Source organism: Juglans regia, chromosome 3 (genome assembly GCF_001411555.2).
Source record: "Juglans regia cultivar Chandler chromosome 3, Walnut 2.0, whole genome shotgun sequence".
Classification (NCBI taxonomy): domain Eukaryota; kingdom Viridiplantae; phylum Streptophyta; class Magnoliopsida; order Fagales; family Juglandaceae; genus Juglans; species Juglans regia.
Window position 1 is genome coordinate 18,575,696 of NC_049903.1, and position 144,179 is coordinate 18,719,874.

The window sequence follows — 144,179 nt, forward strand, 5'->3', positions numbered from 1 at the left end:
TGAAAGGACAAGGCTGGTCGTGCATGGTGCGAGGTGAAGGACGGCATGCATGGCTCACTACAGTGGGATGAAGAAGAGGAGAGGCTTGGGGGGTGGGGGGGGGGGCTTGTGCGGCTCTGGGAACAAGGAATGAAGAAGGGACTTAGGGTTCCTCCCTTCCCTTAGTCAAAACGCATAACATAGAGGAAAAGGGTTGGGCCCCTTGTTTGTAACTTATGGGTTCACTCACACGGGTTGGGCTAGAAATAGAATTCTCACACTTAAAACAATACCCACTTAAACATATAGGACCCAACTTCACCAAAGAAAACACATAAACCTCAAAACTAACCCACTACACAAAAGGCCCCACCCAAAAATATAAATAAGATAAAATACAATAAAATAGAATAAACCACAATAAAATAAAATAAAACAAACACTAATAATAATAATGACTAAATTAAAATACACTAATATTGGGGTCTCACATCTCTCGAGACGAAGAAGAATTTGTTTTGCCATTGCTTGGCATGAGAGTGACATGGCTCGAGATGGGTGAGTCTGAATTTTGATCGGGATTGGAAGCTGCAAATGTTCACTTGCATGGCACGAACTATATGGGTGAACAGGAACTCCTGCATGGTCAGATCTGGATATTCCAACCCTGTAGGCTCCAAGAATATCATGCATCACGCCACTCATCATGCCAGAAGAATCCGCCAGGCGTGGGGGTTCAGTTGCAAAGAGGCCAGGCCTAAGAAGTCCAAGAAGTCGCTTACTGGGTGACAAAAAGGGAGAGTGAGACCATGGGAGAATGTGCTAGTGTACAGAGCCACTTTCTTGGGTTTCACGCAGAGTCAACACTGATTTTGGGATCGAGTACGTCATCTGCAGGGCACCAAGGGTGAACCCATTGAAGGAGGGAGGCCTGTTGCAAGAGGCATTTCTCGAAGCCATGGGAGATACCAAGGAAGAAGGTAGTACGACGTGGGTAGCGATGCGAGAGGAGGGAGAAGCTGCTGAAGGGAGAGTATACAAAGGTCGAGTGAGTGTCGCGACAGGAACCAGAGAGAGGAGTAAATAGGGTAAGGGCGACGGTTGGAGACCCCAGTAGGAAGTGTGATGGGACATGACGAGGCGATAGTTGCGCATATTCCCAAGGCAGGAAGACGTACGAACGTGCGGGCATATTACGGACGTGGGAAAGGTTTAAATTCCCTCTACGCTAGCATATAGGGAATTCACGGAGTAACTTAAATGGTGAATGGGTCAAAAGAACTCTGAGAAAAAGGCCCAGGCAAACCCACAACCAAGCGGTTCTTGTCTCCTGTCTCAGTGCATTAATGGGACCAAGGCAGCTTAGGATCTTGTCCACTGAATAATCAGACGCATTAAATGCGTCCGAGAGTGGCCTCCCCTGAGGTTGGACCCTAGTACCTAGTGCAATTGGCCGCATTAAATGCCATGTCCTGTCGTCTCGGCAAGGAGAATGACGACCATGATGGGCGAGTTTTACGAGGAACGGGGCACGAATAAAAGCTAGCCCGGGACATGAAGGAAAGAGAGGTATTTGACGGGTAAGACTCATCCTCTCCGTTCTCAGAGACTAAGCTCTCACGACAACTGACTTGGGCATCAGAGGCTCATTGGTCCCAGCCACCCTTTCCTTCCTCCTCTTGTAGGTGTTGGATAGCGGTTACGGCAACGGCTACAAAACATGCCTTAACAGTGAGTTGCACTTTCTCCTACTTAATTTGGCCTTTTGAATGATGTAATTGTTCATGTAAATGAAAATATCTGAAAATTAAAATTCTAGCTGGGTTTGGTGGCCAAGACTACGTTCAGAATAGAATTGATAAAAGATAGAATTTCACCAGTTTACCCTTCTTCTCAATCATTGCCTTGTTCTATTGTCCTCTGTTTCCACTCGTCACTTTAACCTCTATATGCTTTAATAAAGTGTTTTATGCTTCTAAATGTCAGAGCAGTTTAACAAGGAACTCTCTCTTTCTGGTAAAATCCCCTCAGGCCACTTCAATACTGCACTTGAATTCAGATGCTACCAACACAACTAAAAGCCTTGCTTTTGATGGTGTCTTCATCACACTGTACAACACTGAACTAGAAAAATCACAGGTGGTATTGCGTGATCATGTTAAACAAGCTGTACCATGGTTTTCAAGCTAAGTTCTATGGTTTTCAGCTTTGTTCTCATCGGTCTGTGGGCAGTGTATCTGTAAAGTGTATGATATAATCCAACTGTATTAAGTGTAAAGAACGTATTATATAACATCTATCTAATGTCCTAATTGTAGTAGCCATGTGCTTGATAGATAGATAGATACACCTAATTACCATTTGCTAGAATAAAACCTTTTCAATTAGGAAAATCTTGAGTATCCGCATTAACTGGGTTTAATTAAGTTTCAACGCATAAAGATGGTAAACATTTAGCTTATGTACTAGTTTTTAAGTAAGGGTATATTCACACACACCCCCAAGTACTCATGCGCGCACACCCAACCTCACACACACCCCCACATGCTCGCACGCACAAACCCAACCTCAAACACCCCTGCATGACTTTAAGAGATAGTCATTTTTTCTTTCTTTTTTTTAGGGCTTACATTTTCTATTTTGGAAAAAAAAGAAAGACCCTACTAACACTAACTTCATATCAATACATTGCACCGAACATAATTCGACATTAACGTCCGTGAATCAAAGAAATTGTTACTTCATTGACAGAAATGGCTCCTTCGCTAGTTGATGTGTCTTTCCGATGGTTACTACCCTTCAAAACAAATGCAGGTTGTTGTGGAGAAGGAAGAGGTCTGTCATTACCCAACATTGCAACGACTGATGACATGTTTGGCCGATCTGTTGCATATTCTTGCACGCACAAAAGCCCAATTTGAATGCATCTTGCAACTTCATTATCAGGGGTTTTGTCAACCAGTGATGAATCAACTATTTCCATGGCTTTGCCTTCTTTCCATAACTCCCAAACCTACAATTAAACAACATGTTCGTGTGTTTAGGTTTAAATAAATAATATAAGACAAATTATTTGCATACACTTGTACTCACATGCCCAATCAAGTTTGAGGAGGGATCATCGTGAAAATAAGTACTGTTCCTTTTGCCATAAATAATCTCCAGTAGCAAAACCCCAAAGCTGTATACATCTGACTTTACTGAAAATAGTCCACGCATCGCATACTCCGGAGACATATAACCACTGCAACATCGACGTAATGAAATTATCACAGAACTAAAATGATATGATTAATGTTTTGCTTAAAAAAAAGAAATTGTTTTTTTACTATAAATGTATCCTTAATTTGTAGAACACTTACTATGTTCCAACTACACGATTTGTATTTGCTTCAATTTGGTCCCCTGATTCCCCTCCAACAATTCTAGCCATACCAAAATCCGCAATTTTTGGATGCATTGCATTGTCAAGTAGAACATTGCTGGCTTTTAGATCTCTGTGGATAATCCTTAATCTTGAGTCTTGATGAAGATATAAGATCCCTCGAGCAATCCCACAAATAATCTCAAAGCATTTGCCCCAATCTAACAATGACCTTTTTGTTTCATCTGAATGAGAAGATCACATATCTTTAGATGATTTGCTTGGTAAGTATGCTGAACACCAGAAGAAGAAGCTTACGTGAAAAGAAGACATACCAAAAATGAAAGTGTCCAAGCTTCTGTTTGGCAAGTACTCATAGATTAACATCTTTTCTTCTCCCTGAACGCAATAACCCAGAATCCTCACAAGGTTCCTGTGTTGAAGTTTAGCAATGATTGCAACTTCATTCTTGAACTCTTCTATGCCTTGTCCGGAGTACTTTGATAGTCTTTTCACTGCTATTTCCTTTCCATTGGATAAGCAACCCTGAAACACCAATTTCAACTTCGATCAACATTCAGAATTGAATTACTGATGCATTGCACACATATGAATTGAATTTCAAGGAGATTACCTTATACACCGATCCAAAACCACCTTCTCCTAGCTTGTTAGAAACTGAGAAGTTATCCGTGGCTGCAACTATCTTACTTAGTTCAAAGAATTGTAAATCTGGATTTCTCGTACTTCCATCGAGCTCCCTTCTAGTTGAAGATTGTTCAAAGCTTGCTCCAGCAGAGGTAACGCTAAAAATATACTTGTTTTGTCTTTTCTCTATCATCAAACGTAGTTAGAAATTCTCAAAGTGCAAAAGAAAAGAAGAAATCGCTTTAAAAATCATGTTTTACTTACCCTTTATCTTCCTCATTATGAACCAATACACAATGGAAGCCACAATAAACAGCATTAGTGCAACAGAAATCACAAGAATCGCCAGCTTTCCCTTATTCTGAAGAAGACCATTCTTTTTTGCATATTGAGCTAAAAAAAAAAAAAAAAAAGAAAAAAGAGTGGAAAACTCAATCTTTATACGGGATTCATGAACCAGAATCTTCTCCGATTTAGATGGGACATGGATCGTGTTTTAAGTAAAAAAAAGAAGCAATAAAACTGGAGTACCTAATGTAGCTGCATCCACGCGTAGATATAAATATTGTCCTCCATTTGAATAAACCCTCGCGTCCACCAAGTTGCCGTGCCATGTAAGGCACCCAATCCCTCCCTTTGTCTCGTTTGCATTGGTGTATGCCGTGCAAGTACAATTCTTCAAGCAGTCTTGCTCGCACTCTTTCAATGACAGACTCATGTCCGCGCGTGCTATCGAGGTATCCGGCACCTTCACACGTGCAAGCTTCACGAACCCTTCTCCGCTGTTGCACGTGAACACTCCTTGATTCCTCACGCACCCGCCCGACCCATCTCTCAAGAACCAATCACGGGCCGACTTGGGTTCAAACCCGGGCAAGCACGTGCACTCAAACTTTTCTACGTTGTTCGGGTCACAGTAACTGTTTGGACCGCATTCTTGGTAGTTATCGCACTTCTCTTTCGGGGCGGACCAAAACCCGACCCACCCGGTCTCGTGCCAAGCAGACCGCTTCACTACCCCAGGTTCCTCCACCATCACTCTAGTGAAAACATTAGGTACAGTGACACCGTATTCAATGGTGATCTCATCTTGATTATCCACGTAGCTGCCGTTGAAGATGTAATTCCGTGTCATTTCGGGTACGCCGCTCCATCTTTGTCCGGTCCAAGATCCGCCCCGCCACAAAGGAGCCCCACCCTCGTATAAGAACAGCTGCGGATAACCGGTTGGATCAATCGCATAGGTGCAGTTGCCGGTTCCTGGGTCATCTTTGGACTTCCAAGATGTCAGGAACCGGTTCAGTCCAGTACGGCGATCGAGCCCGAGTTTCATAAACGGAAGCAAAGTGTCGGTCGGAAAGTCAAAGCTCTGCCATATAAAGCTCAGGGTTTCTGGATGAACCAAAACGAGGTTCCCGGTGTCCAAGAGCCTAGCCATGGAATGGTTCGCGGAGACAACAGAAGCGTTGGTAGACCAGATAGGGATGCTTCGGTTCGTCTCGGTGATGACGAGGTTTCCATGACCGTCGATGGAGATTATACCGGCAGTGTCGTCGAGAGGGTCGTCTCTGTTAGCGACCCAAACAACCGTTTTTAGTGGCACTTTGTTATACCAAATGCCGACGTAGCGACGGCTAGAATTTGCTGGACTGAAAAACCCAAGTGCAAACGTTTCTCGGTGGGAGACGAGGATGTCACCGTCTTTAAGAGGCTCGTCCGGCGTTATGGTGTCTAGGGAAACGCATATTTGGAAAAGGAGAGAGAGGAGCAATAATGGAGTCAATAACTGGTTAGAAGGAGAGTACATGGTTCTTCGGTTCTTCCAACAAGACAGCGAGCTGGCTAGCTTTATTTTTTTTTTTTTGCACTTTTTGTTTGTCTGAGGTTGTTGATGAAATCAAAATCACAAATTTAAGACACGGGCAATCGCAATGACATGAACGAGAAAGGTCTGCGACTCTAGTCTCTACCTATTTTATTTTATTTTTTTGTTTTTTTTTTTTCTGAATAAAGACTCTAGTCTGTACCTGCCTCAACTTCAGGTGTAGTTTTATTTTATTTTATTTTTTTTGACAAAGACATTCTATACACGAAAATGCCACTTGATTGCTGGGACGTGTTCGAGTATATTTATATTTTTTTAAATATTCTTTAAATATTTTTAAATTCTTAAAAGATTAAAAAAAAAATGTTGATAATTCTTTTTTAACCATTAAAATTAAAATAGAATAAAATACATCGCTATTAAAAAGTGAAAATTGTTATTGGGTTAACACAAGTGACCAATTGCTACTGCCCGTGGCCTATTGGCCCAACACCCATATCTCTAAAGTGGATATCATGTTGGACATCCCTCTCCCAATATATCAAAAGAAAAACATAAGTTATCAATTCTGTTCGAGTCAAAATTTTTATTCTTTTTAACTTTTTATTAAATAAAGATGATTTTTATAATTTATTTTTCACTTTTAAAAATTAAAAGGAAAATTCGGTACACTTTCGATAAGAAAAATAAAAAAGATGTGAAGTAGCAATACCCTACTGGTTTTAATTTCCTTTTTCAAAATTTCAATGCACATGATGCCTCCTTGACACCCTTATTATGAAAAATTTTACTTTCATGTCTTCGTGTAAAATATAATTAGAAAAGTATTTACATGATATAATTTAATTTGGTAGATAAATTTTAAAATTTAAATATTATAAATTAAATCTTACTATTTAAATGATGTAGATAGTATGCTCTACACACCAACGAATAAAATAGCTCTAATATAAAATACCAGGATATATTATAGAAAGTCCATTGAAATATCCTAGCCTCCATGTCTATCGGGTAAAAATTTTTTTATCAAGAGAAATGTTTTAGTCATAAAAGGATTACACAAAAGTAAATGTTACAAAGTGACGTGACTTGATGTAGTATATTAAATTATAAACTATTTTTATTCTAAAAATTGATCTAACATATTGCAATTTTAGGATAATGCAATTTTGAATTAAGGAATACATGAAAAAAAATTATTAAATACTAATATTTCTCATTATTTTTTTGACAAAAATTGAGCAAGGGTCAATTTGATATCCTTTTTCTTTTCTTTTTCCCCCCTCAAACATGTCTCGTTGTAGCTTTATCTCTGATTCGAAATATCATGCGTTGAGTTGGTTTGGCATATTTTTGCAAAGATGAATTAGGTAATTAGGTAAACATATCTAAAAAGTAATCACTTTGGGCTGTGATTGAATTAGGTAATCATTAAAGTAGTCAACACGCACGCACCTTAGAAATTGAAACAATTGATAAGGACATAAATTTTAACTTATTTGGTTTCATTATTTGGCGGATACTTGAAAAATTATCTTACACTTTAGAGATATACATTTTTATTAAAAATATTAAGAAAATCTTATTCTAATTAAGGGTGGGTAAACTCTTAGTTGACTTGTTTTCCCTCGGAAATGCTATGCCGATGTGCTTGGGAGGTCGAACTAACAATCCATTTCACCTTATTTGTAGGCTATAAAGTGGAATCACAATGGTCTCCAAGGCCCGCTTGCTTTGGTTTTGGGCTGGGCTCCCTCATTGGGTCCATTCCTTGTAAGAGATTATTCAGGCCCCTCCAGTTTCCACTACATGAAAAATAAGTATTTGTGGCCATTTGTTTGAAACGAAAAGATTATTTGTGACCAAAACAGACTCATTTTAACTGTAAATAGTCATTTCGCTAGAACTAACTGACTACAAATAAGCAGTTTCTTATAGTGTTCCCTCTAATTCCCTATGTGTGGGCTCGAAAGGAATTATTAACAATGTTACCTCGCTAGTCTCATCATCTCCTTGAGTCATTGTTATATCTGACATGGCACCCAATGGGTGGGTTGCTTACTGGCTCCTCTTCTATGCAGGACTCCAATAGACATTCCGCTAGCTGATTCGCCTCCATGTGTCTCGAAGAACTCAAACGCCCGCCATCCCTTTGCTATGCTTGTCCACTGAGCCCCTCATTTCCATTACATCACTAGATCATGTAATGATGGGGTTATCAGGCCCCCTCGATTTCCTTTTCTCGACTGTGTAACCGTCACTCCCATACTCATCCACAATTACCTGTTTCACCACTCTCTCTCTCTCTCTCTCTCTTCTATGCATTCTTGCATTCTTACCTACCTATTTCTTTGTGAAACCCTAGCTTTCCTAAACCCCAACTTGCATCGACTCAAAATGGCTCACCGAAGTTCTACACAACCTTCCACTCAAAATACACCTTCATCTGCCCCATAATCATCCATCTAGAGAGATGTTCCTCATTTTGAAGGCTTCGAATGGTGCTTCGTTCTCACTCCCAAGGACCTTCCTAAGTTACATAGTTCATACAGGATACTTGAATCTGTGATTCTTGAACTTTCCAATTGGGGTGCAGTTGACGAGGAAGGCTTCGCTAAGAAAGTAGCCTTGTGGTTTTTGCCTTTTCCCATAGCTTGAGGCTCCCCTTCATACATCCCAACTTCATTCTCACACTTGAAGAGTTACCTGGGTAGCTGCATTATTTGGCAGATGGTTTTGGAGCCTGCTAAGAAGGAGTACCCATATTTGACCGCTTGAGAGTTCCTGGCCGTTTGTTCCATTAAAGGCTTGACGAGCAACATTTGCAATTTCCACACGCGTTCTGGATGCCTAGCACGTTTTGAGTCTCGCCATTCCAATGCCAAAAAAAAAAAAAAAAATTTGTTTTCCTTTCAAGCCAAGGTTGGCAATTCCTAATGGTGAAGCCTTAAGGGGCGAATTCTTTGTCAATGCCAACTAGTGTAGGGTACTAGATTAAAAAGCAGTGGTCGTCAACCTGTCAGAGCGAATGCGAGCTCATGTAGATATGGTCCTTCCTTGGGTTTAGGAAAATGAGGGTGCCATCTGGACATAAGTCCTTTTGACCCCTGCAAATATTGACCGCTTCTGGGTCATGCCTTTTCACTCAGGTGTGAAAGGCTGTTTATTTTGTACCAAAACTATGGTGCCCTGTGACGACCACAGATTCCACTTGGGATCGGACGGGCATCCGAAACTTTGAGATTGCAACACAAGGTTACCTGCCCCCATTCATGACATATAAGATGCAATGTTCCTAACACGCATCTAGTATTATACAATATTTGCAGCGGATAATTTTTTTTTGAGCAATACTATGCACCAAACTTATAATATCTCAAATAATTAAAACATAATCCATGCATACTTAATGAAATAAACATCCACAATTATAGCACGGATCTCAGAATACTATAATCTCAAAACAACGAAGATCTAGCTCCATAATTACATTGCCAAAATACACTATTGGGCTAGTACATTGAGTAACTCGTATAACTTGACTAAAGATGCTGGAATACAATCTAAAGACCTAACTATGGAGGCTGCAAGCTCCGTGTTGCGTCTACGGCGTCTAGTCAACCTCCTCCAATATGCCAGTGTCTGCTCCCTGCTCTGATCCTGACACATCGCTTACCAATAGGGGGGAATGGTAGTTGAGACTACTCCAGTGAGATGTGATTACAAATCTCAGCGAGTTAACAAGAAACTTACACACAGGTTAATGATGCATGCATGGTAGTTAAAGCATGAATGCATAATCAAATTCGTAAGTAAATATAACATAACTTGACATATAGCATGGCATAATTGACATAACTTGAATTGAAACTGAAACTTAGTTTAACGTGAAATGACATGTACGTGAACTTAAAACATAACATGGACTAGCAACATAGCATGAACGTGAACTTGAAATATAACATGGACTTGAAATATAGCATGAACGTGAACATATATAATTTGAATATGAACTAAAACATAACATGAACCTGAGCATAACATAATATAAATGTGAACTTGAAACATAACGTGAACGTGAACATGACATAACGTGAACGTGAACATGACATAACGTGAACGTGAGCATAACCTGACATGAACTTGAATATAACATAACCTGATATGAACTTGAAACAAAGCATGAACATGAACATACATAACATGAACTTGAACTTGAACATAACATAACGTGAAACATAACTTGAACGTGAAATACATGAACTTGGAATCTTATTCAATAGACTTAACTAATAAAAGTGACCATACGGGTGCTATACGGGTCCCTTTGAGCCGTGTGTCCCTATCGATTGCCGCATCACAACACATGTATCTATACCAGCTGTGAGTGCATTAATATGTACTCAAAATTTACTGTGGCCCCACGTATTCTACGTGTCACAATCGTTGTGTCTCACGTAGTGTATGTTCCACAGTTGTTGTGGCCCCATGAATTGTTTATGACACACTTGTTGTGGACACACGTAAAATAAAGTATGGCTCCATTGGCGTAAGTATCCGGCGCGCTCCTGTGATCAGCTAGTTAGGCCCCATTCGCAACATGTTGATTGTACTTCATCAATCCAGGGAATTTCACACCTCTTTAGACACTCCAGTGTGAACAAAAGAGTTCCACTAGGATATTACCTCATCCTAGCGCTTAGGGCTGTGATTGACATGAATAACTTAACAAGACTGCTTGCGAGATACACAAAATGTATTCGAGATGGAATGACATGATTATGGAAAGAAAGAGGTCCTAACGTAGCGTAACATGACATGAACGTAAGACAACAGACATAATATACTTTGAGACATAAATGTAATAGACAACATTTCATAACATGACATACATGTAACCGAGAATATTTCATAACATGTCATAACATGTGACAGCGAATATTACATGACATGACATACATGTAACAGATGTCATATATAATGTGACATACTTACAACAGATAGTAACATGTGACAGAATATATTATGTAATAGATAAGTATTTTATGAGAGAATAATTTGTGAAATAGATGAACATGTGATGACATGGCATGGCATGACATAGATAACAACATACGAACATAAACTGTAGTTCCCTTACCCATCACACACAAACAGTAAACTGATAATAAGTTAAGAACTAATTTACCTCGATTGTCGCGTTCTACGAGAATGAAACAATAGGAACTGAAAATAGTGATTCTAAAAATTAAAAATTTAATCACTAACAATTAGAAGCATGAAAACAAGTTAACTTAGAGTAAAATTACTATTTTTACCCACTATATGTGGAAAAATGACTATTTTACCACTAACTTAAGGATTTCACATCCTAACTCTAAAATTTCTAAAATTTATATGAGGAATGTAAATTTTGTTCTAGGCTCAAATATCAACTCAGAAAAATTTAAAACCATTCACAACTATGAAAAACTCACTATGACCGAAACATTCATAGGTCATTTCTCTTGATTTTGGTTGCAATTTATTCCATCTTCATAACCCATGATTAAACCAAAATTTTGTAACAAAGATCTTCCTTTCCTAAGTTTAACAACAGACTTAAAATATTCATTAAGAAAAAGCTAATCATCAATACAAACTTTTTATCAAAAAGTAAACCCTTAAATCACAAGTTTTGATCTTATTCAGAACATCTCCAAGAATTTCAAAAAATCAAATTGTACTTCTAAAACATGCATAAAATCATCTTAAGATCAACCATGCTTTAAATCATCAAACAAAAGTCACCAAAAATCACAAAACAACATTTGGAGTTTTTGGTTTTACACATAGTCCAAAAACAGAAACTTTTCTCTCAACTAACTTTGATCAATCTCTTGATACATGGCTTAAAGACATGTGATCTTCAAACAAAAACATCACATGGTTTAAAAATTTTTCCTGAAGAAGATCAAACCATCAATCTTAAAATCACATGATTAAAACTCAATAAAATATGGATCTAACCCAAAAACATCAAATCTTAGGCCTAACTGAAATCATCTCGCATAGAAAAATCATATATTTAAAACTAATACTAAATATCTTCAAAATAACATCCTAACATGTATATAGAGGCTTAGGATCTTCACATAAAAATATCTAAGCATTTGGAATAAGATTAAACCACAAAATATTCGAACTTTCATAAAACACAAACAATTTTTCCACTTCCTGTTTTCATGTTTCTAGATATAAGGAAATCTATCATCAAAAGTTATATTCATGCAGCAAAACCTCATTAAACATTCATAAATATATGCTAACAACACTACATAAAATTTTTGGGACAAGATATGTCCATTAGCTTGGTCAAAAATTTCAAAACATAACATACTCTCCAGTTTCACGCCCAAAATGACTTTTCCATGGTTAAAAATACTTTTGACCGATCAAATGAGCATAGAATGAGACCAATAAGATATCCCTAGAAAATAAACTCAAAGAAGAACAACTTTTATGAGGAGTCATCTGCAAAAATACATACAAAGGTTGAAAATCTCCACGCAAAAAGACCCAGTAATCTGCTCAAGAGAGCTCTTTCGTGTTTCTCTCTAAGAACGGGGTGAAGAAGTGATTGAAGGGAGTGAAATATGTCTTGCACAAGTTTAGAATTCTGGAGGGAGAAGTCATGGGCTTGAATGACCCTTAATTGGAGGTGGCTATATGACATAAAATGGAGAATAGTGAGGGGCAAGGACTAGCTACAGTAGTTATGAGATATGGAGGTTGATGGGGTGGATTTCTCCTTCACATCAAGGCACTATTAGGTGCAGCCAATGTCCATGGATGGTCTGCCATGTGGGGGAGGATACTTTTTCAAGAAACTTTGCCAAGGTGGCCAAATTCGTGGGCCTTGGTGGGCCTCAACCAAGTGGGCTTCAATTTGGGGTTTGAAGGGGGTTTGGTTAGGTTTTGTGATGCTATCAATCCCAAATCCAATTTTTCTTGACCCAATCAAATTTCCAAGATTTAAAAGGTTGGATAATGATGTCATAACAAGAATTTGATTAATTAATAGCATGTGGACGAGATTAATCAAGTGATTAAAGACAATGCTAGAAATTGGATTAAGGGTTTGGAAGTCAACTTTTGGGTTTGGAAAATAGTTTAGGGTTTCGGTTTCAACCAAACTTTTGGGATTTCAATTAAATCCCAACCATTTAGCGTTTCGCTAAGATTGAAACCCTCTTTGGCTTGACACATTTTGGTTGGTCAGGTGAAACAAAGTCTTGCTTAGCAGGCATGATCTCACACGTTGATTTCCTTCACAATTCCATCTATTGGTTCCTTTGCTTAACAGGAATCGATTGTAAATTTCGTATTTGTCTTCATTACAGGAATATGCTAAGAAATATTTTTATTTTTTCGTTCCAACGCTTGTGATGCACGTGCACTCAGACTTTTCGAGGTTGTTCGGGTCACAGTAACTATTTGGACCGCATTCTTGGTAGTTATCGCACTTCTCTTTCGAGGAGGACCAAAATTGGACCCACCCGGTCTCGTGCCAAGTAGACCGCTCCACGACCCCTGGTTCCTCCACCAACATTCTAGTGAAAACTTTAGGTACAGTGACACCGAATTCAATGGTGATCTCATCTTGATTATCCACGTAGCTGACGTTGAAGAGGTAATTCTGTGTCATTTCGGGTACGACGCTCCATCTTTGTCCGGTCCAAGATCCGTCCTGCCACAAAGGAGCTCCACCCTCATTTAAGAACAGCTGCGGATACCCAGTTGGATCAATCGCATAGGTGCAGTTGCCGATTCCCGGGTCATCTTTGGAGTTCCAAGATGTCAGGAACCGGTTCAACCCAGTCTGGCGATGGAGCCCAAGTTTCATATATGGAAAAGGAGAGAGAGAAGCAATAATGGAGTCAATAACTGTTTAGAAGGAGAGTACATGGTTCTTCCAATGAAGACAGCGAGCAAGCTGGCTTGATTTTTATTTTTTTGCTCTTCTATTTTTTGTCTGGAGTTGTTGTTGATGAAATCAAAATCATAAATTTAAAAACAGGGCAATCTCAATGATATCAATGAGAAAGGTCTACGACTCTACCTGCCTCAATTTTAGGTGAGGTTTTTAATTTGTTTGACAAAGACAGTCGATACAGGAAAATGCTATTTGACTGCTGCACGTGTTCGAGTATATTTATATTTTAAAAAATAAAAATAAAAATAAAATATTCATTTACTGGCTGGTCGTGCTTTGCAATAAAATTGAACCCATCTCATACAACACAAAGCTCAGCTCAATCCTCAAACAATTTAGTTTTTAATCCCTCACAACCTGACCTAGCCCCTTTGAAATGGCCTATAAATTCAGCTCAGCATAAATCCAGCTCAGTCCAAACAGTCAAAGATCTTTGGCCAGCCAAACAGCAACGTACTGAAAGAAAACGCCACCTGCACACATGAAATATTCTCTACCCAGCCGATATACCCTCGTGTTCTATCAAAATCCTGTCCACCTAGAAAAAAAATTCCATTCACAATCCTCTTCCTCCTCCGAAACAGAATCACATAAATTGAAAACTTTCAGCCAAAAAATCACTGAAAAACTTGAACTTTGTTCAAAGAAAAGTCAGACTCATGAAAGGAAGGGAGAGACAGCCTCATTGGGAGAGGATTCTCATAGTAAATGAACCAAGCAAAAGCAAGTACATCAATTACTCTCAAACTCTGAGAAAATGGAGAGGATCCCGATTGCAAAATTTTTCCAGTATGCAAAAGGAAAAAAACGCTACATCTCAGAAAAGAAAAGAAAAAAAAAGCCAAGATTTTCTCCATATCGAAGGAAAACACGACACTTGAGTAACATGTTTCAGACTCAAAACTTGAATTTATTTTCATTGGATTTTGAAGCAAATGTGGCAGGGCCAATACTACTACCACCAGATGAAAAATGAGGATCATGTGTTGGAATTGCAGGGGTCTTGCCTGTCCCCGTGCAATTAGAAGGTTAAGGGCAAATATCAGGTCTCTAAAACCTGATATCATCTTCCAATCGAAGACAATTTTGAATGCTGTGAATAGATTAGGTTTCAACTTGTATGTAAATATCCCTCCAGGCAGTAAATGTGGTGGACTTTTGTGTATGTGGAAAAATGGCATGGATGTAGAACTTGTTTATATGAATAGTAATGTAATGACTATGTTTGTGTACTCGAATCCTGTTCATTCCCCGTGGCTGTTAAATCTTGTTTATTGTCCTACGAATTATAGTAAAAAATGGATTTTTTGGAACAATCTTGAGAGAATTACTAATAGCTTTAATGGTCCTGTCCTTAGCATTGGTGATTTTAATGATGTCCTCAACCAGTTTGAAAAACAAGGAGGTCGGCCATTTGCTTGCTCTTCTAACTTAAATGGACTTTGAGCCTACATGGAAACAAATGGGATGGTTGATATTGGTTTTCATGGACCAAAATACACTTGGACCAACAACAGACAAAGATTTCGGAACATTAGAGAAAGACTCGATAGAGAGATTGCTAATTCTTCTTGGCTTAACTTTTTTCTAGATGCTACCCTTCAACACCTCCCCATTAGCTCTTCTGATCATTCTGCAATTATTTTGGACACCATAGGAAGCAATTATCATAGATATCCCTTCGAATTTGAAGAATTTTGGATAAGGGACCCAACCTGTCAGATGGTGATACAAAGAGCTTGGAATAACTCTCATGTTTGAACACCTTGTTTTATTTTCTCCAAAAAACTGAAAGAGGTAAAAAAAGCTTTAAAAACTTGGAATAAAAATCACTTTGGAAACATTCAGAATTCCATAAAAAATTTGAAACAAATTCTTTCAAACATTCAAAGCAATGATCTTACCTTTCAAGACATGGAATCTAAAGCTGAAATCAAGGCACTCCTTGATGAACAACTTAAAAGGGAGGAAATCCTTTGGAAACAAAAGTCAAGAGTTCAATGGTTGACAACGACTGATCTCAACACAAAATTCTTTCATTTGTCAACAACAATTAGGAGAAGAGCAAATTCCATTGAGAGTTTAAAGCTGAATCATAATCACTAGACGACTGATCAAAATGTCATTCAAAACACCTTTCTGGATCATTTCAAATGCATATACACTTCTTCCAATCCCAATCCAAACATGGACTTAGAAGGTTTGTTCCTTGACAAGATCTCAAACATGGAAAACAACTTTCTTTGTGAAATTCCTACTGATGATGAAATCATTAGTGCCATTAAACAAACACCTTCAACGAAAGCTCCTGGCCCTGATGGTTTCACTGGTTTGTTTTACAAGCAGTATTGGGACATCATAAAAACTGACTTCATAGCAGCCATAAAAAATTTCTTCATTCATGGTAAGCTTCTTAAGGAATTGAATCATACCCATATTGCTCTCATTCTAAAAACAAATTGCCCAAACACTATTCATCAATACAGGCCGATTAGCCTCTCGAATGTTTGCTACAAAATTGTAGCAAAGATCCTTGCAAATAGGCTGAAGAAGATTCTTCCAAGAATTATCTCTCCTCATCAAACAACATTTGTCCTGGGTAGAGTCATCTAAGAAAATACTATTCTTGCCCAAGAGATCTTTCATCATCTTAAAAATAAAAGAGGGAGGGAGGGTATTATGGCAGTCAAGATAGACATGGAAAATGCATTTGATATGATGGAATGGAATTTTATTTTAAACATGATGACTATCTTAGGCTTTAGCAGGATTTGGATTAACTGGATTAAAGAGTGCATTACCACTGTGTCTTACTCAATGATTATCAATGGGAACCCCTGTGGATATTTCCATCCTTCTCGAGGGCTTAGGCAAGGAGACCCTCTTTCCCCTTTTCTGTTCATTTTAGGTACATAAGTTTTATCGAGAGTCATTACTAGGGAAGAAAATTTGGGGCTTCTAAAAGGAGTAAAAATTTGCAGAGATAGCCCGCCAATCTCTCACTTGCTTTTTGATGATGATCTCATTATTTTTGGTAAATCCACTCAACAGAATGCTCAAATGTTCAAAAATTGTTTGGAAAAATACTCTTCTTAGTCGGGCCAAAAAATTCATTCCAACAAATCAACCATTCAATTCAGCAGGAATACCTGTCCTCAAAAGAAAATAGAGGTTAAGAATCTCTTCGGCTATTCAAATGACTCTTCAAAACTAAAATACCTTGGACTTCCTCTCTCTTTTAAAGCTTAAAAAAATCCATTTTGAAGATCTACAAGAAATAATTTTTTAAAAACTAGGAGGGTGGAAGACAAAAGTTCTCTCTCAAGCCAGTAGAACAAATTTAATTCAATCTATTGCTAGCTCAATCCCTTCTTATGTCATGTCCACTCTCTTGATCCCAAAATCAATCACAAAAAAAATTGACAAAGCCTTCTCAAAGTTTTGGTGGGGTTTCCCAATTGAAAAATCAAAAACTTTCACACCCAAATCTTGGAAGTCAATATGCAAACCCAAATCCATTGGAGGTCTTGGCTTAAGTCTGATTTTAGATTTCACTAAAGCACTCTTGTGTAAAATTGGTTGGAACATTTCAAATGAAAGCAATGCCACTTGGAAAACTGTATTGTCTAGAAAACACTTAGAAAACTCAAATTTCTTTGACACTCTTCCAAAAGCTTCAGATTCTTGGATTTGGAAATGCATTTTAAAGCAAAAAGATTTCTTGAAATAGAGTATGTGTTATTAAATCAACAATGGCACAAGCACAAAGGTGTGGTCTGATCCATGGATCCCAACTCAGCTGAATTTCAAGCCAATTCCAAAGAACAACTCCATCACCTTAGATAGGACCCTAGTTGTCTCTGAACTTACAATGGAAGAACCTAGAAGATGGAACATCCTACTATTACAAGCCCTTTTCCATCCTGATATTGTGACTAGAATTATGAAAATTCCTCTAGCTCAAACAGATTTTCACAGACAAAAGGATAAACTCAAATGGATGCACCATTCTTCTGGAAAATTCTCAGTGAAATCTGCCTATGTTGCCATCACTATGAATTCCAATCCACCGTAGGTTCAAACAAATATCTGGAAAAATCTTTGGAAGATTAAAATTCAAGACAGATTAAAATTGCTTTGATGGAAAATTCTGAATAACATAATTCTAAAAAAATCCTTGGTAAAAAGGTTTGCACCACTAATAGAGGAGGAAGCTCAGTGTCCCATATGCAACAATGAGGAAGAGACCCAAGCTCATTTGTTCTTTATTTGTCCTTTTACCAGAATTCTTTGGAGGCAATCACACTAGCCCTTGGATATTACATGTTTTGCTAATCATGAAATTTGTGATTGGATTGAATGCATCATTTCCCCCACAGAAAAGTTGAACATTTTGGATAGAGAGGAGCAAGACTTTCAAATATTTGGTTTTTATGAAATAAAACTGTTCATGAGTCTTTAATTTCAAATCTGAATAATTTTATTTCTAGCACTTTGAGAACTTATAAGGAACACTGTAATGCGTGGGACATTAAAAAAGTATATGATAGCCATGACTGGAGAGCTACACCAAACGGGCATTACACTATATTCTTTGATGTAGCAGTTAGACAAACAGGTAGTATAGCAGAATCGCTATGCATATCAGATGAGGGCTACCCAATCTTCGTCATAACAAAGCATATTGATAGTCATAACCCAAATCTAGGTGAAGCCACTGCGATGAACATTGGATTAGAGGAGGCTAGACGCAGCAATATAAAAGAACTAGTCATTGTAGGGGATTCACTAGTGGCTCTACAAGGGTCAAATGATCCTGAAAAATTAGCCGATTGGACCATTCAGCCTATAGTCAATGACATCAAATCTTTGCTGAACTCATTCGACAGCTGGCACACCAGAAAGATACATCGGGATCGGAATCGATGCACGCATTCCATTGCGCAGTGGGCAGCTTCCAAGAATTTATATGGCTGCATACCCATTTCTTTTATTCCACCTTGTATGTTGGATTTCCATAGCGGAAAAGACCCTCCTTTTACTTTACACTAGTTGATGATGTATAGTTTAATTTAGTTTTGTCTTAATCTTCTAAGAACGGTTTTAATTATGAATGAATCCATCTTGTTGAGAAAAAAAAAATTACTTTTTTAACCATTAAAATTAAAAAATTCAAAAGTAAAATAAAATACATGAGCAAAAATGAAGGAAGAAAACCATAAGATAAAGTATATATTATTATTACTCGTGCAGTAATATGTATTTGGCTAATGCTCTAAGTGATACCTTGCAAGGTCCCCTTTCTCTCTAGGAAAGGTGGGGTTTTGCTCTCTATGTCTCTTCTAGAGCATAGAGGTTTAGTCTCTTAAATCTTATCTAAAGAGCCATTAGTCTCTTCTTTCAGCTCTAGTTTACTATGGAAGAGGAACTTTCTAACTTCTATGAGGGCCCACGTCTGACTGAAGTTGAACAACAATCTATGAGTCTCTCGGAGGAAGATGTTCTGATTTCTAACAAGAAAAGCAAGAGGTGTCTGGTTGCTCAAATAGTCTCAGATAAGGATATCAATAAGGGCGCTTTCAAGGCCACCATGCCCAAAATCTAGAAAGCATAGGGACTGTAACGCCCCGATCCTAGAGGTCCGAAGAGTTAGCTTTTAATACTTAATATCAACTTCAATAACACAACTATAAAATTTAGAAAAATCCATAAAATATTAATTCATTTATTCAACCCAAAAATCTATGTTCCTTCATAGGGACAACAAAGAAATTTTCAATAACATAAATTAAAAACTCTCCAAAAACTCGAAAATATCCTTAATTCATCAGATCCAATAACTAAAAATAAATCAATTTATTAACTATGACTCTCAAATAAGCACTTGTACTCTCAGACACTTATTCCACTATCATCATCACACCTTACTAAAACTTCCTACTCTTGTTCTCTAGTTGAAACATCAAAATTATCTAAAAAAATATTTGAATATAAGGGGTGAGTTATCAACAACTCAGTAAGCAGAAAACATATACTAGTGTGTAAACATGAGCATTTATCAGAATTCAGAATGCTGAACAAAATATTTTCTTTCAGAATGAAGAATCAGAATACTTGTTTTCAGAATGCAAAATCATAACATTTTACCAAAAATATAAAAGCGAAACTTCTATAAAACATTCTTATGCAAAATTTCCTTTGGTAGAGCATAACTGAACATATTCATCTTATCTTATCATATCAGAATAGAGACCATGTTTAACCCCCGTGGTAGGGTTGTGCAAACCTCGGTAGCTAACCTAGCAGAAACAGAATGTGAATCTTCCCCTTATTCATTATCGGAGCCCCGAGTGTGCACATAGGAAAGAACACGTAGAAAACTACTTTGTTTCCAAAGTGGGTGCACCAGAAACAGAAAAGTTGGTACCAACCCGAACAGAAGCCACAGTTTTACACCCATAGTAAGGTCAGAACAGAACAGAAACAGAAACAGAATGTTATGTTAGAGGTTTTTAGAAAACACATCATATCATATCAAAGTACTGAATATCTTCATAACAGAACATAATCAGATCACAAAATATAATTTTATACAAAAAATTTCATATTCGCTCTCTTTTGCAAAGTTCAAAAGCAAAATGTAAAATAGCACATGTCTACACCAGTCATGCCAGAAAATACATTATTCTTAAATAGAATCTCATGAGTAATGCAGAACAAATAACTAAGGTAGTTCAAATCTCTTTTCATAACAAAACATGCATATTTTCAAAAATTAACCTCAACCTATTTTATTTTTATTTAAATCTAGCATAGGAACTCCGTTTACCTGAACTTTTTAGATTTTTCAGAAATTTTCTCAAAAATGCCGAACAATAATTAATTGTCACCTATAAAATAATCACGTAATTCTCGTAAACTTTCAATTAATCACGTATTTCGATATATAAGCCTAAACTTCTAAAATAACCTATTTAATTCCTCGAAACCTAAAATTTCATAACCTCAAATTATAAATCGTCACTTTTTAAAATCATCAATGTTGATTTAATAACTTTGACTAAAACATTTAAAAGTCTGACCTATTTATTATTGAAAACAAACTATAAAGTTTAATAGTAGATAATATAATTATCCCAAAGTATTTTAAAATAAACCATAACTATTTTCTAATAGACTAAATCATATCTAAAGTATAAAAATAACATTACACCATTGTTGTTTACTCTTAAAATAAATCTTTACGTAATAAATTGTTAACATACTTAAGTGATTTTCTGTAATCATAATTAAATAAGAGTTTATTAACACATATTAAAACTTTTAAAATACCTTAGCATAACTTGCAGTTCAAAGGGTAAAAAAGTAATTAATAATATTAGTGTAATTACACTTATGTAAAACCAAATTCTTTGAATAAAGCAGCAGCTACGTACGCGATGGAGGTTCACCGTGAAGATAGGAGCTGCGATGGAGTTGGGTGCGGTGGCAGTAGTGGTTACTACGGTGGTGCACTAGAAGAGAGAGAGTGGTGAGTTAGAAAGAGAGAACGGAGAGTGAGAGATGTGCGAGATAGGAACAGAGACGGAGAGAAAACACACGGAATACTCAATGAGAGGTCAGCGATGCAATGGTAACAAGGTGGTTGGGCAGCAGTAGGTCACAGAAAGGATGGGGTGTCGGCGTCGCCGGGCTTCCCTTCACCGTGGCTGGTGGCACTGAGACAAGATAAAGTGTCCTGTTTTGAGATGCAAAAACAGAGGTCCTTCGGTGTGTTTGAGGGTGGTGTTTTTCAACATGGGTTCACAGCTGACTATGGTGGTGAGGTATGGGCAGAGGTTTACGTGGGGTGGATGAACCGGGCGGCAACTATGTGGAGGTGTTGGGGTGGCACGAAAGTGCACGGTGGAGGCTTTGTGCATGCATGGGTTGTGTCGATTTTGTATGGGGGCAGCGTGAGTTCTGGACAGTGCAATGGCCTGAAGAACAGAAGGGCACGAGGAGGTTTGAAGCACTGGGCAATGTCTCACAGTGGTGCGAGGTGGCAAAGGGAGTCGACGGTAGGAATGGGATGGTTGAAGAGGGTAGCAGTGGCAGCGAATGTCACAAAGCAGTTTCTCTATGTGTGGGCTAATGTATGTGTATATATATGCGAGTGATGGAAACCCTAAGGGAAACGTTGAGATGAAGAAACTTGCATGCTAAGGACGTGAACTGGGAAGTTAACGTGCGAATAAATAGGTGATTGAAACAAAACAAAAACAAAACCCTAAAGCTGAGGAGAATAGAGGCGTATGTGCATGGGAGTGCAATCGTGCGGGGTGGCGAAAATATCATAAACTTAGTTGGTTTTAATGGTTTAAAAGACACGAGTGTGGGCTTGGGTCTTGGTCTTTTTCTTGAGTCATTGATCACGACTCAATTTCTAAAAATAATTCAACTAGTCCAAAAATCTTCTCGACTCATAAAAGGATTTTTAACCTAATTATAAACACCAAAGAAAAATCATAAACCTCCAAAACAAAGATTTTAAGCCCGTAGTCTATTAAAAAAAAAAAAGTCGAACACTCAATTGGATTTTTCATATGCATAAGCCCAAAAATATATAAAAATGGGGCTTGATTGGGTCTGGGTGTTATAGGGATCATTAACCTTCAAGGAGGTTAATCTTATCTGCTTACAAGATTGTGTTGGTAGTCTGAATCCTAAAGACATCAACTTCACGTTGGAACCTTTCTGGATACAGTTCCATAACCTGGCTTTTGCGGGCATGAATAAGAACATGGTGAAAAGTTGAGTGCAACCAAAGGTCGTGTCTTGTTAGTTGACACAGATAGGGAGGGGATGGGTTGGGGCTAGTTCTTGTGAGTCAAAGTTCTAGTTAATACTTCCAAGCCGCTGGCAAGAGGACGATTCCTCACTATGGGGGATAACCGAGTTTGGATCTACTATGAGAGACTGCCTAGTTTTTGTCTCCAATGTGGTTCTATGCAACATGCTAAGCTAAGATGTTCTAAGTATGCATGGGATGGAAGATCACGTGTAGAAAACCAATCCCAGTATAGGACCTGGCTCAGAGCTAGTCCTTAGATGAAATCTGGTCATGTTCAAACAAGCAAAAGGGAAGAGATGGAGGACTCAAATGACTTCAAACACAACAACCTCGACGACAAGAGGTCTAGTTCTAGCGGGAAGGGGCTTGGTACGCTACTAACAGAAAAGTTGGGAACAGAGGCTAGTGACCTTGGTATTCCAACACATATCCAGCTGTTGTTTGGTACTACTTTTGGTAATAATGTGGAGGTAGGGCATAAAGGAAAGAATGTCTTGCTTAATGGGGAAATGTCATCAAACTCCGAGATCCCATCCATTGTAGCTGAAACCTTTCTTGAGAATACAACCTTGTCCTCTCGACCTTTATTTAACCACATGCACCCTATTTTCGAGCCAGTTGGCCATGCTACTTTGCCTGCACTAGATGACTACCAGGTTAGTCCTCCTCGTACCATTTTTAACTAGACAAACCACAAAGAGATTCCTAGCAAACTAGAAAAGAAAGGCTAGAAGTGGGGAGACCACTTTAGCTGTGGGGTCCAGTAAGATGGATATGTTGGTAGATGATTCCTTTTGTCTCAAAAAAAGAACTGGTGGGGTGATGAGACCAAACTACCCCTCAAAAAATGCAAATTTTCTATAAAGGTAGAGGCTATGGAATAGCCCTGCCAATCACCATGAAAACCTTCTGTTGGAACTGCCGAGGGCTTGGGAACTCTTGGACGGTTCGTGAGCTCCACCTTTTGGTGAGAGAAAAGGACCCAGATATGGTTTTCCTTTGTGAAACCAAGTGTAAAAGAGATAGACTTGAAAACATTAAAAATAAAATTGGTTTTGATTTTAGCTTCATAGTTGATTACATTGGTCAAAGTGGGGGCCTAGCAATCTGTTGGAAAAAAGACTTGAAAGCATAGTTACATTCATACTCTCTCAACCACATCTCACTTCTTGTTTTCTCAAAATCTTTAATCAAAAACTGGCTGCTAACTGGTTTCTATGGACAACCAGTTGTAAGTAAAAGAAGAGAAAGCTGGAATTTATTAAGGTTATCGAAACTTGCTCTTGGTATACCTTGGCTTTGCATGGGGACTTTATCGAAATTGTGTTCCAAGATGAGAAGTGTGGTGCTTCTTTTAGGCCTTACAAACAGATGGAGGACTTCAGACAAGCCATTATGGACTGTGATCTAGGGGATCTCGGTTATGAGGGGTTCAAATTTACATGGTGTAATAATTGAGAAAGGTTGGATAGAACACTTGTGAATTGTGATTGGCATCATCTTTATGATATTAATCTGGTTTATGCCTTGCTTGTCGATGGCTCTGACCATAGCCCCCCTCTTTATCAATTGCTATAATCAAGAACTTGATCTCACTCCTACTAGAAGAATCTTCAGATATGAATCAGGCAGGACCAAGAAAGAGGGTTGCGAGGAAGTTGTTAAAAGAGCATGAAATGGTGCATCCAAGTCTTGTTCCAAAGCAGAACATACCAAAAGAGGCCTCGGGAGGAGTAAATGTCAGTTAAGTGAATGGCATAGAATAACACAAAGTCATCAGAAATTCTGCATTTCTTAGAAAAGGGATTTGCTATGCAAGATTCTAACTTAGGCCATCTAAATGAACAAATTAATATCCTCCAAAAAGAAGTTGATGAAGTCCTTGGGGGGGGAGAATATGAAATGGCGCCTGTAACAGCCCGTTAGAAATTCATTGGTAGAATTTCTATTGACTTTAGGAATCTCGTGAAAACCCCATAAGTTTTTACGAATCGACCAATCGCGCAGATTTTAGTCTGTCAACTAGTCAGTGTTATCACTCACTACGGTGCCAGAAATATGAGTTTAATTATTTGAGGTAGTTAAAAGTATCAGAATGTGTTTTGGTCTATGCCATTAGACTCAGTTGATTATTTATGATTTTATAGCGTAATAATCATTTTTCATAATTCCGGATGAAATGCTTGTTCGAAATTGTGAAATTATTTTTAGGGGCACTTTGGGGTTGAATTTTGATAAATGATTTTCATTATAGGTTAATATGAAAATTTAGAATTTTTCAGTACTAATTTTATTATTTTTTTTGGAGTGAATAGTAACATCGATAAGCGCACCCAGTATAGTGTTTTCAAAATCACAGTGTGAAATATCCAAATTAGGTTGGAGGGGTTTTATTTGGACACTTGGCAAGATCTTAGTCACACATAGTGAATAGTATTAGACACTTGGCACCATGAGGAACCATTAAATGGATTTGTGATGGAAGTCAAGTGCGAGATCATGCCACCTAAGCAAAGCTTTGTTTCATCTGATCAACTAAATTGTGCCAAACCAAAGAGGGTTTCAACCCTAGAAAAACCCTAAATGGTTGGAATCCAATTGAAATCCCAAAAGCTTGGTTGAATCCGAAATCCTAAACGGTTTCCCCAAACCCTAAAGTTGGCCTCCAAACCCTTTTTAACCCGATTTCTAGCATTGTGTTTAATCATTTGATTAAATCACTTCCACATGCTATTAATTAATAGAATCCTTGTTTTGACATCATTATCCAACCTTTTAAACCTTAGAATTTTGATTGGGCCAAGAAAAATTGGTTTTGGGTTTGATAGCATCTCAAACCCTAACCAAACCCCCTTTAAACCCCAAATTGAAGCCCACTTGGTTGGGGCCCACCATGGCCCACGAAATTGGCCACCTTGGCAAATCTTCTTGAAACGTTTCCTACCCCACATGGCAGACCATCCACTGCCATTGGCTGCAACCCATTAGTGCCTTGAGGTGAAGAGAAGTCCACTCCATCTACCTCCATCTCTCACAGCTGCTGCAGGCAGTCCATGCCTCTCACTATTCTCCACTTTATGTCACATAGACACCTCCAATCAAGGGTCATTCAAGCCCACAAATTCCCCCTCCAGGATTCTAAAGTCGTGCAAGACACATTTCATTCCATTTTATCACTTCTTTGCCCCGTTCTTAGAGAGAAACCCAAATGAGCTCTCTCGGGCAGATTTCTGGGTCTTTTTGCGTGGCCATTTTTTATCCCTTTTAAGTGTTATATCACGATAAATTCTTCATAGAAGTTGTTCATATTTGAGTCTCGTTTCTGTGGATATCTTATTAGTCTCATTCCATGCTAATTTGATCTGTCAAAAGTATTTTAAACCATGGAAAGGTCATTCTGGGCGTGAAACTGGAGAGTATGATATGTTTTGGAATTTTTGACCAAGCTAATGGACATATCTTGCTCCGAAAATTTTATGGAGTGTTGTTAGCATGTGTTTATGAATTTTCATTGAGGTTTTGTAGCATGGATAAATCTTTTGATGATAGATTTTCTTAGATTTAGAAACTTGAAAACTGGAAGTTGAAAAATAGTTTTTGTTTTGTGAAAGTTGGAATATTTTATGGTTTGATCTTATTCCAAAGGCTTTGATATTTTTATATGATGATCCTAAGCCTCTTATATACATGTTAGGATGTTATTTCGAAGATATTTAGTATTATTTTTAAAGATATGATTTTCTATGCAAGAGGATTTCAGTTTTGCCTAAGATTTGATGTTTCTGGGTTAGATCCATGTTTTATTGAGTTTTAGCCATGTGATTTTAAGTTTGATGGCTGGATCTTCTTTAGGACACATTTTTAAACCATGATATGTTTTAGTTTGAAGATCACATGTGTATAAGTCATGGATCCAGAGATTGATCAAAGTTAGTGGAGAGAAAAATTTTTGTTTTGGACTAAGTTTAAAACCAAAAAACTCCAAGTGTAGTTTTGTGAATTTTTGGTGGCTTTTGTTTGATGATTTAAAGCATGGTTGATCTTAGGATGATGTTATGAATATGTTAGAAGTAAGATTTGATTTTTTTGGAATTCTTGGAGATGTTTTTATTAAGGTCAAAACTTGTGATTTAAGGGTTTACTTTTGTTAAAAAGTTTGGGTCTTGTTACAAAAAGTTTGGTGTTGATTATAAGATTTTTCTTAATGGATATTTTAAGTGTGTTTTAAACTTAAGATATGAAGATCTTTGTTGCAAAATTTTGGTTTAATCATGGGTTTTGAAGATGGAAGAAACACCAAATTCTTTCACACGTGTGCTACTCACAAAAAAAAAAAAAAAAACCAAGGAATATCATTAATACACTACTCTGAGAATGGTAATCTATTGACTGGTCAAAAAGAGGTTGGAAGACTGTTCCGAGCATACTACTTGAACTTGTTCTCATCTTTAAATCCTAAGGGCATTGCAGAAACTCTGGATAATCTTGAGGCTATTGTTATAGCTGACCTGAACATGTCCCTAAGAAGGGACTACTCAAGGTAGGAAATAGAGAAAGCAATCTTTGAAATGAACCCACTAGGGTCCCCTGGACCTGATGGTTTCCCTATAGTATTCTTTCATAATCACTGGCCTGTTGTGGGCATTGATATAGTTGCTGTAGTGATGGAATTCCTAAACTCTCAGCAAGGTTTCCAAGCAATAAACCATAAATATATCATCCTTATTCCCAAGAAAAAGTCACCCACTCTTGTCACAGATTTCAGACCTATTAGCCTATGCTATGTTTTTTACAAAATCAATGCAAAGGTCCTTGCCAATCGACTAAAGCTTATCCTGCCAAACCTCATCTCTAACACCTAAAGTGCCTTTGTACCAGGAAGAATGATCTCTGATAACATTATTGTGGCCTATGAGCTAATGCATTCTATGCAAACAAGGATGAGGGGGAGAAAGGATGGCTTCATGGCCCTAAAATATGATATGAGTAAGGCATATGATAGGGTGAAGTGGACCTTTCTAAGAGCTGTGATGGAAAAGATGGGGTTTGATGGTGTCTGGATTGAACTGGTTATGCAATGTGTGATCACAGTCTCTTACTCTCCTTGTAAATGGCATTCCTCAAGATAGGTTTCTACCTACAAGGGGAATTAGGCAAGGGGATCCTCTATCCCCTACCTATTTATTTTATGCTAAAAAATTCTTAGCCTCTCTCTAAATAAGGCAGAACAACGAGGCCTCATCTCGGGCATCCCTATTGCTCGAAGCTCCCTTAAGATTTTAATCATATGTTTTTTGCAGATGATAGTCTCATCTTTTGTAAGGCATTCCCTTATGAATGGACCCGTTTGTACTCTATCCCTGCAACCTATGAAAAATCCTTTGTCTAGAGGCATAACCTTGATAAAACATCAATCTTCTTAAGTAAGAACACCAAGTAGGATATTCAACACAGCATTCTGAATTCTGTAGGTATTAAGGCCTCGGGCCCTTTTGATAAACACCTGGGTCTAATATCCTATGTTGGCAGGCACAAAGTAAGGGCTTTCAACTCAATTCTAGACAAGATCAAGACTCGTTTAGGGAGCTGGAAAACTAACATGCTATCTCAAGCAGGTAAGGAGATACTGCTTAAATTTGTGGTACAGTCTATCCCCACTTTCAGCATGGGTATATTCAAGATCCCAAAGGGCATTCTCAAGGGTATTGCAAACTTTCTGGTGGAGTCAGAAGGAAAACAAAGGCAAACTACGTTGGATGACCTGGAAGGAACTTGGCAAGTCTAAGAAGGAGGGGGGTTTAGGATTCAGGAATTGTGAACATTTTAATCTGGCATTATTAGCTAAACAAGGTTGGAGGGTCCTCCAAAGCCCTTACTTCTTGGACAGCTCGAGTTCTACAAGCCAAGTATTATCCCAAAACTGATTTCTACTCCATTATGGTAAAACACAAAGATTCCTTTGTGTGGAGGAGTATTATTTCTGCTAGGCCCCTCTTACTTGAAGGCGTAATGTGGAAACTAGGAAATGGGGAAAGGGTGAACATCTGGTAAGATCAGTGGATTCCTATCCCTACCTCTTACAGGATGCAATCCACTCCTAAAATCCTTGCTGCTGGAGCTAAAGTGGTTCAATTGATAGATCAAGACACGTGCAATGGAAATCAAACTTGATCCAGAAGATTTTCAGTGAATCTTAAGCAGAAACCATATCTAGAATTCCAATCAACCCTTGTAGAAGCTCAGACATGTTGACTTGGAGATGCACTTCTAATGGTAAGTTTTCAGTGAAGTGTGCCTATCACCTTCAACGGTCAATCTCATATAGCAAGTTGGGTCAATCCTCAAGGGCTATCTTAAAATCAGACATATGGCATAGCATTTGGAATCTAAAAGGCCCTAACTCTGTCAAGATGTTCATTTGGAGAGTAGCCAAGGAAATCCTTCCAACAAAGCTTAACCTTCATAAGAGAAAAGTGGTGCGATCTCCCATGTGTCCTATCTGCTTATGCCATCCAGAAACTGTTGCTCATGCCCTATGTTCGTGCAAATCTACCCAAGTTGTATGGAGCCTAAGTTCAAGGAGGATTTAGAAGTGTAGCATCTTTGATGTCCCTTTCAAGGAAGCTTTAGACCATCTATTCTCCATCATGTCTAAAAAGGATCTAACTGAGATTGCCATGAAAACAAAAAATATTTGGCCTAGAAGAAACACTTGGGTGTTCGAGTCAAAATTTAAACCTCCCCAGCAAGTGACTAATCTAATCTCAATGAATCACCTTGATTTCAGCCTGTGTTGTGGCCAACAAAAACAAAAAATCTTCTCTGTCCCAAAACCAGTGCAATGGTGTGTGCTTCCTCCTAATCAATTCAAGGCCAACTAGGACGTGCCATTGACAAGGTTTGGTGTAGAGTTAGAGTTGGTGTGGTAATAGGAGACTGCCACTATAACAATTAGCTGCTTTTGTTGTGCTCTTTTCTCGGTGATGGTCATCAGTCGGTAAAAAAATTGATTATACCTTTGATTTCTATTATTTGCATCGACTTACAGGATTGCAGGCAATCTACGTTTCTTTTGCGGTGAATACTAGTTGCAGCAAATAACGTCTAAACGTATGACATTATTTTCAATCGCCGGGCTTTTTTTTTTGTTTGCTACGAGTCTGTCTCACCACAATTGTCTCCTTTAGGCATTCATGTGATGCTGTCCATTATAACCGTGCCAAAAAGTTTATTGCGGCGGAAAAACTTGTCCACCCACCAGCTCGCCGCAACAAATCGCGTGTTTTTCTCGACTTAACTAATCTAGCATGAGGTTCGGATTTTGTTGCAGTAGGTATTAGTCGCCACTAAAACCCCCCGGTAGAAATGATTTTGCACAAAGAATTGTATCGTCGTTATAACTTTTTCTATATATAATATACTGTTGTTTGACGGACTTCTACGTGCGTTTTGGCACGGTTTTGAGCTTGGGTGCCCCAATTCTCTCTAGATCTCTTCCTTGAACAAAAGTTTGACGCCGCTACGGTCGCTGCAATCCTACTGTCGTGTTGCCGCATCGTCGCCGTCAAACTCCTCGTCTATCTCTCATTTTTCCAGCGTCGCCTTTCCTCGTCTATCCCTCTCTCCCTTCCTTTATCTCACTAATTAGTGCTGCCATAGCCTCTCTCTGCTCTAGCTTCTTTTGTGAAATAGCTTCATCATGTCGCCGTACCAGTCCAGCATTTCAGAGTACCAGCCACCTCTTGCGGTAAGCTCTCTTGTTCAAGTCCGCAAAATGTACTCTATATCGGGTAGACAATAGCATATATATAGCAAGAAATAGGTATGGACCAAATACTGTGATGAAGTCAGATTAGACTACAATTGAACAATACTAATTGATATCCTGAAGATTCTCTATGAAATTAGACTAAAGGTATAGACCGAATTTGCTAAATCTCAATTGATGTCCAATATATTTGTACCAACATGTACTAGAGAAAAGATTCAATATATAAAAATAGACCCAAATTATAAAGTACCTGGTAATTTCGAATAAGTGGTTTTGTCGCCATGAAAAAAATTGGGATGCAAATATTGACATTCTTAGGATGTTTACTATCAATGTGTAGAAAATTTGAATGATAGTGCCATTAATTTTTAGTAAATTGATTGTCCTGAAAAATTAAGTTGGTTTAGAATTCTAAATATATGTTATATTTTTTACAAGGCCTGAAAATTTACTAGCTATAGTAAAACTAAAAACACTTAGGACATTCTTCCTTTTCAAGAAAATGTCGACATGCATTGGAAAACATTGTTTCTGAGGCAAGGCCAAATATGCAAACTTTGGTTTTCTTAGAACAAAATTCTTGAAGTAATTTTTTTATTTCTTATCAGAACAACCTTTTGTAAATTAAAGTCCTCAAAATAACTTGTTCAAATCATTTTATACTAATTTTGTTTTTTTGCAAAGGAGGAATGATCTCAGTGTTTTACTCATTATTGTTATAATGAGTTTTCTCATTGGCCGAAAATATAATAATATGCCAAAATCTAGAGCCCGTCTTGTAAATTTCTTTCCGCTTCCTAAATAACTAAGTTGACAGCAAAGTATTTTTTATAGTATTTTCCAAAGAAAGATATTGTGTTTTCGTCGTTGTTGAATCTTCCATTTCATAGTTGTTGAATGGGTTAAAGTTAGCTTTATTGCTTAATCCTCTATTAGATATATATATAGTTGTTGATGGCAATTGACGTATGGTTGAAAAAAATTGTTAAATTTTCTGTTTTATTGCAGTAAATGTTCAGCCAAAACAATGAAAATAGGCGTAAGTAAAGAGTCAACCACACAAGCGGAAGGACTTCATTTGTTGTACTAATGGAAAGAAAGGTATTGAGATTATATGATGTCCAGGTTGTTACTTTTTATGGAAATTAAATTTTATTTTCCAAACTATGCTAATGTGGTTGGTATGCCTATATGTTCAAGTAGAAGGAGAAGAATCTAATTAATTTCTACAAAGATGTGCATTGGTCGAATAAAAAAGGGATATTTATCACAACAACTACTGAAGACAATTATGTGAGTAGATCCTTGTTTATTCATAAATAGCTGGTTGATTCATTATATTTTTAACTGTTTAGTGTATGAAAAGTTCACTGTCTAGTGTTAGCACATAAGTATGGAACTTAGTGGACAAGCTTTATGGTTGTATTATGTTCATGGTTTAAGTTGTTTTGGCCACAGAATCAGATGGTTCAATTGATGAATGCCAAAGACCCAAATGCTCGCACAGATGAAGCAGCAACAACCATATTTAGGGAGGTATTGGGACATAGATCAAGGTATAACAAAGGGCTGGGCCACTCTGTTATGCCCGAATCTACAAAAGTGGCTGGAGTATCAAATGAGGAGTATGAACGGCTTGCTAAGGAGAATGAAGCAAATAGGAAAAATGCAGAGTATTACCAAAATCGGGTTGAAGAGATTGAAGGTGGTTTCAGGATTATGAGGGAGCATATGCAGGATTATGAGCAACGTGTAAACATGAAAATGTCATAAGTGGAGACAGAATTAGAGTCTCAGAGAGAGACTCAAACTACAGTTCCTAGCCGACATTTCTGCATGCCAGCAATTACTAATTTTGTATTTTGACCTACACTTTTCCTGCACTTTTGATGAAGGGGTGTTGGGAATGCTGATAATATAGTTATACATTTGAAAATGGATTAATTATATTCTGATCTTAGTGCAAAGGGTCAAGGATGAGAGGTAAATTGGTTTCTTGCTCTATATTGACTGGTTTTAAAACTAAATTATTTGATGTTGTCTGGAGAGGTCATCTATGACAGATTCAATGACCTTTCTAGATGATTACCATGTAAAGTGGCAACTGGTTACATGGGGGTGTTGTCATGTTGATAGAATGCTAAAATGGTACTATGTATGTAACACTCCGTCCCCGAGGGTCCGGAGAGTTAACTCATGCTATCTGATAATCAACTCCAACACTACTAATAAACTTCCAAAAACTCCAAATCAAGCGTAAACACTTCCAACTTAAATAATCACACAAACTAATTTATCAAATCCTCGATATAATCAATTCTTCAAAATGCCACGTAATCAGAACACAATGAAATTTCTTAACAAACATCGCCAATACTAATCGAAACATTATGATATTAATCCACTATTCTTAAGACATCTCACTCAATGCTTCATAGTCTTGATCCTTAGCTGGACTATTCAAAATCATTTGAAAAATATATGGAGACAAGGGGTGAGTTATCAACAACTCAGTAAGCAGAGGAAATATACTAGTGTGTAAACATGAGCATTTACAGAGATCAGAATGCAAAATAAAACATTTTCATTTTTAGAGTGCGGAAGCAGAACATGTTATCAAAATATCAGAGCAAAGATTCATAAATAATTCAATTTAAAAATATCATTTGGCATAGCATAAATGATCATCATCATCATCATCATCAGAATATCATATCAGAATAGAGGCCATGTATAACCCCCGTGGTAGGGTTGTGCATCTGCGGATAGCCAAGCAGAACATAGATCACTCTGTCACCAAGGTGTACACTCAAAATAGAGACCACTACTATAACCCGTGGCAGGGCCGTATCTACTATTATTACCTGTGGTTGGGGCCGTATCCACTATTATTACCCGTGGATGGCCCGTAATCACTATTATAATCCGTGTTTGGGCTGTATCCACTATTATTACCCGTGGTTGGGCCGTATGCCACTATTATCACCCGTGGCAAGGCTGTAACTGAACAGAACGGAAATAGAATCAAATTCAGAATCAGAGAGTCATACCAAAGGTATTCAGAAATCACGTCTTATCCAAACAGTGTACTAAACAAAATGTTCAGAGAAGAATAAAATCATATTACAACATGATTTATGCACAAATTTCATATTCGCTCTCTTTTTCAAAGTTCAGGAACATAATGTCAAAAATAAACTCATGTCTACCCCAGTCATGACAAAAAATACTTTCTTAAACAAAATCTCATGAGTAATGCAGAACAAATAACTGAGGTAGTTCAAATTTATTTTCAGAACCAAATATAAATATTTTTCAAAAATCAACCTCAGCTCATTTTATTTTAATGCAAAATCTAGCATAGGAACCTCGCTTACCTGAACTTCTTAGCTTTTTTGGAATTCCTCAAAAATTTCGAACAATAATTAATAGTCACCCATAAAATAATCACGTAATTCTCATAAATTTCCAATTAACCTCATATTTCAATATTTAATCCTAAGCTTTTAAAATAACCTATTTAATTCCTCAAAACCTAAAATTTTATAACCTTAAAGATCCTCATTCTCTAAATTTCTTTGATAATACTCAACATTTAAGGTAAGTACTAGTAAAAATTTTGTTAAATAATAATAAACAAATAGCTTTAATCATAATTTAAATGTTTAAAAATAAAATTACGTAGTTACTAAAATAATTTGCTACCAATTGTACGGTTTGAAAATCCTATTTATTTTCTGTAAAATTTCTTATACATCTCGCATAAACCATGTAAAAGCAGATTTAATATAAACAAAATTTCAAATTGAAACCAGCTAATAATAAGGGCAAAACTACAATTCCATATCTAAATAATATGTAGCAAAGGGTATTAATGTAATTGTATTTAATTAAACGACACATTACCAAGTTACGTAAACTCATATTAACAAAACTACCTAAACAAAAAAAACTCATGCTACGTAAAAGCAAAACAATGGTTTGTAAGGCAGAGGCTCATCGAGAGATTGAGAGCTCGACGGGCGGCGAGTTGGGCAGTTGTCTACAGTGGTGAGGGAGGTGGTTACGACAGAAAAAGGGTGGCTGAGCTCGTGGGGGAGAAAGAGAGATTAGTGGAAGGAATGGAGTTTGGCGTGAGGTAGGTAGAGGTAGCTCACTGTGAATGGAGGAGTTGCGTGCGGAGCGGAGATGAAGGTGGCTGTCTCGGCGGTGGAGCACTAAGAGAGAAAAAAATGACGTGTGAGAGAGAGGGGTATGAGAGCACCGAGAAGGAGACGGAGATGGAGACGGAGGGCTCCATATCGAGAGGCTTAAGCGCGGCGACGGCTTGGGTGGCTATCGACAGTGGCATGGCTAGGCGTGGCTGGGATGCTTGACTATGGGTTCCCTTTGCGTCGCGGAGGAGATGCCCGGAAGGGTTGGTAGTGCGAAATTGCCGTGCTTGGAGGAGCAACTAAATGCTCTGTTTTTCAGACCCAAAACAGTGGAGTTTCGATTCACTCCACAGATGATTGTTCTTGGCACTCTGGTGGTGGTGTAGTGGTGTACAATGAAGGAGTTGGAGTTCTAGTGATGGACAAGTGGAGGTGACGCACGGCGAGGTGGAGTTGTGACCCGTGGAGATGCAATGCATGCACGGTTGCGCCGATTTGTATGGGAGCAGTGAGAGTTCTGAGTGGTGCACGGTGGAGATGGGTTAATAGTTGATCAGAGGCTTATGAGGGGGTGCACTGGTGGCAGCAGTACGGAGGGCTGGGATTTCGTGTGGTGACTCTCGGTATGGGAGTGCATGAAACCGAGGGGATGGAGGCTGGGGCTTGCGATTCTAAGGTGGTGCGGCGGCAAGTGTTTGGGTAGTTTCTAATAGCTTGGGATAACATATGTGTGTCTATATATATGTGAGGTGAAAACCCTAGAGATATGAGGGAGACGTGCGTGCGGAGAGAGCTGAAAATAAAGTCGTGTGTGTGCCTGGAGTGGGTAAGAAAAACCACTAGAGATGTGCAAGATCATGCATTGTCGTGGACGAGAGGGAAACTTAGGGGTGAAAAAAATATAGACGGAAAAAAATTAGACGTGCGGGGAAGTTAACGTGTGAAAAGAAAAAATAAAATAAAATAAACTAAAACAAAATAAATAAATAAAAATTGAGCTTGATTTGGTACGGGTGTTACAATGTAAATCAGTTTGCATTGTTAAAACTGCCATAGATTACTCAATTTGCAATTTTAACAATGGAAAACAGATTTAACTAATTGTCATGAATCAAAGGGACTTTGATGGATATTAATGAGATATTGCCTATAATTTAAAACATCTTGAAATAGAAAATCTGTTTGCAATGTTTTTCAGTTTAATCGTTACTTGGGGTGGTTTTTGGGAAGTTTAACTAGAACAAACCATGATTTATGTACTGATTGCAAAAATCAATGACTCATATATTGACCATAAATGATACTTAATACTATGGGTGGTAGCTAAATTGGGCAGCAAATAAATTTCAGCTATACCCTACTGACTTGTGAAGAGGTTTTTAGGCATACACAAAATGCTTTTATTTGAGGAATTGTGTTATTGCAAAGAGCAAAGGGTGACTAGTGCAATAGCAGGATATGGTGGAATATAGATGAAAAAATTATGTATGAAAGGCATATATATGTATGAACTTACTGTTGTTATATATACATGATAGTGTTCTTGTAAAGGCAAGGCAGAAATTACAATGATGTTTCTGCATGGCAAGATGGTACTGCTACCAAGATGTACATGGCCCTGTGAAGAGTAAGGTAAAGAAAATAAATATCCATCGAATTCCATAAAAAAAAAGGCTTATGAAAAAGGGCAATCATTGGGATCGAGTATACTGACATGCATGCAGTATATGAATTGCTTATCAGAACAATTGATATTAAAACCACACTCATCTCCACCAGGCAATGAAGGAAAAATGAGACACTTTTCCTCAAGAATGGAGCAGTCATTTTGTAGAGTGTTTTAGGCTGCCCAACACACCATAAATAACAAAATTTGTGTCTGTTTGGCAATTGAAAGCACATGGAAAGAAGATGTGATTTCAATAACTTAAAATGTTAACCATGGCTGCATTTTCTGAGATGAGTTTTATGCCATTTTTGTGTATTGGAACAGGTGATCAATATTTTTCATCAAAGGGTAGTGGTGATTTGGATGTGCATCCCAAGACCCCAAAGAACTTTAAGTTTAAATATTCCTCTGTACGTGGGGTATGTACATGTACATGTAGAGATATATAGTAGGACTGCTGGCATGTTGAAATAGCAAGTATGAATCATAATTATAAGATTGAAATGTTAAACTAAGTTATGGACAAAGTTGAATGAAAGAGTAATCTCTAGCTAAGATATATGACATACTGCTTTGAGCAAGAATATAAACGATTATAGTCATCAATTGCACGCATGTGGTAGAACCTATAATTGCATGGTTGATTAATTTAGGATTATATATATATGCAATCTCCTCTTTGTGTCTGATATACACACACTGAATATATATATATATATATATAAAGGCCTACATGTTGGGATATATATCATGTTCAAAACCAGATTTAAGCCTATAAATATATATATATATATATATATATATATATGTCGGTGCAAAACCAGATGAGCACTATTTTTGAAGTGGATTATATACATGTGCTTGTGTGTGAAAATTAACCATATATATTTTGTGCAAACCCAATGTTAGAAAACATACATGATTAGTTACAGAGTGTCAAACCAGAATGAATGTACATGCATGTAAGTTCACGCTGGTTTGACATGTTTCCACAGATTAGCCATAGCCCCAGCTCTGCTTACATTACAAGAAATAAGGCTTTTTGCAACGATTTTATGTCTGTCGAAAATAAAATTGCCGCAAAAAACCTTTAATTGCGGCAATTTTTGCACCATCGCTATCTTTATACAAAAAATTTTGAAATTGGCCTTTTGCAGCGATTTTTTCACTTTTTCCAACGATAATATTCGCCGCAAATACTAAATTGGTCTTTTGCAACGATTCTACATTTTTTGCAACAAAAACATTCGTCGGTATATGAAAAAACTTGTTATGACGATTCGTCAATCGTTGCAATTGCGAAAATAGTCTTTTATAGCGATTATTTAACTTGCAAAATCTGCAAAAAAAATTATTTTCAACGATTTTTTAATCGTTGCAAAAAAAAAAATGAAAATAATACTTATTTTTGGCGATTTAAATTTCGCCGGTGAATTAAAACACGATTTTGGAGAATACAGATGCAGAAATTAACTATTAAGTTTTGCGGCGACTTTTTCATCTATTGTGGCGACCTTTTCCGCCGCAATAAATAATTTTTACTATATTGAAATTTATTTTCCATTGAATGCAAAAAGCGCCACAATAGATGATTATTGCAGCGACAATTGTCACCCTAAAATATTTGCGGCCCATTAAAGTATTATTAGCGGCGGAGTAAACTCGCCGCAAAAACCTAATTAAATTAAGCACCCCGCTCGTTTTCCTTTTCATTTCCCTCCATCCAGGCTCCCCCCCATCTCCCCCCTCTCTCTGCAATCCCTCTGATGCAAACAACCCACGCCATCGTGCACAGCCCATGGCAAACATTCCCACCACGCCATTGCCACCTTAAGTCAAATCCTTCTCCCCCAACCCCCGCCGGATCTCTTACCTCCCCGAATCTGGCATCACTCCTCTCTCTCTCAGATTTCTCTATATCGCCGCCACTAGGGGCGCCGTTCGCCACCACCCACACGTCGACGTCGTCATCAGTTCTCCGTCGGAGCCCCCTTCTCCTCCAAGCCTAGCCCAGTTCTCAGTCCGAGGCCCTCCCTCTCTCCCTTGCTCTGTTCGCAGCCCACGGCCACAGGTCTCGCCAGCGCCACTGTACTCCTTCTGAGCCACCACTCCACGCCAAGCGACCACCACGACCACCCCTGATATTGCCTTATGTTTTCACATTTATGTGTTCAGTTCATTCCTGTTATATTTGCTTGATTTCTTGTTTTAGTTCTGTTTGGAGATTGGGTTTTATGTTTATATGTGTGATCGCTAGTTTGTTTATGGGTTTGTTTATATCTGTATTTATATTGGAAACATTTGAGATTCTTTCCCCCTGAATGAAAACTTGAAACCATCAATATGTGATTTACAGATACTGTCTGCATATGATACCGGCCAAAATTGTCAAAGTGAGTCTTTTAATGTTTAAAATGTGGAGAGAGCAAGATTGTGAGCATTCAAACCCGTCTTCTCGTTTTAATTTATCAATTAATATTTCTTTTTTCTTGTTTGAAGAATGAACTTTTTTCCAGGTTCACAAGGATTCCAAAAATCTGTTTCTAATGTCTGGCTGCAAAATTGCAGATGGTAGTGGCACCATGCTGATAATATAGGATTTTCTTAGCTTTTTTAGCAAGTATATCTTATATATATTCTAATCTCTATTAGTACCATATAAAAGATAGTGGGATATGAAACATAGATGCAATTGCCTAGATTAAACAATTTTCGGGAAAAGGGAAGCTTGTTTTGAAAAAAAAGCAATACGTTGGAGTTTATTTTTATCCCCTGAAAGCATAAGTGTATAATTTTCATATATGGATCAATTATTTTGATGTCTCTATATTTCATATATGATTGTTTTCACTTTTATAAAAAAATGTTGTTCTTTTTAGGGGTTTTCCTTTCTCTTGTTGGAGATGGAAACCACTTTTCTTTATGAATCTATACATGTATTTGAAACCTTTTATATCTGGTCAGTCTCTCACATTGAGCCACCTTGCTTTGTGGTGTACCCATGTTATATATGTTCCTTTTATTTGTTTATATACTAGGTGACTAGTGTTGGGATGAATAGAGTGGGGATTGCTCATGTCTAGTATTTCAGAAGACAATGGTGAAGAGACACCATTGCAGGTTCTGTTATCTTTTCAATGTTTTCTCTTGAAACTCATATTTTGCACATTATGTTTACTTTTAAATCATTTGTTTTAGGTACGCCTAAATGGGGTTGCAACTCTCATTGGTATAGTTGAACTTTCAATAGTTGTCTCTGTCTTGGTTGTTCTTTTGGTGAGGTAAATTAAACTTGGGACTGCTCTCTCTCTCTCTCTGATAGTGAATTATTGTGGATGACCTCATAAATTGAGTATATGAAGATATTTTTATTGGCCATACCAAAAACTCAGTTGGAAATTCTCAGTTTATAGCAAGCAAAACATATACATATGATGCCATAGATGCTGTCATTAAAATTGCTACTGTTGCTGTATGTGTTTCTTTTGTATGTAGATATATATTTATTATTGTGTGGAGAATTTTATTTTCCTATTACCTTTGTTGAAATCTTGTAGGTCACCATTGTAGTAGTTGCAGTATCCAAAGGGCTTCCCTTGGTTGTTACCTTAACGTAGGTTTGCCTGGCCTTATATATAATTTTGTTTAGATTCTTCACTTTCTTAATCTCTCCTACATGTCAACCCATGTGCTTTCATTTTACTATTTTTCTTTCTGTAGTTCTTGTATTACCTTCAATTTATATATAGCTCAAATTGGTATTACCAACATCACCAATTTCTTCATGGCTCAAGTAGTTGAGATATTTTAAACCTACTTTCCCATTAACTTGTAGATGGTGCTGCCTCTAATTTCTTATTAGTGCAACCCATATCGATATGCATATTGGAATGTATATACTTATATATCGAAGTTGGCAAAGGATGAACGGTTTTGTAAAATAAAATAAAAATCTTCTTAAAGTTCCTTTAGGCTGTTACTTGGGATATTAAATGGTCAAATATTCTAATTTTAAACCCACTTATTTTATGGCAGGAGTGTAATTCTTATACATGTATTCCCACAGTCTTGGCTGCTTATTTCTTGTTTATCATCTGAGACATTATTGATTGCGTAGCTGAAAATGTTTTAATTTTTCAATGTTCCCATATGTTACCGCAGACTTATTATTTGTTTTACTATGATACAGCCTTGCCTATTCCATGAGAAAAATGATGGCCAACAAGGCCCTGGTATGTCATGTTGGGGATTTTCCATCCTTGTGCTTTTGGGAGACCTTACTCACAGACGCTGAGGCATACACACATGCCTATTGTGCGATTGGGCTCTGCCACAACTATTTGCAGTGATAAGACCGGAACCTTAACTTTAAATCAGGTGAATTATTAATAAGTTGCTTGATCAATCTTTTCCATTTTCAGGAGGGTGGTGTGCTTGTTTTGGCTGATAGTTAATTGTAGATTTTGGGAGTGCACATAATGTTGCGTGGGCCTGGTAGTAGGGAACTACTCTGAGTGCTAGCTGGATGTTTTGGGGAAAAAAGCTCAACTAGATACTTCTTTCCTTGCACCCAACCTTTTTTTTTTCTTTTTTTTTGGAGGAGGGGGAGTTATCTCTTTTTCTTTCAGTTATGCATTTTTTTAATTGTGACGTTTCCTTTTATTGATAGATGACTGTGGTTGAGGCTTATGTTGGCATAGCTCTGAAACTTTTCTAAATAGGTTAGTTTATGCAAATTTTATGTTGAAGATGCATATGCACTTCAAAAGAACTTTTCTGTGCATATATATTTTTTTTTTTTTGTTTTGAAACATTTATTCGTCGAAAATACATTTTTCACGTCAGAAATATATTTGCGGCAAAACGTAACTGCTGGAAAAACTAAGTGATGACGATAATTTAAAATGTTGGAAAAAAGTAATAAGTTATTTGCGGCGATTTATTAACTTTTTGTGACGATACATATCACCGGAAAGAACTTTTCTCAACGATTTTAATTGCAAATGGGAAGGCCATTTCTGTCGATTTTTTGAACATTTGCAAAAGACTAAAATAGTCAGAAATAGTAGTTTTTTGTGACGATTTTTTCCTAATGTTGAAATTGATAAAAAATGGCTTAAGGATTTCTTTGAACCTGCAGCGATTTATAAATCGTAGAAAATCATCAAATCCAGCGATTATTATGAGTATTTGTGATATTTTGAGCGCTGAAAAATGCCTGATTTCTTGTAGTGTTATGATCAATGACCAAGCATGACTACAGTAACATTTCCACAGATTAGTAGAAAATTAATTTGAATTAAATTAGGTCCATTTACCCTTGAGAGTTCAATAATAATATATGATTGCCCAACCTTAAGAATTGTAAAAATGTAGAACCAAATTTGCTAAAAATATGCGAGAAAATATATTTTTGGGGGAAAACATTTCGCCATAAAATTCTTACCAAGTGCCGATTATAACCTAGGGTGCAAATCAATCTTCCAATTTTGTTGTGGCAACATGGGTGGACGCTGTAAATTAATTTCTTTGGCGTCGACTCGTTAGTACTCCACGGCGAGCATTCAGCTGCGGGTTAGTGTGCTGGGCGAATCTGAGATCGCGGGGGGCTGGGAGAATTCCGTACAAAGCCTTAACCATTCTCGCCAAACTCATGTAAGTGCGGGGATAATATTATTGCCGCTAATTTCTTCGGCGCATCTAAAATTGTCGAACTTAAAAACCTCTTCTCGGCCACCAGAATGTTGGCAAGAAGAAAGTGGAGTTATCGGCGATTTCGTCGACTTATGAAGTTTACTTTTGCAGCAGTTACCGATATTGCCTTTCTCGCTAGGAAGATCGACAAGAAGATGCAAAATTTTTCAGCGGCTCGGTTGTGGCGAAAAACATAGTAGATGTCACACTCGCTTATTGGCGTTTGGCCTGCATTGTAAAAACCATGGCTTAAAAAGTTTTTCCACGGTTTTGCCTATTTTTGAGGCGAATATTGGTCGCCACAAAAAAATGCTAATTGTTGTAGTGTGGAATGGCAAAGTAACTGCTACCCTAATGTCTGCTCATGATCTCTTTCCTGAACCACTACTGAGTGATGCTTTTGCTGCATTGCAAGCTACAATTTTCTGCTCAAATCTGAAGCTCCCCAAGATTATATTAGAAGGTGATTCTCTACGTGTGGTCCCGGCCATCAATGAAGTAGAAAACAACTGCATTTCAGTGGGTCTACTAGCTAGAGATATTAAGATAATTCTAGCTTGCTTTCAAAGCTGGTCCGTGTGCCACATCCCTAAAAACATCAATGTAGTGGCACATTGTCTAGCAAAGAAGGCCTTGAGTGTCTCTGAGGAGAGCATTTTTGTAAGGGACTATTCCCCTTGTATTCAATACTTTCTATAATTGAGTTATATATGAAAAAGTCCATATTTCAAAAAAAAAAAAAAAATGATATTGGGTTAACACAAGTGCCAATTGCCAATAGCCTGTGGGGCACAACACCCACAGACTTCTCTCCCCTAATATATTAAAAGAAAAACATAAGTTACCAATTCTGATATAATCAAATTTTTTATTTAATTTTTATTCTTTTTAAATTTTGTTTAAATAAAGATGATTTTTCTAATTTATTTTTCATTTTTAAAAATTAAAAAGAAAATTCGATACACTTTCGATAAGAAAAAAAAGAGAGGATGCGGAGTAGCAATATCCTACTGGTTTTAATTTCCTTTTTCAAAATTTCAATGCACATGATGCGTCCTTGACACCCTTATTATGAATTATGAAACATTCTACTTTCAAGTTGTTGTGTAAAATATATTTAGTAAAATATTTATATGACATAATTTGATTTGATAGATAAATTTTAAATTTTAAATATTATAAATTAATATCTTACTATTTAAATGATGTAGATAGTGGGCACTACACATTGACAAATAAAATAATAGAAAAAACCAGGCTATATAATAGAAAGTCGAATGAAATATTCTAGCCTCCATGTTATTGAGTAAAAATTGTTTTATCAAGAGAAATGTTTTAGCCACAAAAAGATCCCACAAAAATAAATCTACAAACTGACGTGTCATGATTTGGTATGTTAGATTGTAAAACTATTTTTATTCTAAAAGTAGATCTAATATATCATATAAACTCATATTAATTTATAAATATACTTTTACAACATCTCTTTATAGCTCATCACTTTGATCAATCAATACATCTAGATTAGAAAAAAACCACAAAAAATCAACTGACACTACATCAAATTTGACTTTTAGGGACGAATTTATTTAGGGAATAACTAAATTTTGTCCCTAAAAGTAATTTTTTGAGATGAAATTTAAATTTCATCCAAAAAATCGATGACTTTACAAAACCGTTCCACCGGATAAATATCCGGTCGAACATGATCTTTTGTCACAAATTATATCGTCTAAAAAAGTTTTATCCATTCAAATGGAAAAAAAACCCATTCGAACCGAGAAATCATGGTGGAGAAGTAATTTATTTTCTAGTTGAAAGTTCAAAACCGTTCGAATGGCAATTTTGTTGTTTGAATGGAAAAGATTTGGTGGCAAAATCTAGCGGGAAGGTTTCTAGACCGTTTGAACAGAACATATTTAAATCGAACATATTCGAACACCACATTTATACATTTGAACGTATAATATTAATCTCTGTACGTAACTCAACATATAAAAAAAATATATCATATATACAAATTCATAAATTAATTTTATGTAATTAATTTAAAAATACTTTAATGATTTATTTTATGTTAAAAAGTCTTTTAGTTAAATAAATATTTATCAGCCATACACTACATAATATAAACCAATAATTAATCTAGAAAAGACAAACAATATTTAATTCAGAAGAAAAGTAAATTATCAAAACACCATATACTGTCCATAACTATAACAAAAAATATATAACTAAAAGATAGAAACTACCATGATGCGAGGTCTCTGCACACATCCTCGACTGTAGCTAATCATCTCTCTACCTGTGTCAATCGAGTACCGAGCATGACTTGAGTTGCATTACTGGCATGAATCTTTGTACGTAACTGAGAGATGTTAGCATTAATCTTTGTACGTAACTCAGAGATGCTAGTAGTTATCTCTGTATACAGCTCAGACATGGTAGTATGCACTGCATCGATCACTGCTGATGTGTGTATGCCGATCTCAACACACAATATGTCAACCATCTCCTCACGAGTAGATGTGCGTGATGCCTAAGCTTGTGTAGATGTCTCACCAGCTGATGCTCCAAGATCTTTTGGCTATGCATCTCTATGAATATTAGCCCGGTCAGGAACAGGTCCACGAAAATGATGTCTCGAGTGTCCCGTGCTCCTTGAAAGGGTGGTGTTGTTGATCGGTCTCATCGGCTCTCGTGCACGCTCGGCAACGTCTGGCATGACCCTAGAATATAGCAAAAATCAAGTGATCGATGCAGTAGTATATCTGTCATATTGTAACAAGCCTCTGATCGGATCCTCTCAAATATATATCCCAAGAGATCGATCGGAATGCCACAAGCAACTCGTACCATAAATTCCACTCGATCCATACCAACATCGGTCTTGTGCTGCCAAGGGTCAATAATGCTCTTCATCCCATCATACACTGGAGCATCTGAATCAACAATCTGGTCTCTGACCTCATGATCAACAACTGTATCGACCTCATCTGTGTAAACTGGTCCCTTGCCTGAGCCATCTCCGCATCACTTGAAGGATCAGACTCTCTAAGCAGCAGGTTCAGATAGGCATCAACCACCCTAGGAATATTGAGATACTCAGTGAGTCCATCTGCTGAAAATATAACAGGAGCTCTCCGAACACAGATCTTGTAGACTCCTCCATCATCTGGGCTGGCACCACAGAGCTCTTTATGAAACTCAACAACGATGTCAATATAGGAAATGAGCTCCATTCCTTCTTCTCGCTGATCTAGGATTCGTGCCCAGCCATGATCATTGAAAACTGATGGGAGGGAATGATCCTCCCATATAAGAGTCACAAAATCAGACAGTTTTACCTACCGATCTAGTAAAGTAGTCCACTCTTGAACTGTTTGGATGGAAGGTTTTCCTGATTTGTCACATTTACGGCCTTTATAAGACATTATTATGAACCTAAAATTTAAAAAATAAAATAAATATTCAACATTAGTGATAAAATTACTGGAAAATTACTGTACTAAAAAGTCATGACTGTCATGTATTTTTACAACGTATCTTGCCTGTTAGTATCAGTGGGTTTTGACAAGAGATGTGTGGGTTGCGTTAATTGATTTGGGTGTATTTTTTTAAAGATTTATATGCTAGAACGTTGAATGTAGAAGGTTTGGATCGTATAGAACGATAAATTGCTATGGGGGGAGGGACATGCATAAAAACTAAAATGAGTCGAAGACTCGTAAGCATTACTTCATACAGTTAAAATATAACACAGGTTTTTATTCATGCATTCATCATTCATACATACTATTATGTGCATGCTTACGTACATACGTGCGTTCATTTGAAAACGTCACTGGACAGGGTTTTGCTTTAAAGGGCTTTCTTTTCGTAAACGTTTCTCCCATCAATGCCTTCATTTCTTAAATAATATGTGCACTCATGCATTCATGCATTCATACATTCATGCGTACATACATTCTTCTTATCACTTTCATAGGCCAGTACACATTGTTACACCCTGTGTATTAGGATTAGCGATCTTCCTTTGGACCCAGACTCCGCCCGTGGCCATGGGTTGGGAGTCCCTTTTCAGTCAGGGGTAGTGATGGGTGCACTACAAGTACTACTTACCCAGCATTGCAATCTTCCTATTCATTGGTACCATTTTCATTCATGTGGTTGTTACGTATCTTCATACATTTCATGTTTTCATGTCTTTCTTGCTTTTCATTCATTCATTCATGTCAGCTCGAAAGACCTGGAGCTTTCATTCAGTTCTTTCTTTCATTTAACATTCCTTTCATGAGAAAACATTCATTTTAATGAGAAAACATCGTTTCATGAGAAAAACATCGTTTGAGAAAACACCGAAAATCGTCTTTCCTTTTTCAGTTCATTTCAGCTCTATCCTTCATTTAACAGTTCTTTCATGGAAAACGTCATTTAAGAACATACATGGGCTTAAACATCAGCTTTCATGGCATCCATAAGCATCACCTTAAATGTCTTCTTTCATGGCGTCCATGAGCATCACCTCGTGGCACACATGAAAGCATCGGTTCGTAGGATCCATAAAAGCATCCGTTTTCATGCATTTCATGCATTTTCATCAGTTCGTGGATTTTCTAGAAAATACATACAATAGATACAGTGTCTAGTCATCCATTCGCATGCGTATAATTAATACTTTGGGTGTGTAAAACATGGGCTGCCAAGGAGGGGCCGTACATACTTATACCTTTGAACACTTAGCATTTTCTTTCGTAAAGCATCTTTCATTTCTTAAAAGAAAAGCTTTCGTTTTCATTTCTTTTATTTAAGAAAACTCTAGAAGAGTATGGATGTAACACTTACCTGGACTCCATGCTACTTTCATGTCATGCAGTCCATTCATGTTCTCGTCAGATGGCAACCTACATGCATACACATAACCTTAACGTCATTCTCTATCTAATGCATAAGTAACTAGAAATAGAACTATGCTTCACTTGGAACACTCCTTCTATCCCGTGCTCTTACGTGCCCTTTATTATGACAAGACCTTCGGGGACCCATTACGATCACCACATCTTCCAATGCAAGGTCTTGCCTCGAGTGCTCATCCACTAAAGCGAACGTATGATTCACCTTAGGGTTAAGACACTTGGACCTTCGTCTTACTCATCTCATTAACCACGTTCTGATGCATGACTCAGACCGACTAAGTCACACATCCCATCCTTAGACAGTACACCCGTCACTATCATCATGCACCTTAGCCCATACTAATCCTCATTCCCATCCATACAAGTCACACGGCTCTAAGCCAACTCTGAGGCTTAAGCACTGTGCAACTATGCTTAGGATAGATTACCCATTACATATGGTGAATCTGTCCGACACGTGTCTCACCAGATTACACATGTACCTTACCCCTTTATCACCTAAGATCAACATATAACACGTTGATCACCTGCTTGTAGGGACTAGGGTCATACTCTGATACCAACCTTCTCTTAACCCTGTTAGCATGACTCCTCGTGCTATCCGTCCCTTTTGACAGTTCATCCCAACATTTAACTTGACAAGACTCCATTCACAATTACGCCTTATGTCACATCATACAGCTCGAGACCATTCCCAAGCTACACCGTGACCTTGTCGCGTCACCTAACATTCTGCTACTTCAACTCCTAACTCATCACTAGTATGGTTCCTCACGTACTCCCGTCACATCGTGACATCTCGTCACATTCTTGTTATGCTATTCCTACACTCTAACACTTCACCCATCATAAGCATGACTGCCAATAACCACGTCACTTCGTGACGTTGCCCAGTCATGCTTCCGCTGTGTACGCTTACACTTGTTCTGCAACTTCACGCATATTCCTAGCCATAAGTCCATCACGGTGACACTTGTCACCTCAGACTACAGGCTATGCCATAACTATTTCGAGACACTGTTCCACAATTCCCGACACTATCCATCACATTCCACGCCTATCAATCACACAACCATCCTTATCTCTGCGACACGGCACACGGTGTATCGCTGCACCTCATGGGGTCACTCCATGCATACTCCCTTCTCACATGCTACGCGACATCACCACTATGGCGTACATGCCATATGGTGCATCACTCCGTCATACGGAGTACATTTTGCGTGTACTCCATTCATACACACCACGCCACATCACCACAATAGCATAACCGCCACATGGTGCATCACTCCACCATACGGAGTACATTCCACATGTACTCCCTTCACACATGCTACGACCCATCACCATTATGGCATACCCACCATATGGTGCATCACTCAACTACATGGAGTACACTCCACGTGTACTCCCTTTATACACCACGCCACATCACCATTATGGCTTACCCACCATATGGTGCATCACTCAACTACATGGAGTACACTCCACGTGTACTCCCTTTATACACCACTCCACATCACCATTATGGCATACCTGCCATATGGTGCATCACTCCACCACATGGAGTACACTCCACGTGTACTCCCTTCACACATGCTACGACCCATCACCATTATGGCATACCCACCATATGGTGCATCACTCAACTACATGGAGTACACTCCACGTGTACTCCCTTTATACACCACGCCACATCACCATTATGGCTTACCGGCCATATGGTGCATCGCTCCACCATATGGAGTACATTCCACGTGTACTCCCTTCATACACACCACGCCACATCACCATTATGACATATCTGCCACATAGTGCATTACTCCACCATATGAAGTACATTCCACATGTACTCCCTTCATACATCACGCCACATCACCATTATGGTATACCCTCCATATGGTGCATTACTCCACCACATGGTGTACATTCCGCATGTGCTCCCCTCATACACACCACGCCACATCACCAATATGGCATACCTGCCATTTGGTGCATCACTCTACCACATGGGTACACTCCACGTGTACTCCATTCACACACGTTACACCACATCACCATTATGACATACTCGCCATATGGTGCATCATTCCACCATATGGAGTACACTCCACGTGTACTCCCTTCACACATGCTATGACCCATCACCACTATGGCGCACATGCCATATGGTGCATCAATCCACCACATGGAGTATGAACCGCATGTACTCCCTTCACACACACCATGCCACACAGAGTACACTCCACGTGTACTCTTCCCATTCACAATACGCTAGGAGGATATATTTTACACATACTCTCCTTATCCCACACTACGCCACACATAGAGTACACTCAACGTGTACTGTTCTCATTCCACATGCCATGTCACCAATATATCACATACTCCACAACCACACTACACAGCACAGTCCACCAAACTTCACAGCACACTTCCCAACTACGCTCCACACTTCACTACACAGAATGTCCAATACTTCACTACATAGAACATCCCACCACAACGAACTACACAATACTAATAGCACAGTTTACAACCTAATCAACTAATCAACATCTAACATAAATACGAGGGATAGAGGGTTATACCATCAACGGGATAACCCATGCGTTACTCATTGAATGTCACCGCTAATGGCATTGGAAGGAACGTATGTGGTGGCTATACAGCGTACGGTGACTGTTTGGGCTTTTGGATAGCTAGGTGGGGTCTTGGAAGCGCTTGTGGTGTACTTGTGATGGTGGCAAAGAGCGTAACACGGCAGATCTAGTCGTGAACAGTGGCAGTAGCCACGCGCAGTGGCTGTCCATCACGTGCAGTGGCTACCCACCACATAAAGTGGTGGTTCGGGCTTAGGGTTGGACCAAGGGAGGTCAAGGAAGGCTGCTGGTGGTCTTCGTGGCAGCTAGGGTGGCGGAGTTCGGTGGAGCCTTGGGTTTCCAAGGGGAACCCGTGTGCCTCAATGCATGGAAATGGGAGAGGAAGGCTTGGCTAGTCATGGCTGGCCATGGAGGAGCTGATGGGGTGCTGGTGGAGCTCATGGTGGCACTGGGGTGGTGCCACGGTGGCCCATGATGGCGGATCCAGCTTGGGAAGGAGGGACAGTCTGTGGGAGAGTAAGGGAGAGTGTGCATACATGGGTGGCACATCGGGGCCAAGGGTGGTTAGGATGGGTTGGTGGTGGCCTGAGGATGCCGAAGAGGGTGGTCACACGCCGTGGGTGTTGACGTACGGTGGTGGAGGGATGAGAACCCGTGCGTTGGAGAGGGGAGAAGCCCGTACGGTGGAGGGAGGCTATAGGCCTCGGGTCACAAGGAGGAGGAAGGGGGAGGGAAGGGTGAGTTCATGGTGGTGGTTGATGGCCCTGGAGGTCGCGTACGGTGGCGTTAGAAGCTACGCACTGTGAAGCCGTGCTTGGGTCTCTATGTGCGTGCGACGGGGAAGGTGGCTGCAAGGTGGAGGCCAAGCTCACTGGAGGGTGATGGCCGGTGGGAGTAGTAGCTACCGTGGAGGTGGTGGCTGGAGGGCGGCGCACGGCGGTGCAGTGAGCACCGAGCTCATTTGGGCTGTGCACTGTCGAGGGAGAGGATGAGGGAGCGTGGGAGAGAGACGCCGGTATGGGTGAGCTCATCGGAGGGAGGTGGAGCTAGTGGTGGCAGCAGTGAGGGCTGCCGACACACGGCAACATTGGGCTGAGGCGTGGAGCATTCGGCATGGGGGTGAGCAGCGTACTGCGTACGCTTAAGGGAGAGAGCTGGGGGAAAAGTGAGGAAGAAAGAGAGGGGTCTGGGTATTTAACTCAGTCCCTTCGTCTAGGGATCCTCAAAACGATTTAATGATGGAGGATTAAAACACCGATTTGAAAATGTATAAACATTAACTTAATTAAAAGCACTTAGATGAATTAAGGTAGAATATTATTTTAAACTATCTTTAGTTTATAAAATAATATTCCTTCATCATTAATAAAATGATGAAGTCTCACTTAACATATTTAAGAGAATAAAACCATTTAATTAATAAAATTTTTCAACATAATTTAAATCCCATAATATCTTAAAATAGTTGAAATCATTTTAATAATAATATTAAAATGATTTTTGACAATTATAATATTTTTGGAGCTCTTCAAGAATATTATAAGTATCGTATTTAAGATCAATCTTAATTTAATAACACTGGAAATACTCCTTATAAATATTTCCAGCATATTTAAAACATTGGGTGTGCCCTAGAAGCCATAAGATATCTTTTGAAACACGTCATCATGGTTCGACACACATGATGAGTCTCACAGTCGCTAGATAGAAGGGGTAGACAATTTACATAATCTCTGCCCTCAGGATTTGCTTACGTCATGAAGAAGGAACGTACGTAAGAAAGAGAGAAGCGTACGTAAGAAGGAAGAAGCGTACGTAAGAAGGAAGGAGCAGAGTATTACAACCAGTTTCTGCATTGTCCCACTACAGTTCATATGACAGCAACAAAAAGGGTGTTAAGATATCTTAAAGGCACATTGGATTATGGATTGTGGTTCTCCTCAGGTCCTCTACAGTTAAATGCCTACTGTGATTCTGACTGGGTTGGTGATCCTACTGAAAGGAGGTCTACAAGTGGCTATGGAATTTTTCTAGGTAATTGCTTAATTTCCTGGCAAGCCAAGAAACAACCTGTAGTTTCAAGGTACAGTACAAAAGCAAAGTACCGAGCAATGGCCATATGTACTGCTGAGTTATTTTGGATACGCATGTTGATCAGAGAACTTCAATGTCCACTAGTAACATCTCCACAATTATGGTGTGATAATATGGGAGCCATTGCACTTGCATCTTGATTACGCCCAAAGAATAATGCAGTAGTTGTAGCACAGCTTTAGAGTGTTGATTCCACAGAGAGACAAATTAAAAGAATTGTAGAAGGAACAAAGAAACTAAAGAAAGAGATTAAATGATTAATAGAGAAGAAAGATGAATTTTAAATGCAAATTAAAGTGAAGCAAAGTGACTAACGGAAAAAGTACTCAAATTTGACATACAATAAAGCGTCGGGAATCTCTTGCACAAATCTGGTATTTTAATTATTTTTAATTCATTGAATAACTCAATTGGGAACTCAATTCTCAAAATTTCCAATCGGAATGTATAGATCTATAAACCAAGATTAAACCAAATGTAACCCTATGAAAAATCATTCACCATTTTTAAAATACTTAAATTATTATCACTATTGAGAAAATCCAGCGACGACAATATACTCAGAAAATGATATTGCAGCAAAGAATTAAATCAATATAGAAAGATAATTGCTCCAAACATAATCAAAAAGCCAATCCATTCAATAGAAAAAGCATGATTGAATCCATAAATAGAATAGATTCTATTATTATTTGGAGAAAAAAACATTAACGATGAATTGAGAATGATAAAACAAAAGAGTTTTAGTAATTGAAAATCAAATGTGCAAGTTCATCCCTAGCCCTACTTGAGAATTTAGTTACCATAAATATAATGGACAACAATAATCTCAAGAGAAAAATAAAGCAAGCGGTGGCCATGGAAATTAAGTTTAGATCTTCCTCCTTCAAACTAAGCCGTCTCCCCTCTTCTTCACCTTCCAATTTCGTGCTAATGATGTGCTTAAATAGGGGTAGGAAAGAAACCCTAATGTCTTCATATTCCCGTACACAAAATCGCCTAAATTTTAGGACTCAACTTGGCAGCCGCATACGCGCTTCAAGAGTTTGAATTTGGAAATCCTTATTAGAGACAACTTTGTAGCCCTTTAAGATTGATTTCCAACACATTAAGAATCGCACCAATCCGATATTTGAGCGAAAAGTGATAATTAAAATAATAAAGTGTGTCCATTCTATCTCCTAACGCATTTTGGATTCTGATCCGAATTACTCTCAAACCCATCATTATTCTTATTTGAAGAGTCCTACACTCATTGAAAGTTCTCAGGTTGTTCCAACGTCTTGCCCACTTGAAAGTCCTTTGAATTTGAATGGGTTTGGACTTGCTCTTTTATAGACTCTAAAATTAAACATAAAAATCTACTTAGGAGTCTCCTAAAGTAAATAGAAACTCAATTCAAGAATACACATTAATTTCAATGATTTCTATTAACATTTTAGCATTTTAGTCCAATAATAGGGTATTTAGAGTGTACTTTCGTACACTCATCACATCTAATCCTATTTTTCATGCTAGAACAAAACATGTGGAAGTAGATTATCATTTTATTAGAGAAAAAGTGTTGAACAAAGACATTATTATTCACTACATCGCAACTGCAGATCAATGTGCAGATATTTGTACCAAGGGTTTGACTGCTCCTCGATTTCTAGAACTCAGAGATAAAGTCATGGTCATTAATCCTCCCATAAGTTTGAAAGGGGATGTTAAGATAAATCAGCCTCCAACATTAGTTATCTCTTCCAACAGGCTAAAGGATGAGTCCACGAGTTAGGTGCTTATCAGGATAGAGTTGTAGTTGGCTTAGTCCTATGTATATGGATGGTTATCCTTATCTCCTATATTTTAGGATATTGTACATATCAGTTTGTTCATTGTAAATCTATATCTATAAATACAATACATAAAGGCAGGATACTTTTATCCTGCCAGCCTCTATTTCATTATTTCTTTCTCTAAGCAACCTGATAACAGGTTGTAAAGCTCCAGCGAGAACTTTTTTTACCTTTGGGAATGAGTGGACCAGGTTCCCTACCACACCAACCAATTTATAATGTATAGTGGCATCCTCAAACCAAAGCATTTGTACAAGGATTGGTAGAGCATTGCATTCTACAATCTGAGTTTTGTTTCCATCACTTTTAATTCAAGGGTTCGTAGGACCCCTACAACTGTTCTTTATACCCTTGTGCCCGCATACTCGAGTAGTTGAACAAGAGGAGGGATACCACCTTCAATCCTGACACGGGTTTTAATAAGCTATTTTCATGAGGTTGGGAGTTACCACCATTCTTTGGCATCTTTAACAAATCCACAAGATGTGGTAGAGCTCTAGCATCAACTATGAGTTGTTGATGTGCTAGTTTGATAGCAAGAAATCCAAGTGCATAAGCGCTTCCTTTCTCCACCTCATGCTCATAAGGCATCAGACTGTTGTCGCCTTTTACCACCGTTGGTGGTTGGAGATGCCTTACCAAAGCTGGAACAACTCCACATTCCATTATCACGTTTACCATGTTCTCAGAGCACTCCAGTTTACCCATTAAAGCTTCCAAATGGGCTTCGGGTCTGACACTAAGCTCTATTAAGCATCGACTAATCGAGAGGAGGATGCCCATGGTAGAAGGTTTTTCAAGGTCGAATTCGGATAATGTGGTGCAAGTATCGGCACCATTTGTAAGGGTAGGGATGGTCATTGCCCTTCGAGAACAGCAATTCCCTATTCAAGAGTGTTTCCTTTGGTACTCAATACAAAGCACAATAGGCAACAACGCTCCAATCACCACCCATTCAGGTTCCAATGCAATATACCAAGCAGTAGTTGAACCAAGAAATGGAGAGGGAGCTCTGGATCGGTGTTGAGCAGAGAATAAGGAGAAGCTTCCACCCCGGAACTTCCAAAATGCTCGGTTGTGGTATAAAACTAGATCTGGCCGTTGAAAGTAATGGAATGGCCAATGATGGGTCGGCAAACTGTGATGGCAGCTCCCCTGACCCCTATGCCATTCCATGCTATGTGGTTTTGAAAGGTGGTGTGAATGTCAGGGTCAAAAATCCACAACCCAGAACATGATACCAGAGTGTTCTTGTGTTGCCTAGGCCATTTCACTTGCTTCATTGGGGAAGGTCTTGCCCAAATTTAGCTCCTTCATTCCTTTCTTGTTTATTTTCCCATTCTGTCGATAGCCATCCATATAGCCATGTCTCGATTTGACCATGAGTGAGGTGTGGGAAGAGACAGAGATACTTAGGGACGACTGTTTGTTTAGAAGGTTTTCTCTTAGGGAAGACGTAGAGAAATGAGAGTGAGAGAGATTTGCACGTTGTAATATAGTCAGACTATTTTTTTGTGGTGAGGGTGAGGGATTTAAGGGAAGTGAGGGAAGATGAATTTCTTTGAAATACACATCTGTGGACACTGCCATTGTCTCTTCCACCTCTACTGCATTATTTTCTTCTTCCTGCGCAGTTTGGTTTCACAGACCAAGAAGGATTCCTATACTTGATGCTTGAAAATGTTGCAATTCGCATGCATTTGGTCGAGTAATTTTGTGATCTACAGCATTTTGTCAAGAATCTTTTCCATCAACAGCAAATTTGCTTGTTGTTTGTTGAAGCTTACCCTATTCCCCATGGAGGATCGTTGGGCTCTGGATACCACTTGTTAGGAACCTGCTATGATAGTTGTGATGTAACGTCTAAGGAAATGAACGAAGTTGTAACAATGGGTGCTATAATGGAAATAAGAGATGGCTGAAAGTTGTTTGTGAAAATACTAAAGAGAGTCACATGTATATTGATAAGGGATTCTTCGAGGGAACTCAACCTCCTTACAGATCAAGGTATTGATAACTGTCCAGACGATGCCTCATTCTAGTCCCTTCTCTGACTTATACTGCCAGATTCTTACAGCCAAAATGATTGAAATAGTAAAGACTAAATGACAGATATTTGAAATGGAACATTTAAAGCTCAAAACGCAAAGCTTCACTAATGCTAACTGAAACACATCATTTTCCTTCACTCTTCGTACGACGGTGTACTCCTTTTGTAACGCTCCAATGGAAGGCCCAAACCACATGGCCTATACTCCAAAAGGACTAGTCAATGATACAATTGGAGCCCCATTGAAACCTTATAAAGAGCAAGAACTTCTCCTTCCCAAGCAATGTGGGATCTCATACACCACCTACCATTATCCATATCATATGGGGTATCACAATCTACCCCCCTTAAATTCCCGACGTCCTCGTCGGGCCTGTCCATTGTAGGTGGCACGGCTCAAGTCCCACATTTCTGGTTGGGATAGTCTCTGATACCAACTGTAACGCCCCGTCCCCGAGGGTCCAGAGAGTTAACTCTTATAACCTGATAATCAACTCTAACAAGGCTAGAGTACTTCCAAATTCAAGAATATATATTTTCCCAAACCTCAAATCAAACGTAAATACTTCAATTAAATAAACCATATAAACTCATCTATCCAATTTTCAATCCAACAACCCAAATAAAAATTCAACTCTTCTTCATGTCTCAAATAACAAATTAGAAATAATGAAACATTAACATAAGTCTCCATAAACCATCTAAATCCATTGAAGCAAACTTAAGAAATATAAATAACTTCCAACATCAACACTAATACCACGAGATACCCAACAACCATTCATTGCTAATCTTCTCCATAAACTCTAATACTGATCCTCAGCTGAATCATCAATGTCATCTGAAATATTATGAAGATTAAAGGGGTGAGTTATCAACAACTCAGCAAGTAGAGAGCATATACTAGCATGTAAACATGAGCATTTATAACATTTGATAAGCAGAACAAAACATTTACTTTCGGAATGCAGAAACAAAACTTTGTACAAAAACATTAGAGTGAAACTTCCAGAAAATAAACTTATTCCCAAAAAGAAAATCCGTTGGCATTTCCAAACTGAAAAATTATAATTAAATCATCTCTTAATATCACATCGGGACAATACCATGTTTAACCCTCATGGTAGGGTTATAAACCACCATTATACCCATGGCTGGGCCATATTCCATGTTTCACCCCCGTGGTAGGGTTATAAACCACCATTATACCCGTGGCTGGGCCATATTCCATGTTTCACCCCTGTGGTAGGTTTATAAACCACTATTATACCCGTGGCTGGGCCGTATTCCATGTTTCACCCCCGTGGTAGGGTTATAAACCACCATTATACCTGTGGCTGGGCCGTATATCATGTTTCACCCCCGTGGTAGGGTTATAAACAACCATCATACCCGTGGCTGGGCCGTATACCATGTTTCACCCCCGTGGTAGGGTTATAAACTACCTTTATACCCTTGGCTGGGCCTTAACAGAAAACAGAACAGATATCATCAGAATTAGATCACCATCATATACAGAATCAGAACTTCATGCCAAGGTTTTCAGATGACACATCATATCAAAACAAAATACTTAATAGCTTTAGATCATTTCACATGTTCGAGATAAACATAATCAAAATATTTTCATTTGTTCATAACAAAACTTTTAGATTTTCATATTCGCTCTTTTTGTATAGTTCAGAAATAGAATGCACAAAACTAGCTCATGTCTACACCAGGCATGACAGAAAATACTTTCTCTTATAGAATTTATGCATATGCAGAACAAATATCTGAGGTCGTTTTTAGATTTCTTTTCAAAAATAAACATGAATATTTTCAAAGTCAACCTCATTTCATTTATTTTATGCAAAACTAGTATCTGAACCCCGCTTACCTGACTTCTTCGTATTATCAACACCTTGAGTCAGAACTCTAGTAGTAACACCACCTAAACAAAAACATATATCCAACATTTAATAACCAATCTAGTAGGCTGCTATTTATTGAGTAATAAATCAAAACAGTCCCTTCACAACTCAATAACTATCATAACAATTAAACCCGAATAGCTCTCTCCTCAAACCATTCGTATTTAAAATCCAAAACAACCACCTTTTATCAACATCAAATCAACCAAAATTATTTCCAAAACCAACGACAGCAAGTCCCATAATTAAAACATAACCCAAACCAAACTTCACTTCCAACCTTCGAATAAAAAAAATCAGTGCAAGCATCAATATTCTAGTTATTGAACAATTTAAGACTTGCATAAAAAATCCAATACAATTAGCTCAAAACTCCCATCAATTTACACTAACTAGTCTCAAATAATAGTCCAAAACAGTCTCACAAATTTATCCAAAATCATATATCTCATCATCAAGAATTCTATCACACTCAACCACCATAAAATCAGTAACTCTATTACATTACACAGTCCAAACCTATCATTCAAAAACCACCAATAGCTTCGAGGAACTTACCCCAACATAAATCACATAACTTCAACCACTTCGAATGGCCACTGCAATTCACGTCCAAAACCTCAACCACTTCGAATGGCCACTGCAATTCACGTCCAAAAATATTCACAACAATCTCTAGTGAAACATAAAACCAGAAAAATATTCACAGCAATTCACGTCCAAGAAGAGCAGCTGCGCGAGTAAAACCAGAAAAAAAAAAAGGAAAAAAGAAAGAAGAATAAACATAAAAAGAAAGAGAGAAAAGCCGGATTGAAGGAAGAAATTACCAAATTTTGTTCAAGAAGCCGAACAAAACTGCAGTGGAAAAAAAAAACAAATTGAAGTTCCCAAACTTTGAGTCGAGCGCACGGTGAAGGAATGGAGAAGAGGAAAAACATATGAGAGGAACCGATTGAAATGTCTGCAGAAGTGAGTGAAACCAATTCTTGAGCGTGGTAAGAGATGAAAATCAACTGCTAAAATCGTGGGTTGGTGCGTACGGTTGAGTAAGATGCGGAAATGCAGAGCAGTGGCGGAGAAAACGCGAAGATGAAGAACAGTGCATCCGGAAAAGGGAATTAACCAATCACCCAAACGACACCGCTCGGTCTCGCATCACACGCTTGTGGGCTGGGCTTCGTGCACCTGACTAATTTCAAAGGGGCTAGGCCTAAAGCCCGGTTATTACACCTTTAATCCTGCATGATACCGTTTCATCTTCAGGTTCATAACAGTCTCGTTGTAGCTTCATCTCTGACTCGAACTATGGGTTGAATTGGTTTTGCATATTTTTGCAAAGATGATGGTTTCGGTGTTGCTTAATTAATTATTCCAATTGAAACCCAACTGTATTTGTGTTGCTTCTAGAGCTTGTCTTCTTCATTTTTTATGTGAAAACTTCTTCATTGTTTATGTTAAAAGTTATAACTCGTGAACTTTGGACTTTATAAGCTGAGGAAGACCGATTGAATATTTAGTATTCCATCAACCCACATGTATAAAGATCTAAAAAGTATGTTCTCATTCCAACCAAGATCACTATGGGTTGTGATTGAATTAGGTAACCACTAAAGTCAACACTTAGAAATTGAAACAATTGATAAGGACACAAATTTTAACTTATTTGGTTTCATTATATGGCAGATACTTGAAAAATTATCTTTGATTGAAAAATATCTTACACTTTAGAGATAAACATTTTTATTAAAAATATTAAGAAAATGCTATGCCGATGTGCTTGGGCGGTCGATGGCATAGTCTTGCACGGCTTCATCGTTGTTAGAGATAATATTCATAATTTAATATTATCTTAATAAAACCATTTGATTTTCATACTTTTCATAATAATCTTCAGAATATTTACTTAATCTCATTTTCATTTAATTTTTCTATCGACAGGAACTTATGTTATGTATTCAATTACAATTGAGAATAAAAAAAATGTAACTCAGAAAGTATTTTTTCTTCATTCTCTTCTCTCATCTTCTTCTCCATTTCAATTTCTATTATATTTTCTATTTTCTATCAATCGTTACCCATCCCACAATCAACAATGATGGGAACATTAACTTCATTCATTTAACCATAGATCAAGTGGATTGTTAAGGAAGTGTCCCACTGCTGGCTGTAACCTTCTATTTGCAAGTAACAAGGGTGGTGACTAGGTGTGCCCGATACACCTCCGATGCCTAAGTCAGTGGTGTATATTAATAAGTCACTCAGATGATAATTCAATGATTAGTTACCTTAATGTATTACCTACTCACAGTATATTTAGGCATAACAAGTTACTAATAAGTACCAATGATGATCATCATGCCTAAGCCTTATCTCTTCAGTTACTTTTTTTTTTTTTTAATTAGGGATTACCCCGAAAATATTGGATTCATCCTAACTGTTATGAACTAACAATCCATTTCACCTTATTAGTAGGCTATGAAGTGGAATCACATAGGTCTCCAAGGCCTGCCTGCTTTGGCTTTAGGCTGGGCTCCCTCACTGGGCCCATTCCTTGTAAGGGCTTACTCAGGCCCCTCCAGTTACCCCACTAATTCCTTTTATGTGGACGTGAAGGGAATTATTGAAGATGCAACCCTACTAGTCTCTTCATCTCCCTGAGTCATGGTTATGTTTGACGTGGCACCCAATGGGTGGGTTGCTTACTGGCTCCTCTTCTGGGCAGGAGTACAATAGAAATTCCGCTAGCCAATTCACCTCCATGGGTCTCGAAGAACTCAAACGTCTGCCATCCCTTTGTGACGCTTGTCCCCTGAGCCCCTCCTTTTCATTAAATTACCATATCATATAATGATGCGGTTACAAGGCCCCCTCCTCAATTTCCTTTACACGACTGTGTAACCGTCACTCCCCTACTCATCCATAATTACCCCTTTCGCCACTCTCTCTCTCTCTCTCTCTCTCTCTCTCTCTCTCTCTCTCCCTCCCATGCATTCTTGCATTCTTACCTTCCTATTTCTTTGCAAAACCCTGGCTTTCCTAAACCCCAACTTCAATCGACTCAAAATGGCTCACTGAAGTTCAGCACAACCGTCCACTCAAGATACCCCTTCATCTACCCCGGAATCATCCATCTAGAGAGACGTTCCTCGCTTTGAGGGCTTCAAATGGTGATCCATTCTCACCCCTAAGTACCTTCCTAAGTTATAGAGTGCATACAAGATACCTGAATCCGTGACTCTTGAGCTTCCCAGTCAGGGAGCAGTTGACGAGGAATGCTTCACTAAGAAACTAGCCTTGGCAGTTTGTGCCTTTTCCCATGGCTTGAGGCTCCCCTTCATTCATCCCAACTTCATTCTCACTCTTGGCAAGTTCTCCTTTGTAGTTGCATTATTTGGTAGATGGTTTTGGAGCCTGCTAAGGGGGTGTACCTAGATTTGATCGCTTGAGAGTTCCTGGCCGTTATTCCATCAGAGGCTCGATGGGCAACATCTACAGTGTCCGCACGCGTTTTGGATGCTTAGCACATTTTGAGTCTTGCCATTCCAACACTAAACAATGGCAAAAAAAATTTGTTTTCCTTTTGAGCCAAGGTTGGTAATTTCCTAATGGTAAAGCCTCAAGGGGCGAATTCCCTATCATGCCATCTGGACAAAAGTCCATTTGTCCCCTACAAATATTGAGCGCTTGCTAGTCATGCCTTCTCGCTCAAGTGTGAAAGGCTGTTTTTTTTTTACCAAAACTATAATGCCTCCTAAAAGAGGCATGCTTCTCAAAGTTTTAAAAATCGTTTCGTACCGGCCGGTACGGCCGATATTTGCCGTACTGGCCACTGGGCCGGTACAGATACTACTTGTATTTCGTACTGGCTTAAATACCGGCCGTTTCGGCCTAAATTTTGGCCTGTACCGGCCTAAATTTCGGCCTGTACCGGCCAATATTTAGGCCTTCATTTTTTTCTTTTTTTCCATTTTTTCAAACTACAAGTTCATTTTTTGACCCCCAATTTAGACTAGACTATTTATAATTTATATATATGTATGTATTTATATATAATTTATTCATATATAAACTATTATTTTAGAATATAATTGTTATATATATTTATATATATAATTTATTCATATATCGACTATCCCGAAACGGTACACGAAATGGTACCGGTACCGAAATATTTCGTTCCAGTGCCTTGACCGGTACGCCATCCAGTACGGTATTCAAAACATTGATGCTTCTTCCCCCGCTAAGAAAACAAGCAAACACACTCGCCCAGAGCGTTCCACCCATCAAGAGGAGGCTAGCAATACTCCCATGCCACCGCCGACTAGAGGCCATTGGGCATCTAGAGGCTATTGTGATGCCCAAATTCTTACCCATGATGGGGAGCCGCCTTTATACACGCCACTTCCTGCCACCAGACCTCCAACGCCACGCGAGAGCTCCCCTAGTGTTTAGGGACTTGGCCATTGCTTTTGACTTGGCTAGGTGCTTAACGACTTGGCCGCTGCTTTTGATTTTGACCACCCTTCTCGGGAGTTTGGTGCCTTGGCCTCATCGCCCTCCTTTGAGCTTCCCATAATTCTTCCATCTGGTTTGGGAGAATACGAAGGAGATGGCGAGGTGGATATCTGTGCTACCTTTTCGCTGGGTCTTGGCCCTCTAACACCTTCGGACGCCACCCCACCTACTAATGGCGACCAAGGTGAAGGTTAGGGGGAACAGGCCGCCATTGCCTCTTACAACGCGCTTGGCAAAAGAGAAAACACTACAAGCTCTCAACCTACTATAGTGTATGGGGGTGAGACCCTGCCCTCCAAGATGGACCCCAGTGGCAACGGGTATCCATCACTTTTCTGTTTGACCCAACCTTTGGGGAAGAAGAGGAATCTTTCCCTCACGAGGAGGATATTACTTCTAAGTACTGTAGGGGCATGGAGGATACTTGTAACACCCTTATCCCGGAGGTTCGGAGAGTTAGTACTTAATACTTAATATAACCTTCAATAACACAACCATGAAATCCAGAAACTTTCAAAAAATATCAATTCATTTACTCAACCCAAAGATCTATATTCCTTCATAAGGGCAATAAAGAAATTCCCAATAACATAAATTAAAAACTCTCCAAAGACTCGAAAATATCCTTAATTCATCAAATCAAAATAACTGAAAATAAATCAATTTACTACTACTACTCTCAAATAAGCATTTGTACCATCAGACACTTATTCCACTATGATCATCACACCTTGCTAAAATTTCCTACTCTTGTTCTCCAGCTGGACCATCAAAATTATCTAAAAAATATTTGGTGATAAGGGGTGAGTTATCAACAACTCAGAAGCAGATAACATATACATGACCATTTACAGAGTTTAGAATGCAGAAAAAAATATTTACTTTCGAAATGCAAAATGCAGAATATTGTTTTCAAAATGCAGCGTCAAAACATGTTATCAAAAATATGAGAGCGAAAGTTCGAAAATATTCATAATCAAAATCCCTTTGGCATAGCATAAACTGAAATATCACATCTTATCTTATCATATAAGAACAAATACCATGTTTAACCCCCGTGGTAGGGTTGTGCAAACCCCGGTAGCTAACCGAGCAGAAACAGAATGTGAATCTTCCCCTTATTCATTCTTGGAGCCCCGAGTGTGTACATAGGAAAGACCACGCAGAAAACCACTTTATTTCCATTGTGGGTGCACCAGAAATAGAAAAGTTGGTACCAACCCGAACAGAGGCCACAGTTTTACACCCGTGGTGAGGTCAGAACGGAACAGAAATAGAAACAGAATGTTATGCCAAAGGTTTTTCAGAAATCACATCAGATCATATCAGAGTACAAAAAATCTTCATAACAGAACAAAATGATATCACGACATAATTTATGCATAAAATTTCATATTCTCTCTCTTTTCACAGTTCAGAAAGAGAATGTCAAAAATAAGCTCATGTCTATACCAGTCATGATAGAAAATAATTTCTTCTAAAACAGAATCTCATGAGTAATACAGAACAAATAACTAAGGTAGTTTAAATTTCTTTTCATAATCAAATATGTATATTTTCCAAAAATAACCTCAACTCATTTTATTTTAATGCAAAGTTTAGCATAGGAACCCCGCTTACCTGAACTTCTTAGCATTTTCAGAATTCCTCAAAAATGTCAAAAAATAATTAATCATCACCTATAAAATAATCACGTAATTCTCATAAATTTCTAATTAGTTTCGTTACTAGGGGTGTAATTTTAAACCCGAAAACTGGAAAATCGGACTGGACCGGTTTTACCGGTTTTGAACCGGTCGGGTCCGGGACCGGTTCCAAAAATCCTAAAACCGGCCGGTTCCGGTCCGATTCTGGTTTTAGGATTTTTGGGACCAGACCGGTCCATTAAAAAATATACAAAAAAAAATATTTTTATATATAAGTTATTAAGTTTTATACAATATATTTTATATATATATATTAATATATAAATTTATAAATTTATATGTGAAATTTTTATATATAATATATAAAATTATACATATTCATATATGAAATAATTTCATATTATAATTTATAAATTATTACATTAAATGTTAATACTAATATATAAGTTTATAAATAATACTAATAGTCTAATATAGACTATAGACTATAGTTATAATTAATACTAAAAGATTTTACTAAAAGTTTATAACTAATACTAATATTAAATATATAGTTTATAACTAATACTAATATATAACTTATAACTATACCAATAGTCTTATATTAATACTATTATATATATTATAGTCTAATATATTATTTAGCTATACTAATATTAATATTATAATATATAAATCTATAACTATTTAACTAATACTCATAGTCTAATATAGACTATAGACTATAGTTATAATTAATACTAAAAGATTTTACTAAAAGTTTATAACTAATACTAATATTAAATATATAGTTTATAACTAATACTAATATATAACTTATAACTATACTAATAGTCTAATATTAATACTATTATATAGTCTAATATATTATTTAGCTTTACTAATATATATGTCTATAACTATTTAACTAATAGTCTAATACTAATAGTTTAATATAGACTATAATTATAGTTATACTAAATCACTATAACTATTAACTAATACTAATATATATAATATTACTATACTAATAGACTAATATTAAAACTATTAATCTATTATATAGTCTAATATATTATATAGCTATACTAATATATAATTATATATATGAAATAATGAAATAATTTCATATTATAATTTATAAATTATTACATTAAATGTTAATACTAATATATAAGTTTATAAATAATACTAATAGTCTAATATAGACTATAGACTATAGTTATACTTATAATTAATACTAAAAGATTTTACTAAAAGTTTATAACTAATACTAATATTAAATATATAGTTTATAACTAATACTAATATATAACTTATAACTATACCAATAGTCTTATATTAATACTATTATATAGTCTGATATCGGAGATTTCACTATCAACAAAGATGGAGTACAGATGAATACAACAAAACTTCACAAGGAAGTTATCTCTCAAACTCACTCTAAACTTCTCTCTCAAGAAAACACTAAAAAACAACACAAAAAAGTGATTTCTGAAGTCTTTTGAAGAAGTGGGCGCTGTTTGGTATTTATAGGAACAGTGAGAATTCACTTCTGTGAACATTGGCTCAAGCGAAGCTCTCTGTCTTCATATTGCTCGAGCTGAATGTCGAGCAATGCTTGAGCGAAGCTCTCTGTCTGAATTCACTCGAACTGAGTGTCGAGCGAAGCTCTCTGTCTTCATATCGCTCGAGCTGAATCTTGAGCGATGCTTGAGCAAAGCTCTCTGCCTGAACTCGCTCGAGCTGAGTAAACCTCCGCTCGAGCGAACATACAACAAATGCACTTTTCCATCTGAATTCAAGCCACCTCTTAACATATATAACTATACTAGTAGGCTAAATGTATATTACAAATATTTATATATAGTTATATTAAATTACTATAGTCTATTAAATGTATTACATTGAAAATATATTAAATGTATTACAAATAGTTATATATAGTTATATTAAATTACTATAGTCTATTAAATATATTACATTGAAAATATATTAAATGTATCAGTATTAGAAATATTTATATATAGTTATATTAAATTCATAATATCATTTAAGAATAAAACACATAGTCATTAGTCATGACTCATTACACGGGTCCCGCAAGCTTCAGTGTTCAGCCTCATTGAATCATTAGTCATTGACTCATGAGTCATTACACTTCAAGTCTTCAACCCTAAAAAGTAAAAAGTTAGAAACTAAAAGTAAAATCTATCTGCTCGTGCTCGACTGCTCCAGTGCTCCAGCCTCTGTCTCTCACACAGTGCTGTTTCAGGCTTCAGCTCAAATCTCAGTCCCTCCCTCTCTCAGTCTCTCCCGCTCTCAGTCTCAGACTCTCGAGTACTCTCTAGTCTCTCAGTCTCGTCTCTCCAGAGTCTAGTACTTGTCTCGTCTCTCAGTCCCCTGGGTAAGTTTTTTTTTTTTTTTGAAATTACATATTAAGATTTATGTGATTGGATTTTGTGATATTAAGATTTTTGTGATTAGGTTTTGTGATATTGAGATTTTTGTGAATATGTGATTGGGTTTTCAGTTTTGTGATATTAGGGTTTCTGTGATTGAATTTTGTGATATTAGGATTAAGTTGAAGATAATTTATTTTAATCGTATCTCACAGAATGGATGTAAAAGTTGAGGATAATTTATTTTAAGATGCTAAAGTTCGTTCAGTTATTTCTTGTGGCAGACAGTTCCAAATCAAAGCACTTAAAAAGTAATACAAAATACAGTATACTAACGTTACCGTGTTTATAACCAACACTACTTAGTTATGATATTAATAATTTAATATATGTGCTATAAAGTTAAGTTCTTGTTCTAGGGTAATATAATTTATCTACTGTGATTTTAGGGTAAATTAGTAACTAATCATTATTGGTTGATAAAAGTTACTAATCATTATTATTTTTTCTTAATGTTTATCAATTTTTTCTTAAAAGTTACTCAACAATTAATGTTTATTTTTGTTACTACAAAATCACATATGGATCCTTCAAATGTAACAGAAACACAAGGCAATATTCAACCTACAATGGAAATGAGTCAAAGGACTATGGAATCAATGGCGACTAATGATCCGCTTTCTCCCAAATCTAATGTAAGTAAGCCATCTATTGGTAGGAAAAGATCAGTAGTTTGGGATTATTTTACAAAGATTCATACTGAGGATAAGTCGAAACCTAGGGCTTCATGTAACCTTTGTGGGATGACTTATGCTTGTGATCCTAATATAAATGGTACAAAATCTATGTTGGGGCACTTGGAAAAAACATGTAAGAAGTCTCCACTTAGGAAAGTGGATAGAAACCAATCTATATTGGGTTTTCAGTCTGGATCAAGCAGTGGGGGGCTTGTACCTATTGCTTTTAGTGTTGAGGCGTATAAAGAAGCCTTAGCAGAAATATTGGTTGTTGATGAGCTTCCTTTTAAACATGTGGAAGGGGAGGGGTTTAAAAAATTCATGCTTGCTGTGCAACCTAGATGGAATGCGATTCCATCACGTGTAACGGTTGCAAAAGATATTTATAAAATTTATTTGAGAGAGAAAGACAAGCTGAAAAGTGCTTTTAAGGGGCAGCGCATTTGTCTAACCACGGATACATGGACATCCATGCAAAATTTTAATTACATGTGTCTCACTGCACATTTTATTGATGAAGATTGGAACATGCACAAAAAAATTATCAATTTTTGCAAGGTTGAAAATCATAAGGGTGAGACACTAGGTAAACAAATTGAAATGTGTTTGCTTGAATGGGGGAGGCCCAAAATGTTTACAATTACACTTGATAATACAAGTTCAAATAATAGGGCAGTTTCGTATCTCAAAAGAAAGACAAAGAATAGAAGGGATACGATTTTGGAACATGAGTTCTTGCATATGAGATGTTGTACTCATATCTTAAACTTAATTGTTCGGGATGGGTTGAAAGAATATGATCAATCAATTGCAAGAATTAGAGGAGCTGTGAAGTATGTAAAATCATCTTCACAAAGGTGGAACACATTTAAGCAATGTTGTGACAATGAGGACATTACTTGTAAAAGTGGTGTATGCTTAGATGTAGCAACCCGTTGGAACTCCACTTATATGATGTTGGATAGGGCTGAAAAATTTCAAAAAGCATTTGAACGGCTAGAGGATGAAGATCCGAGATATATTAAGAGTGTTGGGGAGGATGATAGTGATGATGATGATGGTGTTAGTGAGTTGGGTAGAGGAGGGGCATCCAAGTTAGGGGCTCCAACCATGGATGATTGGGATAAGAGTAGGTTGTTTGCAAAATTTTTGAAACTTTTTTATAATGCAACATTGCGTTTCTCGGAGACCAATTATGTCACTTGTAATAGTTTTTTATTTGAGCTAGCAACAATTCAAGCTGCAATTAACATGGAGTGTGTGGAAGGGCCTCATAATTTGAGGACAATGACATTTAGTATGAAATCTAAATATGAGAAGTATTGGGGAAATATTGAAAAAATGAATCTTTTGTTGTATGTTGGGTACAAATTGCGTGGTTTAACATATATTTTTGAAGGAATATATGAGGATAATAGTTCAAAAGTTTTTATGTTGGTAGATCGGGTTCAAGATGCCTTGACTCGTTTATATGATAGTTATTGTGAAAATGATGAAAGTAATGTTGGGGTACAAGATCAAACTATAAGCCAATCAAGCAAGAGAGGGGCTAGTAGTACAAGTTCAACTGCTGGGGTAGGTCAAGGTGATTTCAGATCATTAATCCATGCACAAATTAAGAAGCGTTTGGAGTCGGATAACTCTTTGGCGACTAAATCTGAATTGGAGAGATATTTATCTGAAAAATGTGAAGAAGATGATGTGAAATTCGACTTGTTGACTTGGTGGAAGGTCAACTCCATTAGATACCGCGTGCTTTCAAGAGTTGTGCGGGATGTTCTTGCAGTTCCGATATCATATCTACAGTGTCCTCTGAGTCAGCTTTTAGCACAGCAGGTCGAGTACTTGATCCGTTCCGTAGTAGCCTATCTCCACTTATGGTAGAAGCTCTTATTTGTACACAAAATTGGCTCCGTTCTTCCGCCCAGATTAACATTCGTACTTTAATGGATGATGTTGAGGAGTTTGAGAAAATTGATATAGGTATGTAGCATCATTCACCTTTTCTTTAACTATATCTAAAGTGTGAATCATATTAGTAATTTGTTTTAATTATTATGCTTATTTTTTTTTTCCTTTTGTGTAGAGCTCATGGAAGACCTAGGGAATTCTTCAATACCTACTTCTTTGGCTGGAGATAATTAAATTTAAGGTAGGTCAACTTGTATAACATATTTCTTTAATTTTTTTATTATTTAATGTAATTACTAACTTTTTATTCGAATTAATTGCTTGATTGTTGAAGGGACTATTGGAGTTGGTGGCTTGGTGCATACTTATTGAAGTTTTTTGTTGGATGTTCTAAGTTATTATAATTTGGTCTTGTAATTTGTTGAATTTTTAGACTTGTAAATTGTAATTCAGACTTTTTAAGTGTTTGGACTTGTAATTTTTTGGACTTGTAATTTAGACTTTTGGACCTGTAATTTGTTGGACTTTTGGACTTCTAATTTAGACTTTTGAACTTATTTTCTTCCATAGGCTCATAGGCTTGTTGATGTCCATTCTTGAATTTCTTGTGGTTGCTATAAAAAATATATGTGTAAGTACTAAGTTATTTCCTTTAACATGCAATGACTTATTGTAGATAATTTAGTTTATTACAGATTTTTTTTTTTTGATTTTTGTAGTAATTATATTTATAAGTTTGTAAAACAGTTTTTTTCCAAGCTTTTTCATATTTTTTTCCAGTTTTTTAGTAAAGCAATTTTTTGGAGTGAATCAGATTTTTTGTAGTAAAACAGATTTTTTGTAGTAAAACAGATTTATTATTGAAGTAATTTTTAGTAAAGCAGATTTTTTTATTTAAAGTTAAAACAGATTTTTTGTAATAACAGTTTGTAAAACAGATTTTTTTAAATCAGTTTTTTTATTTTATAAACAAATTTTTAATGATAAACTATGAAATTTACATTTTAAAAAAATCAGAAAACCGGACCAGAAACTGGTAAAACCGGAAGTACCGATTTAGGAGGGTAACCGGTGCGTAATCGGTTTTGAAAAATACAAAATCGGTACATACCGGTTCGGTCTTAGATTTTGTCCAAAACCGGACCGGACCGGACCGGTTACAACCCTAGTCTCGTATTTTGATATTTAATTCTAAGTTTTTAAAATAACCTATTTATTTCCTCAAAACCTAAAATTTCATGACCTTAAATATCCTCATTCTCTAAATTTCTTTAATAATACGCAACATTTAAGGTAAGTACTAGTAAAAATTTCGTTAAATAATAATAAACAAATAGCTTTAATCATAATTTAAATGTTTAAAAATAAAATTACACAGTTACTAAAATAATTTGCTACCAATAATACAGTTTGAAAATCCTATTTATTTTTCGTAAAATTTCTTATACATCTCGCATAAACCATGTAAAAACAGATTTAATATAAACAAAATTTCAAATTGAAACCATCTAATAATAAGGGTAAAACTGTAATTCCATATCCAAATAATATGTAGCAAAGGGTATTAATGTAATTTTATTTAATTAAATGACACATTACCAAGTTATGTAAATTCATATTAACAAAACTACCTGAACAAAGAAACTCATGCTACATAAAAGCAAAACAATGGTTTGTGAGGCAGAGGCTCACTGAGAGATTGAGAGCTCGACGGGCGGCGAGTTGGGGGATTGTCTACGGTGGTGAAGTCGGTGGTTACGACAGAAAAATGGTGGCTGAGCTCGTGGGGCAGAAAGAGAGATTAGTGGAAGGAATGGAGTTCGGCGTGAGGTAGGTAGAGGTAGCTCATTGTGAATGGAGGAGTTGTGTGCGGCGCGGAGATGAAGGTGGCTGTCCCGGCGGAGCACTGAGAGAGAAAAAATTACAAGTGAGAGAGAGAGGTATGAGAGCATCGAGAAGGAGACGGAGATGGAGGGCTCCTTACTGAGAGACTTACGCGCAGAGACGGCATGGGTGGCTATCGATGATGGCATGGCTAGGCGTGGCTGAGATGCTGGACTGTGGGTTCCCTTTGCATCGAAGAGGAGACGCCCAAAAGGGTTGGTAGTGCAAAACTGCCGTGCTTGGAGGAGCAACCAAATGCTCTGTTTTTCGGACCCAAAATAGAGGAGTTTCGGTTCACTTTGCAGATGGTTATTCTCGACACTCTGGTGGTGGTGCAGTGGTGTACGGCGGAGGAGCTGGACTTCCAGTGATGGTCAAGTGGAGGTGACACACGGCGAGGTGGAGTTGCGATCCGTGGAGATGCAATGCATGCACGGTTGCTTTGATTTGTATGGGAGCAGTGAGAGTTCTGGGCGGTGCACGGTGGAGATGGGTTGGTTGATCAGAGGCTTACAAGGGAGTGCCCTGGTGGGGCAGTATGGATGACGGAGGGTTGGCTTACGTGGGGTGACTCTTGGTATGGGAGTGCATGAAACCGAGGGGATGGAGGTTGGGGCTTGCGATTCTAAGGTGGTGCAGCGGCAAGTGTTTGGGTAGTTTCTAATAGCATGAGATAACATATGTGCATCTATATATATGTGAGGTGAAACCCTAGAGATAAGAGGGAGACATGTGTGTGCATGGAGTGGATAAAAAAAAACACTAGAGACGTGCAAGATCTTGCATTGCCATGGACAAGAGGGAAAACTTAGGGGTGAGAAAAAAAATATAGACGGAAAGAAAAAAAAAATAAAACATGCGGGGAAGTTAATGTGTGGAAAAAAAAATAAACTAAAACAAAATAAATAAATAAAAAAAAGAATTGAGCTTGATTGGGCCTGGGTGTTACAATACTATCCTTGTTCGCTCTTCTATCAAGGTCTAACAGTCCCCCAGGGGCGGGGCCCCTGCTATTTTCGGCTCCCCAGTCTCCCACTCTCTCGGATTCCAGCCTAACTCAAAGCTGAGGCCCTAAATGAAGGAGCACACAGACCCTTCCTCCTCTTCTAAAAAACTTTGAGCTAACTATTCTAAGGAGAGAGAGAGAGAGAAAGAGATACTCCGCCCGAGCCCAGGCATCTGGTCTTCGAGAGGAACTAGATACCGCCCGCCTATGAGCAGTTGGCAGCTGTCAAACAGTGTTGTATGGAGTTTTTAAAAGTTTCCAAAAGGTGAAAAAAATCTGATCCAAAGAATGAAGTCACAATTGCTAAAAAGGGTTGTTCCACCAAGTGACTAAGGAAAGAATTTGATTTGCAATGAAATTGAGAAAACTGCAACAAGGTAGCTGGGTACAAGATTGGTCCTTATGCCAAAAGCAGACCTCATAAATATTAATATAAAAACACAAAGGAGGGGAAATTCCAACAATTCACCAACACAGATCCACGACTCTTGTCAAAGCAGCAAGTCACCAAAAGTTTTCTTAAAGTTGCACAAGGAGGTTGAATTATTAAGAAAAGTAAGGAAGTGAAAAGACAAAATAAAATTATATTATGTTTTTTTCTCAAAGTCCAACTCTAAAAAGGTTTACAAAAGTAGTGGTTTTCCTACATATCTTTTCCCCAAAAGAATTTCAAGGATTTAGAAACATTTAAAAGAAAATGGACATAATTTAAAATAAGCGAAGTCAGGACCATCTTGCAGGGAACTGATGGAATGATCTTTCCAAGGAAATACTAAGTATGAGTGTAAGAAAACCTAAGTAACTGGGAAGAGACAAGTCGATAACACCTTGAGAGTGACATCCACATATCGATACACCTACAACATTCGCAGGAGAGGTGATTCAGATTATTTCGTCGACTCCTATACACATCGGTACATATCCAAGCGAACAACTTGACGTCGTAGGTAAATCAAAACACAACTTGATCCACGACACTCAAATAGTCAAAAATCTGCACATCCCACCTAAGGTAGGCATTGAGCTTTAAAGCCCAATACCATCTCATTCAAAAAGTAAAAATGCACCAATATTTCTATCCCGACATCAATTACTTGACTACTCAAACCCTAAATCAACTAGTATTTATCCTAGCAGTACTAAACTCAATATCATCCCCAGCTAAAGTCCACCCAAAAGTTACTGAATCTCACCTCCAATATAGCTAGTAAACCCAATCCTACTCTCAAACTAACTTGATCTTATCCTAAACCATCACCCAACTACCATATCCATCCTCTGGACCTATATCCTCAAAATCGACAAGAATCATTTCCTAAATCTGCACCATCTATCATCCTTAAATTTGATAAGAATCGATTCCTAAAAAATACCTGCCAACCCTATAACCTCGAGCTAATAATAACCATTCTCCGAACTAAATCAATACCTTCAAACCTCATAGAGAAACATGCTTCTTGTAAATCTCCACTATCAATAACTTAACTTTGATCAAACCCCATTTTTAATGGTTACAGACTAATTAACATCCAATTGATCAAGCTTGCATGCCAAGTATGCAGAACTAAAAACTCAAATCTTACTATAAATCAGTCCTTATAGTCTGCAATTCTAAAACCTTAAAATCATATAAGAATAATTTTTTTGAAGTCTGAAAAATCGATGACCTTAGATAAAAACAATCGTCTCTTGAAGCTTTCAAAATCTAAAACCTTAAATGATATCAATTCATTTCTTAAAGTCTGCAAAATCCTAAAACTTAAAATGAAATTCTCATAAATGTTTCCTTGAAGTTCGTTGAACTTATAACCTCCTATTCCATAAACTCATTTCATAAATTCTATGGAATCTAAGACCTCAATTATCCTAAGTGATTTAAAGCTATTCCCCCCCTCAGTTGTGGCTTCAGTTTCTACTCCAAAGAGATCGCCTAGACCACGTATCCCTCCAAGCCTCGATATTATAAAAACAAACCAAATCGCTAAGAGTTTAGGTCTACTCCACTAAATATTCATACCTATCAAGTTGGAATTCAAACCGACATCGCTAAATCCAAGTCTAACTCCCCAAATTCTCAAGCCTATAATACTAAGATTGAAGCCTAAAATTCTGGTACTATACGTAAGTGACTTATGGATTTACCCAGAGGTGAACTGCTCTGATACCACATGTGGTGCTCTCGACCCCACGCGTGATTTGGTGGAAGTCGTGACACCGGGATGATGACCACACGGATCACACACCCCCATCGCCCTGTGCAAGTGTGTGCAAACATGCGTTAATGTGTGCAGCAAAAATAGCGCAGCGGATAGATATGAGGTAGTCAAAACTAAGTATTAGAGAGTTTTAAACTTTACAACCCAAAATAAAAACCACCAATGGATTATACATTCATCCAACTAAAATAAAGGAAAGTAAACAAGGTTCAACAACAAATACGAGTACAATCCCAAGACTTCACTCCTCAAGACTGGCCAATCCCTCCTACTCGTACTCATTCTCTGCATCAAAGCCTACAGTTCCATAAAACGGAATCGTAGGTAGGAATATCACAGTGAGATTTTGCAATCTCAACATGCAACAACCAAGAGATGAAGTAATGCATCTATACAACCAACAAAGTATGACAATCATACAAGCATAAGACCACAATATCCAATTTTCCACCATTTCCCGGAAATAACACATTTAAACATAACACTCACGCCGAAAACCCCTTTGGCTCAAAACACATTCATTTATTACGCAGGCACCATGGTCTCCTCTATGGACCATGCGCACACCCTGACTCCTTTCTTCACACCACGACTAACGTCCATGCATGTGATTTCATAACAAACGATGCCCAGCTCCGCACTCAGCGCGTTCATGACTAGACATCCTCTAGCCCCCGCTAGCAGAGGGGCTACGGAGTCGTGCCAATAGCGTTACCATCTTGGCCGAGCCAACTATTGTCCAGAGATAGCCCAGGGGACGACACTCGATTTTACAAGCTCCCGAGTAACCAGAGTAGCTCCACCGAGATAATGCTCCATCTCAGCTTGGGGTCGTAATCCACATAAAGTCCATACAATCATTTTATTTATGCATGCACCATGGTTTCCACTAGGGACCATGTGCACACCCTGACTCCCTTCGTCATACTACTGGTAATGTTCGTGCATGTAACTTCGTAACAAGGGATACCCAACTCCGCGCCTGGCGCGTACATGTCCAAACATCCTCTAGCCCCCGCCAGTAGAGGGGCTACGGAGTCGTGCCTCGAACGTTACCATCTTGACCGAGCTAACTATCACTCAAAAACAGCCCAGAGGACGTCACTCAGTTTTACACGCTCCCGAGTGACCAGAGAAGCTCCATCGAGATAATACGCTATCTCGGCATATGGTCGTGATACGCACGCACCCACAAAAATATTACTAAGACACGAAAACCTAGTTTTCAAATCACGCCACATGGCAGAACACAACACAATTAAATAATCAAGACATATATATTAAAGGTAAATATGCAGATGCATGCAGACAGTATATTGGATGACATGACATAACACACATTAGACAATATACATCATCACAATAGTCAGAAAGTGCACAATTTAACAAACCCAACCACATGCATAATCTCATCCTCCATCCGGCCCATGGCCCACTCCCAACAACTACTACGATTATCAATCTCAACACTTCGCGGGGCCCAAGGCCCATCTTAACACAACTAGACTGCAAACAATGTTAGTGATAAATGGATGTCATAATCCCAATGGTCACTATGGAGAGATACTTACAGCACGGACAAGAAATTTCTAGATGATCAATCGCGTTGTCTAAGGGGTCCAACGAGTGTGTGTGTGTGCGTTGTGTGGCAGAGCGAGTCGACAGTGGCGATGCAAGGTAATAGAGGCAAATCTAGACAAATTAATGGAGACCCAAGACTAGGGAAAAGCTTAAGGGTGATGAGATTGGCAGAAAGGAGGGTGGAGAGGACTCAGGCAACGGAGAGGGTGGTGGTGGGAGATTGAGCAAGATGAACAGTGGCTGACCTGGGCAAAACCTGAACCAACAGGGTTGGGAAAGTAGTGGGTGGCAAATTTGATGAGTTTAAGAGGGTGGCAAATTTGATGAGTTTAAGAGGGTGGCTGAAGAGGACTCTCACGATGGATGCTGGTGGTTGGCAGTGGAGTAGAACCCTAATAGAGAAGCTCTAGCCTTTGATTGGGTGAAAGGACAAGGCTGGTCGCGCATGGTGCGAGGTGAAGGACGCATGCATGGCTCACTACAGTAGGATGAAGAAGAGGAGAGGCTTCGGGGGGGGGGGGCTTGTGCGGCTCTGGGAACATGGAATGAAGAAGGGACTTAGGGTTCCTCCCTTCCCTTAGTCAAAACGCATAACATAGGGGAAAAAAAGGGTTGGGCCCTTTGTTTGTAACTTATGGGTTCACCCACACGGGTTGGCCAGAAATAGAATTCTCACACTTAAAACAATACCCACTTAAACATATAGGACTCAACTTCACCAAAGAAAACACATAAACCTCAAAACTAACCCACTACACAAAAGGCCCAAACCAAAAATACAAATAAGAAAAAATACAATAAAATAGAATAAACCACAATAAAATAATATAAAATAAAATAAAACAAACACTAATAATAATAATGAATAAATTAAAATACACTAATATTGGGGTCTCACATCTCTCGAGACAAAGAAGAATTTGTTCTGCCATTGCTTGGCATGAGAGTGATATGGCTCGAGACGGGTGAGCCTGAATTTTGATCGGAATTGGAAGCTGCAAATGTTCACTTGCATGGCACGAACTATATGGGTGAACAGGAACTCTTGCATGGTCAAATCTGGATATTCCTACCCTGTAGGCTCCAAGAATATCATGCGTCACGCCACTCATCATGCCAGAAGAATCAGCCAAGCGTGGGGGTTCAGTTGCAAAGAGGCCAGGCCTAAGAAGTCCAAAAAGTTGCTTACTGGGCGACAAAAAGGGAGAGTGAGACCATGGGAGAATGTGCTAGTGTACAGAGCCACTTTCTTGGATTTTCACGCAGAGTCAACTCTGATTTTGGGATCGAGTACATCATCTGCCGGGCACCAAGGGTGAACCCATTGAAGGAGGGAGGCATGTTGCAAGAGGCATTTCTCGAAGGCATGGGAGATACCAAGGAAGAAGGTAGTACGACATGGGTAGCGATGTGAGAGGAGGGAGAAGCTGCTGAAGGGAGAGTATACAAAGGTCGAGCGAGTGTCGCGACAGGAACCAGAGAGAGGAGTAAATAGGGTAAGGGCGACGGTTGGAGACCCCAGTAGGAAGTGTGATGGGACATGACGAGGCAATAGTTGTGCATATTCCCATATTCCCAAGGCAGGAAGACGTACGAACGTGTAGCATTTTACGGACGTGGGAAAGGTTTAAATTCCCTCTACGCTAGCATATAGGGAATTCACGGAGTAACTTAAATGGTGAATGGGTCAAAAGAACTCTGAGAAAAAGGCCCATGGCAAACCCACAACCAAGAGGTTCTTGTCTCCTGTCTTAGTGCATTAATGGGACCAAGGCAGCTTAGGATCTTGTCCACTGAATAATCAGACGCATTAAATGCGTCAGAGAGTGGCCGCCCCTGAGGTTGAACCTTAAATGCCATGTCCTGTCGTCTCGGCAAGGAGAATGACGACCATGATGGGCGAGTTTTATGACGAACGGGGCACGAATAAAAGCTAGCCCGGGACATGAAGGAAAGAGAGGTATTTGACGGGTAAGACTCATCCTCTCCGTTCTCAGCCACTAAGCTCTCACGACAACTGACTTGAGCATCAGAGGCTCATTGGTCCCAGCCACCCTTTCCTTCCTCCTCTTGTAGGTGTTGGATAGCGGTTACAACAACGGCTACAAAACATGCCATAATAGTGAGTTGCACTTTCTCCTACTTAATTTGCCCTTTTGAATGATGTAATTGTTCATGTAAATGAAAATATCTGAAAATTAAAATTCTAGCTGGGTTTGGTGGCCAAGACTACGTTCAGAATAGAATTGATAAAAAGAATGGTCGGAAAGGACTTCACCAGTTTACCCTTCTTCTCAATCATTGCCTTGTTCTATTGTCCTCTGTTTCCACTTGTCACTTTAACCTCTATATGCTTTAATAAAGTGTTTTATGCTTCTAAATGTCAGAGCAGTTTAACAAGGAACTCTCTCTTTCTGGTAAAATACCCTCGGGCCACTTCAATACTGCATTTGAATTCAGATGCTGCCAACACTACTAAAAGCCTTGCTTTCGATGGTGTCTTCATCACACTGTACAACATTGAACAAGAAAAATCACAGGTGGTATTGTGTGATCATGTTAAACAAGCTGTACCATCGTCATTGGATCCTGCTGCATTGGCAAGCTAAGTTCTATGGTTTTCAGCTTTGTTCTCATCTGTCTGTGGGCAGTGTATCTATAAAGTGTATGATATAATCCAACTGTGTTAAGTGTAAAGAACGTATTATATAACATCTATCTAATGTCCTAATTGTAGTAGCCACGTGCTTGATAGATAGATAGATACACCTTTTCAATTAGGAAAATTTTGAGTATCCGCATTAACTGGGTTTAATTAAGTTTCAAGGCATAAAGATGGTAAACATTTAGCTTATGTACTAGTTTTTAAGTAAGGGTATATTCACACACACACCCCCAAGTACTCGTGCGCGCACACCCAACCTCAGACACACCCCCACATGCTCGCACGCACAAACCCAACCTCACAAACCCCTGCACGACTTTAAGAGATTGTCATTTTTTATTTCTAATTTGAAAAAAAAAAAGACCCTACTAACACTAACTTCATATCAATACATTGCACCGAACAGAATTCGACATTAACGTCCGTGAATCAAAGAAACTGTTACTTCATTGACAGAAATGGCTCCATCGCTAGTTGATGTGTCTTTCCGATGGTTAGTACCCTTCAAAACAAATGCAGGTTGTTGTGGAGAAGGAAGAGGTCTGTCATTACCCAACATTGCAACAACTGCTGACATGTTTGGCCGATCTGTTGCATATTCTTGCACACACAAAAGCCCAATTTGAATGCATCTTGCAACTTCATTATCAGGGATTTTGTCAACCAGTGATGAATCAACTATTTCCATGGCTTTGCCTTCTTTCCATAACTCCCATACCTACAATTAAACACCATGTCCGTGTGTTTAGGTTTAAATAATACAAGACAAATTATTTGCAACACATGTACTTACATGCCCAATCAAGTTTAAGGAGGGATCATTGTGAAAATAAGTACTGTTCCTTTTGCCAAAAATAATCTCCAGTAGCAAAACCCCAAAGCTGTATACATCTGACTTCACTGAAAATAGTCCGCGCATCGCATACTCCGGAGACATATAACCACTGCAACAACGTAATGAAATTATCACATAACTAAAATGATATGATTAATGTTTTGCTTAAAAAAAAGAAATTGTTTTGTACTATAAATGTATCCTTAATTTGTAGCACGCTTACAATGTTCCAACTACACAATTTGTATTTGCTTCAATTTGGTCCCCTGACTCCCCTCCAACAATTCTAGCCATACCAAAATCCGCAATTTTTGGATGCATTGCATTGTCAAGTAGAACATTGCTGGCCTTTAGATCTCTATGGATAATCCTTAATCTTGAGTCTTGATGAAGATATAAGATCCCTCGAGCAATCCCACAAATAATATCGAACCATTTGCCCCAATCTAATAATGACCTTTTTGTTTCATCTGAATGAAGAGATCACATATATTTAGATGATTTGCGTAGTAGGTATGCTGAACACTAGAAGAAGAAGCAAGATCAAGAAGCTTACGTGAAAAGAAGACATACCAAAAATGAAAGTGTCCAAGCTTCTGTTTGGCAAGTACTCATAGATTAACATCTTTTCTTCTCCCTGAATGCAATAACCCAGAATCCTCACAAGGTTCCTGTGTTGAAGTTTAGCAATGATTGCAACTTCATTCTTGAACTCTTCTATGCCTTGTCCTGAGTACTTTGATAGTCTTTTGACTGCTATTTCCTTCCCATTGTATAAGCAACCCTGAAAGCAAACACCAATTTCAACCTTGATCAACATTCAGAATGGAATTATTGATGCATTGCACACTTATGAATTGAATTTCAAGGAGATTACCTTATACACTGATCCAAAACCACCTTCTCCTAGCTTGTTAGAAACAGAGAAGTTATCCGTGGCTGCAACTATCTTACGTAGTTCAAAGAATTGTAAATCTGAATTTCTCGTACTTCCATCGAGCTCCCTTCTAGTTGAAGATTCTTCAAAGCTTGCTGCAACGGAGGTAATGCTAAAAGTATACTTGCTTTGTCTTTTCTCTGTCGTCAAACGCAGTTAGAAATTCTCAAAGGACAAAAGAAACGAAGAAACGGCTTTAAAAATCTTGTTTTACTTACCCTTTATCTTCCTCATTATGAACCAATACACAATGGAAGCCACAATAAGCAGCATTACTACAACAGAAACCACAAGAATCGCCAACTTTCCCTTATTCTGAAGAAGACCATTCTTCTTTGCATATTGAGCTAAGAAAAAAAAGAAGAAAAAAGAGTGGAAAACTCAATCTTTATACGCGATTCATGAACCTGAATCTTCTCCGATTTAGAAGGGACATGGATCGTGTTTTTTAAGTGAAAAAAAGAAGTAATAAAACTGGAGTACCTAACGTAGCTGCATCCACTCGTAGATATAAATATTGTCCTCCATCTGAATAAACTCTCGTGTCCACCAAGTTGCCGTGCCATGTAAGGCACCCAATCCCTCCCTTTGTCTCGTTTGCATTGGTGTATGCCGTACAAGTACAATTCTTTAAGCACTCTTGCTCGCACTCTTTCAATGACAGACTCATGTCCGCGCGTGCTACCGAGGTATCCGGCACCTTCACACGTGCAAGCTTCACGAACCCTTCTCCGCTGTTGCACGTGAACACTCCTTGATTCCTCACGCATCCGCCCGACCCATCTCTCAAGAACCAATCACGGGCCGACTTGGGTTCAAACCCGGGCAAGCACGTGCACTCAAACTTTTCTACGTTGTTCGGGTCACAGTAACCATTTGGACCGCATTCTTGGTAGTTATCGCACTTCTCCTTCGGGGCGGACCAAAACCCGACCCACCCGGTCTCGTGCCAAGTAGACCGCTTCACGACCCCAGGTTCCTCCACCATGATTCTAGTGAAAACATTAGGCACAGTGACACCGTATTCAATGGTGATCTCATCTTGATTATCCACGTAGCTGCCGTTGAAGATGTAATTCCGTGTCATTTCGGGTATGCCGCTCCATCTTTGTCGGATCCAAGATCCGCCCCGCCACAAAGGAGCCCCACCCTCGTATAAGAACAGCTGCGGATACCCGGTTGGATCAATCGCATAGGTGCAGTTGCCGGTTCCTGGGTCATCTTTGGACTTCCAAGATGTCAGGAACCGGTTCAGCCCAGTACGGCGATCGAGCCCAAGTTTCATAAACGGAAGCATGGTGTCGGTCGGAAAGTCAAAGCTCTGCCATATAAAGCTCTGGGTTTCTGGATGAACCAAAACGAGGTTCCCGGTGTCCAAGAGCCTAGCCATGGAATGGTTCGCGGAGACAAGAGAAGCGTTGGTAGACCAGATAGGGATGCTTCGGTTCGTCTCGGTGATGACGAGGTTTCCATGATCGTCGATGGAGAGTATGCCGGCAGTGTCGTCGAGAGGGTCGTCTCTGTTAGCGACCCAAACAACCGTTTTTAGTGGCACTTTTTTATACCAAATACCGACGTACCGACAGCTTGAATTTGCAGGACTGAAAAACCCAAGTGCAAACGTTTCTCGGTGGGAGACGAGGATGTCACCGTCTTTAAGAGGCTCGTCCGGCGTTATGGTGTCTAGGGAAACGCATATTTGGAAAAGGAGAGAGAGAAGCAATAATGGAGTCAATAAATGTTTAGAAGGAGAGTACATGGTTCTTCGGTTCTTCAAACAAGACAGCGAGCTGGCTAGCTTTATTTTTTATGAGTGAAGTACTGTTAGAGCTGGTTTGAAGAGTGAGACGAGCGGAAAATTTTGAGATTTTTGTGAATAGTGTGAAGATGAGAAGAGTGAAATTTTTGTATGATTTAAAGAATTTTTATGAGTCTCACATGTTTGGAAGTAAAGTTGAATGAAAATTTTATCCTTCTTAAAAACATAAAATCGTGGGTCCCATTGTGTTTCCATTAATGGCCTGTCCTCAGGACCTTACATCTCCCGATTGTTTTCTTTCCCCTCACCGATTCATCTCTTTCCCTTCAAAAGGGAAACAGTTTCCTCGCCCATCTCGTCTGTCTCCCCTCCAACCCTAAATCATCGTTCCGCACCCTGCGTTTCAATATTCATCTAAACACAAGTCCCACCCAGACTTTTGGATGATCTTCAAGAGTGCCGCGACTCCAGCGTTTCAACTCCCGGCAAGGCGTGGTTTCAAGACCCTCCCTCTCCAGCTGATTCGAAGGACGCATTTTACCGAATTCCTTTGCATACTCTCAACTTCAATCATTCCGGCACAACTACGAAGTTGAGAACCAAGTAAGTTCCCCTATTTTTTATTAGATCTAAAACGAAATCAAAGCCCTCGACCCACTAGGGTTTTCTGAATGGGTTTCGAATCTCGGTTGAAAACATTGATTTGGTTGGATTTAATGCAAACAGTGGTTGGGATCTCAGTGTGATCTCGTCTGATTTTAAGATGTTGTTGTTGTACATACTTTGTTGAGCGTCTTCAACAACTGGAAATTTGTAACGTGCGCACTCGAAATGTTAGGGTTCCGGTTCTAATGGTGGATGCTAAATTGGTCTGTGCTCGCGCACCATTTCCCAAATTTCTTGTCACATATCCTACGGGTCATTCGAGTCTGCGTTAAAATTCCCTTTTCCCTGGCACTTCATTGGACTCAATCAATGAAAATCTACAAATGCTTATTTATTTTGGGTGTTTATTGGATTTTCTCCTGGACTGTGAATCCTGCGTATCTGCTCCATTTTTATTTTAGTTTCCCGAGCTTTTAATGTTTGCGTTTTCTGAGTTGGAATGGGCTAATTCTTTATTTACTTTCCATTTTCTCTGCGGGGAGGGCCCTATTTAAGAACCCTCTCAGGGAAGTTGAAACATGGTTCACTGGGAAGCTCTACTAAGCAAGTGAGATTTCCCTGCACACAATTCTCTACTATATTGGTGAAGTCTTTAGCAAAAATAGAGTTTGCCACAAGTTTCTCGTTAGCAACAAGGGGTTTCTTGATTGAGCTCAGTGCTTGAAGCAGTGTCTGAAGCAATAAAATGTATGATGCACTAAATCCTCAAAATTTCCCCCCAACCCACCTGCATTTTCTGCTGTATGTTTAATTGAATCTCATTCAATCATTTTTGTTCCTTCATACCCAAGGCTTTCTTGTGATTTTCTAGTTGCATGTATTTTTCTAGGCTTCAGTTGTGATGCAATTGGTTTGCTTGACATTGGCATGATCCAGTTTTGGTTGTTTTAGGTTTATGGGTCTCTGTTGATTGTTTTGATCTACGAAAGTTTGATGAGGCATCTTATTGTTTGGTACCATTCATATTGTGTTGAAATTTAGGTTTTCCAAAGTAAAGATTATTGTTTTTCTCCTTTTTGGTTTTGAGATTCTCTTGACTGCTTTGATATCACCCTTGTGGCGTTTCTCAATTCATTCTATTTTTTATTTGTCATTGTCTTGCACGTATTTCGGCTGTGGTTTTCCTTTTAGTAGAAGCCAAGATATGGCTGCTTGCTTATTTTCCATTTTTGTTGCTTTTATTAAATACATGCATTTGCATCTAGACACATTCAAATACATATGTATCTATATCGTTCTTTTTTAGGTTTTCTAATCAGAGATTGGATGATATAAATTTTCTGGGTTAAAAATAGCAGATTTATCATGCAATGGGTTAATTAGCAGTGTTTTACTTGGGGCTGAGTCGGTGCTTATTTGTCTCTGGGCTTCTTCTTGAATGCTTTCATTCACCAAACTATTCAAGACTTCTGGACTTCAATGGGATTGCATTGCATTGCTTGATGAAGTTCTATACAAAGTGAATTAGGCACTAAAATTACTCAATTATTAATAAATTATGCCCATCAGAGTAGTGCATATAGCAATATATATATGTATGTATCTTAAAATGTAAGCAAGATGATTTGAGGAAAAGAAATACTAGATAGCTAGGTAGCTAGCCCACAAGGTCATTTTGGAAACTGCTTCAAGTGAAGAACAATTTGTGTGATTTTGCCACTTGAGTAGTATAAAAGTCCAAAAAGCTCAAATAAAGACTAGATAGCTACCTACCTAGCCCACCAGGTGATTTCATCTCTTGATTTTGCATGTGACATTCTTCTAGTTTGGAATGTATATGTTAGAAGGAATGTGAGAGACCATTTCCTTCCAACATTGTTGAATTTCTTGTTTTAACGTTTTTCTGCAAGAACTATGGCAACTAGTAGCAGTGTGTCCATAAATTCAACCGATCCTATGAGGCCAGAAGAGGAGCTGTTATTGGGACGGATACCTCAATGTTATTGTGGCATGCCATGCAAACTGCGGAGGTCGGCCAAGCCCATCAGTTTTGAGAGGCGTTTTTTTAATTGTCGATACTATAAGGGTCAAAAGCAGTGCGAATTTTTCCAATGGGTTGATGTTTCAATCTCGCTACCAGTTTGTTGTGAGCAGACGTTGCAATTAGCAAAACGGAGAAGTCAAAGATTAGCGGCTGAACAAAAAAGAATAGAGGATAGCAAGTTTCAATCAATGAAGATGAAGTACAAATGTGCGTTGATCACATCTTGGGTTTTATTTATTACCTTATTATGTAGTGTTAAAATGTATAAACTTAATGATAATGTAAGTCGGTTAATGCTACGTTAATTATTTCCCATGTACGTTCATGCTTATGAAATGTAAACTGAACGGTTGTTAGCAGAAGACACTTTATTCTGTACCTATGCTCAACATAAGTAGTAACGGTTGGTTGTTTTTCACCATACTTGGTGTCTAGATTTTTTTAATCATTTATCTAGTTCAAAACTTGGGTAAACGACTTGATCATGTATGCCCCAGTAAAGTTGAGCGTCTAAACACGGGTGAAACGCACCAAGACATGCAGTCTTGGACTGCCTTTTTTGACTTTCTTTATAGCCTCATATATTGTTTATTTACAATATATTAAAGGCCGTAAAATTTGTTCACCCGCAATTTATAACTTTGTATACATATTGAAAATTTAAATCAATCCAAAACATAAAATTTCCAACAGTAATAATTATCTATAATACAAAACCATAAACTGTTTTGAAATAAACTTCTACACGTTCATTCTCCAAACCTACCTTCCCACATAGGGATCGCAATCGCATCTCTCTGTGATGCCATAGCTCTACCTGACTCATGGGACATGTCAACCACTTTAGAAGGCTCGCCCGCGTCTTCGTTCCCGGTTGTATTTTTGTCACTAAACTGAAGCGCCAATGCTGCCTGAATGAACTCATCATTCGGTGTTACCATTCTAATAAGGTTGTGCAGCGTACAACATGCGGTAACAAGCATCCCTTGCCTCGTACGGCGATATCGAGGCATCGCATTCAATACATGAAATCGATTTTTCAATAACGCAAATGCACGTTCAATCATGTTGCGCAGCGATGAATGGCAGAAGTTGAAATAATCTTTATATCCTCGAAATTGACGACCGCTATAACGATCTGATCGATGATACCTCTCGCGTGGATATGGAGGCATAAACTTCTTAATGCATGGGAAGGCGGAATCGACAAGGTAATAATAGCCTGCAAAAGTGAATAATTACAGTTGCCACAACCAACGCGAATTACACCAATAATCAATTTTTCGTCTACCAATTAACCTTAAAATAAGCTAGCTATCAACATGCGGTAACAAAATTTACCTTCTGGTGGCCATGGAAATTGATTCCGACGTCGACTCAAGGCATCTAGGAATACTCTTGTATCATGTGTTGTTCCCTTCCAGCCAGTATATACATATGTGAACTTCATATTGAAGTCGCATAAGCACAGTACATTTTGTGCGATTCGACCACGATGATTTCTATATGCGTTACTCAGCCTAGATGGTGCAGCAGCGTCAATCATGGTGCCATCCATTGCACCAAGACATTTCTACATAACCATATCATATCAAATATGTTAACTGTACAAATATTTTCCTATCACGGAAAATATACGTGCACAATAAATTTAAAACCATAATGCAGATATAGTATAGTTCATACCTCAAACCATGGATAATTGTGGGGGTTCTCCGTAATGTAAGGATGGACCCCATCTGTCTCTGTGCGCCTAATCACAGTCCTCCCAAGCTGATGCAGTACCTGCATCACCGTCTTCACATGGCGGTTAATTGTCTCGCTTGAATGTTGGAATCGATCCCCAACGATGCGTTGACCCTGTGCATGCCCAACAAAAAGGCAAAATATGCCTACTGATTCTTCGACAGACACTCTCTCTGTACGGTCCATAATGAATGAGTCTCGTAAGAGGTCACAAACATAACGGAAGGCTTCCACGTCCATTCGAAACATTGTTTTGCAAGTTCTGGGGTTACCATTCAAAACTGCTTGAATATATTGATCCCCCCATAGGCCAATATTATGTTCGGGCATTCGAACTCGACCTACAGACAACTGTGATGCCATCCACATCATGTACACGATGTTCGCCTCCTGCGTTGCGGATTCATCTCCACTAGAATGAGCGAGGCAGATTCCACTGTCCGCCTCGCTCCTTTGAGACGTACTTGAGCATGTATCGTCCATCTCGCTATTTGTCTCCATCGCGCTGTTTGTCTCCATCGATGGGGCTTCTTCTAAACTACTATTACTTTCCATTATGCATAACGGAATGCTTGTGAAACAAAAAAAAAAAAAAAAAATTAGTATCTTACTGCTCAAAATTGACCTTGTACATGCTTATTTAAATATGGCGGCGGGAACGTTTTGGAATTATGTCAAATGGATAACATCGTGGAATTATGTAAATATCCTACTCAGCATAATCACAATAAGCACATAAAATAAATTCATCATGGAATATAATATCACAAAGTGAAGGGAAAGAAGAAGTGCAATGCATGTTAATAGACTAGACGTACTCAAATACAAAGCATCCAAAACATAAGTCGTTGTTCATGAATTGAAAAATAGAAACATCCCGCAAATAAAAATTTAAATAAAGAAAACAGTAGTTAGGCCTTCATAAATGAAACTCATCATGGAGAGTGATCGATCAGTGCAAACTCCAAGCCCACTGACTTCTGCGAGTATCCGAGATCGACACAAACGACCTCTGCACTTTTGTGCTCAACAATCGGTCAAATGCCTTGTTAAATTGCTCGAGCGGTAGGGGAGGTTCAACTTCCTCAAGCAGTTTCATACAATGCATTTGGAGATCAAACGCCCCGAATGACTCCATGCTAGTGTCGCCTTTATTGTGCTTCCTTGACCTGGTGTACTCCATCGATTCCATTGCTGCCTTCTCTCTAGCTTCGGCACTACGTCTGATAGCATCGAGGGTCTCGCTCATTTGCACTTGAATGGCTAGGTCTGGGGTGGGCCCTGGTCTTTGTCGTCTAAAAGACCCACTGGCGTAGAAGGCAGAGAAAGGTCTCGGTTGCACCTGCAGATCGCCCAAGGGGTCGGCATGATCATCAGTGAGTGGTGTCCCACGATTTCCCATCTCTTCATCAAGCAAGCGCTCATCGTCACTATCTGGGGCCGGATCTATCGAAGCCCGATGCATTGTACCAGTCGCAACAGAACAACCAAATATTGCACAAAGTTGTTCATACTTTGGGCATCCCGTCGTCTTGAAATGCTTCCATGATGGTCTAACCTAAGGGCAGAACAGAATGATTAGAATAAAGAATTAACATCGAATTATTGATGTCATATCTAGTACTAAAAGGATTTAAAAATGAATTAAATAGATTGTAGTACCCGGAGGGCATTCGCCCAGTGTTCTTCACTAGCTACTGGTGCCTTCCTCTCTGGGTCCCACCCCAAACCAGTTTGCTTCATAAGATCCGTAAATTCCCGTTGTCTGCGTTTGAGACGAGCTAGTTTGCCTTTAACTTGATCAGAATTAAAATTTCTTGGCCCAACTTCAGACAACCTTTCAGCAAGTCTTACATGATCACTGTTCGTGATCCTCCCTCCCCTCAATCTACCCATCAAGGTATCTTCATACAACATGTCTATCAACAAATCCTCGAACCCATCTACCCATAGGCTTCCATCCCGAGTCGAATCGATTGTCTGATTCTCCATATGGGTCTAATATATGCTAAAATGAAACCAACGATTGCACATGGAGTGAGATATCAAACGCCCCAGATTGGGTTTGTTCCAATTCACCATTACATGGTGAACACACAATGACATGACAATCAACTAAGGAAGTTGGTAAATAATGACAGGAATTTTGAGTAATACGAAATCTATAATGAAGTAAGTATGAAAAAATGAGTCAAGGAAGAAGGTACAAAAGTTGAAAACCGGTAAAATATGAAATGAACTAACTACATTCGTACCTTATGAGAGGATGACCTGGATGTTGAGCTTAAGTAGTAACGCTACATCAAGAAATGGTATAAGTTAAGCCTCCATCATGCTTAAAAAAGTGTGACAAATTCTTCGGTAATCCTTACATGTGGATGATATAGATATTTAGATATTTGCATAACACACATTCGGTCTCATTTTTATGCATGCCTAAAAATGAGACTGAACCCACAATTTGTATTACAATTTTACCTTTATAGAAAATGATTTCTATATAATATTTTTTGAAGGTTATATTAACTATAAGATGAGATCTTATATTTAATATAAGAGGTTATAACCTTACATTCCTAAAAGCTAAAAGCTAAAAGCTATTTCCATCCTATTTCGCCATGATCCAGTAATTTTAAATACAAAGGTTTATTACTATCTATACAAAGTGGGGCTCACTAAACTTATACAGAGGCAGCGTATATGCCCACCAAATGCAAATGTTCATCTTCAAAAAATCAAATTTATTGTCAAAATTCCAGACATAAGTTTAGTCATATCAAATCAGCCACTCAAAGAACTGCTATTACTATAGTCATCTGTAAAAGCATTCAACAACACCAGCCTCCAAGGTCAGAAAGATACATTTGGGTGTAAAACTAGAGTTCAAGGAAAGACATAACATATGGACCAGCAGAACATGAGCCTCCAACTATTCAAGACTATTCAGCATTGGCAAGGCAAGACCTCACTTTATTAGAGACATAGAGAGGGCGAACCTCACTATTCACCAGAACATGAGCCTCCAACTAGATTTCAAGGAAAGAAGTAACATATAATGGACCAGCAGAACCAACACTAACAACCAGCAGAAGAACAAACCGAGTCATCCAACTCCATCACCCCTCACCTGCTGATGTTCCCTCAAGTGGAAAGATTTTCAAGCATTCTATTGTCATGCAGACAAATAACATCAAGTTAAGACTTGCCCTTCACAATATATCAAACAATCATCCATATTAGTACTCAATCGCTGGACTCATAAAAGGTCCATACCTGGTCTCTTGAATACCCGTAAGTTGGTCAGAGAAGACTAGGCAAAAATTTTGTATAGGACAATCAAAGGTAGTCTGTCACTACCTTCTACTGGGTTTACCCAATGATCCGTCAACAGTAGTCCCTTTTGGGTTTCGTCTTGTTGGTTGTAGGGTGCTTCCTCTTGTTTATGTCTAAGGTTTATTCAATCAATGCATTTGGGCATTCAAAAATCCCTACCCGGTTTGAAGGCGTGAAAACAACCTGAGTCTGAAATTCATCAAACTCAGGTCGTCTCTACTCTGGCGTGGAAAATTGACAATACAGACCTTACTACTACAACAACTAGAGATCTGGATTTCACACATAATGACTAAATAAACGAAGCGTAATCATGTGACGCCAACAACGCCAAAATTGCTAGCATGTGTAAACTACCAACTCCAGCCATTCAAAGATTTTCCAGACTTGATTTTATTGAGAAGGCGAGCTGAATGGTGTCTGATTTTCTAACCGACCCATCACAGGTCATCCAGAACAAGCAAAATCACAAATAAAAGGAAATTTACCTAGTAGGAGCGTGTCTTAGGACCCGTGGTGGTGGACTTATGAACGGTGAGGCATCCCTTGCGACGTTTGGGTCTTTCGTTGCGAGACTTGCGATGTTTCATTGGGGTGAAGACGGTTGGAGTGGAAACTGGGACTTTATACACCATTATGTGGTTTCCAGACCAGACCAAGTGAACAAACAGTCCTTGGCATTCGTATAGATTCAACCCACGCGATTGCCCATGGGTCTCTGTTGAGGTCACTTCTATTCGTGGAAAGGATGCAGAACAGGGGCTATGATTTAGGGGCAGAGATTCGCTGGGTTGGGGTACACATTGCACTGCCAATGTAGAGGTTAGAGGTAGAGATTCTCATGTGCAGGAGTGATTTGAGGTTTGACTTGGTTTCAGCACAGTTTATTGACGGGAACAGAAACACGATTTAACGGCGTCAATACAGAGTTGCAGGACATGGGATTCGGAGTAGAGGAGATTATTCTCACAGTTAGGGCAAGAAGGAGAAATCCCACCTCGGGGTGATGCCGGAACTGGAATCGACGCTATGGAGTGAAACCTGCCCTCGCATGAACTGGAAACCAGGTAACCAGTTGAAGGGTCCCTACAATGTACACGTTGCTCTCATTCAAACGTCTTCAATGGGTCGTTGAAAGAGGGACGCAAGAAGTAATCGCAAACGGAAAAGTACTTTAATGCAGTGTGGAGAACTGGTACTGTCCGGTTCTGTGTGAAGTCATGTCTATGAACAGTGAAAGGGAAACCGAGACAGAATTCTTGATTGTGTTTTTAACCAAAATTACGTTTGGATATTTCATCTCGTCTCTGACTTGAAATGGGACAAGAATTCTCGATTTCGTTTGCGGCCCCAAACCTGCCATTAGAGTTACTGCTGATTGTTCTTCTTGGGAGCTATTATTGGTTCTAATAATATGTATATTTTTATGTATTTTTTTTTAGTTATTTTTTATAGAAATTTTTTTAATATTTTTTAATAATTTTAAAAAATAAAACAAATTAAGAATATTATTAAAAAATATTTTTTTAATTAGAAAGTAAAAAAAATTATTAAAAAATATTTTTTTAATCATGAACTAAAATAAAAAAATTATTTTTTTATTTACTTCTTGATTAAGAAAATATTTTTTAATAATATTACTAAAATTTTTTTAATATTTAAAATTATTAACAAAATCTATAAAAGGAAAGAACTAAAAAAAAATACATAAAAAAAATATACAGTACTAATGCAAGCGGTAGTTCCGGAGCAGGACGCATAGCATTTTTCTTATGTTTTTGCTCTTTTTGTTTGTCTGAGGTTGCTGTTGATGAAATCAAAATCATTAATTTAAAAAGGGGGAATCTCAACGACGTGAACGAGCAAGGTCTACGACTCTAGTCTCTACCTTTTTGTTTTTTTTTTTAAATAAAGACTAGTCTCTACCTGCCTCAGCCTTCAACTTCAGGTGAAGTTTTTAATTTTTTTTTTTGACAAAGACATTCGATACAGGAAAATGCCACTTGATTGCTGACGTGTTCGAGTATATTTATATTTTTTTTAAATATTCTTTAAATATTTTTAAATTCTTAAATTCTTAAAAAATTAAAAAAATATATTAATTTATTGATAATTTCTTTTTTAACCATTAAAATTAAAAAGTTAAAAAATAGAATAAAATACATTGCTATTAAAAAGTGAAAATTGTTATTAGGTTAACACAAGTGACCAATTGCTACTGCCTGTGGCCTATTGTCACAACACCCACATCTCTAAAGTGGATATCATGTTGGACATCCCTCTCCCAATATATCAAAAGAAAAACATAAGTTATCAATTCTGTTCGAATCAAATTTTTTATTTGATTTTTATTCTTTTTAACTTTTTTTTAAATAAAGATGATTTTTATAATTTATTTTTCACTTTTAAAAATTAAAAAGAAAATTCGGTACACTTTCGATAAGAAAAATAAAAAAGATGTGAAGTAGCAATACCCTACTGGTTTTAATTTCCTTTCTCAAAATTTCAATGCACATGATACCTTCTTGACACCCTTATTATGAAAAATTTTACTTTCAAGTTGTTGTGTAAAACATAATTAAGAAAGTGTTTACATGACATAATATAATTTGGTAGATAAATTTTAAAATTTAAATATTATAAATTAAATCTTACTTTTTAAATGATGTAGATAGTGTACTCTACCGTCTACACACCGATAAATAAAATAGCTCTAATATAAAATATCACGACATATAATAGAAAGTCCATTGAAATATCCTAGCCTCCATGTCTATTGGGTAAAAATTATTTTATCAAGAGAAATGTTTTAGCCACAAAAAGATTTCACAAAAATAAATCTTACAAACTAACGTGACTTGATGTGGTATATTAAATTATAAACTATTTTTATTCTAAAACTAGATCTAATATATTGCAATTTTACGATAATGCAATTTTGAATTAAGGGATACATGAAAAAAAATTATTAAATACTAATATTTCTCATTATATTTTTTGACAAAATTTGAGCAAGGTTCAATTTGATATCCTTTTTCTTTTCCTTTTCCCCCCTAAAACATGTCTCGTTGTAGCTTCATCTCTGATTCGAAATATCATGTGTTGAGTTGTGTTACGAGCACAAGTGGTAGATCGCGTAATTGGAGGTTCTATAGGAAAAGATGTAGGATCAACCTTGCGTGCTTTACCTATTCATGTGAATAAATCAAATGAGAAAGTAGTTTGTTTGTGGAGGACCCCACCTAGGCAACACGTTGCTAGAATAATTATAATAGCATTCAAATAATTCTTCCCAAACTTATAAGCATTAAACTTACAAGGAAAGGATTTATATTGTCTTATTTAGACTTGCGTACGTAAACGACGGACGCTAACTTACGTACGTAAACGACAGACACTAACTTACGTACGTAAACGACGCACACAACCACGCTAACTTAACTAATTTATTTCAAAACAAAATAAGGCAAGTCAATGCCTTAGTTTCCTTATTAAAAAAAACAGTAAATGGAAAGTAATAGCTGTGGCGCTAAACTCCCGTATCAAGTTGCTTAATTAATTATTCCAATTGTTTATGTGAAAACTTATAACTCCATCGTGAACTTTGGACTTTAATCACTTTATAAGCTGAGGAAGACCGATTGAATATTTAGTATGTTCTCTTTCCAACCAAGATCACTATGGGTTGTGACTGAATTAGGTAATCATTAAAGTAGTCAGTCAACACGCACGCACCTTAGAAATTGAAACAATTGATAAGGACACAAATTTTAACTTATTTGGTTTCATTATTTGGCGGTTACTTGAAAAATTATCTTACACTTTAGAGATATACATTTTTATTAAAAATATTAAGAAAATCTCATTCTAATTAAGGGTGGGTAAACTCTTAGTTGACTTGTTTTCCCTCGTAAATGCTATGCCGATGTGCTTGGGCGGTCGATGGCATAGTCTTGCACGGCTTCATCGCTGTTAGAGATAATATTCATAATTTGGTATTATCTTAATAAAACCATTTAATTTTCATACTTCTCTGAATAATCTTCAGAATATTTACTTTCATCTCATTTTCATTTAATTTTTCTATCAACAGGAACTTATCTTATGTATTCAATTACAATTGAGAATAAAAAAATGTAACTCACGAAGTATTTTTTCTTCATTCTCCTTTCTCATCTTCTTCTCCATTTCAATTTCTATTATATTTTATATTTTCTATCAATCGTTACCCATCCCACAATCAACTATGATGGTGATTACGGAACGTTAACTTCATTCATTTCAAGAAAGATCAAGTGGATTGTTAATGATGTGTCCCACCGCCGGCTGTAACCTTCTATTTGCAAGTAACAAGGATGGTGACCTGGTTTTTCCGATGCACCTTTGATACCTAAGTCAGTGGTGTATATTAATAAGTCACTCAGATGATAATTCAATTATTAGTTACCTTAATGTATTACCTATCCACATAGTACATATAGGCGCAACGAGTTACATATAAGTACCAATGATGATCATCATGCCTAACCCTTATCTCTTAACTTATATCTTTTTAATTAGTGATTACCCCGAAAATGTTGGATTCATCCTAATTGTTCTAAACTAACAATCCATTTCGCCTTATTTGTAGGCTATAAAGTGGAATCACAATGGTCTCCAAGGCCCGCTTGCTTTGGTTTTGGGCTGGGCTCCTTCACTGGGTCCATTCCTTGTAAGGGATTACTCAGGCCCCTCCAGTTTCCCTCTAATTCCCTCTGTGTGGGCGCGAAGGGAATTATTGATGATGTTATCTCGCTAGTCTCTTCATCTCCTTGAGTCATGGTTATATCTGACATGGCACCCAATGGGTGGGTTGCTTACTGGCTCCTCTTCTATGCAGGAGTCCAATAGACATTCCGCTAGCTGATTCGCCTCCATGTGTCTCGAAGAACTCAAACGCCCGCCATCCCTTTGCGATGCTTGTCCACTGAGCCCCTAATTTCCGTTACATCACTAGATCATGTAATGATGTGATTACCAGGCCCCCTCGATTTCCTTTACTCAACTGTGTAACTGTCACTCCCATACTCATCCACAATTACTTGTTTCACCACTCTCTCTCTCTCTCTCTCTTCTACGCATTCTTACCTACCTATTTCTTTGTGAAACCCTAGCTTTCCTAAACCCCAACTTCCATCGACTCAAAATGGCTTATCGAAGTTCTGCACAACCGTCCACTCAAAATACACCTTCATCTGCCCCAGAATCATCCATCTAGAGAGATGTTCCTCACTTTGAGGGCTTCGAATGGTGCTTCGTTCTCACTCCCACGGACCTTCCTAAGTTACATAGCTCATACAAGATACTTGAATCTGTGATTCTTGAACTTTCCAATTGGGGTGCAGTTGACGAGGAAGGCTTCGTTGAGAAAGTAGCCTTGTGGTTTGTGACTTTTCCCATAGCTTGAGGCTCCCCTTCATACATCCCAACTTCATTCTCACACTTGAAGAGTTATCCAGGATAGCTGCATTATTTGGCAGATGGTTTTGGAGCCTGCTAAGAAGGAGTACCCATATTTGACCGCTTGAGAGTTCCTGACCGTTTATTCCATCAGAGGCTTGATGAGCAACATTTGCAATTTCCACACACATTCTGGATGCCTAGCACATTTTGAGTCTCGCCATTCGAATGCCAAAAAATGGCAAAAAAAAAAAAAAAAAAGAAATTGTTTTCCTTTCAAGCCAAGGTTGGCAATTTCCTAATGGTGAAGCCTTAAGGGGCGAATTCTTTGTCAATGCCAACTAGCGTAGGGTACCAGATTAAAAAGCAGTGGTCGTCAACTTGTCAGAGCGAGAGCAAGCTCATGTAGATATGGTCCTTCCTTGGGTTTAGGAAAATTAGGATGCCATATGGACATAAGTCCTTTTGACCCCTGCAAATATTGACCGCTTCCTGGTCATGCCTTTTCACTCAGGTGTGAAAGGTTGTTTATTTTTTACCAAAACTATGGTGCCCTGTGATGACCCCAAATTCCGCTTGGGATCGGACGGACATCCGAAACTTTGGGATATGCAACACATGGTTACCTGCCCCCGTTTATGACATATAAGATGCAATGTTCTAACATGCATCTAGCATTATGCAATATTCGTAGCGGATAATTTTTTTTTGAGCAATACTATGCACCAAATTTATAATATCCCAAATAATTAAAACATAATCCATGCATACTTAATGAAATAAACATCCACGATTATAACACGGATCTCAGAAGACTATAATCTCAAAACAATGAAGATCTAGCTCCATAATTATATCGCCAAAATACACTATTGGGCTAGTACGTTGAGTAACTCGCATAACTCAACTAACGATGCCGAAATACAATCTAAAGGCCTAACTAACTATGGAGGCTACAAGTTTCATGTTGCGTCTACGGCGTCTAGTCAACCTCCTCCAATATGCCAGTGTCTGCTCCCTGCTCTGATCCTGACACATCGCCTACCATTCAAGGGGAATGGTAGTTGCGACTACTCCAGTGAGATTTGATTACAAATCTTAGCGAGTTAACAAGAAACTTACACACATGTTAATGATGCACGTGTAACGCCCCAATGGAAGGCCCAAACCACATGGCTTATACTCCAAAAGGACTAGTCAATGATACAATTGGAGCCCCATTGGAACCTTATAAAGAGCAAGAACTTCTCCTTCCCAAGCAATGTGGGATCCCATACACCACCTATCCTTATCCATATCATATGGGGTATCACACACGCATGGTAGTATAATCAAAGTCGTAAGTAAACATAACATAACTTGACATATAGCATGGCATAATTGACATAACTTGAATTGAAACTGAAACTTAGTTTGACATGAAATGACATGTACGTGAACTTAAAACATAACATGGACTAGCAACATAGCATGAACGTGAACTTGAAATATAACATGGACTTGAAACATAGCATGAACGTGAACATATATAATTTGAATATGAACTAAAACATAACATGAACTTGAGCATAACATAACATAAATGTGAACTTGAAACATAACGTGAACGTGAACATGACATAACATGAACGTGAACATAACCTGACATGAATGTGAACTTGAAACATGATATGAATTTGAAACATAGCATCGACGCAAACATACATAACATGAACTTGAACATAACATAACGTGAAACATGACTTGAACGTGAAATACATGAGCTTGGAATCTTATTCAATAGACTTAATTAATAAAAGTGACCATACGGGTGCTACACGGGTCCCCTTTAGCTATGTGTTTTAATCGATTACCGCATAACAACACAGGTATCTATACCAGCTGTGAGTGCGTTAATACGTACTCCATAGTTGCTGTGGCCCCATGTATTCTACGTGTCACAATCGCTGTGTCTCATGTAGTATATGCTCCACAGTTGTTGTGGCCCCATGAATTGTTTATGGACACCCGTAAAATAAAGTATGGCTCCATCGGCGTAAGTGCTTGGCGCGCTGCTGTGATCAGCTAGTTAGGCCCTATTCGCAACATGTTGGTTGTACTTCATCAATCCAGAAAATTTCACACCTATTTAGACACTCCATAGTGAACAAAAGAGTTTCACTAGGATATTACCTCATCCTAGCGCATAGGACCGTGATTGACATGAATAACTTAACAAGACTGTTCGCGAGATACACAAACTGTATTCAAGACGACATGACATGATTACTGAAAGACATAGGTCTTGATGTAGCGTAACGTGAGATGAACGTAAGACAACAGACATGACATACTTTGAGACATAAATGTAACAGACAACATTTTATAACATGACATACATGTAACAGAGAATATTTCATAACATGGCATAACATGTGACAACGAATATTATATGACATGACATACATGTAACAGATGGCATACATAATATGACATACTTGCAACATATATTAACATGTGACAGAATATATTATGTAATAGATAAGTATTTTATGTCAGAATAATTCGTGAAACAGATGAACATGTGATGACATGGCATGGCATGACATATATAATAATATACGAACATAAACTGTAGTTCCCTTACCCATCACACACAGATAGTATATTGATAATAAGTTAAGAGCTAACTTACCTCGATCGTCGTGTTCTACGAGAATAAAGGGCGAAACAATAGGAACTGAAAATAGTGATTCTAAAAATTAAAAATTTAATCACTAACAATTAGAAGCATGAAAACAAGCTAACTTAGAGTAAAATGACCATTTTTACCCACTATATGTGGAAAAATGACCATTTTACCCTTAACTTAAGGATTTCACATCCTAACTCCAAAAATTCTAAAATTTACATGACGAATGTAAATTTTATCCTAGACTCAAATATTAACTCAAAAAAATTTAAAACCATTCATAACTATGAAAAACTCACTATGGCCGAAACATTCATAGGCCATTTCTCTTGATTTTGGTTGCAATTTATTCCATCTTCAAAACCCATGATTAAACCAAAATTTTTGTAACAAAGATCTTCCTTTCCTAAGTTTAAAAACAGACTTAAAATATTGTTAGGTATAAGAAGTTTGTCGCACGGTGTAGGTTTTCCTATTCTCGTCGCTCTCTCGAACCCGTCTCCCTCAGCGCTTGATACAGCTTTGTTTCGAGGGCTCGAGGGTGTGGGAGCTTCGGCTCCTCCCCCCTCTCCCCACCTCTCCCCACCTCCGTCCGCTCTGTGCACACAGCCGCTCCATTTTTGTGTTGTTTTGTTTTGTACGCTAAATAAGGGGGAACAGCGGCTCTGGTCTTTCCGGCGGCAATAGATCAGCACGCGCCTCTCCATGGTGTTGCCCAGCCGCCGATCTTCAAGTCTACCGAAGGCAATGCCATCCGGAGTGGCGAGTTGCTCGCACGCGCGGCCAAAATACTCGGAGGCGTTCGGCGAGTGGACTTCTCGCGACGCTGAGAGGCCCTCTACCATCACCACGTGCGGTGCCGCTGGGGTCTGTGAGTCTGGAACTTCCAAGATCGGTCGATGGTTTTCTCCCAGGGTGGCGCGTGTTCTGCACGCGCCTCCGCAGCCGTTCGGAGCTTTTTCTTTTGCTGTTGTTTTTAGTTGTGTTCTATTGTATTTTCTTGTGTCCTATTTAAAAAAAAAAAAAAAATCAAAAACTTTAGTCCCTGCGGACCGTGGTCCGACTGGTGGTATGTCCCAATCTCCGCTTTGGCGGTGTATGGGGTTGGTGCACCCTACCTCGCGTAGTCGGGGTATGGGTTTTGTTTTACTCTGTCGGGGACAGAGATGTGTACGACGAATCTCTTAGACTTCAGTTTTTAGAGTTCTGTCGTCTGGGCTAGACCATGTCAGCCACGAAAGTGTGCTGAGGAGCTATTAACGTTTGTAACTAACTTTTTAAGTCAAAGTTGTATGTCCTTTTTATAAATGGAATGTGATCCTTTATTATAAAAAAAAAAAAAAAAACAGACTTAAAATATCCATTAAGAAAAAACTAATCATCAACACAAAACTTTTTAGTAAAAAGACCCAAACTTTTTATCAAAAAGTAAAGCCTTAAATCACAAGTTTTGATCTTATTCAAAACATCTCCAAGAATTCCAAAAAATCAAATCTTACTTCTAAAATATACATAAAATCATCTTAAGATCAACAATGCTTTAAATCATCAAACAATAGTCACCAAAAATCACAAAACAACACTTGGAATTTTTGGTTTTACATTTAGTCCAAAAACAGAAACTTTTCTCTCAACTAACTTTGATAAATCTCTTGATCCATGGTTTTAAAGACATGTGATCTTCAAACTAAAACATCACATGGTTTTAAAATTTTTCCTGAAGAAGATCCAACCATTAATCTTAAAATCACATGATTAAAACTCAAAAAAACATGGATCTAATCCAAAAACAACAAATCTTAGGCCTAACTGAAATCCTCTCGCATAGAAAAACATATATTTAAAACTAATACTAAATATCTTCAAAATAACATCCTAACATGTATATAGAGACTTAGGATCTTCACATAAAAATGTCAAAGCCTTTGGACTAAGATTAAACCACAAAATATTCAAACTTTCACAAAACACAAACAATTTTTCCACTTCCTGTTTTCATGTTTCTAGATCTAAGGAAATCTATCATCAAAAGTTGTATTCATGAAGTAAATCCTCATTGAACATTCATAAATATATGCTAACAACACTTCATAAAATTTTCGGGCCAATATATGTCCATTAGCTTGGTAAAAAATTCCAAAACATAACATACTCTCTAGTTTCATGTCCAAAATGACCTTTCCATGGTTAAAATACTTTTGACCGATCAAATGAGCATGGAATGAGACCAATAAGATATCCCCAGAAAATAAACTCAAAGAAGAACAACTTTTATGAGGAGTCATCACGCGAAAATACATACAAAGGTTGAAAATCTCCATGCAAAAAGACCCAAAAATCTGCTCGAGAGAGCTCTTTCGAGTTTCTCGCTAAAAACGGGGTGAAGAAGTGATTGAAAGGAGTGAAATATGTCTTGCGCGAGTTTAGACTTCTAGAGAGAGAAGTCATGGGCTTGAATGACCCTTGATTGGAGGTGGCTATTTGACATAAAATGGAGAATAGTGAGGGACAAGGACTACCTGCAGTAGCTGTGAGATAGGGAGGTTGATGGGGTGGATTTCTCCTTCACATCAAGGTACTATTAGGTGCAGCCAATGGCAGTGGATGGTCCGCCAGGTGGGGGAGGATAATTTTTCAAGAAGCTTTGCCAATGTGGCGAAATTCGTGGGCCTTGGTGGGCCTCAACCAAGTGGGCTTCAATTTGGAATTTAAAGGGGGTTTGGTTAGGGTTTGTGATGCTATCAAGCCCAAATCTAATTTTTCTTGACCCAATCAAATTTTCAAGATTTAAAAGGTTGGATAATGATGTCATAACAAGAATTTGATTAATTAATAGCATGTGGAAGGGATTTAATCAAGTGATTAAACACAATCCTAGAATTTGGATTAAAAAGGGTTTGGAGGCCAACTTTTTAGGTATGGGAAATAGTTGAGGGTGGTTTCAACCAAGCTTTTGGGGTTTCAATTAAATTCCAACCATTTAGCATTTCGCTAGGATTGAAACCCTCTTGGTCTGGCACATTTTGGTTGGTCAGATGAAACAAAGTCTTGCTTAGGTGGCATGATCTCACACGTTGATTTCCTTCACAATTCCATCTAATGGTTCCTCATGGTGCCAAGTGTCTAATACTATTCACTATGTGTGGCTAAGATCTTGTCGAGTGTCCAAATAAAATTCTCTAACCTAATTTGGACATTCCACATTGTGATTTTGAAAAGATTGCACTTGTTGCGCTTATCGAGATTACTATTCACTCCAACAAAATGCATAATAAACTTAGTATTGAAAATCCTAAATATTCATATTAATCTATTGTGAAAATCATTTACCGTAATTCAACCCCGAAGTGCCCCTAAAAATAATTTCACAATTTTGTACAGACGTTTTGTCCAAAATTATGACAATGGGTTATTGTGCCATAAAATTCTAAATAATCAACTGAGTCTAATGGCGTAGACCATAATGCATTCTGACACTTCTAACTATCTCAAATAATTAAAAACGTATTTCTAACACCATAGTGAGTGATAACGCTAACTAAGTTGACAGACTAAAACATGTGCGATTGGTCGATTTGTGAAAACTTATGGAGTTTTCGTGAGGTTCCTAAAGTCAATAGAAATTTCACCAGTGAATTTCTAGCGGGCAGTTACATGCCTCCTAAAAAGTGGTTTGCTCCTTCCCCCACTAAGAGAAAAAGCAAACGCCCAGAGCGTGCCGCCAATCAAGAGAAGGCTAGCAATACTCCTGTGCCACTGCCGACAAAAGGCCATAGTGATGCCGAGATTGTTACCCATGCTGGGTAGTTGCCATCATCCACGCCACTTCCTATCACCAGACCCCCAACGCCACACGAGACCTCCCCTAATTTCAACAACCTCGACGTCTTAATAGGCCAAACGCTTTGCGACTTGGCGACTGCTTCTGATTTTGACCTCCCTTCTCGAGAGTTTGGTGCCTTGGCCTTGTCGCCCTCCATTGAGCTTCCCACAATTTTTCCAATTGGTTTGGGGAAATACGGAGGAGATGGGGAGGCAGATATCTATGTTATCTTTTCGCTAGAGTCTTGGCTTTCTAACAGCTTCGGATGCCACCCCACCTACTGACGGCAACCAAGGTGGAGGTTAGGGGGAACAGGTCACCATTGCCTCTTAGAACGCGCTTGGCAAATGAGAAAACACTCCAAGCTCTCAAGCTACTACAGTGTATGGGGGTGAGACCCTGCCCTCCGACTTGGATGCCAGTGGCGAGCAGGTATCTGTCACTTCTTTGTTTGACCCAAACTTTGGTGGCAAAGAGGAATCATTCCCTCATGAGGAGGATCTTCCTTCTAAGGATTGAAGGGGCGTTGAGGATACCAGCATGTTCGCTCTTCTGTAGAGGTCTAACGTACCATAGAGGTGGGGCCTCTACTGATTTCGGTGCCCTAGGCTCCCACTCTCTCAAATTCCAGCCTAACTTGGAGCCGAGGCCCAAAATGGATAACTTCAAGCTAGTTCTTGTAAGGGGAGAGAGAGAGAGAGAGAGAGAGAGAGAGAGAGAGAGAGACTCTGCCCAAGCCCAGGCGTTTGGCCTTCGAGAGGAACTAGGTTCTGCCTACGAGGAGTTGGTAGCCGTCAAGCAGTGTTGTATGGAGTTTTTGGATGCTACAGTGAATGCTGAAAAGAGCAGGTGGTGTAACGGGCTTGAGCTTTCTAAGGCTTAAGGTGCTCTGGAGGAGCTTTCCCAGAGGTATGCCGCAATGAAAAAGGGTTAGGAGTGGGCAAAAGCCAACCGAGAGAAGGTGAATGATTCCTTATTGCACTTTAACGCCAAGGTAAAGCAACGAGAGCAACAAGTGTTGGAGCTAGAATCAGTGCTAGCTTCCTCCAGAGAAGAGTTAGTGCGTCTGTCATCTCAGATCACGGTGGCCAGGTTTGTCCTTGACCGTGCCTTTGGCTATGGCTACAGAGCTGGCATGAAGAGGCTTAGATCTTTCTAACTGGTGAATCCTCGTGCTGACCTGCGCAAGTTAAACCTTGAGTCATTCAAACCTGACCCGGTTTCTCGCCAATTTGTTGACGCTTCATGTCACAACTCCATGCCAGATGCTTTTCCAGCCTCTCCATCTAAGGGTGCTGGCTCTGCTACCACTGCCTCTTCTTAAGCAAGACTTTGCATTTGTTATCTTTGCTTTTATGCAAACTTTGTATTGGACAATGTATAAAGCCTTTTGTGATCCAATGCTCTTATTTGTTTGTGGTTATGCTAAGTTCTCTAGATGTATCTTTGTACTCATTCACCTTTGAATTTATGTTGTTTGAAGTTGGGTGACGGTCACGCCCACTCCTTGTGGCCTACGCGCCCTGGCACCGCGGGTCTATCGGCTCATAAATGGTGTTTGAAGTTGGGGGGTCGCAGGCCCTTGTGGCCTGCGTGTCTTGGCACCACAAGTCTTTGGACTCATACATGGTGTTTAGGGTTGGAGGTCGTGGGGCCTTGTGGCCTGCGCACCCCTAGCACCATGAGTATTTGGACTCATATATGGTGTTTAGGGTTAGAGGTAGTGGGGCCTTGTGGCTTGCTCCCCCAGCACCACGAGTCTTTGGATTGGTATATGGTGTTTGGGGTCAGAGGTCGCGAGGCCGTGTTTCTTGCACGCTCCCGACACCACAAGTCTTTGGGCTTGTATATGGTGTTTCGGGTTGGGGGTCGTTGGGCCTTGTGGCCTGCGTCCCCACTTTATCTGAATACATACTCATATAGAGGAAAATAGCCGTCGTACATGATCAAGGGTAAAGTTTTCTTAAATGCTCTGCATTCCAGGGATGTTGTAGTCCTTTTTGTGTGGCTGTCCTTTAGGCGATACTATCTAGGCCGGTTGTTGGCAATTACCACGCAGGGTCCCTCCCAACAAAGGCCCAACTTTCCTTCCTCTTTTGTAGTGACGCTTGTTTCCTTAAGCACTAAGGCACTTGCCTTGTAGGACCTGGGTCTCACCCTTTTGTTGAAGTAACGCTTCGCCATTCTCTTGTCTAGAATTTTCTGGACCTCCGCTTCCTCCCTTTCTTAATCCAAGAAATCTAGGTGCTCTTCTAGTGCCTTGCTGTTTTCGATGGATTGAAGTGGCGAGTATGGTAAGTGGAGAGTCCGACTTTCACTAGGGGCACTACCTTGCTTCCATGTGCCTAGGTGAACGTTGTCTCTCCTGTTTTGGGTTTTTACTACTGTACAGTAGGCCCATAGTACCCCTGGGAGCTCTTCCGCCCCTTCTTTCTTTCTTTTCTTGTGATCTTCTTCTTCAAAATCCCAAACAGAGACTTATTGGTTGCTTCTTCCTATCCATTTGCTTGAGGATGTCTTGGGGATGAGTACCTGACTTGAATTTTTAGCTCTGCACACCACACCTGATAATGCTTTGAGTTGAATTACTTACCCTTGCCTAAGATGATGCTATGGGGGATACCGAAATGGAAAATAATGTTTTCCCAAAGGAACTTGGTGACATTCCTTGTCGCGATGGTCGCCATTGGTTCTGCTTTCACCCACTTCGTGAAATAGTCAACGACAACAACCATGATCCTAAGTCAACTCCTCATTGGGCGAACGACCATGGGGAAATGATGGATGTTAGTTCCTGTGGAGGGCAGTGTGGCACAGAAGCAAATATTTGACACTTGACACATTTCTTCAAGAATTCCCTAGCATCTCTGAGGGCGTTGGGGCAGTAGTATCCCACCTATACAACTTTTTTGGCCAAGGCCTTTGCTTAGAAGTGATTCCCGCTCACTCTTTTGTGTATCTCTGCCAAGACATATTGGGCTTTTTGGGGGCGAGACGCACCTTAGTAATGAGGTGGCAAAGCCCCGTTTGTACAAGACCCCATCCACTTTAGTGAATTGCTCTGTCCTTTGCCTAATTTTCCTGGCCTCTTCCTTTTCGACAGCTCGCCTGTGTCTAAATATTTCTCATTTTCCTCAGACCAACCAATCTCCTTGAGCTTCACTTCCTTTACTTCTCCCCCATTGCAGGGATTTTGAACACCTTCTTCTCCACATCCCATGGTAGGGTGGATTCGTCCATTCCTGATGCTACTCTTACTAGCCTGTCGACTACCGAATTGCCTTCTCTAGGTATCTGTGTGATGTTGAAGTATGAGAATCAGTTGCAACCTCCTAAACCTAGTTCAAGCATTTCTTCAGTTTGTCGCCTTTGGTGGCATACGTTCCCTTCACTTGGTTGATGACTACTTGGGAGTCTTCCTTCACCTCGACCTTAGTCGAGCTCAAAGATTCTAACACTGAGAGTCCTGCTATTAGTGCCTCGTACTCTACTTCATTATTGGTTGTCTTGAATGAGAGCTTGGCCATATAGTAGTACTGCTAGATATAAATACAGCGTTTCTCTTCGCTCGGTTTGTTTCAACAATAGTGGGCTAGACAATGTCTGCTTTAGCTCCTCGAACGCTTGGTCACACTCTTCGTTCCACTGATGTACCCTGCGTAAAATCCCTGAAGAAAGGGAGGCATTTGTCCGTAGATCTAGGCACAAATCTGTTCAGGGCGGCTACCCTTCCCACTAACCTCTAGGCGTCATTTATACTTTTCGATGGCTGCATGTTCATGATGGTGTCGATCTTTTCTGTGTTCGCTTCTATGCCCCTTTTTAGCACAATGAAGCCTAAGAAGTTCCCTGAATCCATACCAAACTTACACTTAGCTGGGTTTAGCTTCATTTGATATTGGTTGAGTACTGCAAAGGACTCCTTTAGGTTTGTTAGGTGCGTGGGGGGTTCTTGCTTGCTTTTGACTAGCAAGTCCTTGATGTATACTTCCATGGTCTATCTGATCTGTGTCTTAAACATTCAGTTTACCAAGCTTTGGTAAGTTACTCCGAAATGTTTCAAGTCGTAGGGCATGACCTGATAATAGTAAACTTCTATGTCTGTGATAAATGATGTTTTCTCCTCGTTCTCTGGGTTCATGTGAATTTGGTTGTACCCTAAAATGTGTCCATAAAACTTAGTATACGGTGTCTTGTTGTGGCATCAACGATGATGTCAATCCGAGGTAGTGGGAAGCTGTATTTCGAACATGACTTGTGGTCAGTGAAATCTTCACACATTCTCTGCTTGCCATTGCCTTTCTTGACCAAGGCAACATTGGACAACCAATCTAGATAGTGGGCTTTTTTAATGAATCTTGCGATAAGGAGCCATTCTACCTCTTCAGCTATGGCTACATACTTTTCAGCACTAAATGATATCTTCTTCTAATGGACCTTTCGGGACAAGGGGTCAATGCATAGCTTTATTGGTTCCAGGCATGTCTTCATGACTCTAGGTGAACACATCCTTGTGCTCAATCAATAGCTAGTTCGGGCTTCTCTAATGTTCGGGAGAAGCCGAGTTCCCACTCGTGTTGTGTTTTTTGGTGCCCTAATTATAATGGCACTAGCTCTAACGGCTCATTCACTTTAGCCTGTTGTAGATTATGTTTTTCCATTGCCTCCACCCCTTGGTCAAGCAGCCTCAGGGGAGGGGGCGGGTACAAGTCCTGAACCTGGCCCTCGCTTATGCAAACACTTAGACAACCTATCTTCAACTCATGTACATAGCATTTTCGGGCCAAGGCCTGCTCCTCGCGCACTTCCCTTAATCTAGCTTTTGTTGGGAACTTCATTTTGAGGTGGTAGGTGGAAGTGATGGCCCTCAGGCTATTCAAAGTCGTTCTACTCAATATGGCATTGTAAGACAACGAGGCCTTAACTATCAGGAAGTTGTTCATTGTTGTGGTGGTGCATGCCCCTTTCCCCCTTGTGATCGGGAGGGTTATGGCGCCGACTTGCTGAATGGTGTCGCCAGATAAACCCTTCAAGGGAGTGGGTTCAGGTCATAGCTTACTAACTTCAATGCCCATTTTAACAAAGGCTTCCCAGAATAAGATGTCTGCCAAACTTCCACTGTCCACCAGAATCCGCCTAGTTGTGTAGTTAGCAACCAAGAGGGTCACTACTAGCGCATTGTCGTGCGGGTAGAAGACTCCCTCACAATCTTTCTCTGCAAATGAAATCATCGTTATATTACTGTTAGGTGGGTGCTTGAATGGTCAGTCCATCACATAGATTTCTTCATACCTCACCCTGCGAGCATGTGCTATTCTGTTAGAACAAAAGGTGCCACCCCCAGCAAATCCACAGGCTATAGTGCAGATTTCCCCGAGGGGTGTGCCATCACTATTATTATTTTGGCGAGGAGGATCCCGACCACTTTCTCACTCCAGTTGTTGCCTCTCTGAGTTTTCGCTCCATTGTTGACTATGATCCTGCTCTACCCGTCACCTTGGTTTTTCTCATTCCTTGAGCATTCGCTCTAACTCTCCAGTTCCCATCAACTTGGAAACCCGTTTTTTCATCGTGGTGCAATCTTTTGGCTAGTGGGTGTTCTTTTGATGGTAATTACAAAAATGCTGGCCTATTGTTGTTTGGTTTGGTTCCCTCTTTGAGGCCTCTTTCTCTTGCACATTCAAGTTGCTGTGAACTAACCTTGCCACCTGGTCGCGTGAGGGCGCCTGCTTATCATGCCTTCTCTCCTGTTGGTTTGAGCTAGACTTCTTGTCTCCATTTTTGGCCTAGCCGTCTAATTTCATCTCCCCCTTCCTTGGCTCGAGGAGGGCCTTTAAGGTGTCCTCTGCACTAACAAATTCATCAGCCCTATTCATGAAGTCCCTCAAAGTCGAGGGGGTCCTTTGTGCCAACTCCACCATGAATGGGCTTCTAGGCAATATGCTGCCCAATAAAGCTGCTAGAGTGATCTTCTCGTCCTGGTCATTGGCAGTCAACCTCTTCTTGTTGAACCAAGTAAGGTAAGCTTTCAGGCTTTCATCTTCTCCTGTCTTAATAGTCAATAGGTATGATGCTAGATGTCAGCACCACCTACTCACCATAAACTATGTCACGAACTATTTGGCCAATTCTTCAAAACTATCAATTAACCTTGGTGGTAATGCTTTCAACCATCCTCTTGCAACCCCTTGAGTGTTAAGGGGAAGGCTCTACAAGCTATCTCCTCGAGAAAACAATGGAGATTCATGTGTGCCTTAAAGTTTTCTGGGTGATCAACCGTGTAACGCCCCGTACCCGAGGGTTCGGAGAGTTAACTCATGTCACTTAAAAATCATTTTCCTTCCACATAGTACATATTCTAATCTTTCCCAATCGCACAAAATACTCATATATTTACATCAATTACTCCAGAATAACTATTCTAAGACGATACAAAATTTAATATAAACATCAATCTCCCAACAAATCACATCATTAGAGCACAACAAGCTTACTGAATGAAAATCCTCAATACCCATATAAACCTTCTATGCTTAAACCATCATTCTTAACTCTTCTCACCCATGCTCCATATCCTTGATCCTCAACTGAAACATTCAAATCATTTGAAAAATATTGTGGAGATAAGGGGTGAGTTATCAACAACTCAGTAAGCAGAGAACATATACTAGCATGTAAACATGAGCCTTTTCAGAAAGTTCAATATGCAGAAACAAAACATTTTATTTTTATATGCAGATCTCAGAAAACGTGTTATCAGAAAATCATAGCGACTTTTCAAGCATTTCATACTCAAGTCAACAATTCATATTTGAGGATCAATTTCATATTCAAAAACGCTTTGGCATAACATAACTGAACATATTCATTTTATCATATCATATCATATACCATGTTTAACCCCCGTGGTAGGGTTGTGCTATCCCCGGTGGCCAAACCAGGCAGTATCATGTGGTGAACTTCCCCTTTTTCAATCTCGGAGCCCCGAGTGTGCACACAGGAAAGAACACGTAAAAAGACCACTTTGTTTCCAAAGTGGGTGCACTCATATCATATCATGGTGGTACCAACCATATCACGTGAACAGTATCATCATATCAGAACCATATTCAGAACAGATAAGTATGCCAAAGTTTTATCATATCCATATCATATCAAAACACGTGCGAAACATATTCATATCATTTCTATTTCATCAAAAACAGATCCATATCATTTCATATCACATGCATAAAAATTTCAATGATATCATATTCGCTCTTTTGTATATTTCATAAACATGTCAAATATTGCTCATGTCTACACATTTCATATCAAACATTTCTTTTCTCTTTCATACGTATCTCATGAGGGAATGCAAAATATATACTGAGGTTGTTTTTCACTTTTTTTTTTCTTTTTAAAACAACATTCACATTTTTACAAACCAACCTCAGTTCCTTTCTTTTTATGCAAATCCAGCATAGGAACCCCGCTTACCTGGACGACTTAACTTTTCCAAAAATTTCCTCAAAAATGTCGAGTCGACTATAAATCGTCACCTATAAAAATAATCACGTAATTTCTGTAAGTTTCCAATATATCACATGTAACACCCCGTTCCCGTAGGATATAGATGTTATTAGCATTTATAACTTAGTGCCCGGTAAAGAGATTCATATCCAGAAATACCTCATTTATTGAAATTCATCAAAACGTTAAAACTAGATTGAACATGATTGTTTTAACAACTAAACGTAAAATAAAAGAACACAAACTAATCCTATGAATGACATAAAAAGGAATCTAATTCTTGTGTGAATATCACTTATTCATTCCTAAGTCTTTGTACTAGATCTATTCCTGGCCATCCAACTCTGCATCATCATAGACATCATCTGCGAGAATTAGACATAGAAGAAAACAAGAAGACAAACAAACAAAATGAGTCGAATACTCAGTAAGTAGCACATCATACCGTAAAATATAATTTTTGTAACATACATTTCATTTCTATGAGACTCTTCAAAACATACCTACAACTTCATAGATTACAATCAAACACGTAACATGACTTTCTGAAGGATTTTACATACGTATATCATTATAGACTCACAAAGCAGATGTTTTAATCATTGACCAAAAGCGGAAGCATACATAATCGTGGCAAACATGTAATCGTGAATGCATAATATCTTATTTATCTTGTCTTATCAAGGAGTGAAACACGCTTGGGTCCGTGTTTCACCTAACTTGCATAACATGGAGTGAAACACGCTTGAGTCCGTGTTTCACCTAACTTGCATAACATGGAGTGAAACACGCTTGGGTCCGTGTTTCACTTAACTTGCATAACATGGAGTGAAACACGCTTGGGTCCGTGTTTCACTTAACTTGCATAACATGATGTGAAACACGCTTGGGTCCGTGTTTCACCTAACTTGCATAACATGGAGTGAAACACGCTTGGGTCCGTGTTTCACCTAACTTGCATAACATGGAGTGAAACACGCTTGGGTCCGTGTTTCACTTAACTTGCATAACATGATGTGAAACACGCTTGGGTCTGTGTTTCACTTAACTTATGGTTAACCACGCTTGAGTCGGTGGCACCGTAATATTTCTTAACTTCCTTAATGCATGAAAATTTATTAGGTTTGCATGAATATTTCTAACATAGCATATTCTTGTACATGGCATAGCATAACATGGCATAATATGTCATATTCTTGTACATATCATAGCATGGTATGTCATATTCTTGAACATGGTATAGCATGACATAGCATGACATAGCATAACATGACACTTCCTTATACATGGCATAACATAACATGGTACTTTCTTATACATGGCATAACATAATATGATCTGAATATTTTATGACATTTCATGGCATACATAATCTAAGTACTACATGAACATGGCTCGCATAATATGGCTATTCTATTACATGGCATACTTACTTGAATTACTACATGAATATCTCATTGCTTTCATACGATTTTTAGTAACATTCAATTAATCAAACAAATTTATTCATTCAAGCATAATCTCATATTCCCTCAAGATCATGAAAGGAATCTAACATTGGCTTGTCTCTTAGCGTAGCGTAGATAACCATCATAAGCACATCATATTTTCATATATGACAATAATATTCACAATACGCATACATTTATATGATCATACTATTTACTACCTCAAGACATATCTAATAAAACAATAACAATAACAATAACAAAAACAATAATAATAATAATAATAATAATAAATCACACTTTTGGACTCGGGGTGTTACATCACATATGTCGATATTTAAGCCTAAACTTCTTAAATAACCTATTTTAAATTTCTCAAAACTTAAAACCTTCATAATCCCAAAATATATCATTACTTCATAAAATCACCAATATCCACCACAACCCACGTCATACACAAAACACCAATATTTAAACCCGAACAGCCAACAAATCTCATAGTCTAAACCAATCATACTAACAACTCCATCACCCAATCCAATCAACCCCGTTACTCCTCGGACTCAGTCCGGCAAAACCAATCAGCAATTAAATACAGTGTAATGTACTAGTGCAAAAATACGTTAAATTCACGAGAATTCTTTGAAAAATATTTACATTGCTATATAATGATTTCCGAAGGATCACGAAACTGCAAGAAGTGGCGGCTCAGCAATGTAACAGTGTAAAATACACTGTGGCCGTGGGTCTCAAAAACCCACTTTTCAACGAAGACAAACCAAGACCCAAAATTGATAGGGTAGGGCCTAGAGAGGTCGGTGAAGCCAATGGTGGTGGTGGTTTGCCGTGGGTGGCGGCGCAATGGGTGTTTTAGGCCAAAAATGCACAAATCGGAAATGGACTTGGTGGGGCTTCACCGGTGACGGATCAGAGCCGGGGTTGGGTCCATTGGGTAGCTGGGAGGTTGGGGATGAAGTGGTGAAAAGATGGTGGCCGGTGGTGGCGCGACGGCAGCGCGCGAGCACAAAGAACGCAGCGGCTTCGTGGGGTGCGTGCGGGCTACCGGCTGCGAGGTAGGGGCTGGGATTTGGGGGGTGAGGTCGCCGGCCGGTGGGGGAGCTAGTCGGCCCGGCGGTGTCGCGCACGGCGCCGCGAAGGCGGCGGGCTGGGTGAGGAACGGCTGCACGGCGAGAGAGAGAGAGAGAAGAACTCGCGCGGGGGGAGGAAGACCAGGAGGAGAAAAAGAAAAGAAAAGAAAAAAAAAAAAGAAAAGAAGAAAAGAAAAAAGAAAAGGAAAAGAAAAATAGAGGGAAAAGAAATGAGGTCCAATCTTCACATCTTGGGTCATAAAAATGATCCAACGGAAACGATTTTAAAGCTGCAAGTGAAATAAAATAATTCAAACACAGTGATTAAATTGAAAATAAATAATTAAACCCAACAATAAGTTAATTTAATTCGAGAAGAAATTTAAACACATAACAATAATTAATTTAAAGAAAGCACTTCAAAAAAATAATTTTCGTAAACTAAAAATCATAAAAATAGTCTAATTAAAAATCCAATAATTTTAAAACAAGAGAATAAATTCTGAATCAATAAAAATAATTCATTCATTAAAATACACTAAAATACGGGGTGTTACAAACCGGGTCTCAGGATCTATCATACATTTTGACTTATGGCATTTTGAATTTTGGTGGAAGTGGTACGACTATCACCTTCGCATTGTAAGGTAGGTATGTGAGGCTCAATAGCTGCTCGATTGAGGAAGATCCTCCCATCTTTTACGCCATCTCCTCGTACTTGTCAACGACTCACATAACTTGTCGTGTGGTTTCTTCTTTCCAGCTCTTCCACGTTCGTTCCTTCATTGATGTGCGCCTCCCCTTCTCCTTGTTCTTTATGGCTTGGCATTGTGGCATCCCTGAGCTCAGTATTAAGGTGTTTCAATTCCTCATTCTAACGTCGTAGGTTTTCCATGGCTTCCATCATCTTCTTTAGTCTTTTTCTGTGTCTTGGCCAGGCGCGACTCCATGTTCACGGGTGTCGTGTCAAGATCACGAGTAGCTTGAGAACACATCACAGTCGGCATGTAGGAACCACGCAGGAGTCCAATGAGAAACTAAAATCACAGATTACAGGATCCCACAGACAACACCCCTATTAATGAAGTGTATCACCACCGGCTATAACCTTTTATCTGCAAGTAACAAGGATGGTGGCCCAAAGTGCCTGATGCACCTCTGATGCCTAAGTCTGTGGTGTACATTAATAAGTCACTCAGATGATAGTTCAATGACTAGTTACCTTAATGTATTACCTACCCATAGTATATATAGGAGTAACGAGTTATAGATAAGTATCAATAATGACCATCATGCCTGAGCCTTATCTCTTAAGTGATATATTTTTAATCAGTTATTATACCGAAAAAGTTAGATTCATCCTAACTGTTCTAAACTAACAATCCATTCCACCTTATTAGTCAGCTATGAACTGGAATCACATAGGTCTCCAAGGCCTGCTAGCTTTGGTTTTGGGCATGGCTCCCTCACTGGGCCCATTCCATGTAAGGGATTACTTAAGCCCTTCCATGGATGAAAATGCTTTTGTTGTCGAGGGCAAGGCATATACATGCATGACACTAGTAAAAAAGTAAACTACCTCTCACATTCTAGATAGAAGTATTTCAAATTAAATTTTAGCCAGAATTGTGCATTGTTTTTCCAAATTAAACCCAAAAGCCATCAAAACTAACAATTTATACTCCAAACTACATACTAATCTTTCAGATTTGCTCTCACCTCCAAACTATCACTTTTTTCCTTTCATTATTTGTAGTATAAGTTAAGGTTGGTTAGATAATTATAACATTTATAGTGGTGTATTTTAGACAATTTACTTAGTTGCATTGGCTTCAAACTTAACCAAATGGACGACTTGTTTGAAAGGAGGCATATGATTTGTACAATCTTAAAATGTGTAAGTCAAGTGCACTCCCTTTATAAATAATGAGCTAACCTAGGACTCATATGAAAAAATTCACTTTTTAATGGTGAGCTCTACTATATTTTAAAGCATGGGACTTGCACACTCACAAACTATATCTAGTATTACTTTTAAAAAATAGTTAGGTTTAGCTGTAAGTTGTTGTGTAACACCCCATACACGAAGGGTCAGGGAATTAGTTCTTGTCACTTAAAATTCAAATTTCCAATACTACAAGCTTATACTCCAAACAATAAAAGCGCCAGGCTCTATAACATGTATACTTGATTTATTCAAATACACGTTCCTCCACGGGGATGTCAATGAAACCCCTTCCACATATATATAAACTCCACAAGGTCTAAAATAATGTGTCATTGTCTAAAAATATTACTTATAAATACTAATATCTTGAATTACAATAATCACTTGTACCCCTTGGTACCTATTTCAATCTATTAGCCTACTTGTGCCTTTTAGGCACTTATTCATCTATGCTCACCTAATCCTGCATGTGCTTCCTCTTCCTAGTCCTCAGCTGGAATCTCAAAGTCATCTGAAAAATAATGGAGATAAATGGGTGGGTTATCAACAACTTTGTCATCTAAAAAATAAGGTAATGGTATTCTTAAAAGCATTTCATTAGAATAATAATATACAAAAGTCCATAGGCACAAGCATAATTGAAACAATATTAGAAACAAGAGGAAAGGCCATGTTTACCCCCGTGGTAGGGTTATTCGAGTCTGTGATTAGCAAAGTAGAACGTGTCATTGTTTTATCACCAAGGTGATGCACTCAAAACCGAGGCAATGTTTACCCCCATGGCAGGATGTGCATTTTGGGGATATCCAAGTAGAACATAAACAACTTTGTCATTAAAATGAGTGCACTCAAAACCGAGACCACTATTGTATCCTGTGGAGGGGCCAAAGGCCACTATTGTAACCTATGGCAAGGTTTGAGGCCACAATTGTGATACCCCCAAACTTCGCTGGGGATTTGATGGAATGTGAAGCATCGAGACAAGCAACACAATGTTACATACTCTCGTTCCTGGCAGTTAAGAACGCAATGCACCTAATGTGATACCCCGTATTTTAGTGTATTTTATTTTATTGAAGGATTATTTTAATTAATTTAAAAATTGGTTCCCTTGTTTTAAATTTATTGGATTTATCATTGGTTTTATTTTAAAAATTTTTAAGCTGTGAAATTTATTTTGATGTGATTTCTTGATAGTAATAATTGTTTGCATTTAAATTGCTCTTTGCTTTAATGAATACTTGTATTGTTGGACTTTAATTATTTTATTTTATTAATATTGAGTTGTAGTGTTTTTATTTGGTTCTTATTTATTTTTATTGTGTCTTTTTCTTTTGTTGGACTCTTCTATTCTCGGACTGGACCTATTTGAGAGTGTGTTATTTTTCTTTTGGGCCCAACCCATTTGGTTCCCAACCCAGGCCCGTGAAAAGTAGTCTAGACTTCACGTCGCACGGTGTCAAACCGTTTCCATTTTCATGCACGTCCATCCCTTCCTCTTCTTTAGGTTTTCTTTTTCTGTTTCCGCTCACTAGGTGTTATCCCCGTGCTTTCTGTGTGCATCTGGTTTTATTCTTATAAGTGATGTACGTACATAATATATATGTTATATATATAAAGTGTTAACTTGATAGTTGAGTCTATTACCAGTTTTACCCCTATACTTTCCAGAAATATGTTCTCGAATGAGAGGTATTTATTTATTTATTTTTTGTTATGTTAAAATGAGTTTTGTTTGAAGTCTCATAAAACATTATTTTTGTGTAGAAAATATTTTAATAACATAGTTAACTAAAGGAAGTAAACCTATTTTTAAGAGAGGAGTTTTTCATGGCGTAATTTATAAGATTTTTTAAATTAGTCTAAGTATTTTATTAATTTATAATGCGTAGTTGGTGCTTTAGATATTTTTTTAAACATTATTTTTTATTGAATTCCATAATTGTCTTAATACTTGTTCGATTAAACCTTTTATTCAGTACAAATTCAATTAAGTGGATATTGATGGTTTTAGAAAATGATGGCATTTTAGGAATTTTGAGAATTTTAGGTTTTGAGGTTTTAAAATAGGTTCTTTTAGCATTTTAGATTTAATTATCGAAACATGTAATTGATTGAAAATTTACGAGAATTGCGTGATTTTTATAGGTGACGATTAATATTTGTTCGGCTTTGTTGAGGAAAACTTTTTTTTCAGGCAAGCGGGGTTCCTATGCTAGCCTTTGCACAAAAATAAAATAGACTGGGGTCAATTTTGAAAATGTGCATGTTTTGTTATGAAAGGAAATTTTGAAAATGACCTCAGTTATTTGTTCTGAGGTAGACTAGTGTAGACATGAGCTTATTTTGACATTTTGATTCCGAACCATGCAAAAGAGAGCGAATATGAAATTTTGTGCATAAATTATATTTCTGTGATATGATTCTGTTATGTTCTGAAACTGTTATGTACTCTGATATGATAAGATGTGATTTCTGAAACTTCTGGCATGACATTCTTTTTCTGCTTTGACCTTACCACGGGTGTAAAACTGTGGCCTCTGTTTGGGTTGATACCAACTTTTATATTTCTGGTGCACCCACTTTGGAAACAAAGTTGTTTTCTGCGTGGTCTTTCTTATGTGCACACTCGGGGCTTCGAGAATGATAAGGGGAAGATTCACATTCTGTTTCTACTCAGTTGGCCGCCAGGGTTTGCACAACCCTACCACGGGGGTTAAATATGGAATTCTGTTCTGATATGATGTTTCAGTTATGCTGTGGCAAGGGAATTTTGAATAAGAAAATTGTGAACTTTCGCTTTGATATTTTTTATAACATGTTCTGACTCTGCACTCTAAAAATAAAAAGTGTTTTGTTCTGCATTCTGAAATCTGTAAATGTTCATGTTTGCATACTAGTATATGTTCTCTACTTACTGAGTTGTTGATAACTCACGCCCTCTTATCTCCAATATTTTCAGATGATTTTTAGATATTTCAGCTGAGGATCAGGACTATGAAGAATTGGGTGAGCTGACTTAAGGATAGTGGATTAAAAATAGAAAGCTTTCGATGAGTATTGGTGATTTTTTATAATTATATTGTTGAAATATGAGTTTAAGTGACATGTAGAGAAATTGGTAATTTTTGGGGTTACTGTATTGAGGATTTTATATACGAGTATGTATGGTTAATTAAATCTGAAGTGTTTACGTTTGATTTGGAGCTTTTGGAAGAGTATTAGCAATGTTGGAGTTGATTATCAGGTAATATGAGTTAACTCTCCGGACCTTCGGGGTCGGGGTGTTACAGTTTGTATCAGAGCCACGTTTGAGGTTCTGCAGACTAAAAACATTTGAGTTTTGGATATCCGTGGGTTTAGGTAGAAATTTCAGATTTGGGGTGTAGATTTGTAAAGAATAAGAGCTGATTTTGTGGATATTTAAGATTTTAAATTTTGCAGACTTTATGATTGAGTTTTGAGATTTTGAGGTTTAGGAATTTTAGATCCGACAAACTTACTTTGTGGACTATAAGAGATAATCTTTATAAGATTTAAGGTTTAAATTTTTGTGGTTTAGATTCTAAAGATGTACGAGAGTTTTTAGCGATGTTGGGTTTACAATATTAGATGGTAGGAAGGACTATATGAGTTGGTTAAAGATATGGCTAAGAATGGGTAAAACCATATGTCCAGTAGGTGCAGTACTAGAAAAGTTTAAAGGTTTAATTTGAAATTATTTTGTTTTATTTGATTTGATTTGATTTGAATTGAAATTATGTTATTTTATTTATTAAATTTATTTTATTTTATATTATATTATTTTATATTATATTATTTTGTTTATTTAGTTCGAAGTTGAAAAGTGGGTTCAGGATTAAGTTATGACAGGAAGATGGTAAGACTGAGAATGCCTTGTTAGGTATAAATATTTAGTGTAGTAGGCTTAAACTTTTATCGACTTGGTTTGTTTTTATAATATCGAGGTTTGAAAGGATCCGCATGATCTGGGTGATCTATTCGGGGAGTAGGATATTTGAGGTTTTCGATTTCGTGGAGGTACGACACGAGGCTTTAGAATAGGAGGTTGTAAGTTTAACAAACTTTAAGGATAGATCTACGGGAATTTCACCAAAGGTTTAAGGTTTTGTAGACTTTAGGAAATGATTTGTTATCATTTAATATTTTAGATTTTGAAAGCTTTAGGAGTCGATTGTTTTATTATTGGATATAAGTTCATCGATCTTACAGATTTTGGAAAATGATTCTTATATAATTTAAGGTTTTAGAATTACAAATTTGAAGGACTGATTTGTAATAAGATTTAAGTTTTTAATTCCGCAAGCTTAGTGTGCTAGCTTGATTTATTTTGGAGACTGATTATTCTGTGACCATTAAAATGGGGTTGATTAGAGTTGAGTTATTGATATAGGGATTTTCAAGGAGATTATTTCTTTGGGGATTGAAAGTATTGATCTAATTTGGATAATGATTGTTATTAGTTCGAGAGTATAGTGGCAGGTTTTAGGATTGATCCATATTAAATTTAAAGATAATAGTTGGTACAGATTCAGGAAGGAATTCTTGGTGAGTTTGAGGAAAGTGTGTAATAATTCATGGTTTTGGGAGATCAAGAATTTTCTACCGAATGTGGTGAGAGTTTTCTGGTTAGTAGGTGTTGAGCTACCTCGTACTCAATGGTGTTATGTTGTGATATAATTAAGGATTCAAACATTGTGTTGATCTTAAGAGATTATTGGCGATTTGAAAATTTGAGATGATACTTGTAATTAGAGGTTACACTTTTGATGGTGCGGATTTAGGATATGATTCTTGTTGATTTTGAGAGAATAGGTCTCGATGATGGAAATGCTTGTTGATGGTTAACTTTGGAAATGGCTAATAGGTTACCAACTTGTAATACAATGAAACTTTGGAAGATAAGGCTTAGGAGTTGATTGAGGTTAGCAGCTTATTTTGACATTTTGCTTCCTAACTGTGCAAAAGAGAACGAATATGAAATTTTGTGCATAAATTATATTTTTGTGATATGATTCTGTTATGTTCTGAAATTGTTCTGTACTTTGATATGATAAGATGTGATTTCTGAAACCTCTGGCATGACATTCTGTTTCTGCTCCGACCTTACCACGAGTGTAAAACTGTGGCCTCTGTTTGGGTTGGTACCAACTTTTCTGTTTCTGGTGCACCCACTTTGGAAACAAAGTGGTTTTCTGCGTGGTCTTTCCTATGTGCACACTCAGCGATCCGAGAATGATAAGGTGAAGATTCACATTCTGTTTCTGCTCAGTTGGCCGCCAGGGTTTGCACAACCCTACCACGGGGGTTAAACATGGAATTCTATTATGATATGATGTTTCAGTTATGTTGTGCCAAGGGAATTTTGAATAAGAAAATTGTGAACTTTCGCTCTGATATTTTTTATAACATGTTCTGACTCTGCACTCTGAAAATAAAAAGTGTTTTGTTCTGCATTCTGAAATCTGTAAATGCTCATGGTTGCATACTAGTATATCTTCTCTGCTTACTGAGTTGTTGATAACTCACCCCCTCTTATCTCCAATATTTTCAGATGATTTTTGGATATTTCAGCTGAGGATCAGGACTATGAAGAATTGAGTGAGTTGACTTAAGGATAGTGGATTAAGAATAGAAAGCTTTCGATGAGTATTGGTGATTTTTGATAATTATATTATTGAAATGTGAGTTTAATTGACATGTAGAGAAATTGGTAATTTTTGGGATTACTGTATTGAGGATTTTATATACGAGTATGTATGGTTAATTAAATCTGAAGTGTTTACGTTTGATTTGGAGCTTTTGGAAGAGTATTAGCAATGTTGGAGTTGATTATCAGGTAATATGAGTTAACTCTCCGGACCTTCGGGATCGGGGCGTTACACCTAACATGCTTTTAACAATATGCAGTAAATGCAGTGGATACATTTTACATTTCATTCATATTCATACATTCTTACATCATACCAGAATACAAATCCCAAAACATTCTTACATTTCATTTATATTCACACACCATCATTCATCAATAATACTAAGTTAAACCATTCCTATAACAAAAGTAGGGTCCCAAAACATGGACCCCTTTTTAATGCTCAAAAGAGAAGTACATAGTACAAGGCTATAAGGATCATCCTCATCTTGTGCCTCCTAAAATCTCTACGATTTAGTCTAATATTGTCGAGTTGACTTCCACAAAATGATTGGCTAATATGAAACTATTCTCAAATTTGAAACGATTCTCAAGGGTGAGAAACTCTTCACATGTTGGCATCCATTGGGGCTCAAGATTCCCTTCCAAAATTCCTTTGATACCTTTCACCAAATATATAATGGTCTCAATGTTACGATCTATCAATCGAAAATGATCATCCATTGTGAACTCGGTGTCAACCAGCTCTGGCCACACCACACTTAACCTCGTTCAGTTTGGTTCCATTGCTCCCTGCTACAGCTTCTACCTTTTTGGATGAATGATAGTTGTGACTACCATAGTGAGATTTATAAAATCTCAGCATGTAACGCCCCGAACCCAGATGGGGTCGGAAAGTTACTACCTATCACCTAAAATCATATCTCACAATATAGATATAAACTCTAATTTCTCAATTAAAGATAGATCTCATCGTTTAACACATCCCAATAAACCAAATAAAATACTCTAATTGTAATACTACCCTTAGGTACTCAATCTGCTATCCTTAGCTAATTTTGCCCATGCTTAATAAACTTGATCATCAGTTGAACCATCGAAAATCATCTAAAAATATTGTGGAGATAGAAGGTGAGTTATCAATAACTCTGTAAACAGAGAACATATACTAGTATGTAAACATCAAATTTATAGAATTCAGAAATGCTGAACAAAATATTTTTAATATTAGAATGCAGAACCAAAACATGTTATTAGAATATCAGAGCAACAATTCAAAATATTCGTATTCAAAAGTCCTTTGGCGTAGTATAACTGAGTTCATCATCATATCATATCATATCATATCAGAATAGAGGCCATGTTTAATGCTCGTGGTATAGTTGTGCATGTCTGCTGTTTACCAAGTAGAACCTATCACATGTGAGCCAAGCATCTTCAAGCTCACTTATTCTAAACTAATAAAATAAATCATTTAACCAAATTAGAAGCCTCCAATAACAATAGGCCGTATCTCTAAGTCATGTCTTCCACAGCTAGAATAAAGTGGATCAAAGTTGGTTCTTCTTCTTTCAGACCCATCTTCAGTGTTGGGCTCTTGCTGGCTTCATCCCAAGTGGATTGCACCAATCCTTGCATTGCTTCCTTGATCTTCTTGGCTCTTGATCTTGTAATTGGCCCATCTGGAACTTGCAAAGGATCTTTAAGAGTAGGCCCACCATGGTTCGTATCACTATCACTGTTCATGACCAAGGATTTGTACTCAGTACAAAGACCACTATTATATCCCGTGGTGGGGTTAGAGGCCATTATTGTATCCTGTGGTAGGGCTAGAAGCCACTATTATATACCTTGGCAAGGCCAAAGGTCATTATTATGCCCTGTGACAGGGTCAGAGCTAACTATTATGTCCCGTGACAGGTCCAGATGCCACTATTATATTCCATGGTAGGGCCATAATCAGAGCGGAACAGAAATTCTAATACTACACCATAATAGAATCAGAATCATCGGTTCATAACAAAAAATAGAATCAGATATAAAATTAGGATGTCATGACAAGGTTTTCAAATGCCCAATCATATCCTTACAAAGTACTGAATAGATTTAGATAATTTTCATATATTCAAAACAGATTCAGAACATCTTCACATAACATGCACAAATTTTCAGATTTCATATTCGCTCTTTTTGGACAGTTCAGAAACAAAATCTCAAAAATTTGCTCATGTCTACACCAGTCATGACGAAAATACTTTTTTCTTTTATACAGATCTCATGAATAATGTAGAACAAATAACTGAGTTTGTTTCAAATTTCTTTTCAATAAACATGCATATTTTCTCAAAATCAACCTGAGTTCATTTCTTCAGCAAAGTCTAGTATAGAAACTCTGCTTACAGTGACTTCTTAACTTTTCTGGATTTTTCCATCGTCATGCTACACGAAGATCAATTGTCATCCATACTGAATACTAAACATCACTAAATTTCTGAAAGGAGGTGCTAACATTCTCCATTTAATTAGGTACATACTATAGAAATAACTTTAATAATTATTTTATTTCATACAAAGTCATCGAATACTAATATCATATAATTAATTAAATACTAATAACACATTTTTATTTAACAGTAAATTCATTTTTTTATTTAAATATACATTAAGTAATAGTGGAAACTTATTTCATGAAATAGACTTATTCAATTTAAAGCGTTCAAAATAAATTTAAACTCTTTATTATATACAACTAAAATCTAACCATAAAAAGTTTATAATTAATAACATAGATGCTACCTAATATTTTATGTAAATCATAGGTTTTTGGGCTAACATAATTATTCAAACAACAGCAGCACAATTTAATTATTACCCCAATCCAATGTTAAAACATTAGAACAATTTTTTTATGAAATAGATAACTCAAGCCAATTAAAATTAGGTCCAATTACTACAGGCAAAGTATTTTTAAGTCCAAATCACTACTTCCACGGATTATAGGATATGCTGGTAATCAGAATTTTAGGTCTACCCTTTGTACGCATTAGGCAACCCTTCAGTTAAGAGCAATACACGAGAGAGACAAAGTTTAGGGTGACAGCTTAAGAAAGGGAGAATTGATGAGACAGAGACAGGAAAAGAGCATGTTGTGATGGTGGGGCCTAGACAAGTTTGGGGGGAGTCGACTGCAGAGCACTATGTGGGAGTGAGAGAAATTGTTACAATGGGGAGGGGGAGAGAGAGAGAGAGAGAGAGAGAGAGAGAGAGAGATGTCGATCAGTGGTGGAGAGATAAAGGTGGAAAGAAGGGAAAATAAACTTGGGGACAACCAGCATCGCGTAGGCTGTGTGGTTCGAATCTGGACTGTGAGAGAGTGTGTGGTGAATGTGGGTGGCTGATCCAAAACTAGTGGTTGTTGGTGGTGGTTCTAGGTGTTGGGGTTGCTCGACGTGTGGTGGTGGTGAGGCTCACAGAGGCGTTGCAGTGAGAAATGTGATAGGGTTCGGGTTGGGCTTTGGGGGAGAAACCAAAGGGTTGAACTGGTGGGCCATCGGCTTGGTGGTGCAAGTCACCGTGTGAGATGATGTAGTTTCTGGTGAGTGGGTTGTCCTCCTGGGATTGAGTATGGGCCTGGTGTTACACAGAAAATAAAACTTCTAAGCTACCAACAGTAGAAACAAGCATGCATGAAAATAAATGGGACATGTATACTTGATGAACATGAACTTGCTTATGCATGGCATAACTTAGAATAATCATAATTTATTATGAATATGGCATGCTCGCTTGTGTAAACTTATTTCATGCATTCTTATTAAGAGAAATATTACTCAGGTAGCCTCACGCATTTACCATGTGTACCCTTTGGATTACGGGTAGATGTACCCCTTCACTATAGTTCCCAACAACTCATTTGCCTTCACTGTAGTACTCGGCAGATCCTATCTCTTTCACTGTAATACAATTTCGCTTGATACACATTTTATGATTGACTCAAATATATTTCATGACTGGCTCATATGATGCTTCATGACATTTATGGACATAGAATTTGTTGTCAAATTTTGCAAGTGCATGAAATTGTACCAAGTAATATAATGATAAGAAAGATGTCGAACCCACGAGGACTATTTACCTATTAACTATTGAAATTGATCTAATTCTAAGTTATTAGAAAATCAAGAAAAGTGGTGTATTTTGAATTAGAAAATCAACAACAAATTAAATTAAATCAACAACTGAAGAATTGACCAAACACTTGAAAAGAAGAAGATTTCACCCAAGAAGAAAACACTAAGGCATCCGACTCACCTAACCAATCCAATCCCAAATCCTAACCATACAATCAATCAATTATCATCCTATTTGACTGCGAAATATTCTAACTTATCTAAGACCCTCTCTCAAGTAGAATTAGAATTACTCAACATACGATAATCTGAGATATGTCTAAGCAAATTTAAAAGCATTTGAGTACATTAAGATTAATAATATTTCACATAAAAGTCGCACAAATCACGTTGGCACATTCCTGTTTTTTGTTCAGTTCATGGCATACATCATACGAAGCTAAACTACATGCATCATCTCTCGAATTAACATGCACATCAAATCATTCAACTATTGGCCAAATAATTGAAGGTATTAAACTCAATGATGTATACTCAAAAGGAATGATAAAATTATGATCACAACGAAATAAGATTCGAGATTGTAATGGAGAGGCTACATTGTAGCCTTAGCAATAGAAATTAGTTCATAATGTAATCAAAACAAACCATGATAATTCTAGAATTCATAATGAGAATTATACAAAGAGAAGATTAAAGAGTTAAGAAGGAAACACTATGTAGATCGAGAATCTCTATCATTGATGAACTCCAATTCTACAGATTTTCAACCTCCTTCTTGAAGTTCCCTTTCCTCTCTGAAGATGTTCATTTTCGAATCTGGCTTAAACACAAAAGTTGTAGGATTTTATCTTAGCTTTCTGTAAACACTGAGATTGCCCTTAGTGGAGTTTTCTACAAGAAGTTATACTCCAAATACTGAAAGATATTTCAGGAATTCAGCAGTTTTGAAACTTTTGACTTGATGTGCCCTTTCCACCTTCTAGATATTCGTTTTTGGCCAAGACTTTAACACAAAATTTCTAGGATTTTCTCTTGGGTTTCTATAGACACCGAAATTACCCTTATTGAAGTTGTCTAGAAAAAGTTATCCTCCAAATACCGAAGGGTACTTTTGAAATTTCGAGAAATGAATGTTTCCTATTCTCTTGATGAGTCATTCAATTTCCATGATTCCTTCAATTTATTTATTACTAAACAAAAATAAACAAAATAAATAAAAACTCTAATAAATAAGAAAATTAAACACAAACTGGCATAAAACTAAACATTTGGATTCGAAGATGACTTGAGATGACTTGTGATGAGCTGAGATGAGTTGAGATGGATTGTGAATAGTAATAAGATGAGTTGTGAATAGTAGTGAGATTTGTGAGTTAAAGTTGTTGAATAGTAATAAATAGTTGCGAATCCAAACGTCTCCTCAAAGTATGACAAAAATTATATAGAAATTAAGCACATCAAATACCCCAAAACTTAAGATTTGCTAGTCCTCGAGCAAAAAGAAAAGAAAAAAGAAAAATTAAACAAATAGAATAAGTTGATTTCTCACAATTATTGCCTCATGAATTGCATAAAGAAACTGATTCAAGGAAAGTCTAAACATTTAACAAGTTTTTATATTAATTCAAAAGGATGCTTAGGCTACAAGAAAAGCCTTGAGTGTGTGTGTGACTAGAAAATCTCAACTTTCTACTCTATTAACTTGGATCTATTTATGCAAACTCGATTGAATTATGATTGATCTCTATGAGGATGAGATTCTCGAACTTCATATGCCTATTTTTCAAATCAACTCTCCACTAATGTAGTACAAATACACCACCAAAGATCAAAAGGTCTTAATAAAAGCTTGTAATGTTCGGCTTAAGGTGATAGCAAAAGAAAAAAATTGGTATGGAATTCAATGCAAGAAAATTCAACACAAGCTTCACCAATGAAGAGAGAAACAAAGTTTTACATTTACTTCCTAGAGCAACTTATAAGCAATTTATTCATCTTTTTGTTTTTCTCTTCTTCTTCTTCTTCTTCTTCTTCTTCTTCTTCTTTTTTATTTAATTCCACAACCCCCAAACTTATTTTTTTGTAATTCAGGTTGTATTATTTGCATTATTATTATTTTTTTATTTTTTTTAATAATAGAATAACAAAACTTGCTCTTGCTCTTTTTCTTTTAACTCTTTAACAAACTTTTTCTCTTCTCCAATGATTAAGCAAGTAACAAATTTTCTTGAAAAGGTAGGATGAGTGTTTATGAGTTAAAAGGTGTGGTAAATGTGGGTTAATGAAAGAAAAATAGTCAATGTGTTTAAGGCTCAAAGGGGTGACTAGAGATAGATAATTTGGGTAGGCTATAAAAGCTCAAATGTTCCAAAGATGGCCTAGATCATTTCTCTAGTGGTGTGCTGCCTAGGATTTTGCCTCGAGAGATTATCAAATAGGTTCTAGAGTTTAGTGAGATCTTATAAAATATCTAATTCAGATAAATATACTCTAAGCCAACAAAATAACTTATTGGTCATGGTAGTGTGCAAAAGTGTACAAAGGAATTCGTATAACCCAAGCTAACACAAGAATTAAGCACAAACAAGACAAATTTAGCATTTTCCAAAAATCCAACTCAATTTCAATCAGGTAATATCATAGGCTTGTGATCATCAACCCAAAAACAAAACAAAAGGAAAACAAAATATTTTTGTGATTTTCAAAATTTTTCATTTTTTTTTTTTGTGAAAGTAAATAGATACTCCCAAAATAAATGACACTTACCCCTAAACTTAAAGAACACATTGTCCCCAATGTGAAGAATCAAAATAGATGAAACATTGAAAGGATAAAAGTAAACTTCCCTGAAAATGTTTCCTGAGTGCAATGGTAGGTCTGGGGAACATTTGAGGCAGTCATTTGGGCACTGCAGTGTCGACTCTCGAGTGTGTGCGCCTAGGTGTGTTTCAAAGGAATGCTGTGTAAGGCTCTTCTAGCACAGTGGGGCGAGGCAGCACTGTTTGAAACGTGAGAGCATGAAAAACAAAATAAAATTGGAATAATCAGAAAACTAAACGGAAAAAAATAAAATAATGGAAAGAAATTTGGGTTGCCTCCCAAAAAGTGCTTGGTTATAGTCTTTAGCTTGATGTTTCCTTCTTTGAATCACCGATCAATCAAATGAATGGATACTTTTTCTTGTTGAAATCTCCTTCGAAGTAGGGCTTTAGACATTGACCATTAACTTTGAATGTGCCTTTTGAGTCGTTAGAAACCTCAACGACACCATACGGGAAAACTCCTGTTACCGTGAATGGTCCAGACCATTGGGATCGTAATTTTCTAGGGAAGAGGCAAAGTCTGAAATTATAAAGTAGAACTTTTTAGTCAACTTCAAAGTTTCTCTTGAGAATGTGTCTATCATGCTATCTCTTGGTTCTCTCCTTGTATGCTAGCATTCTCATAGGATGCATGCCGAAACTCATCCATCTTGTTGAGTTGTAATATCCTCTTCTCACCTGCTACCTCCATGTCAAAATTAAGAGTCTTGATAGCTCAATAAGCTCTGTGTTCCAATTCCACTGATAAGTGACATGCCTTCCCGAAAACTAGACGATAGGGGGACATACCAATTGGAGTTTTGAAGGCTGTCCGGTCTGCCCACAGTGTATCGTCTAACTTTTTGGACCAATCTTTCCTTGAGTTGCTTACGGTTTTCTCCAATATTCGTTTCAGCTCTCGGCTGGAAATCTCTACTTGTCCACTAGTTTGAGGATGGTATGGAGTGGCAACCTTGTGTGTAACACCATATTTGCTCAAGAGTGACTCAAATTGGTGGTTGCAAAAATGTTTTTCCCCATCACTAATATTGCTCTTAGAGTTCCAAACAGAGTGAATATCTGCTTTCTCAAAAAATTCATCACAACTTTAGAATTATTTGTAGGGAGGGCCACGACCTCTACCCATTTGGAAACATAATCCACAGCTACTAAAATGTATTGGTTAGAGAAAGAAGGAGTGAATGGCCACATGAAATCTATGCCCCAAATATCAAATAGCTCAACAACAAGTATATTATTTAATGGCATTTCATTTTTTCAGGAAATAGTACCACTCCTTTGACATTTATCACATGAAGAAACAAAAGCATAAGTATATTTAAAAATGGTGGGCCAATAAAAACCTGATTGGAGCACTTTAGCTACTGTTTTGTTCACTCCTGGTGTCCACCAACCTCTAATGAATGACAATGTCTTAGAATCGACTCTATCTCTTCCTCAGGTACACATCTCCTAATCACTTGATCACTACATGCTTGTAGAGGAAAGGTTCCTCCCAATAGTAGTGCTTGACCTCCGAAAAGAATTTTTTCCTTTGTTGGTATGTAAAATCCTGATTGATCACATTACTTACCAAGTAGTTTACATGATCTGCATACCAAGGAACTTGTGTTAGAGATGCAACAAAGAGTTGTTCATTCGGGAATACCTCATTTGTTGGAGAAAGTGGGGCTCCCTCTTCGATTCTATGCTCAAGTCTAGAGAGATGATCGGCTACTTGATTCTCGATTCCCTTTTTGTCTTTGATTTTCAAATCAAATTATTGTATGAGTAAAATCCACCTAAGTAACCTTGGTTTAGCTTCTTTTTTAGCTAACATGTATTTAAGAGTAGAATGATCAGTGTAAACAATTACTTTTGACCCAATTAAATATGATCTAAATTTATCAAAAGCAAAGATCACGGCTAACAACTCTTTTACAGTAGTAGCATAATTTAATTGGGCATCCATCAAGGTACGACTTGCATAGTAGATAACATGGGGAACCGTGTTCTTCATTTGTCCAAGCACAGCTCCTATTGAGTAATCACTTGCATCACACATCAATTCAAATGGAAGTGCCCATTCCGGTGCACATATTATTGGGGCTGAACTTAATTTCTTCTTCAAAAGTGCAAATGCTTGTAAACAATCATTGGAAAAGTTAAATGGAGTATCTTTGACCAAAAGAGAACAAAGGAGTTTAACAATCTTAGAAAAATCTTGAATAAAACAACGATAAAACCCTGCATATCCCAAGAAACTTCTCACGCCCTTGGCTGTGCTAGGTGGAGGTAATTTTTTGATGACCTTTACTTTGGCTCGATCTACCTCAATGCCCTTGGAAGAAACTTTATGCCCAAATACAATTCCTTCTTGCACCATAGAATGACATTTTTTCCAATTAAGAACAAGGTTAGTTTCTTCACATCTTTGTAGAACTAAAGATAGATTATTTAAACAATTATCAAATGAAGAACCAACAATAGAAAAATCATCTATAAAAATTTCAATAAACGTTTCCACCATATCCAAAAATTGGCCATCATGCATCATGGAAATGTGGCTGGAGCATTGCACAAATCAAAGGGCATCCTCCGGTAGGCAAATGTTCCATACGGGGCAAGTGAAAGCGGTCTTTTCTTGATCTTCTAGTGAAATGTGGATCTTATTGTATCCCAAGTATTCATCGAGGAAACAATAATAAGTTTGACCAGCTAGCCGTTCCAACATTTGATCAATGAAAGGAAGTGGAAAGGGATCTTTTCGTGTGGCATCATTGAGCTTGCGATAGTCTATGCACACTCTCCAACCTGTGACCGTTCTTGTTGGGATGAGTTCATTATTTTCATTCTCTATCACCGTCACTCCTCCCTCCTTGGGCACTACTTGCACAGAATTTACCCATGAGCTATCAGAAGTAGGGTAAATAATTCTAGCATCCAACAATTTGAGAACTTCCTTTTTTACAACTTCTTGCAAGTTCGGATTTAAGTCTCCTTTGTGGCTGCACCATAGGCTTATAATTGTCTTTCATTAAAATCTTGTGCATGCAAAGTGAAGGGCTCATTCCCTTAATTTCGGCTATAGTCCATCCCAAAGCTTGCTTGTGAGCTCTCAAAACTCAAAGTAACTTCTCTTTTTCAGGACCTGTCAAAGATGAATAAATTATTATGGGAAAAGAAGAATCATGTAAATAAGCATATTTAAGATGAGAAGGAAGATGTTTGAGTTCTAAAGTAGGGGCCTCAATAATGGATGGCTTTTGTGGAGTAGTGCGTTCGCCCAATGTTATGTTTTCCGACTTCCCTTTAGGCAAGTAAGGTGGAGATGCTTCCAAATAGTGTGCACAATTGCTTATCTTGGAATTCTCAGAATTGGAAGTGCTAGATTGAACCAAACAAGCCTCAAGTCGTTCCTTAGGATAACTCTCTTAAAAAATTTCTACCACAAGTTCATCATTCATATCTATGTTGAAGCATGTATCTATTGTTGACGGATATTTCATTGCCTCAAACACATTGAATGTAACTTGTTCATCTTGCACCCTTAGTATTAGTTTTCCTTGTTTCACATATATGAGAGTTCTTCCCGTGGCTAAGAACGGGCGACCAATAATAAATGGGGTTTCTCTATCTTCCTCCATATCTAAAACAATATAATCTGCAGGGAAAATAAACTTGTAAACTTTAACAAGAACATCCACTACTAAACCTCTTGGTCGTTTAATGGATTGGTCCGCCAATTGAAGTGAAACGGTAGTGGCCTTGACCTCTCCTATCCCCAATTGCCTGAAAATAGAAAAGGGTATCAAATTTATACTAACACCTAAATCACAGAAAACTTTTTCGAAATAAGAGTTTCCAATGGTGCAAGGAATAGTAAAACTCCTTGGATCTTTAAGCTTTGGTGGCAACTTATTTTGAAAAATGGCGGTGCACTCTTCGGTCAACATCATGATCTCATACTTTCCTAATTTCCTCTTGTTTGATAGAATCTCCTTGATTAACTTCACATAAGTAGGCATTTGTTCCAAAGCATCTACGAGAAGAATGTTAATATGTAATTTTTTGAAAACATCAAGGAACTTAGAAAATTGTTTATCTAGCTTATTTTTCTGAAGTCTTTGAGGAAAAGGTATGGGAGGAACATAATGAGAAGTAAGAGAAGAAGACTCGGTAGGATTTCTCGAGTTTTTCACTGTTGGGCTCAGAACAGGGGGGGCAATGCGGATCTCACAGTCATCTCCTCTTTTCTAGAATATTTCTCTTTCTCTTCTAAATTAAGCTCCCTTCCACTTCTTAAAGTAATGGCCTTCTCTTGCTTTTTCGGGTTGTTTTCTGCGGTGCTTGGAAGTGATCCTTGAGGCCTTTCAGACATAAATGTTGCCAATTAACCAAGTGTCCTTTCAATGCTCCGCATTGTATTCACATTGTTCTTTAGAGCAATGTCATGTTCTTGCTAAAGCAGATAAAGAATCAATTTCATGAACTCCCTAAATTCTTTTTGTTGTCACTCGATCTACTAGCCATTGATAATTGTTGATTTCCATCTTCTCCACCAACTCATATGCGTCTTCCGGTGATTTCTTCATCAAAGTCCCTCCCGCAGCTGCATCAATCATTGTACGTGTTGTAGGCTGCAAACCATTATAGAAGGTTTGCACTTGAATCCTAATAGGAAGTCCATGTTGTGGGCACTTTCTAAGCAATTCTTTATACCTCTCCCAAGCTTCATAAAGCGACACCATATAAACGTGGTGATATCATTTCGCATCTTCATGGTTTTAGCTGAGGGAAAGAACTTTGCTAGAAACGTTTTAGCCAAATTGCCCCATGTAGTTATGGTTAACGGTGGAAGTGAGTTTAACCCTGCCTTTGCCTTGTCTCGGAGGGAGAATGGAAAGAGTCTCAATCCAATAGCATCATCAGAAACCCTGTTATGTTTACAAGTATCACCTAACTCTAGAAAATTAACTATATGAGCATTTGGATCATCATGTGGCATGCCACTAAATTGCACTATTGAAGCCACCATTCAAAGAAGAGCTAGCTTTATCTCAAAGTTATAGGCTTGAATGGCTGGCCGTCTAATGCTAGAAGTAGCTCTGGTGACCAAAGGGACAACATAATCTCCCAAAGTCCTATTTCCAAGTTTATCTTCCATTTTTTCGTTCTCGGTTGTGGAATCCTCATTCTCCTATTCAAACGATGAAGGGTACATTCAATTTCAGGGTCAAAAGGTACTAAATCCAACCTTTGAGTACGTCTCATGCATAACTCAGGAATCTTGAAAAGAAAAATAAAAACAAAATTAACGATCAAGACTTAGAAAAAAAATCATATTAACTTAGAACTAGTTGGTATCAAAAGTAATAGAAAATAAATAGTCCCTGGCAATGGTGCCAAAAACTTGTCAAATTTCACAAGTATATGAAATCGTACCAAGTAATATAATGATAAGAAAGATGCCGAAGCCACGAGGACTATTTACCTATTAACTATTGAAATTGTTCTAATTCTAAGTTATTTGAAAATCAAGAAAAGTGGTGTATTTTGAATTAGAAAAACAACAACAAATTAAATTAAATCAACAACTGAAGAATTGACCAAACACTTGAAAAGAAGAATATTTCACCCAAGAAGAAAACACTAAGGCATCCGACTCACCTAATCAATTCAATCCCAAATCCTAACCATACAATCAATCAATTATCATCCTATTTGACGGCGAAATATTCTAACTTATCTAAGACCCTCTCTTGAGTAGAATTAGAATTACTTAACATACAATAACCCGCGATATGTCTATACAATTTTAAAAGCATTTGAGCACATTTAGATTAATAGTATTTCACATAAAAGCCGCACAAATCAAGTTGGCACATTCTTGTCTTTCGTTCAATTCATAACATACATCATACAAAACTAAACTACATGCATCATCTCTCAAATTAACATGCACAACAAATCATTCAACTATTGGCCAAATAATTGAAGGCATTAAACTCAATGATGTATACTCAAAAGGAATGATAAAATTATGATCACAACGAAATAAGATTCGGGATTGTCATGAAGAGGCTATATCGTAGCCTTAGCAATAGAAATTAGTTCATCTAATCAAAACAAACCATAATAATTCTAAAATTCATAATGAGAGTTATACAAAGAGAAGATTAAAGAGTTAAGAAGGAAACTCTATGTAGATCGAGAATCTCTATCGTTGATGAACTCTAATTCTGCAGATTTTCGACCTCCTGCTTGAAGCGCCATTTCCTCTGTGAAGATTTTCGTTTTCAGCTCTGTCTTAACAATGGAAGTTGTAGGCTTTTTTATCTTAGCTTTATGTAGACACCGATATTGCCCTTTTTGGAGTTTTGTACAAGATTTTTTACTCCAAATACTGAAGGGTATATTAGGAATTCGGCAGTTTTACGACTTTTGACTTGATGCGACCTTTCCACCTTCTAGATATTTGTTTTTGGCCAAGGCTTTAAAACAAACGTTCTAGGGTTTTCTCTTGGATTTCTGTAGACACCAAAATTACCCTTATTGGAGTTGAATAGAAAACGTTATCCTTCAAATACCGAAGGGTACTTCAGGGATTTCGAGAAATGAAGGTTTCTTATTATTTTGATGACTCATTAAATTTATTTATTCCTAAACAAAAATAAACAAAATAAATAAAAACTCTAGTAAATAAGAAAATTAAACACAAACTAGCATAAAATTAAGAATAAAAGTATGACAAAACTTATATAGAAAATAAGCACATCAGAATTTAAAAAAACTCAAACCTACTACAATAAAGGCACTTAGGTTAAAAATACACTTTGCTTGCTATTTGGCCCTTAATCACATTATCATTCTTAATCCAAATTTAACAAATCATAAATATAAAATCCCTAGTTCTAATATCATTTCAAGACACTAAATCAATAGTTCTTCAAAATCATAATCTTTCCATTTTAAAGAACCACACAAAACATAATGATTAGGTCAAACCGAACTAAATCTTGGTTTTTGGCCTTTCTCTTCCATGCTAAGCAAGGACTACAAAAGTCCACAAATCTTAACCTCTAACATGTTAATCACTCAAACGTAGTGAAGATTAAGCATGACTAAGCAAAAATACTCAACTTATTCACTAAATGAAAATCGGCTTATACATATAACATGGAGCCTGAAACATAGCATGCATTGGTTTTGAACAAAAAGACTAGATTTTTTATTCACGCGCATATATTGTTTGCATACAAATATATCTACAAGTGCACATAATCGTAACAAGTAGTAAAGTATTTTAAAGAAAATAGTTATTGAATTGACAGGGAATAATTATGCTATTGAGTATTGAAATTGACTAAATTAATTACTATTTGGAAAACCGAAATTTGAAGAATGGTTTATCTAAATTAAACTGAAGAAAAGAACATTAAAATTAAGACTTTGAAATAATAAAAATAGATCTAGAGCATTTGACTTTACCCGGTAGATCCCACACAATTTATTCTTCCTTATTATAGGATCCCAGCTATCCTAAGTTGAAGATAAAAATCTCTTAACTATTCAATATTTTCTCTTGAACAAAACCAAAAATATCTCCAACTAATAACTCCATATCTCTATTTTTGCTCAACTAATGGTGTTTAATCCTAGAGCTTTAATTACAAATCGCCTCTCGGTCTCATTGCAATTCAAAAGATTGAATAATAATTAGCTAGAAAATTGTAAGCATTAAGAATAAGGAATAAACATCTAAATATTGAAAACAAAATAACTTGGAATATAAACTGTGTGTTCAATGCTAGGCTACATCAAAGTTTTAGAAAATAGAATTAGTTCATAATGAAATTGAAAAGAAAAACAATAAAAGTAGTGTTCTACGTTGAAGTTGGTTGATGAAGCATGCAGATCTCACCTCTGCCCTCTCTGAAGAACACTTCAAAAATAAATTATGGAACTCTAAACTCAGACTCAGACTCTAAAACATAAAAAACTCTCGACCTCGATTCAGAACTCTTCTCTATTCATCCCTCAAGTTGAGATTAAATAGATGTTGAAATTCAAATCTGGAAACAAGATAACTGTGACTACAATCTTGCATAAAGATATGGAAAATAGTTTCTAAAGATAAATGTTAACATAAAAGAAATTATCCCAAGAATAATGAGAATATCTAAAATGGAAGATTCAGTGGATTGTGGCATGAATTGCAGAGCTCAAAAGGATTCAGTAGTCAACAGATTGATTGCGAAACTCGGATTTGGTGGTCAGCAACAGAATGATCCAGGTCGAGATGAATTATCCCACCGAGTAGATGTCGTGTGGCCTACATATAACTGGCGTGGAAGTCACAAATGAACTGGCATGGAGGTCACAAAGACCACACGACCCTCTCCTCGCCTATCGAGTGGAAAGAATCCCGATCGAGATGAAAGACTCCTCCCACCATTTCTAGTTGTTGCCCACAATGTCGTTTAGGTTGGTCGTTTGGACTAGTAACCCAATCTAACTGCCTAGGAGCCTTGTCGCCATGTCTTCGTACCTTCTGGTCGTGAGTTTCCTCGCGTACCGAGAGGTAAGTCTTCTCGCCTTTGGGCGAGAAAATTCTCTTTGCTGCCCATGGGACAAGGCTCCTCGCCCAAATCTCATCGACTCTCTTCCGATCTCGCTGCCTCTCATCGGTTTGGATCCTTACTCTCTTCTTTTGTACCAAAATGCTCTCCTTTTACACTAAATGTTCTCATTCCTTCAAATCCAAGAAAATAAATAAAAATATGTAGAAATAAAATAAAATCAATAGTATTGAAGGGAAAATGACACTTTTAAAAAATAAAATAGTGATAAAAATCAAATAAAAAAACACTTAAAAATTACCCCCAAAATTAAGCTTTGCTTACCCTCGAGCAAAGAAGAAAAGAAAAGACAATTAAAACAAGCATTGATTTGATTCATAAAATTTATTGGCTCAAAGATTGTCTGAAGTTTATAATTCAAAGGAATCATTCAAGATCAATCAAGTCCAAAAGTTAATTCAAAACTCAATTTCACCGCATTATCCATCCCCACATTCATGCATAGCCATCATTCTCATTTTATCATTAGCTCCCCAGATAGTTTTATGCAAACAAGTAAATAAATAATGGATCTCTAAAAACTCCATAAGGTTGCTTTTCTTATCACTCTCTACTAATGTAGAGTAGAAACAATCACCAGGGATCAATAGGTCTTTATTAAGCTTGTAATGTAAGACTAGTGTGAGGGCTATAAAGGAAATGTAGGATTCAAACAAAGCAAGAGAACTTAAGTTTGAACATCAACAATTAGGATAAATAGAGCATTCTCACTTCTAACACAAACATCTCTTCTCAATCATTGTAAATCTCTCAACATACCTCTCTTTACTGTACTTTCAAGTATCTCTCTCTTTACCCCTCTATTCGGCAGTTTGAATTTTTATTTTTGTTTTTTTTGAAAATATTATATACCTTTTCGACTGCCTTTGTGGATGACTCTCGTCGGCTTTTTCTTGTTGGCCACACAGTAGACGAGTTGACTTTTCACACTCCCAAACTAATGATTTTGATAAGAAAAACACTATAAATACAAAGGGATTCCACAAATGAATCCCACACACTGATGTGGCACACTACCAGTGTGCCACGTCTCCCCTTATTTTTTTTTTCTTTGACTTTCTCCCCCTCCCCCCGTCCCTACCATCTCCCTATGCCTGCTCCCCGCGCCGGCCATGGTGGTTGGGACCACTTCATGGTGGATAGAAGATGCCAGTGGTCCAAGCTGCACTACCTTTGTGGATGACTCTCATCGGTCTTTTCTTATTGCTATAATTACTTTACTTGTAGACCTTCTACCTCTCTTACCTTTCATGCACTTGTTAGTCTGTGACTTTGTGTACACTTAGTTCTTTTGAAAGGTAAGGATATTAGTGTTTAAGTTCAAATAGGGTAGGGAATATGAGATTTACAAGAAATAAAAATATAAGGCCAAAATATATTTCAATAAAGCTCAAATGGGAGACTAGAGATAAAGAGAATAAACTGGTAAGCTTGAAAGGCTCAATCGATCCAAAGAATGCTTTAATTATTTCCCCATCAATATTTTGTCTAGGATTTCGCCTTGAGTGTAACAAAACAACTTCTAAAGTAAGTTGAGACCATAAATTCAGAAAATTTACATAAAATTTCTCTACGTACTCAAAAACAATTAATGATCATAAGAAGCTTTCATTGAACATATAAAATATCAAATTAAGTAAGATAAAGTAAAAAATTAATAACTAAACTTCAGCAATGATAATTTGTCCTAAAAATTATAATTAATTTCAATCATATTCTTATCATAGGTCTTTTATTCATCAAACCATACTATTTTTATCATCATCATCATCATCATCATCATCATCATCATTATTATTCATATTATTATTGTTATTATTTTTTAATAAAAGAATATCCTTTCCCCCTTAACTTAAATATCACATTTTCCTCAATGGGAGTAAGGAAGAGATGCTCCCCTGATTTTTTTTTTTGATCTTCCAATTGAATATTTTCCTTGAAGATGCAGTCGTGTACCCCTGGAGATCTTCCAGGTCTCTTCGTTCCTTAAATTTGATGGAAGCGGTTTGAGTTCAAGCTTGGGTGGTTCCTTACGTGGTAGCTTTGGAAATTCAACTCCATAAGTCTCATTGGCCATGACCATGTCTTGGTCGCTTATTTGAAAACAAGAATGTACCTCAGAAGGGAATTCCAAAGATTTAAATACATCATAAGTGACCTGTTCCACGCCAACCCTCAAAATGAGTTTCCCTTTCTAGACATCTATTAAAGTTATCCCCGTCGCAAGGAAAGGTCAACCCAGTATCAAAGGGATCTCCTCTTCCTCCTCCATATCGAGTACAATGAAGTTGGTCAGGAAGATAAACTTATCAACTTTCACCAGTACGTCCTCAATGAGGACTCTTGGGTATTTAATGGATCTGTCCACCAACTATAGAGAGATGGTGGTCGACTTTGCTTCTCCAAGACCTAGTTCTTTAGGCAGCAACTTCTTTTATACAGTTACATTTCTCTCCTCGGTTGCCAACTGTAGAGAGATGGTGGTCAGCTTTGCTTCTCCAAGACCTAGTTCCTTAGGCGTCAGCTTCTTTTGTACAATTGCAGTGCTTTGCTCGATCGCCAATTGTTGAGAGAACTGATTATCAATCTTATTTCTTCATAATCTCTGCAGAAAAGGAATTGTTGGATCATAAATTGAAGGAGAATAAGTTTCAAAAGTAAACTCCCTGGATTTCTTGGATTTTGTAGCCCTTTTATTCTCTCTAGTCTTCTCAGCTTGCTGGTTCGTAGCATATCGATCGGTTTCTTTCACCTCGTACTCAATTTTGCTTCTTCTCAGAATCTGCATTTTCAGCAGCTTCTACGTCTCACTTGGTATTATTTACTTACTCGTCATATGTCCGCCCACTTCTCAATGTTATGGCTTTGACAAGTTCTTTCGGATTGGTCACAGTGTTCCTCGGTAAGGTTCATGTTGTCCTCTCGGTAAGAATGTTTGAGAGCTGACCAATTTGTGCCTCAAGATTGTTATTGAGGCTGAGTTGTTTTGGATCACCATATCATCCTTTTGCATTGCCAAATCTATCTTTTGAATTGCCTTATCAGTCTTTTGCATGTACTGCATAAACATATCCTCAAGTGTCAACTTCTTCTCTTCCTGTGGAAACTGTTTGGGTGGTCTAGCCGGCATTTGATTATTGCTCCATGAAAAATTAGGGTGATTTCTCCATCCACGATTGAACGTGTCTGAATAAGGATTATTTTGATGCTGACAATTGGACACGTAATGGGCTTGTTCATGACTCGATTGGAAAAAATGATTCCCCACTTGACAATCTACACTTGAATGATTTCATGCGCAATGATCACAAACAAAATTAGTTTGAATAGCATTAACATTCATTTTACCTATTTGTTTGGATAGATTTGCCAACTGAGCCGCAATTGCTGACATAGAGTCATGCTCAACGATGCTGGCTGCCTTCTTTGGCATTGCTCTCTTTGCGACCCACTGATAGTTTTTAGATGCCAATTCTTCCAAAATTTCATACGTGGCTTCAGGGGTCTTACTCATTAATGCTCTTCCTGCGGCTGCATGAACCATAGATCCATTTGTGGATCCCAAACCATTATAAAACATCTGTACTTGGAGCCAAGTTGGGAGGTCATGATGTGGACACTTGTGCAATACATCCTTGTATCTCTCCCATGCCTCATATAATTATTCACCTTCAAATTGGTTGAAGGTAGTGATATCATTCCTTAACCTTGTTGTCTTGGCCGGAGGGAAATATTTTGCTAAAATTTTTTGTGCCAATTGCTCCCAGATGGTGACAATGCTAAGTGACAAAAAATTCAGCCATGCTTTTGCTTTTTTCCTAAGTGAAAAAGGAAAAAGTCTCAATCTAATTGCATCATCTGTCACTCCATTGTGTTTAAAAGTATCACAAATTTCTAGAAAATTTACAATATAGACATTAGGATCCTCTTGTGACAACACCCAAAACTGGACGGTTTGTTGGATCATTTGAATGATTGCCAACATGATCTCGAAGTTATTAGCTTGTATAGCTGGTTGCCTTATACTGGACGTCGCCCCATTGACCGAGGGCATTGCATAGTCTTTTAATGCCTTGTGCTCGTGATCAGTCATATTAACTTTAGATGTGGCGACCTATTTCTTTTTCTCTTTATTGATCCGACATAAGGTTCTTTCAATCTCGGGATGGAAAGGTGTATGCCTTAATGATTTAGATCTAGATCTGGGCATGCACTTCTGATTCCTTAAAAGAAAAACCAAACAAAGATCTAATTTAAACCATTTTTTTTAAATAAATAAAATAAAATAAAATCCAAAGTAGTTAAAATCTAGCTAATATCAATGTCAATAACAAATAATTATTCCATGAAGAAGTTGATGAAGAAATAATGTTGGAAGAGAATTGTTCTTCAGAACCAGAACCGGAACAACATCCAGAGGTTTTTTCACAAACTAAAGACTATTTTACTGAATCTGAGTTGAATGATGGTAAGAAAAGGTATAATAAAAAAAAGTTTATTAAAATGCGTAGTTCTTCTCGGGTTCTTGCCCGAAATAAAATTGCTTAATGGTTGATTCCATTTTGGTATGGAATATTAGAGGGGTGGGAACATCTAGAACCAGACTAAAGGCATTGGTGGGAAGATATAAACTGAAAATTGTTGCACTTTTAGAACCATTTCAAAATTTAGAGGGTGCTCGCAAAGTGGCTAGAAGTCTAAATTTTGATATGGTTATTTCTAATGAGGTGGAAGGGGGGAAAATATGGCTTTTGTGGGATAGTATGTATAAGGTGCATGTTGATAAGTTGGGTATGCAATATATTTCTGTTGTTGTAGAGAATGGTGCGGATAAAATTTTGATTCATGTGATTTATGCTAAATGTTCCTAGGTGGAGAGGCGCTATCTATGGCAAGAGCTAAATAGTAATCATGTGGGTGTAGATCCTCGTCTTTTTGTGGGGGATTTTAATATTATTAGGAATGATTCAGAAAGGAGAAGAGGAAGACCTCGGCAAATTGTGGCTATGGATGATTTTAATGATTGGATTCATCAAAGGGGTCTTATGGAAATGGCTTCGAAAGGGAGTTGTTTCTCATGGTGTAATGGGCAGTCAGGATTGGCCCGTTCGTGGGCTCGACTTGATCGTGCTCTTATGGATAATTCTTTCAGTAATTTGTTCCCTAATATTATTTGTTCTTACTTGTCTAGATCTACTTCAGACCATGCTCCCATGTTCATTGAATTCAAGAAAGATTCTTTTGCCTATGGGCCATCTCCATTTCGGTTTCAACAGATGTGGGTGGATCATCCTGGTTTTCTGGATTGTGTTAGAAATGCTTGGAATTTACAGATGGTTTGTTCCCCGCTCTTGTGTTTAAGTAAGAAATTAAAACATACCAAGGTGGTGCTTCGGGAATGGAATAAAAGAGTATTTGGTCACACAATAGGGCGTATTGATGCCCTTGAAAAACAGATTGAGGAGATTGAGCTTCGGCTTCAATCAAATTGGGAGGTTAGTTTGGAGAGAGAGCTACATGAAGCTGTCTCTAATCTAGCTAGATGGAGGTATCGGGAAGAGATGAGATTAGCTCAATTGGCTAAGCTTAAATGGAAGTTGGAGGGAGATAGCAATTCAAAATTTTTTCATGCTTGTCTTATTAATAAAAGAAGGAAGAGAGTGCTGGAGATGAGATCGAATGGTATGACTTATGAGAATCCGGAGAGTATTCATCAAGGGGCGGTGGAATTTTTTCAAGATGCACTTCGTGGAGAACCGCCCATAGAGCAAGCTAGACTGGAAGGCCTTATTGAGACGGTCATACTAGAGGAGGAGAATGATTCTTTGATTAGGCCGCCTACTTTAGAGGAAGTGTTTGAGGCAGTATCATCTATCCCAAATCAAAGCACTCCGGGTCCTGTTGGGTTTGGAGCGGGTTTTTATAAAATTTGTTGGGAAGTGGTTAAGGTTGATGTTTGGAAGGCAGTAGTGGAATTCTTTATGACCAAGGATCTTCCAAGATTCTTCACGGCCTCATATCTGGTCCTTATACCAAAGATGGAGTCTCCCATAGGTTTTGATAAGTTTCGTCCTATTAGTCTTTATTCTGTTTTTTATAAAATTTGCTCTAAGATTATTGTTTCTCGTCTATCTGGTTTTTTACCTCGCTTGATCTCTTTGGAGCAAGGAGCCTTTATTCCAGGAAGGAGTATTTTTGAAAACATTAGTCTCACTCAAGAGTTGGTGCAGTCTATAAATAAAAAAATTCATGGGGGGAATATCTTGTTAAAAGTTGATATGGCGAAAGCTTAGATAGGGTGGATTGGGGATTCTTGATAATGGTTTTGCAAAGGTTTGGTTTCTCTTCTCAATTTTGTGAGTTGATATATTCTTGTATCTCTAGCCCTTGGTATTCTGTCATGATGAATGGAACGGTTAAGGGTTTTTTCCTGGGTGGTCGTGGGCTCCGTCAAGGTGATCCTCTATCTCCTTATTTGTTTATCATCCAACAAGAGGTCCTTTCCCGTTTGATTCATCGGAGTGTGCAAGAAAATCAATTTGGTTTATTTTCTCAAGCCCGAGGTACTCCTATTATATCTCATTTGATGTATGCTGATGACGTTATGGTTTTTTCTAATGGTAGTCAAAGATCGGTGCAGGTTCTTCAAAAAATTTTGATTCAATATGAGAGGTGGTCAGGACAAAATATTAATGTTAAGAAATCTTTCAAAACCAAATATGTTGGAAACCGGCCATGGTATCTTATAGAAAATAATAAAGGATCTCGATTTTGGAGAATGGTTGCGAATTGTATTCCGTTGTTGTTAAATAATTCAAAATGGAAAATTAGAGAGGGTGATCTTTTTTTCTGGTATGATAAATGGAGGGATAATGGTCCATTGATTAATGATATGAATATTATGGGTTCTCCTTTTTTGAAAGTTAAGATTGTAGATTGTCGGATAGTTGGGATGTGGAGTTATTGGAGGAGTTAGTAGGGCATGATAAGGTGGAGGAGATAATAACGGATTTAGCTGGATTAAAGAATGGAAAGGATGTTCTAGTTTGGATTCTTACGGATACAGGTATTTCTACTTGAACTGTATTCATATTAGAGGGAATTCTATGGTTTGGCATGCTTGGATTTGGAATAAGAATCTTCCTTTAAAAATGTCTATCCATTTTTGGAGGACATGGTTTATGGCCTTGAGTGTGGACGACAGATTACGCCGTATTGGTATTCCTTTGGTATCTAAATGTAATTGCTGTAATCATGGTCATATTGAAGATATTAATCATGTGTTTTTTGAGGGAGAATTTCCATTCAGAGTGTGGTCTTTTTTTGGTAATCTTATTGGAATTCCTCTTGGTAGAACTTGGAAACAGAATGTTGAGATTTGGTTTAGGAGGGCTAGCTCTTCCTCACAGGTGGGCTTTATTGTTGGCATTATTCCCATTATTATTACTTGGCGACTATGGAGAAGAAGGTGTCTTGCTCGAATGGAAGGTATTGTGGAATCGCATAATTCTGTTGTTCATTCTATATGTGTGTGGTTAGGTTCCATTTCACAGGCGGCTAAGCAAAATAATTTTTTGTCTTGTCGAGATGGTATGATTCTGGATGCTTTGCGGATAGTTCCGGTGGTTCCGAAAGTTCCACGTTGTAAAGTGGTGAGGTGGGATAAACCTCCGCTGGGGTGGTTTAAATTGAATACGGATGGTAGTAGTATGGGTAATCCGGGCTCTTGTGGTATTGGTGGGGTTATTCGGGATGCTTCTGGTGGAATGGTTCAGGCTTATGCTTCTTATGTTGGGTTTGGTTCTAATAATAAGGCGGAGCTTATGGCTCTCCTTTATGGGTTGAGAATATGTAAAACCCTGAATATATCAAATGTGATAGTTGAAATGGATTCTATGGTAGTTATTTCTTGGTGGAGTAGAGGGCGATGTGGAGTTTGGTATCTGGAGGATTTTTGGGAGGAAATTGTTGAATTAGCTTGCACGGTTCATTGTCGGTTTCAGCATGTTTATCGTGAAGGTAATAGGGTGGCAGATTGGTTAGCAAAGGCAGGGGCCTTAGGATCTGAGTGGGTTTTTTCGAGTAGTTATAATTTGCCTCGGGTTCTTAGAGGTTTGATCCGTTTGGATTCTTTGGGTTTTCCTTCTTTGAGATGTTAGTTTTGTAAAAGTTGGGGTTATTTTGTAAGCCTTGGTTTTGGGTTGTGGTGGTTTTTTGTTTTAATAATGGTCTTTTATTTTTGTTCTAGTTTGTTCTTGTTTTTGGATCTGTTTTCCATGGTCCTTTCTTGGAACCACGATATTCCTCCGCCATAAGTGAGGGCTTTATTAATAAAATTTGGGAGGGGTCACTATTGGACATGTGACTTCCTACTCTTCTAAAAAAAAAAACAAAAAAAAAAACAAATAATTATTCCCCGGCAATGGCGCCAAAAACTTTTTTGAATAAAACTATATCTGCAAGTGCACAAAATTATAATAAGTAGTAAAGTGTTTTAAAGAAAACGGTTACGAACCCATAGGAAATAATTATGCTATTGAGTATTGAAATTGACTAAATTAATTACTATTTAAAAAACTGAAATGTGAAGAATGGTTTATCTAAATTAAACTGAAGAAAAGAACATTAAAATTAAGATTTTAAAAATAATAAAAATAGATCTAGAGCATTTGACTTCGCCTAATCCTAGACAATTTATTCTTCCTTGTTATAGAATCTTAGTTATCCCAAGTTGATGATAAAAATGCCTTAACTATTCAATATTTTATCTCGAACAATACCAAAAACTATCTCTAACTAATAACTCCATATTTCTATGTGAATTTAACTAATTAGAGACTCATTAAGTTCTTTGGATTTTTCTTGAAAATCACACTAGCTGTAGTTGTGACGCCCCCAAATTCCGCTTGGGATCGGACGGACATTTGAAGTGTCGAGACATGCAACACAAGGTTACCTGGCCCCGTTCATGACATATAAGATGCAATATTCCTAACATGCATATAGCATTATGCAATATTCGCAGCGGATACTTTTTTTTTTTTTTAGCAATACTATGAACCAAACTGAAATATCCCAAATACTTAAAACATACTTCATACTTAACGACATACTAAACAACTAAGATCACAATAATAGTCCATATGGTTGTGATCAAAAGAGTGCTGGAGATTGAACTCCACAAATACAAGTAGTAATGAGGTAGCTACTGTATTACCATCTACGTCACGCCATTGTTTAGTCGATTTCCGATTCTCCTTCAGATCCTGTAACAAAATCTACCATTTGGGGAGAATGGTAGTTGGGACAACCACAGTGAGATTTGATTACAAATCTTAGCAAGTTAACAAAAAACTTCCACACAGGTTAATGATGCATGTATGGCAGTAAAAGCATGAATGCATAATCAAATCATAAGTAATCATAGCATAACTTGACATACAACATAACATAATTGGCATAACTTAAACTGAAACTGAAGCTTAGCATGAACATGACTTGAAACATAGCATAAACGTGAACTTGAAACATAACATGGACTTGAAATATAACATGAACGTGAGCTTAGAACATAACATGGACTTGAAACATAACATGAATGTGAAGATGCATAATTTGAACATGAACTTGAAACATAACATGAACCTGAGCAGGACATAACATAAATGTGAACTTGGAACATAACGTAAACGTGAACATAACATAACATGAATTTGAAACATATTCTTGTCTCATGGGATTACCATGATTGCGTGAACGTAAACTTGAACATAACATAACGTGAAATATGACTTGAACGTGAAATGCATGAACTTTGAATCTTATTCAATAGACTTAATCATTAAAGTGACCATATGGGTGCTACACAG

At 37.8% G+C, this 144,179-nt stretch overlaps 4 protein-coding genes and 1 non-coding gene across 8 annotated transcripts; 2 read left to right on the forward strand and 3 right to left on the reverse strand.

The window, feature by feature from the left end:
• Positions 1-2,512: 2,512 nt before the first annotated feature.
• Positions 2,513-79,992, reverse strand: LOC109017340 (G-type lectin S-receptor-like serine/threonine-protein kinase At1g11410). Of its 2 annotated transcripts, XM_035688259.1 has the most exons (6): positions 79,862-79,992; positions 79,584-79,783; positions 3,679-3,889; positions 3,342-3,588; positions 3,073-3,223; positions 2,513-2,992 (listed from the first exon to the last, which is right to left on the reverse strand). In XM_035688259.1, the coding sequence occupies exons 1-6, from the start codon at positions 79,914-79,916 to the stop codon at positions 2,690-2,692; spliced, it is 1,167 nt and encodes a 388-aa protein (XP_035544152.1). In that variant the 5' UTR covers positions 79,917-79,992; the 3' UTR covers positions 2,513-2,689. The 2 variants fall into 2 exon arrangements, with proteins under 2 accessions (XP_035544152.1, XP_035544153.1); XM_035688260.1 differs by lacking the exons at positions 79,584-79,783; positions 79,862-79,992 and adding an exon at positions 3,978-4,245.
• On the reverse strand, positions 4,234-5,798 carry LOC108989291 (G-type lectin S-receptor-like serine/threonine-protein kinase RKS1). The gene is made up of 2 exons (XM_035688923.1): positions 4,523-5,798; positions 4,234-4,384 (listed from the first exon to the last, which is right to left on the reverse strand). Exons 1-2 carry the CDS (start codon positions 5,796-5,798, stop codon positions 4,248-4,250), a joined length of 1,413 nt encoding a protein of 470 aa, XP_035544816.1. The 3' UTR covers positions 4,234-4,247.
• On the forward strand, positions 30,065-32,399 carry LOC108989293. 3 transcript variants are annotated; one of them, XR_001995814.2, is made up of 4 exons: positions 30,065-30,371; positions 31,404-31,496; positions 31,596-31,688; positions 31,854-32,399. XR_001995814.2 is itself a non-coding variant. In XM_018962853.2 (4 exons), the coding sequence occupies exons 2-4, from the start codon at positions 31,485-31,487 to the stop codon at positions 32,166-32,168; spliced, it is 417 nt and encodes a 138-aa protein (XP_018818398.1). In that variant the 5' UTR covers positions 30,065-30,371; positions 31,404-31,484; the 3' UTR covers positions 32,169-32,399. The 3 variants fall into 3 exon arrangements, 2 of the variants coding, with proteins under 2 accessions (XP_018818398.1, XP_018818399.1); XM_018962853.2 differs by having other exon boundaries at positions 31,599-31,688; XM_018962854.1 differs by lacking the exon at positions 31,596-31,688 and having other exon boundaries at positions 30,084-30,371.
• Positions 79,993-84,801: 4,809 nt separating the features above from the next.
• Positions 84,802-86,299, reverse strand: LOC108989289. The gene is made up of 3 exons (XM_018962847.2): positions 85,739-86,299; positions 85,394-85,625; positions 84,802-85,274 (listed from the first exon to the last, which is right to left on the reverse strand). Exons 1-3 carry the CDS (start codon positions 86,297-86,299, stop codon positions 84,802-84,804), a joined length of 1,266 nt encoding a protein of 421 aa, XP_018818392.1.
• Positions 86,300-137,912: 51,613 nt separating this feature from the next.
• Positions 137,913-138,019, forward strand: LOC118348088. Its single transcript, XR_004801234.1, has one exon. It is a non-coding gene; the product is annotated as a small nucleolar RNA R71 (small nucleolar RNA).
• Positions 138,020-144,179: the final 6,160 nt, after the last annotated feature.

What these genes read in the sequence shown, in the direction of transcription:
- LOC108989289 (XM_018962847.2), bottom strand. Translation starts at nt 86,299, where the DNA reads ATGGAGACAAATAGCGAGATGGACGATACATGCTCAAGTACGTCTCAA. An exon ending in ACAATTATCCATGGTTTGAG is followed by an intron (nt 85,626 to 85,738) that starts GTATGAACTATA and finishes ATGGTTATGTAG; the next exon opens with AAATGTCTTGGTGCAATGGA. An exon ending in ATTTCCATGGCCACCAGAAG is followed by an intron (nt 85,275 to 85,393) that starts GTAAATTTTGTT and finishes TCACTTTTGCAG; the next exon opens with GCTATTATTACCTTGTCGAT.
- LOC108989293 (XM_018962853.2), top strand. An exon ending in CAACTACTGAAGACAATTAT is followed by an intron (nt 31,689 to 31,853) that starts GTGAGTAGATCC and finishes TTTTGGCCACAG; the next exon opens with AATCAGATGGTTCAATTGAT.
- LOC108989291 (XM_035688923.1), bottom strand. Translation starts at nt 5,798, where the DNA reads ATGTACTCTCCTTCTAACCAGTTATTGACTCCATTATTGCTCCTCTCT. An exon ending in CGTGGATGCAGCTACATTAG is followed by an intron (nt 4,385 to 4,522) that starts GTACTCCAGTTT and finishes TTTTTTTTTTAG; the next exon opens with CTCAATATGCAAAAAAGAAT.
- LOC109017340 (XM_035688259.1), bottom strand. Translation starts at nt 79,916, where the DNA reads ATGCTGCTTATTGTGGCTTCCATTGTGTATTGGTTCATAATGAGGAAG. An exon ending in CTTGGACACTTTCATTTTTG is followed by an intron (nt 3,589 to 3,678) that starts GTATGTCTTCTT and finishes CTTCTCATTCAG; the next exon opens with ATGAAACAAAAAGGTCATTG. An exon ending in CCTCAAACTTGATTGGGCAT is followed by an intron (nt 2,993 to 3,072) that starts GTGAGTACAAGT and finishes GTTTAATTGTAG; the next exon opens with GTTTGGGAGTTATGGAAAGA.